Below are 144,179 nucleotides of genomic sequence, written 5' to 3'. Positions count from 1 at the left end.
TTCCCCAGACCTTACTCCCATTGCTCCATGACTAAATCACAACAAACTTTCTTTAATACAGCACCTTTAACATAGTGAAGTGTTCCAGCGCGCTTTGTGGGAACATTATCAAAGAAGGTTTGATGCCAAGCCACACACTGGGCTTTTAAAAAATTCTTTCACAGGATGTGGACATCACTGGCTAGGCCAGCATTTTATTGCCCATCCCTAATTGCCCTTGAGAAGGTGGTGGTGAGCTGCCTTCTTGAACCGCTGCAGTCCATGTGGTGTAGGTACACCCACAGTGCTGTTGGGGAGGGAGTTCCAGGATTTTGACCCAGTGACAGTGAAGGAATGATGATATATTTCTAAGTTAGGATGGTGTTCCCATGCATCTGCCACCCTTGTCTTTCTAGATGGTAGAGCTTGTAGGTTTGGAACGTGTTGTCAAACAAGTCTGCTGAGTTGCTGCAGTGCCATAGAACCATAGAACACTACAGCACGGAAAACAGGCCATTCGGCCCTTCTAGTCTGTGCCAAAATATTATTCCGCTAGTCCCATTGACCTGCAACTCGTCCATAACCCTCCAGACCTCTCCCATCCATGTATCTATCTAATTTATTCTTAAAACTTAAGAGTGAGCCCGCATTTACCACGTCAGATGGTAGCTCATTCCACACTCTCACCACTCTCTGAATGAAGAAGTTCCCCCTAATGTTCCCCCTAAACCTTTCCCCTTTCACCCTAAAACCATGTCCTCTCGTGTTTATTTCTCCTAATCTAAGTGGAAAGAGCCTACTCGCATTTACTCTGTCTATACCCCTTACAATTTTGTAAACTTCTATCAAATCTCCCCTCATTCTTCTACGCTCCAAGGAATAAAGTCCTAACCTGTTTAATCTTTCCCTGTACCTCAACTCCTTAAGACCCGGCAACATCCTAGTAAATCTTCTCTGCACTCTCTCAATCTTACTGATATCCTTCCTGTAGTTAGGCGACCAGAACTGCACACAATACTCCAAAGTTGGCCTCACCAATGTCTTATACAACCTCACCATAACACAGAGATAAAAACAAAAAACTACTGCGGATGCTGGAATTCCAAAACAAAAACAGAATTACCTGGAAAAACTCAGCAGGTCTGGCAGCATCGGCGGAGAAGAAAAGAGTTGACGTTTCGAGTCCTCATGACCCTTCAGCAGAACTGAGTAAAGTTACGAGAGGGGTGAAATGTAAGCTGGTTTAAGGTGGGGGGTGGGGTGGGCGGAGAGAAGTTGGGGGGTGGGTGGTAGTAGGGACAAGCAAGCAGTGATAGGAGCAGATAATCAAAAGATGTCACAGACAAAGGAACAAAGACGTGTTAAAGGTTAAATATTATCTAAGAGAATGTGCTAATTAAGAATGGATGGCCATAACATCCCAACTCCTATACTCAATACTTTGATTTATGAAGCCCACCCCCCACCTTAAACCAGCTTATATTTCACCCCTCTCGTAACTTTACCCAGTTCTGCTGAAGGGTCATGAGGACTCGAAACGTCAACTCTTTTCAGAGAGTGGTGAGAGTGTGGAACGAGCTACCATCTGACATGGTAAATTTACTAGTATGCCAAAAGCTTTCTTTACAACCTTGTCTACCTGTGATGCTACTTTCAGGGAATTATGTATCCGAACTCCCAGATCCCTTTGTTCCTCCGCACTCCTCAGTGCCCTACCATTTATTGTGTATGTCCTACCTTGGTTTGACCTTCCAAAATATAACACCTCACACTTTTCCGCATTAAATTCCATCTGCCATTTTCTGGCCCATTTTTCCAGTTGGTCCAGATCTCTCTGCAAGCTTTGAAAGCCTTCCTCGCTGTCCACAACGCCTCCAATCTTAGTGTCATCAGCAAACTTGCTGATCCAATTCACCACATTATCATCCAAATCATTGATATAGACAACAAACAACAATGGTCCCAGTACCGATCCCTGAGGCACACCACTAGTCACAGACCTCCAGTCTGAGAAGCAATCATCCACTACCACTCTCTGTCTTCTCCCACATAGCCAATTTCAAATCCAGTTTACAACCTCTCCATGGATACCAAGTGTCTGAACCTTCTGAACTAACCTCCCAAGTGGGACCTTGTCAAAGGCCTTACTAAAGTCCATGTAGACAACATCCACAACCTTTCCTTCATCTACTTTCTTGGTAACCTCCTCGAAAAACTCTACAAGGTTCGTTAAACACGACCTACCACGCACAAAGCCATGCTGACTATCCTTAATCAGCCCTTGGCTGTCCAAATAATTATATATCCGATCTCTCAGAACACCTTCCAATAATTTACCTACTACTGACGTCAAGCTCACTGGCCTGTAATTACCTGGTTTACTTTTGGAGCCTTTTTTAAACAACGGAACAACATGAGCTACCCTCCAATCCTCCGGCACCTCACCAGTGGCTAAGGACATTTTAAATATTTCTGCCAGGGCCCCTGCAATTTCTACACTAGTCTCCCTTAAGGTCGAAGGGAATATCATGTCAGGCCCGGGGGATTTATCTATCTTTATTCGCTGTAAGGCAGCAAGCACCTCCTCCTCTTTAATCTCTATATGTTCCATGAAACTACTGCTTGTTTCCCTTCCTTCTCATACACTATGCCAGTTTCCTGAGTAAATACTGATGCAAAAAAACTGTTTAAGATCTCCCCCATCTCGTGAGGCTCCACACATAGACGACCACTCTGATCTTCAAGGGGACCAACTGTGTCCCTTACTATCCTTTTACTCTTAATGTACTTGTAGAAACCCTTCAGGTTTACCTTCACGTTATCTGCCAAAGCAACCTCATGTCTTCTTTTTGCCTTCCTGATTTCCTTTTTTAGTATTTTCTTACATTTTCTATACTCTACAAGTACCTCATTTGTTTCTTGTTGCCTATACCTGCTATACACCTCTCTCTTCTTCTTAACCAGATCGGCAATATCCCTTGAAAACCAAGGTTCCCTATGCCTGTTAACTTTGCCTTTAATCCTGACAGGAACATGCAAACTCTGCACTCTCAAAATTTCGCCTTTGAATGCCTTCCACTTACTGGACACATCCTTGCCAGAAAACAACTTATGCCAATCCACTCTTCTTAGATCCTTTCTCATTTCCACAAAATTGGCCTTTCTCCAATTTAGAATCTCAACTCGAGGACCAGACCTATCCTTATCCATAATTAGCTTAAAACTAATGACATTGTGGTCACTGGACCCAAAATGTTCGCCTACACATACTTCTGTCATCTGACCTGTCTGGTTCCCTAATAGGAGATCAAGTATTGCATCCTCTCTCGTTGGTACCTCTATATATTGATTTAGAAAACTTTCCTGAACATATTTGACAAACTCCAAGCCATCCAGCCCTTTTACAGTATGGGAGTCCCAGTCAATATGTGGAAAGTTAAAATCTCCTACTATCACAACTTTCTGTTTCTTACATCGGTCTGCTATCTCTCTACAGATTTGCTCCTCCAATTCTCTCTGTCTATTGGGCAGTCTATAATACAATTAGTGTTAGTGTGGTCACACCTTTCCCATTCCTCAGCTCCACCCATATGGCCTCTGTAGACGAGCCCTCCGGGCTGTCCTGCTTACGCACAGCTGTGATATTTTCCCTGACTAGTAATGCCACTCCTCCCCCTTTCATCCCTCCCCCTCTATCACGTCTGAAACAATGGAACCCGGAACATTGAGCTGCCAGTCCTGCCCCACCTGCAACCAAGTCTCACTAATAGCAATAATGTCGTAATCCCACATGCCAATCCACGCCCTAAGCTCATCTGCCTTTCTGACAATACTCCTTGTATTGAAATAGATGCACCTGAGAACATTTCTATCACGTACGGACCTTTGATTTCTGTCTATACATGCATTCCTCGCTTGACCTTTATCCTCTTCCACCTCACTATCTGCTCTAACACTCTGGTTCCCCTCCCCCTGCAAATCTAGTTTAAATGCCCCGGAGCAGCACTACCAAACCTACCCCCAAGGATGTTAGTCCCCCTCCAGTTCAGGTGCAAACCATCCCGTCGGAACAGGTCCCACCTTCCCTGGAACAGAGCCCAATTGTCAAGAAACATGAAGCCCTCCCTCCTGCACCATCTCCTTAGCCACATATTTAGCTGCATTATCCTCCTATTTCTAGCCTCACTAGCACGTGGCACGGGTAGCACTCCTGAGATCGTAACCCTGGAGGTCCTGTCCTTCAACTTTGCACCTAACTCCCTAAACTCTCTTTGCAGGACCTCCTCCTCCTTCCTATCCACATCATTGGTCCCTACATGGACCATGACATCTGGCTGCTCACCCTCCCTCCTGAGAATACTGAGGACTCGATCCAAGATATCGCGGACCCTGGCACCAGGGAGGCAACAGACCATCCGGGATTCTTGATCTCTCCCACAGAACCTCTTATCTGTCCCCCTAACTATCGAATCCCCTATCACTATTGCTCTCCTCTTTTCCCTCCCTCCATTCTGAGCTGAGGGTCCAGCCTCGGTGCCAGAGACGCAACCACTACAACTTCTAGATTATACACACTGCTGTCTCAATGGGCTAGTGGTGGAGGGAGTGAATGTTGAGGGTGGTGCCAATCAAATGGGCTGCTTTGTCCTGGATGGTGTTGAACTTCTTAAAGTATTGTTGGAACTGCATCCAGGCAAGTAGAGAATATTCCATCACAGTCTTGACTTGTGACTTGCAGATGGTGGACAAGCTTTGGGGAGTCAGGAGGTGAATTACTCGCCATAGAATTCCCAGCCACTGACCTCACCTTGTAGCCGCAGTATTTGGATGGCTGGTCCAGTTATGTTTCTGCTCAATGGTGACCCCCAGGATGTTGATGAAGGATTCAGTGATGATAACGCTGTTGAATGTCAGAGGGAGATATTTAGATTCTCTCTTGTTGGAGGTGGTCATTGCCTGGTGCTTGTGTGGTGCAAATGTTACTTGCCACTTATCCTGTCCGAGCCTGGATGTTGTCCAGGTTTTGCTGCATTTGGACATGGACTGCTTCAGTGTCTGAGGAGTCGTAAATGGTGCTGTGCAATCATCAGTTATCATCCGCACTTCATAGCATATGATAGATGGAAGGTCCGTTGATGAAGCAGCTGAAGATGGTTTGACACAACCCTAAGAAATTCTTGCAGCAATATCCTAGGGAGTGAGATGGTTGCACCCTCCCTCAACCCAACCCGTGCCACCCCCCACCCGCCAACTCATGGGGGGAGATGGCGGCATAGTGGTAATGTCACTGGACTGGTAACCCAGATGCCCAGACATATGCTCTGGGGACATGGGTTAATAAATCTGGAATGTTTAAAAGAAAGCTAATCTCAGTAATGGTGACTGGGATTTTCTGGTCCCGTCTCGGGTGGGACCCGCTGTGGGTGAGGCGGTGCCCCAGCCAGAAGTCCATTGACTCGCGGTGGGACTGGGAGATCACTGTGGCGGGCGGGTGGGGAAAATCCCATCGGGTAACCATGAAACTATCATCAATTGTCGCAAAGACCCATCTGGTTCACTGATGTCCTTTAGGGACGCGAGTCGGCTGTCTTTACCTAGTCAGGCCTACATGTGTCTCTTAACTGTCCTCTGAAATGTTCAGTTCAAGGGCAATTAGGGATGGGCAACAAATGCTGGCTTTGTCAGTGGTGCCCACATCCCATGAAAGAATGAAGAAAAATAAAGCAACCACAGCTATCTTCCTTTTTGCTAGATGTGACTCCAACCAATGGAGAGTTTTCCACGATTCCCTGATTGAATTCAATTTTGCTAAGGCTCCTTGATACTACACCTGGTCAAATGCTGCCACGACCTCAAGGGCAGTCACTCTCCCCATACCTCTGTCCATGTTTGGACCAAGGCTGTAATGAGGCCTGAAGCTGAGTGGCTCTGGCAAAACCCAAACTGAACATCAGTGAGCAGGTTCTTGTTGAGCGAGTACTGCTTAATATTACCGTCAATAACACCTTTCATCAATTTTCTAATGACTGAAGTGGACTGATATGTCAGTAATGGCCCAGTTGGATTTGTCCTGCTTTCTGTATGCAGAAGATAACTGGACGATTTTTCATATTGTCCAGTAGATGCCTATGGTGTAGCTGTACTGGAACAGCTTGGCTATGGGAGGGGCCAGTTCTGGAGCAGAAGTCTTCAGTATAACAGTCAGAATATTGTCAGGAGCCATAGCCTTTGCAGTATCCAGTGCCTTCAGCCATTTCTTGACAACCCATCGAGTGAATCGAATTGGCTGAAGACTGGCATCTGTGATGCCAGGGACCTCAGGAAGAGGCTGATATGGATCATTCACTTGGCACTTCTGGATGATGCCAAATCTTCAGCGTTGCCTGGTGCACTGATGTGCTAGGCTCCATCTCCATTGAGGATGGGGATATTTATGGAGCCTCCTCCTCCAGTTAGTTGTTGAATTGTCTGTCACCATTCACAACTGATTGTGGCAGGACTATAGAACTTTGATCTGACCTGTTGGTTGTGGCATTGCTTAACTCTGTCTATCACAGCTTCCACTGTTTAGCACGCATGTAGTCCTGCATTGTAGCTTCACTAAGTTGACACCCCATTTTTAAGTACCTTTAGTGCTGCTCCGGGCATGCTCTCCTATGGTCTTCACTGAACCAGGGTTGGTCCACTGGCTTGATTGTAATGGCAGAGTGAGGGACAAGCTGGGCCTAGAGGATAGAGGTTGTGGTTGAATACAATTCTGCTGCTGCTGCTGATGGCCCACAATGCCTCATGGATGCCTAGTTTTGAGCTGCTAGGTGTGTTCTGAATCTACCTCATTTAACACAGTGACGGTGCCATACAACATGATGAAGGGTGTCCTCAGTGTGAAGACGGGGACTTTGTCTCCACAAGGATGTGCGTGGTCACTCCTACCAATACTGCAAGGTCCTCCTCATTAACCTCTGGGGACTTCTGCCAAAATTAGGAGAACTGTCCCCATCGAGGGATAGGTACATTTACAACAGGTAGATTGGTGAAGATGAGGTGAAGTAGGTTGTTCCCACTTGTTGGTTCTCTCACCACCTGCCGCAGGCCCAGTTTAGCAACTATGTCCTTTTGGACTCGGCCAGCTCGGTCAGTAGTGGTGTTACTGAGCCACCCTTGGTGATGGACCTTGAACTCCCCCAACCAGAGCACATTCTGTGCCCTTGCCACCCTCAGTGTTTCTTCCAAGTGATGTTCAACATGGAGGAGCACTGATCAGCTAGGGGAGGATAAAAGGTGATAATCAGCAGGTTTCTTTGACCATGTTTGACCTGACGTCATGACTCTTCATGTGGTCCACAGACAATGCTGAGGGCTCCCAGGGCCACTCCCTCCCAACTGTATACCACTGTGCCACCACCTCTGCTGGGTCAGCCCTGCTAGCGGGATAGGCCACACCTAGGGCTGGTGATGGAAAAGTCTGGGACATTGGCTGTGAGGTATGATTTGGTGAGTGTGATTATAACAAGCTGTTGATTGACTAGAACAGAATAACTCAGCAGGTCTAGCAGCATCTGTGGAGAGAGAAACAGAGTTAACGTTTCGAGTCCGTATGACCCTTCAGCAGAGCTCTGGAGAAGGGTCATACGGACTCGAAACGTTAACTCTGTTTCTCACTCCACAGATGCTGCTAGACCTGCTGGGTTTTTCCAGCATTTTCTGTTTTTGTTTCAGATTTCCATACTCAGCAGTATTTTGCTTTTATATTATGTGGATTGATTGGTCTGGGGACAACTCTCCTAATTTTGGCAGAAGTCCCCAGAGGTTAATGAGGAGGACCTTGCAGGTTCGACTGGGCTGGGTGTGCCTTTGTTGTGACTGGTGCTTAGGTTGATGTTGACCTGGTTTCATCCTTATTTGACTTTTTGGTAGTAGTTTGATACAATTGAGTTGCTTGTTAGGCTATTTCAGAGGGCGGTATAATGTCATCCATGATGCTGTGGGCCTGTTAGAATAGGTGGCCAAAAGGTCAGTCAAAAAGGCAGGTTTTAAGAAGCATTTTTAAAAATTAATTTATGGGGTGTAGGCATCACTGGCTAGGCCAGAGTTTATTTCCCATTCCTAATTGCCCTTGAGAAGGTGGTGGTGATCTGCCTTTGAACCACTGTAGTCCATGTGGTGTAGGTACACCCACAGTGCTGTTGGGGAGAGGGTTCCAGGATTTTGTCCCAGAGAGAGTGAAGGAATAGTGGTGTCACTCCAAGTCAGGATGTTGTGTGGCTTGGAGGGGAACTTCCAAGCGGTGGTGTTCCCACTGCTGGGACTGCTGGAGCAATGAATATCAGGGATGCGGAATAAGTCAGAATTTCTGGAATGCAGGGACCTCGGAGATTTGTAAGGGTGGTGGACATTACAGAGGGACAAGGCCATGGAGGGATTCGAACACAAGATTGAGAATTTTAATATGTGTTTCCAGATTGAGAGCCAATGTCGGTCAGCAGGTGTTGAATGAACAGCAGGACTTAAAATACGTTTTTCTCCGAGGGCTCCTTCTGAGAAAGAAAACTGCTCCGTTTAAATTTGTCAAGGGCTATTTTTTGATTTTTGGGATCTATATTTTGGTTTTAGGGGGCTCCTTTCTCACTGGGGGTGGAGTGGGAGGGGGGAAATGGGGTGAAAATCATGATTTCAGAAAGAGAGAGGTTGATAGAGAAGAACCAACTATGGACAATGTCAGCCTGGGAGTAGATCAAATATATTAACAGTCAAAGATGGCAAATCTCACCTAAAGGGCTGCCATCCCTTGACTCAGCTCACAGTGGGCAAAAGACATCGAAGTGTCTGGAAATCATGAGCTGAGATCTGGAGCTATAAGAATCTAGGTTGACCTGAGAGTGCATTTATTCTACAAACTGTGCAAAATAATTTACCACCAATGCTGAACTTGTCACCACCCATGAGCTATGGTTGCCTGTCATCTGAAATTACTCTATTCATCACCTAAATACAATTTCCAACATGTAATAATGAACTAAGATTGTCTCCTCATCCACCATCAGCACCACCAGGGTTACAGGGAAATTAAAATAGGACGGACCTTCTATCCAATTGCTGCCCTTGGAGACATTCTTGGTACAGGTGACCCCTCTGCCCCCGCCCCCCCACTTCAGGGCCTGCTCCCGGCCTTGGTTACTGGATTTTCAGCCATCTCCTCCACCATCTTTTTTTTTCTTTTTCTGCTTCTTCTCCTCGGTCCTCGACCTCCAGGTCGCAGAGGATGTCGAACAGGTCGGACTCATCCTGCTCCCTGACCACAAACCTTCAAGTTCCCTCCCACCTTTGGTGCTCCTCCAGTTATAGGGAGGGATTTTACGTCCCCCTCCCACGCACCGGGAGTGTTTTTGGCAGGGCGGGGGCGGTGGGGGGCACATGAAATATGAGGGGTGGCAAGCCCACCCCCTTCCCACCCAACCCTGGCTGCCCCCCACAATGTGGTAGGTAGGTGGACAGGCACCGAAACCAGCAGCCTGCCGGCATTTGTAAATAAATAATTGATGTCAATTGAACATTTTACCAAGACAATTGACCCGAAGATTAAGCCGTCCGTGACATAATATGGTTGGCGTGGGTAGGCAAGCGGCAGTGTCGCAAAAGCTGCAAAAGGGCAAGAAGGAAGTGGGGGGATTACCCTTCAGAGGGCGCCCTGTGCGTATTAAAATGGGACGGACCTTCTCCCCACTGGCTGCTGCCTTGAAGACATCCTTGGTGCAGGCAGCTCCCCCGGGCCTCCTATGTCCCTCCAAAACCTGCCTCTTCCAGTCCCCCTTGCCCCCTCCCTAGTCTGCCCGATCCCTCGCCGCCCTAAAAGCAAGGGACTTACCTGGTTCCCGGAACCACTGAAGATCTGCGTGGGCCTGCCTGCAGTTCCTGCTCGGCCCGTTACCGAGTTCTGGCACTGCTGGAGCTCCCAGCCAATCAGATTGGCCAGCAGCTCCTGAGGGTGGGCCTTCCTCCCACTGACGGGCTGAAGTCCCACTCTTGTGCCTGTTTAGGTTGCTGGCAGCACATTATGGCTGCAGGACGATCTTTTAGGTGCGTCGACTGCCGGCCGACTCTTACAAGCAATACACCCCACCTCCCTCCCCTCCCTGTGAAACCCTGCTCACTGGAGGAGTGGCAAGAGCAGAAAGGGAGGGAACTTACGGTTGGAGGAGCTGGAGCAGTGAGTGAGAGAAGCTGTGACTGCAGGAGAAGTTCCTCACAGATTCTGTCTCTCCCACGCTTGCTACTCCCCCAATCAAACTCTGCATTGTTTTCCCCCTCTCAGCAAGACACCCGCTCCTCCAATCATTCAGCGAGAATGTAAGCTGATATCAATGGGGGCGGCCTTTCTCGCTCCTGTCTTCGATTTCTCGCGGGCTATCTGTGAGGTTTTAAAGGCCACTACCAACACCCCCCCTACACCCCCCCCACCAACCACCCCCCCCCACCCCATCCACCCCTCCCCCCGTGTATTTTGAACCCTGGTGCATGGGACTTGGTGCAAGTTTGAATATGAGCAGCGTTTCAGATGAGCTCACGTTTACAGCACCAACATACAGACTGGGGAAGTGCCCCTCTTTCACCCCTGGACAGTGACCTCAAGCAGGGGCAGCACGGGGAAGAAACAAAACATTGGGTGATTTCAACACTCCATGAGTGGAGTCAAAACACCCAATACTGAAGTTGAACGATCTCTAAGGATGTTAAGAAAGAACGCATTTATGCAGACTCATTCCTGACCTCAGGACATTCTAAAGCGCTTTACATCCAGCGAAGTACTTTCTGGAGAGTAATTACTGTTGTAATGTCAAAAACACGGCTGTCACTTTGCTGCATGCCTAACTGCAACGTGATAATGACCAGATAATCTGTTCTTGTGATGTTGGTTTATGGATAAATACAGTATTAGCGAGGACACTGAGAGAAGCCCTGGGCTCTCCTTTGAAACAGTGCCCCGGGATCTTCTCTGTCCGCTTGACAGGGCAGCCAGAGCTTAGATTTAACGTCTTATCTGAAAGACGGTGATAGTGCAAAGCTCTCAGTGCTGCTCTGGAGCCTGGAATATGGGCTCAACTCTCTGGAGTGGGATTTCAATCCATAGCCTTCTAACTCAAAGGACTTAACACTCAACATATTCAATCACTGCTGACAGCAAGGAGCAAATAGAAATGAAACAATAATATAATGTAGATAAAAAGGTGGAGTAGAAATCAGAGAAGGCCAAATGACACAGTGCAGGGGGGCTCTGCTCAGGCCACACCTTCAGTGTTTCCATCACCACTGTAATGTAGGAAATGCGGGAGCCTATTTGCACACAGCAAGATCCCACTAACAGCAATGTGTTAATGACCAGATTATGGTCCAGATCTTCCGAGGAACAGCAATCATTGTCGGATTGCCACTGAGCCCACAAATTTCCCTGACTCAACCCTGCTCTACATTTCTATCAGGGTCTTCTGAGCCCAGCTGTCCCAGAAATACAGAGCGCAGCGTCCCTCAGAGAACTCCATTAGATTGTGGTAGAGTTAGGGGAAGAGAGGGCATGCCCTCTTTGTATGGCACTAGCTGCCATATGATAAGAATGTCCAAGTGTGAATGTTAGTGAATGGATGTTAGTGAATGGGTGAGTGGGTCAGTGAGACAATGGGTAGGCGGGTGAGGAGGTAGGTGGGTGAGGTAAGAGTGAATGGCCTTGACACCAAGGCAGCATTTGGCTGAGTGAGCCTTGAGGGAGCCCTAGCAAAACTGGAGTCAATGGGAATCAGGGGGAAAACTCTCTGCTGGCTGGAGTCATACCTAGCACAATGGAAGATGGTTGTAGTTGTTGTAGGTCAATCTTCTCTGTTTCAAGACATCACTGCAGGAGTTCCGCATTCGCTCTGCCCAACCATCTTCAGCTGTTTCATCAATGACCTTCCTTCTATCATAAGGTCAGAAGTGTTCGCTGATGATTGCACAACGTTCAACGCCATTCACGACTCCTCAGATACGGAAGCAGGCGATGTTCAAATGCAGCAAGACCTGGACAATATCCAGGCTTGGGCTGACAAGTGCAAGTAACATTCATGCCACACAAGTGCCAGGCAATGATCATCTCCAGCAAGAGAGAATCTAACCAATGGCCCTTGACATTCAATGGAATCACCATCGCTGAATCCCCCCATATCAAGATCCTGGGGGTTACCATTGACCAGAAACTGAACTGGACTAGCCATATAAATACAGTGGCTACAAGAGCAGGTCAGAGGTTGGGAATTCTGCAGCAAGTAACTCACCTCCTGACCCCCCAAAGCCTTTCCACCATCTACAAGGCACAAGTCAGGGGTGTAATGGAATACTCTCCACTTGCCTGGATGAGTGCAGCTCCAACAACACTCAAGAAGCTTGACGCCATCCAGGTCAAAGCAGCCTGCTTGATTGACACCCATCCATAAATATTCACTCACTCCACCACTGACGCACAGTGGCAGCAGTGTGTACCGTCTACAAGATGCACTACAGAAGCTCACCGAGCCTCCTTAGACAGCACCTTCCAAACCCCACCATTACTACCATCCAGAAGGACAGAGCAGCAGATACATGGGAACACCACCACCTGGAAATTCCCTTCCAAGCCACTAACTATCCTGAATTGGAAATATATCACCGTTCCTTCACTGTTGCTAGGTCAAAATCCTGGAACTCCCTCCATAACAGCTCTGTGGGTGCACCTACATCACATGGACTGCAAAGCGGTCCAAGAAGGCAGCTCACCACCACCTTCTCAAGGGCAATTAGGGATGGACGATAAATGCTGGCCTAGTCAGCAATGCCCACATCCCATGAATGAATAAAAAAAGTGGATATGCAGGTAAGTGGGTAAGTGGCTAAGTGGTAGGGGGTAGGTGGGTAATTAGGTAAGGCTAGTTGGGTAGGTGAGTAGGGGGTAGGGGATTGCTCAGTGAGGTGGTTAGATGGATAAGTGGGTAGGGATAGGGGATAGGTGGATAAGTGTGTGTTGTTGGTGAGTGGGCGAGGTGGGTAAATGTGCAGGGGTAGGAGGTAGGTGGGTAAGTGGTTAGAGGGTGGGTGGATAAGTGGGTGAGTGGGTAGTCGGGTTGGGGAGTTGTCAGGTCAGTCTGGGAATGTAGTCAGGTCGGGTCAGGAGGGTAGTCGGCTCAGGGGGTTAATCAGGGGGTCAGGATGATAGTCAGATGATCATAGGGATAGTCAGGTGGTTGGGGGGTGTTAGTCGGGGGGTCGGGACAGTTGTTGGATGGTCGGGGTATCAAGAGGGTAGTCGGGTCACTTGCCGGGACGGGAGTCAGGTGAGTTGTTGGGGGGTCATCAGGGGGTTTGCGAGGATAGTCGGGTGGTCAGGAAGGTAGTTGGTGCTTCAGTGTTAATCTGGGCGTTGGTGGGCAGGGGGGTGACTAGGAGGCAGTTGTGTAATTACCCAGGGGTTAGACTAGGTTATAATCTGTCTAATATTTCCTGGGTAACTATCCAGGTAGGTACATCGGAACCGCCCTAAGTCTCCAACTCTAATTCAGAGTCAGAGACATTCACGGAGGGTCCCGGGGAGCAGGGGTATTCCCCATCGGAAGCTGAAACTCCCCAGATAATTCCCATGGAGTTTAGTGCGTCAGGAGTTCCAGAGGATCCCGACGTGCTTCTCAATTGACCGTCTGGCCTCTGACGACCAGGAGGCCGGAAGTTTAGGCCCAATCTGTTTTCGCGATATTGGTTGAGAGTTACAGGCCACGATGCCTGATCTCCTTCGAAATACTGCCGTGGGATTTTTCACATCCACTTCAGAGGACAAGTGGGGTCTTGGGCTAACATATCACCACAAAGTCAGAATAGAAAGAAATTAACTTGCTTCAGGGTTATTCTGGTGAAAAAAACAGGGAATTTCTCAACTGCACGCTACTGCTCCTTCTGACCACTCACCACCTGAGCTGTGGGAAACAGGTTGTAACCCTCAGCCTATTTGTTGAATTGAGAGACCATACTCATGCCAACAGTTGGAGGGCTGAACTAGCTGTCTGTTTTAGAAATCCCCCACCATCTCCTATTCTATCAGTCTTATTAAGACTGGGTTAAACCCCTCTCACTTGAGTAAAGCTGATGCATCCATTGACTTCAAATTGACTTGAGAGTACTATCTCGGCTGACTCTACAAGGACACAACCTGAAGAGACCAACCTTCGAAGGAATTTAAGCTGAGATTCTATCTGCCTGAACTGGTTGGGTGCTCAGGTTCCCAGGGTGCTATTAAGGGAGGGAGCTTCTCCAAAGTCCTGGCCAAAAATAGTGCCTCAGTCAATGCCAGCAAACTCAGCTGCTCATCTCACTGCTGCTTGCGAGACTTGCCAAGGGGTTCCCACCATTGTTCTGGCCAACACACATCCTTCAGCTGATTATCTGGCAATGTTGTTCTTGGGAGCTTGCTGTGCGCTAATTGGCAGCTGCATTTCCGACATTACCAGTTGCAACTCTGAAGTACTTCATCAGTTGTAAAGTGCTTATTAAGACTGGGTTAACCCCTTTTCACTTGAGTCCTGAGGTTTTGAATGGTGTTATATAAATGCAAGTCCTTTCTTTTGTCTATGACTCTGTTGGTCTAAGTTGAGGCAGCCATGGTAATGCTACCATTTGATCCAAAGAGGAGTCATATTACGTTGCTGGAAAAAATAGCAAGCCTGAGGATTGGGAGCAGTTTAGAATTCAGCAAAGAAGGACCAAGAGATTGATTAAGAGGGGAAAAATAGATTGTGAGAGTAAACTTGCAAGGAACATAAGAAAGGGCTGTAAAAGCTTCTATAAGTATGTATGAAGAAAAAGATTAGTGAAGACAAATGTAGTTCCCTTCCAGTCCGAAACAGGAGAATTTATCATAGAAAACAAGGAAATGGCAGAGCAATTAAACAACTACTTTAGCTCTGTCTTCAAGGAGGAAGACACAAATAACTTCCCGGAAATACTAGGGAACCAAAGGTCTAGTGAGAAGGAGGAATTGAAGGAAATTATTATTACTAAAAAAAATAGTGCTGGAAAAATTAATGGGACTGAAAGCCAATAAATTCCCAGGGCCTGATAATCTACATCCCAGGGTACTAAAGGAGGTTACACCTAATGTCTTCTCCTTTCCAGGGAAAAGCGATCCAGCCTGGTCAAACTTTCCTGCTAGCTATAACCTCGAAATATTGCTACCCACCTGTCAGGTGGCACTGTTCCCTTTACTAATATACAGATTGCCTCAGCTATCTTCCTTTAACTTCTTTATTGGCAATCCCTCCTGTTGAGGGTGATTCTTCCTTATGACTGGCTGTGTGGAGTGAGCTCAGTGTTGGCTGTGGGTTCGCATATGGCTTGTGAGCCCTATCTTAGTCCTGCAGTCTCTCCACAGAGAGGGCATTGGCCGTCGGCTGTATCGATGTAGAACCTTCCAAAGGGCAGTTCGATTCACCCCTCCAGTGGACTCACTTGGGCTGTGGCTGTTCCTACCTGTGGCCCCCATCATTGGGGCACGGAGCCTCCGACTCCTATGGCCACCCAGCCTGGTGCCGGGGAGCTGCCTCCGCTGAGCTGCCAGGCCTGGTGCTCAGCATGGGGTCCTAAATCAGGATCCATCCTGTGCTTCCACTGCAAAGAATGCCAGTTTAATGAGTAGTTGGCCAGCTCAATGCCAGAGGATCTAGGCCAATACCAATAGCAAACTCTTAGCCCCTGGGTTAGATTTGGATTCAGTTGCCTGTTGAAAAAAACCATTGTAGAAGAACTAAATCATATTCTTTATTCCCAGTAGTTGAATTCTCAGGTACAGGTTCCGACAGTTTAGTGGGAAATGTGCAATGTAGTTCGATACTATAAAGCCCTAGAGAGCTGGAAGGCCTCAGGTTTCAGCCAGGCTGGGCCGAATCAGTTCAACTCAGTAGCGTGCTAGAATTGGCCTGAGCACTACCATGTTTATGAGGGGGAAAAAGGAACTGGGGTCCCTGCTCCTGAATCATCATCGGGGGCTCAATATCTAGGCCCAAAGGATATAGAAGACTACCTTTTACCTGTTGAATCTTGAGGTAGCATCTTCAGAGGAAGAAGAAAGTTAACATGCTGACCGTATTATTTCAATAGGAAATACAGTAATAATGAGGTTAGTGGGTTCATGATGAGGTTACAGCGGTTTTTTTTAGTGCTTCTCTGCAGAACACTGTGGGGGAAAGATCGCTTTGTATACTTCTCAGTTATATTTCAAATTTTCTACAGTAGAAACTAGTATGTGATGCCCCTACAGTAGAATAATCTGTGGTAGCACACAAATAATGGAAACCTGCACTGAGTAAGGAGGGTGACTGAGACCAGTGCAATTGATGCAAACAAAAAAGGTGAGGCAAGGAATGGAAATAGGCTAAAAAAAAAATTGGAAAACCATCAAAGGAGGATGATAGGTTGGGTCATACTTAAAGGTACTTCAGTACTGGCAAGTGTGTGTATGGGCTGCCACATTGGAGAGGAGAAGTGAGTTCTCCCTGTTGTCCTGGCCAATATTTATCTCTCAACCAACACAGGATGTTCCAAAGCACTTTGTAACCAAAGGACTATTTCTAAAGTACAGGCACTGCCAATCTGCACACTGCCTCACAAACAGCAATTCAAGAGATGACTAGATACTCTTATTTAGTGTTGAGGGATAAATATTGGCCAGGACTGCAGGAAGATCTCCCTTCTTCTTTAAATAATGTCTTTGAGATTTTTAACATCCGCCTGAGAGGGCAGATAGGCCCTCGGTTTAATATCTCTTCCACCGAGAGTGCAGCAGTGGTAGCCTAGAGAAGGTGCTCAAGTCTCTGCAGTGGGACTTGAACCATCGATTCTGAAACATTGAACTAATCAGACCAGCAAACAAATGACATAACAACATCTTACATGTACATAATGCCTTTAACAGAGTGAAATGTTCCAATACGCTTCAGAGGAACGTTATCAAACAAATGTTGACCCTGAGCCACAGAAAGAGATGTTAGATGTTAGAAAGAGGTAAGCAAAAGTATGGTCCAAGAACTAGGTTTTAAAGAGTCTTTAAACAATTTTAAAATCTTAAAGGAGAAGAGAGAGGTGGACACACAGAGAGGCTTTGGGAGGGAAGTCCAGGGCTTAGGAGCTGACAGCACAATCGCCAATGTGTAGTAAAAGAAACTGAGGATGTGTAAGAGGCAGGAACTGGTGGAATGTAGAATGTTCTGTTGAAGAGTCATATGGACTCGAAACGTTAACTGTATTCCTCTCCGCAGATGCTATCAGACCTGCTGAGTTTTTCCAGATATTTTTATTTTTGTTTGTGTTTTGGATTTCCAGTGCCCACAGTTTTTTGCTTTTATATTATATGAATGTAGAATGTTGTCAGGTTTGAGGGGGTTACAGAGATAGGGAGGGTTGAGAACATGTAATTATAAATTCCCAGGAATTTAAATGTTGAAGAAAAATCTTAAATGTTGGGTGGTATTTAAAGGCGGCTATGGGCGTCTTGCCCACTGGCTGGAGGGCCAGTAAGAGGCCCGCGTGGCCTCCTTTTGGGAAGGCCTGCCAAATTAAGTGCCAATCGTTCTCTTAACTGAGCAGTGGTGGGCCTTTCCCAGGATCAGGGACGCTGGGGGAAGGAATCCTGACCCCCACTTTGAGAGCTGCCAGCAGCTGTGCCAGTGAAAAGCGGCAGCTGCTGGCAATGCACCCACCTGAGGGCCATGCTCACAGAGGGATCCCAGGCCAGTGAGTGGTGGCAGAGTTGGGGTTGCAGGGTGGGGTGGAGGGGGCTCAGCAGCATGGGCAAGAGGGTTTGGCACTCAGTGGTCCCCCACGTTCCTGAACCTGGGTCTTTCTATCAGGTGCTGAATGCCTTTGAATGAGGGACACCCACCCCACACACCCCCAACCCCCTTGGAGCCCTGTAAGCAACCCCAACAGGGTTTGCTTTTTGGGCTTCTGACATGAGAGGTCTCAGGCCGCCGCTAGGTGAATACCAGTGGCAGCGGGATGAGGCCCTTAAGTGTGCATTAATTGTCCGCTTAAGGGCCTCAATTGGCAACGGGCGGGTAGGCTGTTCATGAGCCTTCCTGTCCCGGATTTAATCGGGGCAGCAGAGGAAGGCGGTGGGGCCCTCACCTGATTAAATATCCCCGCCACCAAACTCACCTCGGGGGACAGGGCATTCATTTCCGCACATTGTCACCACTCAGAATCAATGGGGAAAGAAATGCCTTCAAATAATAGTGGAGAATGTGTCAAGGTGAAAGGACGTCAATCATTATACTTCAATAGGTTTTATTAGAAACAGAAGTTTACAAATACTTTACAAACATAAAACTGAATCCATAAGCTTATGTAGGAGAGAAGGAGCCAAGCCTCAATATACAGCCATATTGCACAAACAGAAAATCAGCTCCCATTATCAGCTATTTACAATTATTGAGTGCACTTCCCCGAGTCTCAATAACACACACAATACCCAAGGTGTTCGTTCTAAACCGTGCTACATTATCACTGGGTCTCTTGTCTGTTGTTGATTGGGATTGTGCAGTTTTCAAGACTTCCTTTCAAGGTTTTGGGGAAAAATATACATGTACAGAAAACAAAAGGGAAACTTCGAGCAGTTTCAGTAAAGAATGGGCTGTGATCTGGGAAACCAGAGAATCAAATTAAAATAACGCACCATCCACAAAGCCCACTGGCCAGTTATAGCTGAGTAGGTCATGCGGGGCTGTGTTGTGCCATGTCCTATTAACACAAGCTTCCCAGTGTGTGGAGGCAAGAGTCTGCCATGTGCCATATGTACAAGATCATTATCCATTAACATCCATTTACTGCCCTGAATAGAAATGCAGCAAGATCAGTCTTTGATGGGTTGTAACTTTATACATCTGCTTCTGTTCCCAATCTCAAACTCCCTGAAACAACTCTGAATTTTAACTTCAGGAAGGAGAATAACCATTTCCCTGTCAAAGGAGTCGAGGCTGATGGTCATTTAAAAATTTCAAGACTGATTTGATAGGCGGGTTAAGGGTTATGGAACCAGGGTAGATGGAGTTTTGCTCACATAACCATGATCTCATTAAACGACAGAACAGGCTCGAGGGGCTGAATGGCCTACTCTTGCTCCGATGTTCCTAACCTCAATAATCTCTGTATTTACAGTTGTCAATCACTCTGATATAGGAGAATGAGAAACTCTTGCATACAATCTTAAGGAGGTGGGTGAGTGCTGTGAGCAATCAGATCACTTACCTATATTAGTTTAGTTTTTCAGTTATAAAAATGTTGGAGAAGGAAGAGAAGGCTATTTGACTGGCAGTTAACAATCATCCAAGCAGACAATGATTTGGTTCAGGAAGGCACTGGACCACAAAGCTAATGTCAGCAGGCCAATGTTGGCAGTGTGGGGGTGGAGCTGTTGAAGGCTAGAATTCATGTATTGAAAGCCCCTGTGTAATGAAAAATTGCATAATAATCAAAAATAAATGCACAGGAAGGTTTAGTGCTTAAGGCACTTGCTTCACATGGCTACTAAGACTAGTTTTACCAGTCAAGCTGAACAACAGCAGAAGTGATTAATTGCAGTTAATTTTCTGCTGCACCTTGTTTCTACTTTTTAACATTCCCCCTTCCACCTAACCCAATTAGGGGGTCACTGTCAAGAGCTGAGGGCTGATGGAGTTATTTCCTGGTTGAATAGTGGCAACATGAGGGGTGAGTGAATAAAGTGGAGTTGCTCCTGATCACCTGAGGGGGTCAGGGAATATTTATAATGAGCTTTCCAGCCAGAGATGATGAGGTAAGGTCCATCCTACTTAGAAGCAGATCGGATTGTGAGAGCATGCATCCCATGTTGACACTGTTAAAATCTTGTCAGAGTGGCAGAATCACAGGATTGCATGTTCAGTGTCAGCAAAGGAGAGGCTGGGATTAATGGATTAAAGTTCTCATTAAAAAGAACTTGCATTGACACAGCACCTTTCTCACCCTCAGGAGATCCCAAAGTGCTTCACACCTAATGAAGTACTTCTTAACATGTAGGCAGTCCTGCCACACAGTCAATTTGCACACAGCAAGCTCCCACAATGAATAAACGACCAGTTAATCTGTTTCTAATGGTGATAAAGTTTGTCTGCTAACACTCATGTGAGGCACCTTGAGATGTTTTGCTATGTATGGGCACTATATAACTGCAAGTAGTTGTTGTTGTAGGTTGAGGGGTAAACACTGGCCAGGAAAGTGGGCTCCAGTTTCCATATCTTGCAGTTTTATGTGCAGTCTCCAACCACCCTCCTCCCATTCAGACCAAGCCAAATATAAGGAGAAGCTGAGTTGTACAGCAGATCTCCTTTCAGTTCATGCCCGTGGCTGAGTTTCTTTAGATCCATTTGATTCTACCTCATTCCAGGGGAAAGGCTCACCCAGCTTCCCAATGGTGCCAGGAGCTGGGCTGATGGCAAAATCACGCCCCATGTTCACTGAGGTGAACGAAACAATAATGTATAACAACGATATAATAATGTATCTCAGAGGTTCACCACAAGACTCTGAGATGCATTATTTTAGTCATCTGGCAGGATTTTGTTTCCTTCCAGGATTTGGGGCTGTGTGATACCATGGGACCACATGGATCTCAGTCGCTAAGAAGCAGTGTCCCTGGCTATGACACATAAGCAAGAGGCATGAAAAGACATTGAGACCTCATACACAAAACCTACACCAAAGCTTGCAGCTTGGAGGGATGAAGGGTTGAGAAACAGGAGACTGACATTATAAGGAGACCCTGCTGCTCATATGGGAAATTGGTTATTTTAACCCTTTGTTGCTTATTAGCCGTCCTTGTGGAAAGCTACTGTTGAGATATAGTCAACCCAGACCTTTCCTCTTCCAGTTTCCACTTTCCCTTCAAAGACTCAGTAAAGTGTGGAAAAGAGAATTGGACGGATAATTCAGGGGCTGGGCTGATGAGGGGTGTTTTTTCCTGGGCCAGCTGGAGCCTTTCCTTAGCTGTTAGCTTCCTGCGCTCCTAAAGAAAGGATTCCCAATCCCCCTGGCTGCCTATTAAGTGTCCCAGCTCAAAATTCATCACAGGATACCTCTGGCCCCATTAGGAGTTAAGGAATTTTAAAACCCTCAAGCTCACATCGGCAGATTGTAAAGCAAACGCCCATGGACCTATCTCCCAACCCCTGGGCAGAACCGTCAATGTTCTTAATATTAGGGGTGTTTCTATAGCTCGAGCTCTCCGCTGGAGATGGTTAGGTCTATACAGCTTGTTGTGAGAGCTAGGTGATTGTGATCTGCTGGTACAGAAGGTTTGAGGACATTTATCTCTCGAGAACTTCTCATCAAGGGTCACAGAATTCATTGGACACAGAAGCAGACAAGCTCGAAACCCACAAAGCACAAAATCACGCTGTACAAACCACATTTCTTTTGAAAAGCCAAAGAAATAAAAAGCCTTTCGGCAAAAAGAGAAGGAAAAATAATGAACTCTACAATAATACAAAAATGACATTCCAGTGCGTGTTTGCATATTTGTGTCTCTTACCTCTGTCTCCAACCTAACGTTACAGGTGATGGAGAGAGCTGTGCCCGTTCATAAACCAATCACTTCGAGAGAACCCGTGTGTTGGGAAAAGTCAGCACCCTTGTCACTTAAAGATCACATACAAAGATCCCTAGCAAGCTGCAGGAGGGGCAGATGGGGAAGATGCCATGTGTTATACACTCTTCATCAGTCATTAGCTGTGTACAACAGGCTTATCTTCACGAAGGTCCTATGGTCAATTGTTCTACGATGACTGCCAAGTTGGAGTTCCACTGGTTACGCTGATGATCGGTAAATGCATTGGCTCAAACGTAGTTAAGCCACGCATACCAGGAAAAGCATGGTTTCGATCTCCTTACTGCGTCATGGTCTGAGACAGAATGGCAACAAGGAGCAATATTATAGCTGACTACTATCCAGTTGATCAGGATTTGTTTCCCTCCAATAACCTACGCTCAAGTTTCACGTGTGAAGAACGTCCAGTTTGATGACGAATCAGAGGGGTGGTCGTGGCCCTATTAACCCCCACCCAAACCTGGCCTCACACCTTTAAAGGATGAGGGGAGGAAAATCCAAAAATGCAATTGCCAAGCTGAACAGAGAATGGCAAGATCCCACAACAGCATGATTGGCTTGTGCCCTTTGGAGTGAATCAGTAAGCTACTCTATTGTATCAGGCCATCAGCAATGGTTCAAGAAGAAGGCCCATCACCACTTACTCGGGACCACCAGCGATGGGCAATTAAATGTCGCCCTTGCCAGCGATGCCAACGACTAGAGAATTAATTTTCTAAAAAAAAACACTCTGTACTTAATCGCAAATTCATGTGGCCTTTTCCATGCTTGAATTACCGCAACCTAAATTCATTTGATGTAACACTCAGGACGGGAATGGCGAAAGGAGTCCGTTGTCTAGCTGTACAGACCTCTGTTAATCTTAATCCAACCACTTTAAAATAGTGGGTGGGATTTTCTGGCCCCGCCCACCGTCCGGATTGTCCGGCCCTGCCGAAAGTCAATGGGCTTTTGGCTGGGCTGCCACGACGGGGCTGGAAAATCCTGGCCAGTGTCTTCCTTCCTCTCATAACTACTGTTCCACCATTATCCTTAATCCCATAATTTGCTCCTTCTCCGACCATGTCATTGGATACAGGCAAAATAGCTCAGCTATTGTATTCACAACCCAGCTGGGTTCTGACGCTCCAGTTAAGTAGTTAACTGGTCTGAGGGCCCATGGGTGATATTCTTTGTATGTGATCTTTAAACCTGTCCCCTTTTTTTGTGTGTTTTATATGGAACGATTATTTTTAGCCTATGTTTAATATCAGTCACTATCTAAACACTGTCAAATAGACGCAGCAACTGTGTACCCTCCCCCACCCTCCCCACCCCACCCTCCCAAACAACACTACTTCTTACAATTCCCCTGAGAGAGGTCTGAATAAGGTGCACTTCCGTGCTGAGGGTTACAGACGATGTGAGCGGGGCCTGTTTGACTGTCCTTTCGTGACAGCCTGGTCTGTATTAGCCAACCTTGGGCTAGCTTTTGACCAACAGCCTTTAAAGTAGTCGATATGTAAGTAGTTTGATCGAGAAACTCTGACATGGAAGAGAAGCAGATTTGCTAAGATGTACAACAAAAAAAAGAAAATGACACCCAGGAACTCGTAATGCAGTGGACAGCTTACGCATGTGCGGCCGCTCCTCTCAATTCATCCTAAAACCACACGCGCTTTGAGAAACGATGGTGACACTCACATCTTCACAGCTCTGCTGATGGTCAAGGTGGAATGTCCCTCTCTCGTTCAGCGGCTGCTGGTTTACCAATTGTACGATCATCATGCGAGTTAGAGTCTGCCGATTGGTGCAAACATTTGTGGAACAGAGAGGCTCCTCCAGGAGAGATTTGGCAGCAGGAAAGTTTGGTTTGATCCCTACTCATTGGAGAGTCCACACATAACAACCTGTTCAAAATGGTCTACCACGCATTTTTTGCCTCTCACTTCTGTTCTTCCTCAGCCCGATCCAAGCAGAGCCCTGATGAAAGTTAGTTATCGAGATCCTACTCCACTCTTCTGAGAGGGTATTGATTAACCGAACTTCCAAAGGTCCAGGGAAGAGGGAGGTTTGCTCGTACAAAAGATAATACATTGACTTTCTGAAACCAGCAGCAAAAGCCCGCCTCCCAACATAAGGCCGTGTGAGACCTAACTCCAGTCAGTCCTTTTCTGTACAAACATTCATACGGGGAAAGGAATCTCGACGCCCTTCCCCAAATTGGACCATCGTTCAGATCTCTGGAGGTGAATCGGGGAGAGAGGGCTGTGAAGTCTTGGATGATGGCATCTCAGCACTCGGTGAAGGAAGTTCCACGTCACAGCGAGCAGTTATGATATTGGGGTCCTGACTGTGACATCAGGGAGGAAGCAATATTTGTCCAGCGTATATAATTGCCACAATTGCATTATGACAGTGGCTAGTTCTCCCGCCCCCTGGGCACTTGTCCTCCTCTGCCAACTCCTAAGGTGCCAGTTTCAGCATATGATCAAATTGGCCTGTTCCACTTGAGCTGGCACAGCCACCTCAAGGTAAAGCGAAGAAATTGCACACTAGACAAACTAGACAAGACCAGTAATACACAAAATAAATTATACAGAATAAATTACAGAAACAAATGGGAGCTTCCTTGTACCTTTTACAAGGTTGACTGAGGCAGTCGGCGATGAGCTTTCTGTGCAGTTCCTTATCAGTTGTCCATTCTTGAGGCAGTCTTTCTATGTTAGCTGGCTCAGTGTTCAAAGATTGCAGGAAACATTTTTTTTTTTTTTTTTGTAAAAAGGCTGCACCCACAAAACGCGCCGGGATGGGTAAAAGTACCAGTGTTAGCTTCACTTCCCGTTCCTCCCGAGCAAATGTTGCAACTCTTCGCTCAGAGTCACAGAAGGGTCAAGTGTCAAGGCTGGACAGCCAGGGTGGCGGGGGTGAGGGAGGGAGGGTCACTTGCTGCCTTCCCCTGATGGGACAATTTTTAAGGAGAAACCATAAGATGATTCATTGAAAGGATGACTCCGTTAACCTGTATGAATGTGTGTACATGTATCTGTACACATGGGTATATGCATGTATGTCTATCAGCATCTGTTGAGACACAATAACTGTACTGTTGTTGCTACATACCACATATCCTTCTTTCCCCACCTACATTCTCACTGTGCTACCAATAAACCTCATTGCACAGTCTTACTTTTTCTATCACAGGACATCAACACTGTGGAACTCTTCATCTCCCTCAATCTACCTCTTATCTTTCTAAACCAAGCTTGGCAGAGGCATGGTTACAGCACAGGAGAAAGACATTCAGGCCATCATGTCTGTGCCAGCTCCCTACAAGGGCAATTCACCAAGTGCCACTCCCCCTTGTTTATGGTTATGTTAATAGACTAGTAATCCAGAGATGCCTGGACGAATGATCTGGTGACATGGGTTCAAATCCCACCGTGGCTGAGGAATGTGAATTCAATAAATGAAATAAAATCTAGAATTTAAAAACTAGTGCCAGTAATAGTGATTGTGAAGCTACTAGATTGTCATAAAAACTCATGGGGTTCACTAATGTCCTTTGAGGAAGGAAATCTGCTGTCCTTACTTGGTCTGACCTATACATGACTCCAGACCCACATGTGGCTGACTCTTCCAGGATTCTCCTGGAGTTTCCAGGAATTAAAGACTAATCTCCTGTACACTGCTACTAGCAAATCCAGGAGAAGGTTCAGAAGGTCATTAAAAAAAAAATAAATGCATGTGTTTCTTTTAGTTATAAAGAATATTGGAGACGGGGTGCAGGGTTAATAAAGAGTGTTCATTTTCTGATATGAAGGAGAAGGTGGGAAATGGTGAGGATGGGCATGTCTAAGGGCCAATAGCAGGAGTATGGGGGGGTGGAGTCATGGTCATATGACAGAGCCTTCCTGTCCAACTAAAGTTGGTAGGTTTAGGTCTTCCCTTTGTACCTAACTGGCCTAAGATTTGCCCCTGGCAACTCATTTAAAGAAAAACCCCCATCTACATTGATGTACTTTGCTAAATTCATAGTACAAGTTCAAATTCATGTTTCAAGAGGTATCCAAACAAAATGCTTCATATCTGGACACAAGTGTTACCAACGCTCCATGCTTTATCTGTGATTTAAGTGGTTTTGCACTATTGTGATAACTTGGACAATTTGAATGTCCAAGCAATAGTGTAAAACAATAAGTCCTTTACAAATTTGTGAATGTTTCAACAAGGGGTATCTCTGTTCCGCCTGGGTGGTACTTAAAGCAGCAAATTCAAAGGGGTATCTTGGCATCACCTTGGCAACCAATCTTCAGTTCACTGCATCATCACATCACCTACTTTCCCTTGCAGCCCATTATCTCCGGGCAGCTTCCTTTCTTCCGAAAGGAAGATAGCTCCGCAAGGCATTGCACATGGCAAGACCAAGGGGAAAATAAACAGGAAAGGAACAGAGATAATCTCAAGGGTTTTGGCCAATTCTGAAGGATGGTAACATAGAAATATCAGGAACAGCAGTAGGCCATTCAGCCTCTTCGGCCGCTGCACCATAAATTAGGTTTGCTGATCTGCACCTCAACATGTGAGGACAGTTTTTGCCATTCAAATTCCCTAAATCTGAAGCACTGTCAAAGCAGCAAGTGCAAGCAGCAGAGCAGTGAACTGTGCAATAGGTAGCAGCCACCTTGCTGCTCCAAGTCCAACAATCAATATCATTAAAGCACTTTGAGACATCTTGTGGTCGTGAAAGGCGCTATATAAATGCAAGTCTTTCCTTTTTTATTCACTCATGGGATGTGGGCATCACTGGCTAGGCCAGCATTTATTGCCCATCTCTAGTTGCCCTTGAGAAGGTGGTGGTGAGCTGCCTTCTTGAACCGCTGCAGTCCCTGTGGTGTAGGTACACCCACGGTGCTGTTAGGAAGGGAATTCCAGGATTTTGAACAGTGAAGGAACGACGATATATTTCTAAGTCAGGATGGTGGGTGGCTTGAAGGGGAACTTGCAAATGGTGGTGTTCCCATATGTCTGCTGCCCTTGTCCTTCTAGATGGTAGTGGTAGTGGTCATGGGTTTGAAAGGTGCTGTCTAAGGAACCTTGGTGAGTTCCTGCAGTGCATCTTGTAGATGATATGCAGTGCTGCCACTTAGCATTGGTGGTGGAGGGAGTGAATGTTTGTGGATGGGGTACCAACCAAGTGGGCTGCTTTGTCCTGGATGGTGTCAGGCTTCTTGAGTGTCGTGAAAGCTGCATTCATTCAGGCAAGTGGAAAGTATTCCATCACACTCCTGACTTGTGCCTTGTAAATGGTGGACAGGCTTTGGGGAGTCAGGAGGTGAGTTATGTGCCACAGTATTCCTAGCCTCTTGAAGCCACAGTATTTATTTGGCTAGTCCAGTTCTGTTTCTGGGCAATGGTAACCCCCAAGATGTTGATGGTGGGGGATTCAGTGATGGTAATGCCATTTCCATTTAATAACCAGCACATTCAAGTGCAGTTGTCAAGGGATGCCGGTTTTGTTAAAGGTGGGGGAGAGTGAAAGATTAAGATAGAGAAAGATGAACAAGAGATCGAGAAGGAAGAGAGTGAGAGGGCAAGAAAGGTGGGAGAGAAGAAAAAAAATCTCAATTGCACTGATTTAGAGAGAACACAAGGAAGTATGAAAGAGAAGAGAGAAATGCGGAAAGAACAAATGGGAAAGAGAAATAATGAGACACAAAGACACAGCACAGGCCAGCGAGAAATAGACAGAATGTAAGAACAGAGAGGTCTGATGAGATAGCTGAAAACTGGCCAGGGGAAGGGGGAAGGGAAGGAGAAAACCTGTGACAAAGAAGGATGGAGAAAGTGCGTGCAAGAGGTAGCATGAGTTGAAGCGTTCAGTGTGCAGCATTAATTGCAACTGGCAGGCTTCAGTGACAAGGAAGCAGCTCAGAGTTACTGCTTCCTGCCGCGCCAGACCAGGGTCTACTAATTAAAATAGCTGGAGCCTTTCATTAGACCTTTCTTGCTCTTCTTTCGCTAATAAAACCTTTTGATTTCCTTGAACAACAACTGAAAAAGTTGTTGTAAATATAACCAAGAGCATTACCACAATGGGATTAGTCTGCACCTGAACTGAGGGCAGTATAATTATACCAAGTTTAGCTCTGATGATCTAATAACTAGCTGTAAGTAGCCTGAATAAACAGCTAGCAGTTAATTAATGTTTAATTCAATACCCTTTCATCTCTTACTATTGAGCCAATCCCATCAGATATGATGCAATGGTCTGCTTCTCAGTTGGGTTGCAGGTCAAGGGCTACAGGTCATAGATCAGCCAGCAAATAAAACACGTAGAGGTTTATGGAACTGGTAATAGTGGTAGGAGACAAAAAACGTAGGAAGGCAAATGGAATGTTGTCATTTATTGCAAGGGCAATGGAATTAGAAGTAGGGATGTTTTGCCACAGTTATGCAGGATGCTGGTGAGACCACATTTGGAATACTGTGTACAGTTTTGGTCCCCTTATTTAAGAAAGGATATAAATGCGTTAGAAGCAGTTGAGAAGGTTCACTCAACTGATACCTGAGATGGGGGGTGGGGTGGTTATCTTATGAGGAAAGGTTGGACAGGCTGGGCCTGTATTTATTGGAGTTCAGAAGAATGAGAGGTGACCTTATTGAAATATATAAGATCCTATGGGGACTTGACAGGGTGGATGCTGAAAGGATGTTTCCCCTTGCGGGAGAGACTAGGGAACACAGTTTGAAAATAAGGGCTCTCCGCTTTTAAGACGGAGATGAGAAGGAATGTTTTCTCTCAGAGGGCCGTGAGTCTTTGGAACTCTCTTTCCCAGAGAGCGGTGGAAGCAGGGTCTTTGAATATTTTTAAGGCTGAGGTAGATAGATTCTTGACTAACAAGGGAATCATCAGAGGTAGGCAAATATGAAGTTAAGGCCACAATCAGATCAGTCATGATCTTATCGAATGGCAGAGCAGGCTCAAGGGGCCTAATGGCCTACTCCTGTTTCTAATTCATATGTTTATATGTATGTTCATAACCCATCTCAGGCGTGTTTGCAGCTGATGGCTGGTTAACATGTGGCACTGGCAACAACTGCCCACCTCCCTTTCCTTTACCCCGCCCCCGCCAACACTCCATCTATTCCCCCAATCAGGGTGGATGATCTAATGTGGATCAGCAAGAAAAAATGGTAAACAAAGCCACTTTGAAGGGGCAGTAGGTGGGAATGCGGAATTGGCCTCAGTGAGCTTGGGCCAGGGGGCAGAAGGTTTTGGTCAATAGCAGAAAAGTAGGTGGGGCACCGCATTCTATGGTTGGCTAGCTGACTCACATTCACCATCTGGACCGCATGGCCAAATCTATAGAGCCACTGCAATGATCCCAATTAAATGGTGACGTGCAAGGTGACTTTAGTCCTTCAGTAAAGAATTTTTCCTTTAAGGTTATGGAAATCTTTTAAGAGAAGCTTCTCAATGACGAGTGTGGACTTTAAGCAGCAGATCTGGGAACGTAGATTTCCAAGCCTCTTCCCCTCCCCCCCCATATTCCCGAAGGCCTAAGCCGTTTTAAATAAAAGACTTGCATTTATTTGATGCCTTTCACGACCTCAGGACATCCCTAAGCTTTTCACATCCATATGAGCACTTTTGAAACATAGCTATTGTTGCAATGTAGAAAAAGGCAGCAGCCAATTTGTGAACAGGAAGCTCTCACAATGGTGCATGCAGTCAAAGCAATATACGGTTGAGACTATGAATGCTTGTAGGGTCATTGAAGACTGTTTGCATTGAAGGGTTTTGTTTAATAATTGGCCCATCGCTGGCATGATCTCCTGTGCTGCCAAAATAGCTTCAGTACCACTCCCTTTCTGAACTTAGTGCTTGCATCAGTCAGCTACTCACTGAGTTTGATTGTAAGCTTCCAGGATTCCTTCATGAAGAGCAACATGTTCATGGTCCTAGAAAAGTGTTAGTGGAAAGGGACTTTTTAGCACCATCCTGGTAGACTTAAGTAGCTTTCTGTTAGAAATGGGATTGTCAAGATTGGCGTTAGTAATGTCGGCCTGTTTAAATAGGTGGTCACCCTGGGGTTGGGAACCTCAAGACACCCACCTCAAGCCAACAGGGGCCAAGAGCACAGGCCACACTGGAGATTCTGATCATTCCACCAGTGATGGGCAGCTCTGTATGGGCCTGTACACTGGAGATCTCTCCCTACACCATCTGAAAGACAGCCTGTGGCACAATGGGCACAACATGGCATCAGAAACCAATTTTCAACCTTCACTGGAAATGGAGAGGGCTTTGCAGTGACCTGAGGACTTGGCTTAGGCTCCAATAATCTTGGAACACCATCAATGCATAAGTATGGTAGAAATTGCAGTCCTTTACCACACAGAAGGTAGGAAGGATAAATGGTATCTTAGTGGTTCTGTGGGTACGAGTGCTCTCGAGCTCTCTAAACAGCTCAACAAGTTATTACAGTAGTAGTGAAGTTTCATACAGTCCCAAATTCAACTTCTGCCTATGCTGTGTTAGCTGATCTTAGCTCTAGTGGTCCTTGGCTTAGGAGGGGAAATTCATCCATGATTCCGGCTCCCAGCTGCTATAAAGCAATACAAAAACAGAATTACCTGGAAAAACTCAGCAGGTCTGGCAGCATCGGCGGAGAAGAAATCAGTTAACGTTTCGAGCCTTCATGGCCCTTCGGTTCTGCCGAAGGGCCATGAAGGCTCGAAACGTTAACTGATTTCTTCTCCGCCGATGCTGCCAGACCTGCTGAGTTTTTCCAGGTAATTCTGTTTTTGTTTTGGATTTCCAGCATCCGCAGTAGCTTTTAGCTTTTTGTTTTTATCTTTCTGCTATAAAGCAATGCCTGCTGGAAGTGAATGGTGGGTGAGGGCAGGACTTGGCTTGACGATGGTGCCATGCCTGGCTAACCTGACAACATTCATGTGAATAATGAGCCTTGAGATGATGTACCAACCATTGCCTGCAGAACTGTACCCTTACCAAGCAGTTCAAGGCCTCCAGTAAACTGGTGCAGCGAAAGAGAAAGAAAAGGCTCTCGCTTAAGGATCTGAATGGAGAGCGATTCAGATTGAATCATAAGGTCAGAATCTCCCTCAAAAAGCCCAGAAGGTCAGCAATCTTTGAAATGGTGAATTGGGCAAGATTTAATAGAGCTGTTCAAAATTACATGAGGTTTTGATGTACGAAAAAGGGAGAAAATGTTTTTACTGCATGAGGGTCAGTAACCAGAGGGCACATACTTAGGATAATTGGCAAAAGAACCAGAGGGAAAATGAGGAGAAGTTGTTTTACACAGGGCAAAGTTATGACCTGAAAAAGTGGGGAAAGCAGATGCAATAGTCACTTTTCAAAGCGAATTGGATAAATACTTGAAAAAGAAAAAAATTGCAAGACTATAGGGAAAGAGTGTGGGGAGCCGGGCTAATTGGATAGCTCTTCCAAAGGGCATGCATGTGCACTATAGGCCGAATGGTGTCTCAGCCACTTCCAAGCGCATTTTCACTCTCTGGTTCTGGTTCTCTCTCCTCTGTCCACCCCACATAACATGCAAGTTCCTCATATAACTAAAGCACAAATCAGAAAAACGGTCATTGCTCTGCAATATTTTTCATTTTTTTTCCAAAATAATAACTGACTTCTAAAGTGAAGTGGAAAGGCAATTGGTCAGAAATGGAGTCTAAGCCTCTGTTTGGGCTCGTGCAGTCAGTCTAGGAAAAACCGGCCTGCTGGAGAGACAATGCTCTCAGCCCGAATGCCAATACTCACTCAACAAAGTTCGAAACCCAAAAGTGGTCACAACATAGTATCTTAAATAAACCATTGGCAAACAAAGCTTTCAGCAAGACAATAGGAGCCCAACAGTGGACTTTGTGCACGAGTTGGGCACAAAAATTTCAAGGCACCTCAATCTTAGCTCTTCCAGGAGAAATAATCTAGTTCTCGGAGAGGTCACTTAGTTAAGGGGGAATGAAAGATATACCAAACATATGGTAAACCTCTATGGGATTGCACATAACCAACGTTGAGAATCCAGTGACATTTGCTTTGGTTTAGTACTAAAGACTCTTTGGTGCGGCTTTGATGATTTGATGAATGGTAAGGTGTCTCCATTTTGTTTCTCTTTCTTCTTCTTGCCGCCGCTGTGCTTGTGTGTGTTTTTTTTTGTTCACTATTATTTTTTGTTGAGTTCTGGAAGGAACAGGAAAAAAGAAGTAGAACACATTCTTCGCAGAGTTGAGGGGCTTATCAGGAGTCCAGCCTTTGGGAAATGAGGCATTGGTGGCAGATGGGGAGCACATGAAGGTGGACAGCAAGTTTCTACTGGAGGTCTATGAGAAGCAAAGCTCCATTTCCGCTTTTAAGAGAAAGGTAACACCATCCGACCAGCGGTGTGTGTCTTCCAACCCGTGGTTTTGTGCCCTCGTTTAGTGCCATTCGCAGCACTCCTTTGGTTGCACAGTGGAGGGGTGAATGGGGAGGTTGGGCCTCACCTTTGCCCTGCCGCCTCCACATTCTCTTCAGGGTCAAAAATCAAGGTGAAGAGGAGCAGGAGAAGCCGCCACCAGAAGGGCTGGTCTACGTGGTTTTCGTTCCTGTTACGCTGTGAAAGAAGAATAAAATCCATTGTGAGAAATTGCAAAGCCTTGACATATCAGAACAGAGAGCTCTGGTCGCACAGCACTTGAGCAGCGTTCAAAGTACATTTGTTTTAAATGCAACACAAATGGTGAGACACAGGTATCACTTTATATTGGGAAACGTCAGGATTTTACAGGCTGCATGCAGTTTCATGGTGGGGTGACGATGGTGGAAGAGGAGGGGATGAGTGGGCAGGGTTGAACGAGTGGGGGATGGTGGGTGGTGTTGGAGGAGTGGGTATGGGGGTGGGCATGTATTCCAGATAATAAGCGTTACTGGACATTCAATCACATGGACAGCATGGCTGAACCTGATTCTCTCGTTACCTACGTTACACCACATAAAGACCTGCCACCAGCCTATCCCCGCAACACACACACACCATCCATCACCCACCCCCATGCTGGGTTAAAATCCTGGAACTCCCTCCCTAACAGCACTGTGGGTGTACCTACACCACATGGACTGCAGCGGTTCAAGAAGGCAGCTCACCACCACCTTCTCAAGGGCAATTAGGGATGGGCAATAAATGCTGGCCTAGCCAGCGATGCCCACATCCCATGAATGATTAGAGGAAAGACACACAGACCACCCCCACACACCAGTTCCCCCCATCCACACACAGCACCTGTCTCTCTCTCTCTCACATACACACACACACACTATCCTGCAGACACACCCACAGAACTCCCCAACACACCCCCTCTGGATCTTCCAGGCACACACCACCATCACACTCATACCTATATAGTGGTGATGGTGTATTACAGTTCACACAGGGAGTCTGAATTACTGTGGCTACATGCACTTAGGCATACATGCTGTAGTTACGAATAGTGATGGTAGAGGCTCCAATTTTCTTTTCATCATATGGCTGACCAGGAATCTCTCCCCCCTCTTACCACCTGCCATTAGCATGTGCTGGAAGGATTTGCAGGTTGATGCCTGACCTGTTTGGCTGCATTATGAATGCACCTTCCTGGGCCATCAAGTCCTGAAGTGGAGCTTGAACCTGGATCTCCTGGTTCAGAGGCAGGGACACTGCCCACTGTGCCACAAAACCACCTAATGGAGTATATAGGGAGTAAACTTTCACATTGGCCCAGAGAACCCAGATTCAATGTGATTAGCAAAATAACTAGGGAAAGATGAGGAGAATTTTTTACCCTCCATTTATCATTTAGAATACAGTGCCTGAATGAGTGGTGGCAGCTTTCAAAAGGCAATTGGATAAATATTTGCAAAGGAAACCTTTGCAGTACTATGGGGAAAAAGCAGGGGAGTGGGACCAAATGGAAATGATAGAACAATCAAAACATGTCGAATAGAAGGAGGCTACTCAACCCATCATGCCTGTGCTAGCTCTTTGAACGAGCAGCCACGCTTAGTCCCACACCTAACTTTTTGTTTGTAACTCTATAAGTTCCTCATCCAAGTGCACCTGTTAAACACCATTTTAAAATAATTTATGGAGTCAGCTTCCATTACCTCATCAAATCAAGCGATTCAGATCCAGGCAACGCTTTGAGTGAAAAGATTTCAGCCACCCTTTTTCCCATTATTTTGGATCCGTGTCCTCCAATTACTGACCCACTCACCAGAGGGAATAGCTTTTTGCCAACTCTACCAAAACCTCTCATCACCTTGAAAACCTTTACTTATGTCACCACTTATCTTCCTTTGTTCCAAGGACTACAGCCCCGACATTTTCCAAAAGCAAAATACTGCGGATGCTGGAAATCTGAAATAAAAACAGAAAATGCTGGAAATACTCAGCGGGTCTGGCAGCATTTGTGGAGACAGAAAAACAGAGTTAATGTTTCAGGTCGATAACGCTGTTTCCCTCTCCACAGATGCTGCCAGAGCTACTGTGTGCTTCTAGCATTTTCTAAGGCTTTTCCATTTTTTCTGATGTGTGGTACCTGGAATTGTCCATTGTACTCCTAAGACCCCCGTACTTACTTGGTCCTGGACCCCTGGGGCTCAGACTCTGGGGACTGCTTGCAGTACCAGTCCTTTCCATTGTAGCTTCAGGCGCTGCTAAGACTAGAGAGATGCCGGCCAATCTTATTAGACGGCAGTTCTCTGAGGCGGGAATTCCTTTCGAATTAGGGGCAGAAATCCCACTCCCAGCCAATCAACGCTCCTGGCTGCAGGGCAGCCAATATTGGTGGTGATGCTTTGGCCACTGACTCTTCAGGTAGCAGGCAGGGAAACCCCGTCATCCTGATAATCCAGGCCTATATGTTTCAATAAGATAACCTCTCATTCTTCTAAACTCCAAAGAATATAGGCCCAACCTGCTCAAACTTTCCTCATAAGACAACCCATTCATCCTAGGAATCAACCTGGTGAACCTTCTCTGAAATGCTTCCACTGCAAGTAAGGAGACCAAAACTGTTCATCTTATTCTAGGTGGTCTGACCAATGCCCTGAACAGATGTGGCAAGATACTCCTACTTTTATACTCCATCTCCCTTGCAATAAATGCCAATATTCCATTTGCCTTCCTAATTAATTGCTGTACCTGCTTGCTAACTTTTTGTGATTCATGTACAAGGACACCCAGATCCCTCTGTACTGCAGCACTGTGCAGTTTCTCTCCATTTAAATAATATGCTGCTTTTCTATTCTTCTTGCCAAAGTGGACAACCTCACATTTTCCCACATTATGCTCCATTTGCCAATTTTTTGCCCACTCACTTAACCCATCTATATCCCTTTGCAGACTCTTTGTATTCTCCTCACAACTTGCTTTCCTGTATTGTCATTAAATTAGGCTACATTACGGTCAGTCCCTTCATCCAAATCATTAATGTAGATTGTAACTAGTTGAGGCCCCAGTAATGATCCCCGTGGGACTCCACTGTTTACAGTTTGCCAACCTGAAAATGGCCCATTTATCCCGACTCTCTGTTTCCTGTTAGTTAACCAAACCTCTATCCATGCTAATGTATCACCCCCAAAATCATGAGCCCTTATCTTTTATGTGGCACCTTATCACATACCTTGAAAATCCAAATACACCACATCTATTAATTCCCCTTTATCCACTCTGCTTGTTACATCCTCAAAGAAGTCTAATACATTTGTCAAACAAGATTTCCCTTTCACAAAACCATGTTGACTCTGCCTGATTGCATTATGATTTTCTAAACGCTCTGTTACCATCTCCTTAATAATGGATTCCAGCATTTTCCCAATGGCAGATGTTAGACTAACTGACCTATAGTTTCCTGCTTTATGTCACCCTCCTTTCTTGAATAGAGGTGCTACATTTGCAGTTTTCCAATCCGCTGGGACCTTTCCAGAGTCTTGGGTTTTTTTTTAAGATTACAACTAGTGCATCCACTATCTCTGCAGCCACTTACTTTAAAACCCTAGGATTCAGGCCATCAGGCCCAGGGAACCTGTCAGCCTTTTGTTCCATTAGTTTTCCCTTAACTTTTTCTTTACTGATGGTGATTGTTTTAAGTTCCTCCTTCCCCTTTATCTTGATTTTCTACCATTCTTGGGATGCTTTCCATGTCTCAAATGTGAAGGCTGTTACAAATACTTGTTCAAAGTCTCTGCCATTTTCTTGTTTCCCATTATTAATTCCCCAGTCCCACCCTCTGCTGCTGGAGGGCATGAGAGGGAGAGAACTGGAGCAGGCTATATGGACATTTCATTAGGTCATGGCTGATCTGTATCTTAACTCCATCTACCTTGGTTTCATAACTCTTAATACTCTTGCCTAACAAAAATCTATTAATATAAAAGCAAAATGCTGCGGATGCTGAAAATTTGAAAGAAAAACAGGAAGCACTGGAAAAACTCAGCAGATCTGACAGCATCTGTGGAGAGAAAAACAGAGTTCATGTTTCAAGTCCGAAGGACACTTCTTCAGCTCTGAAGAAGGGTCATTCGAACTCGCAATGTCAACTCTGTTTCTCTCTCCACAGATGCTGTTAGACCTGCTGAGCTTTTCCAGCATTTTCTGTTTATCTTTCAAAAATCTACTAATCTCAGTTTTGAATTATTCAATTGACCACCCATTTTCTCCCAGCCTTACCAGCTTCTTGGGGAAAGAGTTCCAGATTTTCCACCACCTCTCACTTTCCATAGAAGTGCTTCCTGACATCATTGCCAAGAGGAAAGCATGCAGCCAACTAAGATTTAGGAGGGTAGGAGCTAATTTGATAGAGTGAATAGGAAAGATGATTTTCTCTGGTCAGCAATGAGGCAGTCATCAATTTAAAATTAATTTTCTGACTTTTTTTGTTAACTCATTGCTGTTTGTGGGAGCTTGCTGTGCACTTATTAGCTGTTGTGCTCCCTATATTACAACACTTCAAAGTACTTCATTGGATGTAAAGGTCTCTTTAGAATGCCCAAGGGATCATCAAAAGCACCAAGTAGACGTTTTCCCTTTCTAATAGCTTGTTAGAAGTGATAGGAAGAACCTTCGAGGGCTGGTTTGAAGGTGGACGGTTTGCACAACATTGACGATGGCACCTAGCAAGAAATGGATAGCCCTTTCAAGGAGCCAGCATGGATACAATGAACAGAATGGCCTCCTTCCGCGCTTTATGACTCTATGATAATTCTGAAGGAAATCATCAGAAACCCGACTCTTGTGAAACTTGGCCTGGTGCCGAACATTCTGCTGAGCTAATCTGCGATAGTGTTACAAAACATTTAGCAGTCAAAACAAACCTCAATGTTATTCATCTCAACCCCTCAACAGGAAGAGATTCTGTGGAGCTCTCTCCGCTAAATCAAAAGTCCCCGTTAACGTCAAACCTTAGCTTGACTGACATTGGGACAAAGGCCTTCAGAGGATTAGCATTTCAATCCTGGTTGAGTGTAACTCTGAAGGTTTGATCCCTTGACCTCCCACCTCAAACTGTTCAACCCCCATTCTCCCGCCTTTTCATTCATTCCTCGTCAGCTGGAAAGCAAACAGACTCTTTGGGCTGAATTTGTCCCGGCCCCTGTCGAGATGGGGCTGGAGGTAATGGATGGAGCCAGAAAAATGAGGGACGGCTCACCGCACATTCACGTCGCCAGGTAAGTTCCCTTGGGGTTGGCAGGGAACCAGATCGGCTGCCCGCCCCACCGAGGTGGGCAGGAAATTAAGATAACGAAGGCCCCAATTAGTGACAATTTTGTGGCCTCAGCAGCATTTCACCACCAGTGGAACATCCCCTACACCATATGTGGAGGCCGCCAGCTCAAAGGAGGAAGCCTTCCTGCGGCAGGCCAGGGTGGGGCATTGGAGCCAGGGCAGGACAGGCCGCACTCACAATTCCTGCGGAAGAGTTTCTCCTCTGCCCCCAAGGGGCCTATTGGCTGCGGCCTGCAGCACTTGTGATTTTCACCACAAGGTCGTCTCCATGTTGAGGTGCCCTCCCAGTCACTGACCTGCCTCAGCAGTGCCTACTCCACCCTGTGGCCCTGCTGAGGCTCTCCTGCTGCCGGTCCACTGATTGGGTAGAATGGCGGAGAAGCCCAAAGGTGATTAATTCATCCGGGGTGCGCAGACAGTTTTATGGCAGGTGGAGTTTATGCCTGTTTCTAGCTAGATGTTTTCTACGCTAGGCAGGCTCTCAAGGAATCTCTAAACATTCAGCCAGTTGTTTTAGGCGCAAGGACGCTAATAGGCACATTTTAAAAGCTTTTGAATATAATTTCTTTTAGTTCATTAAGAAACTGACTACCGTACCTTGACATAGCTAGCGAATAGTTCTGTATTTTTTTTTAAAGTAACTTTCAGTAATTTAAATTCATGTTGCTCACAGATAGCGAGTTGACATTGAAAAAAAGGAGTAAAGAAAGACTTGTATTTAAAAAGCACTTTCCATGACCACCGCACTTCTCAAAGCACTTTACAGCTAATGAAATACTTCTGAAGTGCAGTCGCTGTTGTAATGAAGGAAACACGGCAGCTAATTTGCGCACAGCAAGATCCCACACAGAGCACTGCGATAAGGAACTAATAATCAGGTTTTTTTTCCTGTGATGTTGATTGAGGGATAAATATTGGCCAGGAAACGGAGGATAACTTCCCTCCTCTCCTTCGAAACAGTGTCACGGGGTCTTTTACATCCACCCAAGCAGGCAGATGGGGGTCTCGGTTTAATGTCTCATCTGAAAGACGGAACCTCCGACAGTGCAGCACTCCCTCAGTGCTGCACTGGAGAGTCGGCCTGGATGATTAAATGTGCTTGTTTTTGTGATCAGCCCACTTTCCGCTGCATTAATCAAACTGTTCCAAGTTACGTCTTAAATACATCAAGGGATATTTTTAAAGTGGATGCATTTTTATTTTAACAATCATATGATTAAAATCCTGCCCCAATTGCGTCGGTTCATGGCAGATTTGAGCATTTGGCAATATCCAAATGAGCTTGAGTTGAAACAGGGGTGGGGGAGGTGGGGGGTTGCTGGGGAACACTTTTCAAAACCAGTGCAATTTGCATCCAGATCCTAAACTGCGCTTAAAGCAGGTCCTCTGGCTTTACCAGTCCATTAGTGGAGACAGCCAGCGGGGGTTCACAACAACAACTGGTGTTTAAATTGCATCCTTAGCTGAGCTTTGGATAAGCTGAAGTTCACAGCTTTGTTGTTAATGGCTCAATATGCTCCTCTGCGTAAGCAAGAGGTTAGCAGGCCTGCAGATGCTCAGACAGCTCAAATCAGCCACACAAGAGGGGATGAATCACCAGTTGCCCTTCAGCAGTGCCCTGAGGGCAAAACACTAACCGAGACCCTGCATTGCGGAGTTAAGTCTCACAGTGAAGCTTTATGTGCACAAACGCTCACTGGCAACACTGTTACAGGTGTTACGCACCACTGACTGGTAAGCCTCCTCCCTGCCATAGCCTTAGGCACAATAGAACACTGAGATCACTTCCAGCTGCAAGCTGACTTTGATTTAAAAAAACAACAAACACTTCCTTTCAAGTGGGAGTAGAGTGCTTGCAAAAATCCTTTGCACAGATTTAAGATCGACATAATCTCACCAGCTTTGCTGTCTGTTTCATTAAAAGGTGGGGTCATCACAGTGGCTGTATGGTTATGGTGCTAGTTATTATACGTGGGTCACTCTAGCTACTGTTACAGAGCTCTACCAGCACATGGATCACACTAGCCATGGTCACAGTACTAGTCAGCACATGTGTCACACTGCCCAATCAAAATATCTTTTGATTTGCAGTCACTGCTATAACATAGGAAAGACGGCAGCCAATTTGAACTCAGCAAACTCCCTAAATATAGCGATGAAGTTATGATAAGTTTGATGGTGTTGATTGAGAGATCGCTATTGGCCAGACTCCTCTGCTATTCTTTAAAATAGCGCCCTGCTATCTTTTTGCATCATCCTGTCAGACAGGGCCTTGGCCGTAGTCACATGTCTCACACCCAAAAGATGGAACCATATTCTTGCAGGAGTGGAGGTCAGATCAGGGCTCTGCTGATAAACTTTATTTATGTCACCAGGGAAAGGGTCTCGCTCACTGACTTTGCGTCTCAGGAAGCCGCATGGTGTGTAGCCCACAGTTGCCCACCCATCAAGGGATAGGGAGCAGTGGACAGTGCAAGATGCACCTGAGAATGGGACAAGTTTCCAAAATGGGGGAACAACCCCGAAAACAAGCCCCATTGTCCCAACTGGAGGGCAGCGAATAAAGGGTTAAACTGCCTTGCAATATGTTTTAAACAGAACTTGATGCAGTGGCACGAGCCTCAATTCACCCTATCTGCACCTCTACCCTCATCTCACTTTTCCCATTTCACCTCATTACCTTCCCCTCCGCTTCTCATCCCTTTTCTCTGCATTCCAGTTCCTTCCTCTTCCACTCCGCCCCTCACCATTTCTGCACCCCCGCCCCATCCTTTCTCCCTCACTCCTCATGGCCACCCCATCTCCATTCCCACTTTAACCCCTCCCGTACTACTGTCTCCCCATCACTCACCCCAAATCCCCTCTATCCAAACCCTTCTTCCCCTTTCCCCCCACATCGCTTGCCCTACTCCTCCCCTTCTCTCCCATCTTTCCCTCCACCTCATCTCCCTCACCCCTCGTCCTCCCCCTTCCCCCTTGCCCCCAACACCTCCACCGGAGATGATCAGAGTCCCAGGCAACTCAGCAACCTCTGAACTGCGGCACCTTTAGTGATGCCAAGCAACTGAATGCTAAATCGTGCAACTGCCTGCGGGACTCTGCTGTGGGAGGTCAGTCTAGGGCATAGCGCAGGTTCCATTTTGACATGCACAGGGAAGGGAATCAGCAAGATGCTGGCGGATTGAGCAGAGCATTGAGCAGAGCAGAAATGCCTCCTAGTTTACAGCAAATGGCTAACCCACATGCCTCACCCCCCCGGGTGTTTATCTCTACCACAATGAGTGTCCGTGCGTACACACCGATAGGGACACAAGTTGGTGTGGGTAGTCTAGGGCGAGTCATGCTGGCAGCTGGAGTGATGACTCAGCCCCTAAATATAGAGCAGCATATAAACACAGACAATACAGGCAGACAGGAGCAGTCACCGCTGGACTAAACTGTTGCACGCACCACTTACAAAGGCATCATTGTATAAGAGCAGTCACCGAGGCCCACTGCTGATAAGAACTCGCCGTTGATTAAGCAAAGCAGGTTGCAGTGCAGGAGGATCCCTCAGCTCCCCTACTCCCTCAGAACATGGGCACTGGGTCTCTCCCCTCATGTTAAAAATCTACCTGGGTCTCATCCTCTTTCCGGCCTGATCCCACAGGGAGCCCACTGCCGCCATGCTCCGTGCCCTTGCCCTGCCCTCACTCAGGCTGAGATGGTGGGGCTAGGACTGCAGATTCGCAGGGCATGTGGGGCTCAGTAGTTTTTGGCTGGCTTCATTCTCCAAACAGCCATTGGCCCTGAGTGAGTCCCACAACACATCTGATTGAAACTTTGGGAGAATGGGGAAGTGGTATACATTGCTTCAAAGTCCTCTGCGGCTGTCCATTAAAAGAAGTGTAAAAAATATACATTAAATATCGGTTGCCATGGTTTCCTGCATTACAACAGTGGCTTCACTTCACAAAGTAGTTCATTGACTGTAAAGCACTTTAGACCATCCTAAGATCCCGAGCAGTGCAGTATAAATGGGAGTTCTTTCTTTCTTCAAAGCAGGCCCAGTTTTTTCTCCCAATGGACGATGTCACGTCTCTTGTTATTTGGTGGGAGAATGATTCCAAAGACAAATTCAGGTGTGCTTTGAACACTCATTCCCAATCACTGTCTACGCTATCTGGGGTCACACATGAAGAAAAGGCACCCGGCAAACAAACTTTACTGGTACATGTGGAACTGTACCTCAAAATCAGCCTGGACATTCGCAGTTGGCAATGGGAAAAAAATTGAGGTGCAGGGAGGCGAAAAGGGGATGTGCAGCATTATATCAAACCATATTCCTTAATTCCACTCACTGGGCAGTAAAAGAGCATAGTAGATGACTCGAGCTACATGGCATCATATAAAGAGAGTTTCCAAAGGTCTCCACCACTATCATGTCATGTCTGGGCTTGTCGTAGACTAATTAATAGAGATTGATGGATTCATCAACAAATCTATTATTGTTGTATCAAGCGACTATCAAGCTGATTGAAGGCTAACTGGAGTGAGCTTTTCCATCCAGCAATTCCCATGTCCCAATGCCAGGCCCCTGTGGTCAGTGTGGCACAAACATTGATTGCATCAAATGGAGATTAACAAAGTGGTTGGCAGTCAGTTCCAGGCAGTAACCCTCATGGTTTATATACAGTTTGCATAAAGGAGCTTGATGGTTTACCAGAAAGTAAACCACCAACTTATGCTCCTGATTCACTCGTGGTTTTAGCTCACCATCAGTCACCAGGTCCCTTGGCATGTTTTGTTCTGAAACCCAACAGATAAGTCTGAAACTTTATCCGATTCTGGTCTTTTGTGCATCCCTGATTCCTTCTGCCCCGCTAATGACTACCACGCCTTCAGCTGCCTAGGCCCCAAGCTCTGGAACTCCTTCCTGAACCTCTTCCCCTCTCTAGCTCTCTCTCTTCCTTTAATCCACTCTTTAAAACCTATCTTTCTGACCAATTACTTTTGATCATCTCCCCTTGTATCTCTTTATGTGGCTCAATGTCAAATCGTGCTCCTGTGAAGAGCCCTAAGATGTTTTACCACGTTAAAGGTGCTATGTAAATACAAGTTGTTGTTGTTTTCTCAAACCGAACACACAGTGGCTTTACTGTTTGGGGATCTACTCAATGGAAGGCTTCCCTGTGATCACATGTTTGGAGATTCCCTCCTGATTTAGGGGGGTGGCCCTCATTAGCACCAGTGATGAAGTGGCTGGGGAAGGGATAAGGGTATAGGCAACTATCTGGCTCTCTCCTTTAATGACCATTCTTCATGTCTTAGTCTTCACAGAGAGTGTCAGGCATGCTATGCAGTTGCAGCAAGCATTTTCTTTATTAATTCAGAGGATATATGTGTCACTGGATGGGCCAGCATTTATTGTCCATCCCTAATTGCCCTTGAGAAAGTGGTGGTGAGCTGCCTTCTTGAACCGCTGCAGTCCATGTGGTGTAGGTACACCCACAGTGCTGTTAGGAAGGGAGTTCCAGGATTTTAACCCAACGACAGTGAAGGGACAGCGATATATATCCAAGTCAGGATGGTAAGTGGCTTGGAGGGGAACTTCACTGCCAGGCCCAATCTGGTTTACAGCTGATTTCTACAGGGGTCACTGGCTGTTTTCCCCACCTCACTTCAGAGGTACTGAGGTCAACTATAGTACCCGTAATGCTGAGGTCTGCTGAGCAGGGGTTGAACGCAAGACCCATACTGGTCTGTGCATTTGAACCCACAGGGCAGTTGTCAGGCAGCACTGCTAGGCATACACTGCTGTGTACTCAGTTTCTCAATGGAAGGACTTGCATTAATATAGCACAGTGATGGCTGAACAGTGTTGAGTTCCATTCATAACTCCACGGATAATGAAGCAGTGGGGCGTGAACGCGTGACCCTACCACCGAGGCATGGCTGATAGTTTGTAGGTACAGTGTGGGGGATGGGCAGTATGGGGCCAAGTTTTCAATAATATTTTGCCAGAACAATAATCTTCAAAAAATAAATCTTGTGTCAAATATCCGAAGACAGGTACAGATAAGGAAGGTGCTTTGATCCATCTTGTAAAATCTCCAGTCATCTGATAGAATCAAGACTCTCCTAGCTTTTTGTGACAGACAGACATACAGACGGATAGATGGACAGACAGACAGCCAGATAGATAGATCCGTATACCACATGGTTGAGGAAGTGTGGAGTTAGCTTTAAGCTGTATCTGATTAGAGAATGCTTTATGTGAACACTGTAGTAGATATTCTAAAAAACATATAGGCCTGAATTTTACCGGTGGCAGGCGTGCGATCGGCAAGCGGTTCAGTGGTCGGGAAACAGACCGCCAACCACGATCGGCTCCCGACTGCTATTTCACTGGCTGGCCAATTAACGGCCAGCCAGCGTGAAACTCGCGCTGAAATGCTCGGTGCTGCCGGGGTGGGGGCAGGAAGAAGGTGGGCGATGACGTGATGTGGGCGCGGGTGGGCGCTGCGGGAAAGATCCCTGGAGGCCGACAGCTGCCTCAGGGAGCTGCAGACCTGAAAAGGCCCAAATAAAGGTTTTAAAAGCTGAAAAAAAAAAGGCCATGTATCACAATAGATCACCTGAAAATATAGCTGATAAAAATGCTGCCCACAGATATTTATTTCTGTCTTATTTTGTAACGGAAATTTCACCCCGCCCTTGGATGAGGTTTGATGAAAAATGCAAAGGGCGCCTGGCCGATTCACCCGTCCGCCAACTGTGAGGTTGGACGGGCCACGAAAAATCGGAGACAATTGCGCTGTTAATGAGCTTAATTGGCCTCTTAATTGTCGGCGGGCGTGCTTCCAACCTTTGTGCGCGCCCGCCCAATGTCTTCTCGCGCGATTTTACACCCAATCGGGTCAGCCTGCGGGATGTTAAACTCAGCTCATACTATTCTCCAGTACTCGTCTCCTGACTGATAGGAACAAACATCACCAAAGAATTGGACATAGGCAAGCTTAGCAATATTAATCTCACAGCCTAGAAGGAAGCCATTTGACTCATCATGCCTGGTGCTAGCTATTTGAAAGAGCTAATCCAATGAGCTCTGTTCTCCCCATCACCCCATTTCATGGAGCAGCGTAAAACCCAAGAGAGTTTATGCTTGAGCGATTGAAATTGTGTCCTTGCATTTGAATACAATGTACAGATCTTTTTCCATTAGAAACTAGAATCTCCTACAACTAAGATTTTTTTGAGCATTTATATAATAAAATACACCAAGAAACCACAGGTTTCATTGTGCCCATTGCAGGTAATAAAAATCAGAGAATAAAAATGGTCTCTGTGGGCTCTTTGCTTATATGCACAGAACAGACACTAATCCAACCATCCAGTTATAATTAAGCATTTCTCTTGGTATGACAACTGTGTCTGCTTGGCACATTGCCCCATGTCTCTGGCATTGAGCTGGGCTATTAATGCTGTCTACTATCTGTTGGCGCAGACTGTATGGATGCTCTCTGTGCCAACATTCAAGTGGATTTACCTGCACCTCCCACCAACAGGTCAAACTGCACAGTCAATTACATTTTAAAAAATTATTTTATGGGGTGGGGGCATCGCTGGCTAGGCCAGCATTTTTATTGCCCATCCCTCATTGCCCTTGAGAAGGTGGTGGTGAGCTGCCTTCTTGAACCACAGCAGTTCATGTGTACACCCACAGTGCTGTTCGGAGGGAGTTCCAGGATTTTGACCCAGCGACAGTGAAGGAAAGGTGATACATTTCCAAATCAGGATGGTGTGTGGCTTGGAGGAGAGCTTCCAGGTGGTGGTGTTCTCATGCATCTGTTGACCTTGTCCTTCCAGGTGGTAGAGGTTGCAAGTTGTAAGGTGCTGTCGAAGGAGCCTTGGTGAGTTGCTGCAGTGCATCTTGTAGCGTGTGCCACTCTACTGCTGCCACTGCACATTGGCGTGGAGGAAGTGAATGTTGAGGGTGGTGGATGGGGTACCAATCAAGCGGGCTACTTTGTCCTGGATGGTGTCGAGCTTGTTGAGTTTCGTTGGAGTTGCACTCATCCAGGCAAGTGGGGAGTATTCCATCACACTCCTGAGATGTGATGGGTCCATGAGATATGAAACAAAGCAACTAGTAGTTGTCTTTGAGCTTTGTTTAGGCAAATGGTCTCACAGAGGGCTAGTCATACCTTCTGTTGTATAAATGTTTGAAGCTCTGTTTTAATCCAGAATAATAAAGGCCCTTCACTGTTTAGCTTTTTGGAGAAAGGAAGAAATCTTTTCACCTTTACTGCCACTGAATAATATTCTAATAGAAGTATTTACAGCACAGAAACAGGCCATTCAGCCCAACTGACCCATGCCAGTACTTTTGCTCCATATCAGCATGCATCCACCTTGTTGCATCTAATCCTATATCTTTCTTTGCCTAGCTCCATCATGTACTTACCTAGCTTCCCGTAAGAGTTTGCTGATATTCATTTCAAATTCTTCTTCTTGAGTTCTCTGCTCGTAGGCAGGTCCACACCCTCCACCATGGGTAGGGCAAGGAGGGAGCTCCTGCATCCACCCCAGCTCGAACTGGGATCAAACTCCATGCTGTTGCCACCGAACCGACTTACAGGCTGATACTCAACCTGTTTGGGTGCATTATGAACACACCTCTTTGTTTTAACTGCTCTATGTAATAGCAAGTTCCACACTCTAATCAGACTGACTAAAGAGATTTCTCCAGAATTCCTTGTTGGATTTATTAGCGACCATCTTATATTTATGGCCTGAAGTTCTGGACTCCCCACAAGCAGAAACATCTTTACATTTACCCTATCAAACACCATCCTAATCTTAAAGGCCACTACCAGGTGACCCCCTCAGGCCTCTCTTATCTAAAGAGTCTGTTCAGTCCTCATTTCTGGAATCAATCTTCCAAATCTTATTTGCTTCTCAATATCCTTTTTTGTAATGTGGAAACCAGAACTGCGCAAAATATTCCAAGCATGGTCTAACCAAGATTCAATAGAAATTTAACCTAACTTCTCTGATTTTCAATTCTATTCCTCTAACAATTAAACCCAGTCCTTTGTTGATATTTTTATGGACCTATTAACTTGTACTGTCACTTGTAATGATTTGTCAACGTGTACGCCAGGATGCTGGACAGTGAGATAAGAGCTGCAATAAATGAGATAAAAACTGGAAAAGCTGCTGGGACAGATAAAATGCCTGAGGAGTTGATTAAAAGATGGGAACAAACTTAATGTCAATGTTTACCAAGCTGTGCAAAGATATTTATTATCAGGAGAGTGGTCAGAGGACTTCATGCAGACAATAATGATCACCCTATGAAAGGAAGCCAAAGGCATGGCAATGTTCTGACTTTCATAGAATGAGTCTGATTGCCCATGCATCGAAGGTTATGTTCACAGAATCACACAGTGCAGAAGAGGCCCTTCGGCCCATCGAGTCTGCACTGACACGTGACAAACACCTGACCTACCTACCTAGTCCCATTTACCAGCACTTGGCCCATAGCCTTGAATGTTATAACGTGCCAAGTGCTCATCCAGGTACTTTTTAAAGGATGTGAGGCAACCCGCCTCCACCACCCTCCCAGGCAGCACATTCCAGACCTTCACCACCCTCTGGGTAAAAAAGTTTTTCCACACATCACCCCTAAACCTCCTGCCCCTCACCTTGAACTTATGCCCCCTTGTGACTGACCCTTCAACTAAGGGGAACAGCTGCTCCCTATCCACCCTGTCCATGCCCCTCATAATCTTGTACACCTCGATCAGGTCACCCCTCAGTCTTCTCTGCTCCAACGAAAACAACCCAAGTCTATCCAACCTCTCTTCATAACTTAAATGTTTCATCCTGGGCAACATCCTGGTGAATGGTACCTATGTTGAGAGTTACAGCAAAGAGAGTGAGTGGGAAGGCACAGAACTACATCAGAGATGACAAGTTTGGATTCCAGGGAGGAAGAGGGACAAGAGAAGCAGTCGGCATTATAAGATTAATGAGGGAATGCAGTTTAGAGTTTGGACAGGAATCACTTGTTTGTTTTGTAGATTTTGAAAAAAATCATTCGATCAGGTTGACCAGATTAAACTCTTGACATGAAAGACGTTGGAGTGGACTGGAGCGATAGCCGACTCATGAGAAATCTGTACATGGGGCAAACAGCAACAGTAAGAGTAGCCAACAGGGAATCAGAACCATGACCTGAATTTTACCCATGGCGATTGGCAGGCCCACAACTGGTCGGGAAACAGGCCGCCACCTGCGACTGGCCCCTGACCGCGACTTCACGCTGGCCGGCCGATTAAGGACCGCACAGCATGAAACGTGTTTTCTCAATGGTCGGGAAGGGCCGGGCAGGGGCCTGTCGGCCGCCGGGTCTAATGGCAATCCAGTGGGCGGTCCAAGAGCGGCACAGGGAGCTCCTTGAAGGCTGCCAGGGAAGAACATATCTTCTGCGTGCTGGAAACTGAAGCCATGACCTCAAATATAACTGGAGACGCCAGACAGTAGGGCAAGTCGGGAGGGCGCTCGGCACCCCCGCTTTTTGGGTGAGTGCCTCGCGTTTCTCCTGGAGGAGGTGGCTGCCAGGAGGGACACCCTTGTCCCCAAAGATGGAAGGAGGAGACCACCGCACCTGAAAAAAAGAGCTTGGGAGGAGGTGGCAGCCGAGGTCAGCAGCCACGACGTTGTGCGGCGCACGTGGGTGCAATGCCACAAAAGGTTTAACGACCTGCTGCACTTGGCAAGGGTGAGTACCATTTTGGTATGGATCAGTGTGGTGAAGTGTTAAGGTTTGGATGCCCCCGCCTGGAGCTCAGGGGCATTAGTGCCAACAGGGAGTGAGCCCTGACTGCTTGGCCTGAGTGCCTTGCGGCTCGAGAGCCACGGCTTGGATGTGCCCTGCAAGGTGTTCCTCAGATGGGGTTGGCCAGACTGCAATAGTGCTGCAGGTAGAGAGTGGACTAATCCATGCTCCTCTGTCCTTCAGGAGAAGATGAGCCATAACATCATAGAGAGGTCAAGGACAGGCGGAGGCCCCCCCAAATCTCCTAATCCTAACCAGATTCGAGCAGGACGCCTTGGAGCTGGAGAGGCGCCATGCTCCTCGTTCAGCTGGTCACGGAGAGGCTGGGGTGTCAGATGAAGATAAGAGTGCAGTGCGCTGAGGTGAGAGTTCCAGATGGTGCAAACATTCTTGTGTAGTCTCATCATTGATGAGAGCCTCAAAATTGGAGCCTCCATTGATTATTGAAAGACGATGGCACATGATGCAGATCTCCACTGTCTCACCAGGGTGCTTGGCATGTACAGTGACAGTGTGATGACTTAAACTAATGACATGTCACTGTTCTCCCTTAGATTCACTTATTTGCAGGACCCCGAAGAGCCACCCATGACACCAGAGGATTGTCGGGCATCAGCTGCACCTGCGTAACACCCACTCTCTGAACCAGGCACCAGCGCAGATACCAGCACCTCGGTGGGCATTAGATCTTAGGCTAGAATGTCAGTGAACAGCAGTGAGGGCACTTCACATTCGCTTGAGGTGCAGACGGAGGCAGAGAGTGTCGACAGCTGATTGGGAGACTCCACAAAGATCCCCCATTGACCCCTGGAAAGAGCCGGAGGCATAGAAGTTGAGGGCCACTGTGACCTTCAGAGCCACTGGCATGGGGTGTCCACCCACACAGTCAGAGCTGATCTCAGGCCTAATCCTCTGACAAATGGAGGTCACAGTCTCCTTGGAGAGGCAGTGTCTTCTTCGGTATTGCACCTCAGTCATATTGAGGTAGCTGCATCGCTGCCTGTAAACCCTGGCAGCAGAATAGTGCCGTCTTCTGCAGCCTCTTCTGCCTTGGACTTCCTGCTGGCCCTGCGCCCCTTGTGCCTGCGCCTCTCCTCCCACAGGCCCCTCCCCTGGAAGCTGCATTGGCCCCCTCTCCCTTCTGCCCCTCTCTTCCTCCTCAGAGCAGGTGCCACCAGCAAAGAACAGAATCCCTATTACCAGCATAAGGGAAGGCTGTCTGATACCTGGAAGGGTCCACATGGTCTGAATCCTCCCGGGGCCTTGAAGTCCTGAAATGAAGCCTAGAAATGCTAAAAATGGAGCTCAGAACAGAGATGAAGCTGCCAAGTACCAATAAGCAACCAGCAGCAAACTATCTCCTAAACTCCTCACTACTCACACTGGCAATGCTGCTGACCCTTTTTATCCTGTCCTTGGATAAGCTTTTGCAAAATGTGGGCTGCCCCGCTGCCCGTGTGATGAACGTGGAATCGCACGGGCAACGTAAAATTGGGTTCGGTTGGGTTTTTAATGTCCTTAAGCGGCCTCTTAATTGATGGCGGGCGTGGCTCTGACACCCGCGCGCGCGCCGACCTGAAGATTGCGCGCGTGCAGGATGACGTCGGGACGCTCACCTGATGTCTTCTCGCGCTATTTTATACCCAATCGGGTCGGGCGCGCATCCTCCTGTGAGGCGTAAGATTCTGCCCCATTTGTAATCGGAAGAGGAGTTTGACAAGGGTGTGGTTTAGCATCAGTCCTCTACAATGTCTATGCAGAAGCAAAGAAGCGTTTGAAGACACTGAATTTGGCGTTACGATTTTGGGGAGTGAATGATAATGTCAATTAGATTTGCAGATGACAAAGCACTTGTACCAAGCACAGAAGAAGGATTACAAGAACTAGTAGATAATTAGTAACAGCAGACATGAATTTTGGAATCAAAGTGAACATTGGCAAAGCCAAAGTGATGCATTTCTCAAAATCACCAAGAATTATCCGTGTATTTATAGAAAGGAGAGAACTAGAACAGATGCAAGATTTCAAGTAATTTGGAAGCATAATGTCTGTAATGGAAGATGCAACAAAGAAATAGAACAAGGGTAGCAATGGGAAAGAGCATATTTGGTAAGGAAAGACAGTTGCTAAGCAAAAAGCTGAATAAACAAGAAAAAGGAGATTTGGAAAGTGCTTGATTTGGAATGTCGTTTTAAGAACATAAGAAATAAGAACAGGACCAGATCATACAGCCGTTCGAGTCCACTCTGCCTTTCAGTGACATCATTGCTGATCTTCTACTTCAAAACCACTTTCCTCCACTATCCCAGTATCTTGATGTTTTTAACATGCAAAAGTCTATTGATCTCAGTCTTGAACATACTCAACCACTGAGCCTTCTTAGCTCTCTGGGCCACAGAACTCCAAAGATTCACCAGCCTCTGAGTGAAGAAATTCCTCCTCATCTCTGTCCTAAGTGGCCTGCCCCTTATTCTGAGAATCCTCTTGTAATAAAGGCCAATGTACCATTCGCCTTCTTAGTTGCTTACTGTACCTGCAATGTGAGCACGTGAGACTTGGACCTTACAGAAGGAGGAGACCAACTTGCTAAACAGCTTTGAAATGTTGGGGTTTGGAGGAGAATAGAAAGGATCTGCTGGACAGAGAAAGTAACAAATGATGAGATGCTGTGGAGAGTGAATGAGCAAAGAAATTTGGTGAACATAATTATGAGAAGGCAGAAAGATTGGGTAGGACACATCTTAGGAGGAAACAGGCTAGTAAGAGACATTATGGAGAGAAGATTTCATGGAAAAAGAGGAAGAGAATATCAATGTTGATGGCTTGAAAATTGAAGGCAATTGTTGGCAAATGAAAAGAATGGCGCCAGATAGAGAGATATAGAAAGACTACAGTGAGCCAAGGGCCTGCCTTTGGGCAGAACACACGATGATGATGATGATAAATCCTGGATCCTTCTGCTCCTGTAACCCATTTAAACACTTATTTTCTAAGCTGTATGTGGCCTACGTATTCCTCCTAACAAAATGCACCATCTCACACTTATCTATATTGAAATTCATTGGCCAATTACACACCACAGGTCAAACATGGGCAAGAAAACCTCTTGCTGATTACCACATACCACCCTCCCTCAGCTGATGAGTCAGTGCTCCTCCATGTTGAACGCCACTTGGAGGAAGCACTGAGGTGGCAAGGGCGCAGAATCTACTCTGGGTGGGGGCTTCAATGTCCATCACCAAGTGTGGCTCGGTAGCACCACTACTGATCGAGCTGGCCAAGTCCTAAATGACATAGCTGCTAGACTGGGTCTGCGGCAGGTGGTGAGGGAAGCAACAAGAGGGAAAATGAGGATGACCTCATCCTCACCAACCTGCCTGCCACAGATGCATCTGTCCATGACAGTATTGGTAGGAGTGACCACCGCACAGTCGTTGTGGAGAGTCCTGCCTTCACATTGAGGGTACCCTCTATCGTGTTGTGTGTCACTACTACTGTGCTAAATGGGATAGATTTCAAACAGATCTAGCAACTCAAGCCTGGGCATCCATGAGGTGCTGTGGGCCATCAGCAGCAGCAGAATTGTACTCAAACACAATCTATAACCTCATGGCCCGGCATATCCCCCACTCTACCATTACCATCAAGCCAGGGGATCAACCCTGGTTCAATGAAGAGTGCAGGAGGGCATGCCAGGAGCAGCACCAGGCATATCTAAAAAGGAGGTGTCAGCCTAGTGAAGCTATAACACAGGACTACTTGTGTGCCAAACAGCATAAGCAGCAAGTGATAGACAGAGCTAAGTGATCCTACAACCAACGGATCAGATCTAAGCTCTGCAGTCCTGCCACATTCAGTTGTGAATGGTTGTGGACAATTAAACAACTCACTGGAGGAAGAGGCTCCACAAATATCCCCATCCTCAATGATGGGGGAGCCCAGCACATCAGTGCAAAAAACAAGGCTGAAGCATTTGCAAGAATCTTCAGCCAGAAGTGCCGAGTGGATGGTCCATCTCAGCCTGCTGCCGAGGTCCCCAACATCAGAGATTCCAGTCTTCAGTCAATTCGATTCACTCCACGTTATATCAAGAAATGGCTAAAGGCACTGGATACTGCAAAGGCTATGGGTCCTGGCAATATTCCAGCAACAGTACTGAAGACTTGTGCTCCAGGACTTGCTGCACCCCTAGCCAAGCTGTTCCAGTACAGCTACAATACTGGCATCTACCTGGCTATGTGGAAAATTACCCAGGTACGTCCTGTACACAAAAGGTAGGACAAATACAACCCAGTCTATTACCGCCCCATCAGTAAAGAAATGGAAGGGGTCATCAACAGGGCTATCATGCAGCACTTGCTTAGCAATAACCTGCTCACTGATGCCCAGTTTGGGTTCTGGCTGGGCCACTCAGCTCCTGATCTCATTACAGCCTTGGTTCAAACATAAACAAAAGAGCTGAATTCCTGAGGTGAGGTGAGAGTGACTGCCCTTGACATCAAGGCCGATTTGACCGAGTGTGGCATCAATGAGCACTAGAAAAACTGGAGTCAATGGGAATCAGGGGGAAAACTCTCCACTGGGTGGAGTCATACCTAGCACAAAGGAAGATGGTTGTGGTTGTTGGAGGTCAGTCACCTCAGCTCCAGGACATCACTGCAGGAGTTCCTCAGGGTAGTGTCCTAGGCCCAACCATCTTCAGCTGCTTCAACAATGACCTTCCTTCCATCATAACGTCAGAAGTGGGGATGTTCGCTAATGATCGCACAATGTTCAGTACCATTCGCGACTCCTCAGACACTGAAGCAGTCCATGTCCAAATGCAGCAAGATCCGGACAAATCCAGGCTTGGGCTGACAAGTGGCAAGTAACATTCAAGCCATACAAGTGTCAGGCAATGGCCATCTCTAACAAGACAGAATCCAACCACTGCCCCTTGACATTCAATGGCATTACCATCACTGAATCCCCCACTATCAAAGTCCTGGGAGTTACCATTGACCAGAACCTGAACTGGACTAGCCATATAAATACTGTGGCTACAAGAGCAGGTCAGAGGCTGGGAATCCTGGGGTGAGTAACTCACCTCCTGACTCCCCAAAGCCTGTCCACCATCTACAAAGCACAAGTCAGGAGTGTGATGGAATATTCCCCACTTGCCTGGATGAGTGCAGCACCCACAATACTCAAGAAGCTTGACGTCATCCAGGGCAAAGCAGCCCGTTTGATTGGCACCACATCCGCAAACATTCACTCCCTCCACCACCGACACACAGTAGCAGCAGTGTGTACCATCTACAAGATGCACTGCAGGAATTCACCAAGGCTCCTTCAACAGCATCTTCCAAACCCACGATCACTGCCATCTAGAAGGACAAGGGCAGCAGATAGATGGGAACACCACCACCTCGAAGTTCCCCTTCAAGTCATTCACCATCCTGACTTGGAAATATATCGCCGTTCCTTCACTGTCACTGGGTCAAAATCCTGGAACTCCCTTCCTAACATCACTGTGGGTGTACCTATACCACAGGGACTGCAGCAGTTCAAGAAGGCAGCTCACCACCACCTTCTCAAGGACAACTAGGGATGGGCAATAAATGCTGGCCCAACCAGTGAAGCCCACATCCCGTGAATGAATTAAAAAAAACCCAGTCGGCAAGTTTGTTAAAATCTTCTTGGATTTTTCTGCAGTCTTACTCAGGACTAACAGTCTCCCCAGTTTGCTTTTGCCGCAAATTTTGAAGTTGTATTTCCAATTCACGAGTCTAAATGGTTTGCGGAAATGGTTCCAGCATCAATGCCTGTGGAATGCCAGGAGAGTCCATGTCCCATTTAAACATTAAGTGCTCCCTGTTTTTGTATTTTGTACAGTTGGTAGAACAGCAACTGGTACAGGTGGCGAGAGCTGTGGTGAGGACAGATCACTCACAAAGTTCGTCATTGTATAATAGGAGAGCGGATCAGCTCCAGGTGGCATAAGCTACAGTGTCAGAGGCTGGTGGGGAGGTGAGGCTGGTGGGGAGGAGCAGGGAGGTGGGGCTGGTGGGGGGGGGGTGGGGAGGTGGGGCTGGTGGGGAGGGGCGGGGAGGTGGGGCTGGTGGGAAGGGGCGGGGAGGTGGGGAGGGGCGGGGAGGTGGGGCTGGTGGGGAGGGGCGGGGAGGTGGGGCTGGTGGGGAGGGGCGGGGAGGTGGGGCTGGTGGGAAGGGGCGGGGAGGTGGGGCTGGTGGGGAGCGGCGGTGAGGTGGAGCTGGTGGGGAGTGGCGGGGAGGTGGGGCTGGTGGGGAGCGGCGGTGAGGTGGTGCTGGTGGGGAGGGGCGGGGAGGTGGGGCTGGTGGGGAGGGACGGGGAGGTGGGGCTGGTGGGGAGGGACGGGGAGGTGGGGCTGGTGGGGAAGGGCGGGGAGGTGGAGCTGGTGGGGAGGGGCGGGGAGGTGGGGCTGGTGGGGAGGGACGGGGAGGTGGGGCTGGTGGGGAGGGGCGGGGAGGTGGGGCTGGTGGGGAAGGGCGGGGAGGTGGGGCTGGTGGGGAAGGGCGGGGAGGTGGGGCTGGTGGGGAGGGGCGGGGAGGTGGAGCTGGTGGGGAGGGGCGGGGAGGTGGGGCTGGTGGGGAGGGACGGGGAGGTGGAGCTGGTGGGGAGGGGCGGGGAGGTGGAGCTGGTGGGGAGGGGCGGGGAGGTGGGGCTGGTGGGGAGGGACGGGGAGGTGGAGCTGGTGGGGAGGGGTGGGGAGGCGGGGCTGGTGGGGAGGTAGGGCTGGTGGGGAGGGTTGGGAGGTGGGGCTGGTGGGGAGGGGTGGGGAGGGCCGGGGTGTGCAGTACCATAAGGGCAATGTAGCACGATGCTGCATTCAAACTGTTAAAGAAAGGGTTGAGTGGTGAGGGTGCCTGGAGCAGGCAGAATATGCGACAGTGTGTCAGATCTCGCTGGGTATTATCATGATGTATTATCCCTCCTCATTTTGCAGTTTGCTACCTACCCTCTCCATGTAGGAGCTGTGAAACTGATCCCCAATCTGCTGCAGTTTCTGCCCAATCCGAATCTCCACTCTCTCCTCTGGCTGCAAATCCATTGGCCGCCCATCCGTTCGCCCGTGATGGGAAGCTGTGCTGGCCCGCGGCACTTCAAACACCTCGGCAAAATACAGGCGATACCCTGCGTTCCCTGTGGAAAAATACAACAAACCGTAAACCGACATGTTTACGTTTCTCCCCCCTCACCTCCCACCCCATTCAATCTCTCCCTCGTTTTCTAAGGGACAATTCAAAAGGAAATCTGTTTCTGTGATGTGTTTGTTATAGGGAAAATTACACTGCAAAATTTCCATGTGTTTCCAGGTGATATAAGTGAAGGCTCTGTTCATTCATCAGCATTGTTCAAGTCTCACTTACCCTGGGAGATGGACTCGCGGATGTTAATTGTGAGGGCTCGACTCTATGACTGTAATTGACAGTCACTGACCTCACCGGGTTAGGGTAAACTCGAGTCTCTCTTCCATAACAAAACAAATTATTTAAATTGCTTTCCCTTTGCAATGGCCTCCCCATGTACCTGGTCACACAGAAACAAACACACACACACAAACAAATGCACAGGCAATGACACACACACACACACACACACACGAGGATTCACACAAACATATACAGACATGTACACACACACGGAAACACATACACATGCATGGACACACATGCACAGACGCACACACACACATGGACACACTGAAGCACACATACACAGACACATATGCATACATAAACATATACACAGACAAATACACACATACATGCACAAACACATACACACACATACATATACAAGGACATCAACCTACACACCCTGAGTGGCTCAGTTAGTAGCACATCAACCTCTGGTCTGGAATGGCCTGGCTTCAAGGCCCACTCCAGGACTTGCATTCCACGGGAGTGGTGTTTGTCCAGATCAAACTTTCACATGTCTTGCTGACTATATTTTAGGGGGCGATGGTGATATAATAGGTAATCTCACTGGATGAGTAATCCAGAGGCCCAGGCTCATGCTCTGTTCATTGATGTCCTTAAGGGAAGGGGATCTGCTGTCCTTACCTGGTCTGGCCTACATGTGACTCCAGACCCACAGCAATGTGGTTGACTCTCAACTGCCCTCCTAGCAAGCCACTCAGTTCAAGGGCAAATACGGATGGGCAACAAATGCCTTGGCAGCAATGCCCACATCCCATGAAAGAATAGAAAAAAACATACATATATACACAGACACCCACACACATATACGCGGATCCATATACAGACACATAGACACACATATGCATGGACACACACACAGACATACATGACAGGTATGCACACATACGCATACATATAAGTAGGTAAATGTGCAGACACATGCAAACATACACAGACTTATTTACTCAGAGATACACATGCACACATATGTACAATCACACACACATGTACATATGCATACAGACATCTACACAGATATGCACACATCACTGGGCTAAGGTAAACTTGTGTCTCTCTTTCATAACAAAACAAACTGTTTACATTACTCTCCCTTTACAATAGTCTCCTCCACACAAACAAACATGGACACAAATATACAAACACAGGTATATACCCATGAAGACACATGTATATGCATAGGTACATCGACATACAAGCACACATAGTTACACAAACATACCCTTGCAGCACAATAAAAGAGCGCATTGAAATTGTTAACCTACTGAGTGTGCTGCAAAATGAGAGTTTAAGGGTCTGCTTTTTAATTTTCTTCTTTTCGAATTTCAGTACACTGGGGCAGGGAGAGAGATTAGTTAATGGGGGTCGTTCTGATTTTGGGCTAAGTTGCAAAAGGAATAATATTGATAATGGGCCTGTTATACATCTCTCCTATCAACTCTGATGGAAATGATCATTGAGATAGACGTGAGACAGGCAGCTGATTCCATATCGCCTGTTACACACTATGGTGCAAAGTCAAAATGACACCCAGTAAGGGGCAATTGGCCTGATGGAGATGGGCTTCAAGAATCCTACCTAGAGGACAGTCATTTCTCTCCAGGTTTGGGGTAGCAGTCAGCATGGGAAAAGGAAGGAGGGACAACAAAGCAACCCCACCCTGCACCCCGCTCCACTGCTGTGTGAACCTCCCCCCACCCTCCCAGCTTATGAAAATAGTTTTGATACATTTTAATTAGGAAGTTACTATCTCCCGGTCTCTCTAAAATGTCTATTTACATGCCCCTACCAACCACACCCTCCCCCACCCCACCCCCATCCTCAATCACTTCAGCACCATGGTCAAACAGCCACTCTTCGGTTATGAAAGTAAACAATCAGTTCTAGGGGCCTATTTGACCATGGAGGGCATCACACCCAGCTATCACCTGGTATCCACACATGCTGACTTTCCAGCAGGCCTAGTCTAGCCAGCTGCTTCATTTGCCTTCCTCACACTGTCTGACCCATTCCCCTACTGGCATCCTGGGACACCTTGATAAACTCAGCACAGCCCTGGGATTAAAAGCTAGCTACTCGATCTCGTTTCATACCTCAGCATTACACTTATTCAACCACCGGGGGAGCTCAGGAACCACACAGAGGAAAGGCAAATTGTAGACAAATAACATCGACTGTGTCCAACACACATACAGAAAACACTCGCTGCAGATTAAGCGGACCGGAGCGATAGATTTTGTTACCACAGTGGCAACTTTTAAGTGTCATTTTACAAGAAGTTTTCCCTCATGCAATGAACTAGAGTTATAAAATTCACAACCTTGTGTACAAATCCCTCCATGGCCTCAACCCTCCTTAACTCTGTAAGCTCATCAGCCCGACAACCCTTTGAGATCCCTGCACTCTCATCTCGGACATTCCCGATTTCCATTGCTCCACCATTAGCAGCCATGCCTTTTGCAGCCTGGGCTCTAAACTCCGCAATACCTTTCCTAAACCACTCTGCCCCCCTCTCTCTCTCTCTCTCACTCTCTCCTCCTTTAAGATGCTCCTTAAAACCTACCTCTTTGACCACACATTTTTGGCCACCTGTCCAAATATCTCTTTATGTGGCTCAATGGCAAACTCCATTTTTTTAATGGCCCTCTGAAGGGCTTTGGGGCATTTTACTGTGCGATGTTTTCCATGTAAAAGTTCAAATTCATGAAAACCCATCAGACGCCAATTGGAATAATACAAACTTTTAGATTCATGAGTGGATTTGGAATACAAATGCTAGCATAAATATATTGCTCTGCCAGCTGGCTGCTTTGGGACGGTGTGTTCAGTTAGCAAGCATGAAACTTGATCCAAGGTCAGCATGACTCTGGCAATTAGTGAGGAGATCATTAACCACAGGTTAACACTATGTAAATATGAGGAAAAAGAATAGGCTGGATGTTGAGTAATTCTTTATTTCTCAGAGAGTAGAGACTAGAGCCTCGGGAACACATTGCTGGCTGGTGTACTGCTGCTGATTCCCTGCATGTCTTCAAGAGTTAGCTGCACTAGTTGCTTCCTGGAGCAGAGGTCATGCCATACCTTCTCTCACTTACTTTATGTGATCTCCCCGACTGGATGTGACCGCTTATCTGGAGGTATTTTTTTCCCCCTTAATTTGGGTAAAGGTATTCAAAATCATGAATGGTCTGGACAGAGTAGAAAAACTGTTCCCATTGGTGGAAGGATCAAGAACGAGGGGGCACAGATTTAAGGCAATTGGCAAAAGCAGCAATGGAGACATGAGGAGAAGGTTTTCACGCAGTACGTGGTTAATATCAGAATGCACTGCCTGAGAGTGTGGTGGCGACATGTTCAATCGAGGCATTTAAGGAGGAATTGGATTATTGTAAGAGAAGGAAGAATGTTCAGGGTTACAGGGAGAAGGTGGGGGACTGGCACCAGGTGCATTGCTCATTCGGAGAGCCAATGCAGACACGATGGGCTGAGTGGCCTCCCCCTGTGCTGTAACAATTCTGTGACTAATTGTCATGGGTTCTTTTTGCCTCTTTCAGGTGATTACACGGCTGTCGGGGTGGGGTGGGGGTTGAGGCAGGAGGAAGGGGTTGGGGGTGATCGTGGAAGGGAGGAAGAAAGCGCTTCACCAAGACGCTGCAGACGTCAGAGCGATTGGCATAGACCATCAATCTCATATATTCATAACCAACATGTAACCATTTTTAAGGCCTGAATTTTACACTCCCACCCCACTCCCTCCGGTGGTTTTAGGCAGTGGGGGGATCGTGGAATTGAAGGGACAGGATTCTGGGTTCCCACCTGCCCCAACCTCGTAGCAATTTTACGTTGGGGTGGGCGGGGCCTCAGACGGGAAACCCGCCCTTGCCCCAATCAAGGCCCTTAAGTGGCCAATTAATGGCCATTTCCCACCTGGCCTCAATTTTCAGGCTGGTGGGTAGATTGAACTTCCGGGTGGGGGGGCCCAAAAGCAATGAAGTTACATCTCGGGCGGGAAGTTTGGGGAGGGGTGGGGGGTGCAGCGCACCTTCATCAGGAGCCCCCTTCAGAAGTCAGGTGGGCCCCCTCCACTTTAGGTCCGGTGGCCTCCAGACCTCCCTCCCCACTGGCCTCTCCCCCGAGACCCTGATCACCACCCCCTCATGCATATTAGGCCCTTAACTAACACTAATTGGCCTCAATTGGCTGTTGCCACTTCCCGGCTGTCAGTCAATCCATCGCCAAGCCGCCCTCATTCAAAATGGCTGAGGGTCGGTCTCAGGGCAGCAAACCGGAACAGAGGTTAGTGGTGTCAAATTTGACACCTCCCCTCTTCCAATCCAGACCCCAAAACCTTTTAAAAATCCAAGGCCTGGAGTGGGATTAGAACCTACAAGCTTCTGAATTGAGGCAAGAGGGCTACCAGTGAGCCGCTGCTGAAGGGGAGTCAATTTATTTTTGGGAAAGGCAGTTCCCTGCAGGGGAAATTTGCATCTTGCCGTAGACTGCGACATATAAGTCGACCCGGCGTATAAGACGGCCCCTTATTCAACCCCAAAAATCATGTTTTTACACATACTTGGCATATAAGTTGACCCCCCTCCTTTTCAGCCATGGCATACATTCGCATTAGCAGTCAGCCTTAATTTTTCACCCCATAAATGGATGTTTTACTTATCGATACCTTATAACTGGGCGCAAGGGATCAAGCAGACGATACAGGCTGCATTGTGAAAGTTGCGGGGGAGTTTAAGACACGCCCACTCTTTGCGTCGGACGCTGATGACATTTTCAATATGGCACCACCCACATCCACTCCAGTGGTTCACTTTTATACTCAGCGCATAAGTTGAGCGTAAGCTGTCATGTCAAAGTAAAGAAGCCAAGTGCGGACCAACAGCAAACTAACCAAAAATACAAAGCTTCGTGTACCAGGCTTGTACTCTCAGCTCCCTCCTTTACAGTAGCAAGACACGGACAACTTATGGAAGACAAGACGCTGAATGGCTCCCCACTCCGCTATCTCAGATGAATATTGGGATACCCAGCATGCCTGTCCTCTCCAGTCAGCAGTGACTCCATTGGCTGGGTCATTTCAGCCAAATGGACGACGGCTGCACCCTCAAAGACATGCTCTATATGGTGAGCTTACTACTGGCCCAAGACCAACAGGTCACCCACATCTGCAATGCAAGGATGTCAGCAAGCCAGACTTCAAGTTGACCGGGATCAGAGTTGATGCATGGGAAGCCCTCACTGTTGCCCAAAGTGTCTGAAGACAAACAGTCAGGAAGAGTGTGATAAAAGCAGAAGACAAAAGATATGACCCCAGGTGACGGAAAAGTGATCCCACCGGAAGGAAACGACATCAGCCAAATCAGGCCAATGCAATCCACCTGTGTCAGATCCAGAAGGGGCTGCCACTCACGAATCAGCCTCTACAGCCACAGTCCAATACAGAACTGATATAGACCCTGGGCACAGTCCATCGTCTCCTGAGATGTACGGGTGCCAATACTATAACATAAGTTGACCATCATTTTTGGAAGGATTTTTCGAGACTTCAAAGGTCTAGTCGACATCTACGATATTTTTCACAAATTTGTTTCCATGCCCAACCTGTTCTACTGGTAAAACAAGCCTGGCTGAAAGACAGCACCAGCCAGCAGACTGAGGACAGAAACTGGGTGAGGAGTGGTGATCTCCAACCCTATTGGTCTAATTGTTTTATCCTTCTCTCTGGTGATGATACAGTTGGTGAGTAGCATCTATATTGGGATGCATGGGTTTTACAACAGTATGGGACAGGCTGGATAAATCAGCGGGCTCTTTTCCAAGCAACATTGTCACATGCTTGTATGCGTTACAGCTCCTCTCCCCCAGCGGAAAATGGGCCCTATACTTTTTAAAGCAATCACCGCATTTATAACTGCTCAGTAAAAATAATTTGACAAGTATTATAAGAACAGAAGTCAGACATTCAACTCCTCGAGCCTGTTCCACCATTCAGCTAGACCATGGCTAAAATATATCTAAGCTCCATGCTTTCAAATTCCTTGATAAACTTACAGAACAAAATTCTCTTCGATCTCAATTTTGAAATTTTCAGTGTTTGCAGGAGCGAGTTCCAAATTTCCACTATCATTAGGCTGAAGAAATGTTTCCTGACACTCATAGGAGGCCTGGCTCTAACTTTAAGGTTATGCCCCCTTGTTCTGGACTTCCCCCACCAGAGGAAGCCATTTCTCTCTTTGTATTCTATCAACTTCTTCAATCATCTTGAAACAGCTCAATTAGATCAGCCCTTAATCTTCTCCACTCATGGGAATATATAGTCCATGCAGCATGTCCTCATAATCTAAACCTTTTCACCAGAATGGTATCATTCTGTATCATCGCATAAATGAACAGTGAAACTCTGCTAGTAAAGGATGCCACACATTGATTTAAGCAAAATACTACAGATGCTGGAAATCTAGAACAAAAACAAAAATACCTGGAAAAACTCAGCAGGTCTGACAGCATCTGCGGAGAGGGATACAGTTGACGTTTTGAGTCCGTATGACCCTTCATCAGAACTAAGACATATAGAAATGAGATGAAATATAAGCTGGTAGAAGGGGGTGGGACAGGAGAGCAAACACCAGGAGAGAAATGGAAAGCAATGAAGGTGAACAGGGCAAAAGAGAGACAGGTGGAAATCCTGTCGGAGAGAAGAGCAATATTTCTTCAAGGTAGACATTCCTTGAAGAGAGGTGGCAGTCAATGAAACACTAAGATAAAAGCAAAATACTGCAGATGCTGGAAATCTAGAACAATATGTATCCCTCTCCACAGATGCTGTCAGACCTGCTGAGTTTTTCCAGGTATTTTTGTCTTTGTTCCACACATTGATTTCTCTGGCTTTCACCAACATGATGGGCAGCACACATAAAACCATAGAATGGTTACAGCACAGAATGAGGCCATTCAATCCGTTAAGTTTGTGCTGGCTCTCTGAAAGAGTAATCCAGCTGGTCCCACTGACTACCCTACGCCCCATAGCTCTGCAATTTTTTTTTCTCTTCAAGTGTTTATCTAATTCCCTTTTGAAAGCTGCAACTGAATCTGCCTCCACTCAGGCATTGTATTTCAGATCCTAACCACTCGCTGCATAAAAAAAAGCATTTCCTTATGTCGGCTTTGGTTCTTTGACCAATCACCTGAAATCTGGGTCCTCTGATTCTCGACCATTCCGCTAATGGGAACAATTTCTCTCTACTCTGTCCAGACCCCTCATGATTTTGAACACCTCTATATCAAATCTCATCTTTTTCTCTAGAGTGAAGAACACCCACCTCTCCAATCTACCCTCTTAGCTGAAGTCCATCATCCCTGGATCCAGCCTTGTAAATCCTTTCTGCACTCTCTCCAAAGCCCTCACATCCTTCCTAAAGTGCGATTTCCAGAATTGGACACAATATTCCAGTTGGGGCTGAGCTAGTGTTTTATAAAGGTTCAGCATAACTTCCTTGCTTCCATTTATAAAGCTCAGGATCCCACATGTCTTTTAACCAATTTCTTAACCTGCCTGCCACCTTCAGTGAATTGTGCACATATAACCCCAGGGGCAGAATGTTACAGCCCATCCTGCCGGCGGGATCTTCCAGGCCCACCAAAGTCAATGAACTTTTGAATGGCTTGCTGCATTTTATGGCCTCCTCCCCCGCAGGTCTCTCTGTTCCTGCAGCCCCTTTAGAACTGTGCCCCTTATGTTATGTTGCATCTCCCCATTCCTCCTACCAAAATTGCTACATTTGAACCTCTTAGAATCTTCGCCTGTGTGTGCGAAACAAGTTATAAATTGGACAAACAGGGACCCAACATTATTGAAAGTCAGAGACTTTGTCTTAAAAGGATGTCCAAGCTTGCCGGCATTTGAAGAATTGAAACCATTCCATGTCAGACAAGCGAATGGAGCTGCCAAAGCGGGATTTTGTTGTGGTGGTCAAGTGTGGCGATCCCACCACGGGGCAGAGAGCCGCTCTCAACAGGACGCCACAGTGCCCATCTGGGTATATTAAAAATGAAAATGCTTGCGCTATTTATGGTGGCCAGGCATTGATGGAGATTTTGGAAACTTGGTCAAGCACCGTCTCCACCGACAGCAACAACAGAAGTTGCCTGTTCCGGCTCCCCTGCGTCCATGGGAGTGGCCTGGTCCACCCTGGGTTTGATTACATGTTGATTACGTGGGACAGTTCTTGGGCACCATGTTCTTGCTAATTGTAGATGCACATTCCAAATGGATGGATGCACATGAAGTTAAGTCGCCAAAATCGAGCGCAACTATAGAGAAGCTATGTCACAATTTCAGCATACATGGCCGACCTGAAATTGTCATTTCAGATAATGGCACTGCTTTTACCAGCACAGAGTTTCAGAAATTTATGGACCTGAATGGAATCAGACATATTAAAACAGCCCCTTAACATCCCTCATCAGGTGGCCTAGCTGAAAGGACAGTACAAACTTTTAAGTCTGGTATGAAAAAACTATTGGAGGGCACTCTGGAATCTCAACTTTCCCACTTTCTTTTCAGATATTGTCCAGCACCACATTCGACTATGGGTTCAACACCATCTGAATTATTGATGAAACACTGCCTACATACCCGGTTACACCTGGTGTTTCCACATTTAGAGGGGAAGTTAGAGCGTAATCAGAGTAATCAAAAATTGAATCATACACAGCAAAGCTCACGCATTCACTGTAGGTGACACGATATTTGTGCGAAATTACTGCAGTGGACCCTGTTGGGCTCCTGGACCCATTGTCTCAGAGACTGGACCATTATCTTTCCAGGTACAAGCGGGAGATAGAATCGTCTGTAAGCACGTAGGTCATATTCATGCCCGAGAGACATTCCAACAACCAGCTATTCTGATTAATGTCGAACCGTCAATTCCTGAGGTGACTGATCAACCTGGAATAGACATGCCGAATGTCTCTGTAGAGTTGCCAAACCCTGAACTGCCACCTTCTGAGGATGTGTCTCATGCTGCAGTTCCAGATCCTGTCACTCCTATCGAGAAACCTCAAGTGGTAGAGCTAAGCCTCTCTAGCTGTATAAGGAGAGCACCTCAGAGACTTGATTTTTAATCACCTGAAATTGTATATATGTATATGTTGTTGAATGTTCAAATTTTTCCCTCTTAATAGAAATTGTAAAAAAAAAACTAAAGGGGGAGGAAATGGGGTAACTGAGGGTGTAGCCCCTCCTGCTGTCTTTCAGGGGTCACGTGATGTTCCACGGGAGGTTCCAACCAGTGAGCCCTAAGTGCAGGCAATCCGGTCGGGGTGGAGCTCCCTGACCAGAGTGTGTAGCATCTGAAAAGCTCACTGTAATAAAGTTTAGCTGTTTATGGTTGAAACCTGTCCACCCTGTTGAGTCATTATAAAAATGTATCATCTCACACTTCCGCACGTTAAATTTCATCTGCCACATGTCCTCGCATTTCACCACTGCCTATGCCCTCACAGTTCACAATACTCCTAAGCTTTGAATAGTCTACAAAATTTAAATTCATGCTCAGTGCACCAGGGTCTAGGTTATTAATGCAGAGCATGATCCCTGAGAGACCTCACTCTATACCTTCCTCCAGTTCAAAAAGAACGCCTGCTCACCACTACTCCCTATTCCCTGCCACAGACACATCCATGCTGCCACCATCCCAGTCCTTAGAGTGAGGTAAGAACGCACAACCTTCTGACTAGCATGCCAGACAGTGCTCTTTCAATGCCAGAGTGGAAGGTGGGAGCATAAGAACATAAGAACATAGGGGCAATCGCTCGAGCCTGCTCTGCCATTCAATGAGATCATGGCTAATCTGACTGAGGCCTCAATTCCATATTCCGCCTACCCGCTCACCGCCCTCCCTCAATAACCTTTGACTCCCTTGTTGGTCAAGAATCTATCTCGACTACTTGAATCTATCTACCCTGCCTCCACCGCTCTCTGTTCTGAAGACTCACGGCCCTCCGAGAGAAAAAATCTCTTTTAATCTCCGTCTTAAATGGGAGGCCCCTTATTTTTACACAGTGTATAAACAAATTGTAGACACTCGGGGAGGGAGAGTGGAAGAACAGAGTTAGAACCATAGAACAATAGAAAAGTTATGGCACAAACAGGGCATCCCTGTCTACCCTATCTAGGCGCCTCATAATCTTGAACACCTCAATTAGGCCATCCCTCAGCCTCCTCAGTTCCAAGGAAAACAACCCCAGCCTATCCAATCTTTCCTCATAGCTGCAGTTTTCAAGCCTTGGCAACATTCTTGTAAATCTCCTCTGTACTCTCTCTAGAGCAATTATGTCCTTCCTGTAATATGATGACCAGAACTGTACACAAAATTCCAGCCGTGGCCTAACCAGCATTTTATACAGTTCCATCATTACATCCCTGCTTTTGTATTCTATACCTCGTCCAATAAAGGAAAGCATTTCATATGCTTTCTTTACCACCTTATCCACCTGTCCTGCCACCTTCATGGGCCTGTGGACATGCACTCCAAGGTCTCTCACTTCCTCTACCCCTCCCAATATCCCCCCATTTATTGTGCAATCCCTAAATTTTGTTTGCCCTCTCCAATGCATTACCTCACAATTCTTATGATTGAATCCAATCTGCCACTTTTCCGCCCATTCAACCAAACCATTGATATTCTGGGGACAATGGCTATCCTCTTCACTATCAACGACAAGGCCAATTTTTGTGTCATCTGCAATCTTCCCAATCACACCAACCATATTTAAGTCCAAATCATTAATATATACAACAAACAGCAAGGGCCCCAACACTGAGCCCTGTGGCCCAGTTTTATAGGCCCTGGAACGTAAGTTGTTAAAAGCTGTCATTTGGGTCTTCAAAATGGACAAAGACTAGACTTCATCACAAGAGGTACAGATTATAACAGCAAAGAGTTACAGTTGTAGTTCGCCAGAGTAATGGTCAGATTGCGCTTGGAATATCGTGCTGAATTCTGGCCGCCCAAGAACACAATGGCCTTAGAGAGAGTCAAGGAAGGATTAAGCAGGACAACCCCCAGGGACAGAGGGAGTTACTTACAAAGAGAAACTGGACAAACTTGGTGATGAGGAGGTCAAAAGGGGAATTGAGTGAAGTGGTTCAAATAATGAAGAGAATGAACAAAGCAGATAGGGAATGACCCTTCTCTTGTGGAATGCTGGACAAGAGGTCTGTAACACCCAATAAGCTACTCCAGATTAGGTGCATAAGTGATTGCAGATCCCAGTAAGCTCCATGCTACTCAGTCCATGGGCTAGATGTTATGCAGGGGCAGGGTCCCCAGCCTCTGGTGTGACTGTGAGGGGTGAGCCTGCTCCTGCTTGGCCAGCTTGACCCTCAGCCGTTTAACAGCCATCAGGCTGTTAATTAGCTTGAGGCGGCCGCTTCATTAAAGAGGAAGTCCTGCATCTGAGAGCTGTTGGCCAAATAAATCCAAATCACTGATAAAATCTGAGGAATGGAGCCTCTTGTAAACATTATGGCATTAAATATTATCTAACTGCCTCTTAGGAGAGGTTCTATTTGTTCATGGGATGTGGGCCTCACTGACTAGGCCAGCATTCATTGCCCATCCTTAGCTGCCCTGGAGAAGGTGGTGGTGAGCTGCCTTCTTGAACCGCTGCAGTCCATGTGGTGTAGGTACACCCACAGTGCTGTTAGGGATGGAGTTCCTGGATTTTGACCCAGTGACAGTGAAGGAATGATGATATGGTTCCAAGCGGACCATTGATTAGAAACTTAACTGGACCAGCCATGTAAATACTGTGGCTCCAACAACAGGTCAGAGGCTGGGAATTCTGTGGCAAGCAACTCACCTCCCGACTCCCCAAAGCCTGTCCACCATCAACAAGGAGTCAGGAGTGTGATGGAATACTCTCCACTTGCCTGGATGAGTGTAACTCCAACAACACTCAAGAAGCTCAACACCAACCAGAACAAAGCAGCTTATTTGATTGACACCCCAACCTTAAACATTCACTCTTCTACCACTGACACACAGTGGCAGCAATGTGTACCATTTACAAGATACACTGCAGTAGCTCACCAAGACTGCTTCAACAGCATCTTCCAAACCCAGACTTCTACCTCCGGATGTTGATGGTGAAAGATTCATCGATGGTAATCTTGTTGAACACCAAGGAGAGATGGTCAGATTCTCTCGCATTGGAGATGGTCATTGCCTAGCACTTGAGTGACATGAACGTTACTTGCCACCTATGAGCTTAAGCCTGAATATTGTCTAGCTTTTGCTGCATGGACTGCTTCAGTATCTGAGGCATTGTGAAAATACTGAACACTGTACAATCATCAGCAAACATCACCACTTCTGACCTTACGATGAGGGAAGATCATTGATGAAGCAGCTGAAGATGGTTGGGCCTAGGCAGCGCCCTGAGGAACTCCTGCGGTGATGTCCTCGGGCTGAGATGATTGACCTCCAACAATCACAGCCACCTTCCTCTGTGCTAGGTATGACTCCAGTCAGTAACCTGGCTAACCTCAAGCCCACCCCAGTTAAACTGGAGGTATGTGCGTTTGTGGCAGGCTGGGGTCAGGTTTCCCACTTTTAACAATCTAAACCCCCTCCATGATCCTCTGGGATGCCTGTTGGATGGGGAGGGGGGTTAAAGTTAAAAGTTAAAGCTAACCCAGTAACTGTGTTTCTCTCTCCACAGATGCTGCTGACCTGAGTATTTCCAGCATTTCCTGATTGTTTTAATTTAATAATCTGGTCTTCCATTAACCTCTACACTGTCAGCCATAGTCCTGTTGTAATACTTATAGCTCTGAGCCTGAATGTTGTGGGGTTGTGTCTCACTCCAGGGACGTGAGGCAGAATTTTCCAAACTTAAAATATTTTCGGTTGTTGGGGGACCATTTTCGGGTCCCGACCCCGTGTGGAGCAGCAGTGTGCGTTCCTGTTCAATTTTTCAGGAGGCGTCCAATTAAGGACCCACCTCTGGGACCGGCGTCCAATTAGGGACGGCAGGCAGCCTGAGAAGGTAGAAGATCGATTCGGTGTGCCACATTAGAAGGGCAGCCAGCAGAATTCAATGTGTCTGCATGGCGATTGCTGCTGAGGGGACTGCAGCAGGAGCAAGAGGGTTGCAATGGAGGCAGTCTGAAGTCAGTGGCTACCACTACCTCACCACCAGCACAATCGGCCCCATGACCTACTCGTGCAGCGGAAGACATCAGTCTCGCCAATTTTTGCCATTAAAGGTTAGAAAACCTTGAACACTCATGCACTTCTGACCTCCTGCTGTGCAGCTGTCACCTCCGGGTTGTCAAAGGGCTGACAAAGAGTGGGTCCCATGTGGCGCCTAAAAGTTGCAATGTCAGTGGGAGGTGGCAGTTAACTAGCGTAGTTGCCCACCACAATTGGCTTCCTGCCTATGTCGGGCCAGGTGCCAACATCGGACTCAGCCCACTTCCGGGAGAAGCTGCCTGAGGCGGGAACACATCAGCAAACCGGGCTTGGCACAGTTTTCTCTAATTTTGTTCAACCCCAAGGGCCTGGTAAAAATCCCCCCACATGAGCACCAAGTTTAGACTGACACACCAGTGCAGTACTGAGAGAGTGCTGCATTGTCAGAGGTGACGTCTTTCAGATGAGCAACTCTCAGGTGAATGTCAAAAATTCCATGGCACTATTTTTCAGAAGAGCAGGGGAATTATCCGGGTCAATGTTTATCCCTCCACCAACATCGTTGTAACGGATTGGGTGGTCACCTGTGGGGTCTTGCTGTGTGCAAAATGGCTGCAACGTTTCCTAAAATGCCTGTACTGCAAAAAGTGCTTAAGTTGCTTTGGGATGTCCTGAGATCATGAAAGGCACAATGGCCTAAGTCTTCTGAGCACTGCCACTGTGCGCAAAGATTTCCCCGATCCACGCTCCCGCGCATTTCTTCCGGGATCTTCTGAGCCCAACTGTCAAAAAAATGCACAGTGCAGCATCCCCCGGGAAACTCCATTAGAGCAGAGTAGAGTGAGGCGTTGAGAGGACATGCCCCCTTTTCACAGCACTGGTTGCTGTATTCTGGTAAGTATTTAAAGGTCAAGTCTTTTAATGAATGCTAATGAATGGGTGAGTGGATGAGCTGATGAAGATGGATGAGGTGGGTGAGTGGATAGCTGGGTAGGGGTGGGTGAGCTGGGTAGGTGGGTGAGTTGGGTAGGTGGGTGAGTTGGGTAGGTGGGTGAGTTGGGTAGGTGGGCGAGGTAGGTGAATGAATAGGTGGGTGAGTGAGATGGGTAGGTGAGTGAGGTGGGTAGAGGGATGAGTGGGTGAGGTGGGTCGGTAGTGAGGTGGGTGAATGGTTAGGTGACATGACTTGGTATGGGAGAGACCAGAAGCTGCAATAACACAAAAATCCTAAACTGTAGCTGGCAAAATCCCCAAAGAGTTAACTTAATAATGGGTTTGTGAGTTTGGCACGGGATAAACATTGAACCCTCCCCTCTCCATAGCTCTCAGTACATGACACAATAGAACACTCCAATTGCATCAGCCAAGTCAGCTGGGTGTTAAAATACTTCAGAGAATTGCCAAGGAAGAGCAAGTACCAAAATCTTTGGGCTGAGTATCTGAACGTAGATCGTAAACTCTTCTCTGGTCAACAAGGTCGTTCACTCAGTCCTCCCACCCACTTGAAAATAAAATGTTTGTTTCCTGACTTTCTGAGCTTTGCTACTGGATGTGGTGGGGGGACAGGGCAAAGTCAGGAGGGGTCGATTTTGGGGACAATTCCATGAGTGTTGCCAGTCCTTCAGCGCCTTATCCAGCTGGTCTTCCTTCACCAGAAAGTCTAGAGAGGTGGCGGTTCGATCCCCAGGGCGAACCACAGCCGGGTCTGGCGGTCCTCACGCATTACACACAAGCACATATATCTCATGCATGTACACACACACGGCGACATGCTCTTGTCCAAGCAGGCGTCCTGGATAGTAGTGCTTTTCCTTCCTCAGCGCACAACACTGTGCGAGCTGCATCCCTAACCCGATCAGTTAATCTCAGTGTAAACAAATAAAACCTACAAACCTTCCTGATCACTCTGGTCAAGTGCCAGGCTGAGCATGGTGGGAAGTGGTTTTAAACAGCATTGGGAAGAAACTACCCACTACTGCAGACTTTAACCACAAGCTGTTAAAGGGGAGACAGACATGGGGGCACAAATAGGCCATTCAGCACCTCAAATCTGCTTTGCCACTCAATTAAATCTTGGCTGACCTACACCCTCCATCCCAGCCATCGAACTTATCTTCATGCCCCTTGATGTCTAGGAATCTATTGGCCTCAGTTTTAAGAGCTCCAGTTGTCCCCCGAGCATCCACAATCAGGTTTCGATCTAGATTGCTACTGAGACATACAGAACACAACATAAAGACACAAATTTGCTTGGGACGCAAATGATGATCATCCCTTCCATGGCCTCCTTCCTTCTTCCCCACCGCATGCCACCAAAATTAGCTAGATGTTTTCCTCTTAACATACTTTTGCTGACCCCAGCTTTCTCTCCCCCACCTCCCACTTTTCAGAAGGCACTGGCACAGTACCACCCACCTTCTGATATCTCACCCACGTGGCTGTACAAGCCTGGATTTCATGCTGGCTGGCCAATTAACGGTGGTCAGCGCTGCTGGGGTGGGGGGCGGGAGGAGTGCCAGTGTGGAACTGTGCGCATGTGCAGGGGTGCGCACAGTAAAAGCTCCCTGAGGCACAGAGTTGCCCCAGGGAGCTGAAGAATTTTGAAATTAAAAACATAAAGTATTTTAAAATGTTCATAACATGTCCCCTCATGCGACTCTGTCACATGAGCAGAGACATGTTAGAAGTTAGTTTGAAAATTCTTTTTTTCAATCACTGATGGAAACCTCATCCTGCCCTTGGATGAGGTTTCGGAAAGAAATCCAAAGGCCGCTTGGCCTTTCTGCCAGTGAAAAATTTCACTTAATTAGAACTTTAATGGCTTTAATGGGCCTGTTAATTGTCGGCGGGCGCGCTGCTGACTCATGCACATACCTGCTGACCAAAATATCGCGCGAGTGCGCGATGACATCGGGACGCTCGCCCGACGTCAACTCGCGTCATTTTAGGTTCGATCAGGTCAGGCGCGCTTCCTCCCGACCGAGCGCAATATTTTGCCCTCAGTAATGATCAGCTTGCTCTGCATAGACTGGGATGTCTTCACGGTTTTACCGATTTGCCATGATGTTTTGTCATCAGCACTCTGCTAAACATGCCTGACGTCACTTACCTCTGCCTCACCTCGGCCTATCTGCTGCTAAAACCCTCAACAATTCTTTTGTGACCTGCGGATTCGACCATTCCAATACGCACCTGGCCATGCTCCCCACCTTGTACTTTTCCTAAACTTGAGCTCATTCAATGCTCTTCCCCCCCCCCCCCCCCCCCCCCACTCCCACTACACCCCATATCCTAACTTGCACCAAGTCTTGTTCACCCATCACTCCTGTACTCACTTTAAATATGTAAATTGGGTCCTGATGATGTCATTTGGGCCCCAAATGCAATTTTAACCAGCTAGCTTGAGCGTCCCTCACCAGGCTAAACATGTCATGTGCTGTATGGAGGTCCTGAAGAGAGATGCTTTTGTTTCTATTCAGGCCCCTTGTTGGCCATGAGGTAGAGTTGGACTGTCCTTTCAAGCCCCCATTAGGAAATCTTGGGCCTTCCCTGTGCTGCGCTTTCCCCAGCCCTCTCCGAATCACTTCACTCAGTTAGGTACACTCTTGCCTCTGAGTCAGAAGGATGCGGGGCTCAAGTCACCCTCCGGGACTTGGGCACAAACATAAAGGCTGATTCCCCACTATAGTACTGAAGGAGTGCTGCACTGTCTTTTAGATGAGATCTTAAACCAAGGGCCCCATCTTCCCTCTCATGCCAATGTAAAAGATCCCATGGCACTATTTCGAAGAAGAGTTCTCAAAGGTGTCCTGGCCAATATTTATCCCTCAATCAACATCACAAAAACTTAGTATCTGGTTATTAGCACATCGATGTTTGTGAGAATCTTTTGCATGCAAATTGGCTGCCATATTTCCTACATTATAACAGTGGTGACAATCTTCCATCTCGTAGGACAATGGTTTGGGCATGATGGTCAACTCTGTGTTAAGCATTGCCTGGCACGGCTCAGGACCCCCACTCTGGCATGGCAGTCTTTGATGGATTTGTTGCAGGAGAAGACAGTGGGCTGAGAAGGTGCGTGATTCGCTGGCCTCTGTTTCCTCTGGGCCCTTTTCTCAGACAGCTGAGCATTTTGTTTCTGCTCGCCTCTTCCATTGCCCTTCCAAACAGTCAGCTCTAGAGTTCATGGCCATCAGCGACTGTCTCTCAGTTGTCACTGTTAATGTCTGCCATCTTCATATCTCACTGCAAGTGCCCTTGGAGCGGAGGTATGGATGCCCAGGAGGTTGTGATCCGGTGGCCAGTTCATCATACAGAAGGTCTTGGGTATACGGCCGTCATCCATCCGATGAATGCGGCTGAGCCAGTGCAGATATCATTGGCTTAGCAACGAGTGCACGCTGATGGAATTAGCTGCTCCAGGACCTCCGAGTTGGTGACCTTGACCTGTAGAAGATGTCAAGGATATGTCTGAGACAATGAATGTGAAATTGTTCAGCCTTTTCTCCTGCCTAGGAGACATTCAGGTCTCACCGCTGCAGAGGGTGCACTGAGGATGCAGGCTTGGTAAACTCCCAGGTTGGTGTCCTCGGTCAGGTTGTTCTTGTTCCACACTCTTACTCAGCTTGGACGTAACAGCTGCAGCTTTTGCAATGTGTGTGTTGACTTCAGCATCAAGTGACAGATTGGTGGTGACTGTGGAGCCTGAGGGATGCGAGGCTATCAGCAACTTCCAGCGTCACACAGTCAATGCTGATAGATGGCGGCATGGCAACAACCTGAACCATGGCATTTATCTAAGACTAAAGCAAAAAACTGCGAATGCTGGAAATCGAAAACAAAAACAAAAATACCTGGAAAAACTCAGCAGGTCTGGGAGCATCCGTGGAATGGAGCACAGTTAACGTTTCGAGAGTCATGCGGACTCGAAACATTAACTGTGCTCCATTCCACCGATGCTGCCAGACCTGCTGAGTTTTTCCAGGTATTTTTGTTTTTGTCATGGCATTTATCTCTCTGACGGCACTTCAAAATTATTTCATTGGCTGTAAAGCGCTTTGGGATGTCCTGTGGTTATGAGAGGTGCTATGTAAATGCAAGTCTTTCTTCATTCTCCTCACACATTAGCAGGGGGATGACAGGTGAATGGGACTTTTGTGTGAGCTAAGATACAGGAGAGTTTTGAATGAAGCCAAGGGTAGGATTGTCCTGTCCTATCTACCATGGGACTGGAAATTCCTGTCCGAAGTCAACGGACCATTTGCTGGTCCAACAAATTTTCCGTCTCACCCGCGACAATTCCCATTTCTGGCGGGACTGGAAAATCCCAACCTAAGTTCATGGAGAGTGGAAGATGGGAGGCTGTCCAAAAGTGCACTAGAATAGTCAAGTCTAGAGGTATTAAATGAGGGTTTCAGCAGCAGATGAGCTGAGGCAGGGGCGGGCAATGTTACAGGGGTGGAAAGAGGTGGTCTTGATAATGGCACGAATACAAGGTTGGAAGTTCATCTTGGTGAGACCAAGGCTGTGAACAGTCTGGTTTAGCCTCAGGGGAGGTACAGAGTTGGTGGCTATAGAACGTGTGTCAGTGACCAAAGACAATGGCTTCAGTCCTCCCAATAGTTATTCACAGAAAATTTCTGCTCATCCAGTTCTGTACGTCAGATAAGCTTTTAGACAACTTTGAGACAGTGGAGGTGCGAAAAGAGCTGGTGTTGAGGTAGAGCTGGCTGTCATCAGCGTACATGTGCAACACCTTTTCTGTCCTCAGAAAGTCCCAAAGTCCTTTACGTTCAATGAGGTACTTTTGAAGTGTAGTCAATGTTGTAATTTAGCAAACTCTCTCTCTCTCTTTCTTCAGGTACCATGCCCTGAGAGGGAATTGGTGACCATGGACCTCCATGTTAATCTCACTTTGGAGGAATGGATCATCTTCATTGGTGGTACATTCATCCAGTTTGCAAGGCTCTTGAGAAAGGTCATTCTTTGCCTACCTCAATCTCTTTTACCATCGATCTTTCCCATCCGCTTCAGACTTTCTAAATCACAATTTCGGATTATGTGCCCAAGAAATTGCAACTGTCTCTTCCTGATCTTAGTCAGCAGAGTTTGTTTGGTCTCAAATGTAGCAAACACAACGGTTTCTGCACAGCAAGCTCCCACATAAAAGCAATGTGACAATGACCAGATCATCTGTTTTAATTATACTGGCTAGGATACCAGGGAGATCTCCTTTTCCTCTGCAAATAGTGCAGTGAGATTTTTTACATCCATCTAAAATAACACCTCATCTGAAAGACAGTCAGTGCTGCACGGTGAACATCTGCCAAAATCCCCAAGTCTCTGGGATAGGACTTGAATCCACAACCTTCTGACTCAAACACAAGAGAGTGCTCCCCACTGAGCCACAGCTGACACATATCAACCCAGCTTGCTTAGGCCACCCCACCCCCCACCCCCCCAACCCCTCACACCCCCCCACACCTTTTCTTTACTGGCTCTTGGTTGCAGAGAAGATTCTGGATCTTGCCTGTTTCTGAAAGGTTCTTCACCATTTAATCAGTCCCCACATTCAAGTATTGTCAATACTGGGTGTCATGCAATTGCAGTGACTATTACTATTTTGGCACCGTTTATCGCCCCATTTATTCTGCTTTCCATGATCTCCACCTCATTTCAACTGCTATGAATATCTTTCAATTATTTTTTTCTCAAGTTACAAATGACTGATAGGCCGCTTAAAAATAACATTATTCCTATTTATATATATTTCGATTGTACGTATAGGTCTAGAAATTGAGCCATGTAGCAGACATTTTTCAGGCACTATGCAGACATCCAAGGCCCCAAAATGGCGGGCAGGAAACATGCACCTACTTCCAGCTGGAAATGTGCCACATGCGTCCGTTATCCACAGAGGCGTCCTTTATCCAGAGACGTCCTTTATCCACAGAGGCGTCCTGTATCCCCTGTATCCACAGAGACGCCCTGTATCCAAAGCAGGAACGGAAATTTGGATATTCAAATAAGGGGTCTAAAGTTCATTCCAGGGCCTCCCACAACATCGGTTTGCCCCGAGGCAGCAGTTACTCCCACAAATCTGGCCTCACGATCGTGAAGTCGAGCCCAATATCTGGGGCTCTACAGGCTTCATCATTCTGGTCCAGGATATTTACCCTGTGCGGGACAAGCTCCCAAAGGGAGCCGCTCCCAAATTTCTAGGCCATACTGGTTCCACATCTTCCATTTTATTGGCCCGCCCATTCAATTGATTGGATAAAGTCTCCGTTGAGAGATAGAAGAGGCACAGGTTTGTGCTCTTCCATCCTCAGCCTATGCACAACTGCTATTCTCCAATTTTCATCCACTTTTCTCCCTGCTTCTCATTGCTAGGGAACAGTGCCTCCTTGGTTGACACTAGACAGTAAGTGCCAGCGGGCTGTTTGTCGGGTGACCTAGCCATGTTTCTGTAAGTGAATGGGTTTGGAATGGGTTAAATTCAGGGCCAAGGGGAAGGGGGAAGAGAGAAATAGGAGAGGAAGCGAGAACAGGTAGAGAGAAGAGGTGGGGAGGGAAAGAGCAGAAAAGGATGAGAACAAAAAGGGATAGGCAAAGAATAGGAAAGGAGGGATGCAGAGATAGACCAAGGGGTCAGTCAGAGATTTAGAAAGAAGAGGAGAAAAAGTGATGACTTCTCTTCCACTGATTTGCATTTGATTTGAAACCAAGTCCCAGAGGAGAATAAAGAAAAGGTTGAACAAGTTGGGCCTATACTCATTGGAGTTTAGAAGAATGAGAGGTGATCTTATTGAATCATATAAGATCCTGAGGGGATTTGATATGGTAGACACTGGGAGGATGTTTCAACTCGTGGGAAAGACTAGAATCAGGGGACAATAGTTTTAAAAAGTTTAAGTCAGAGATGAGGAGAGTTTTTTTCTCTCAGAGGGTCGGTAGTATGTGGAATTCTCTTCCCCAGAGCGCAGTGGAGGCTGGGTCATTGAATTTAGTCGGGGCGGGATGAGACAGATTTTTCATAGACAAGGGAGTCAAGGGTTATGGGGGGCAGACAGGAAAGCGGAGTTGAGGCCACAACCAGATCAGCCACGATCTTATTGAATGGTGGAGCAGGCTTGAAGGGCTGAATGGCCTACTCTTGCTCTTAAGTCCTATGATCCATAACGGACACTGTTTGAAAATAGCTCACCACACCCTCACACAGAATATCAATCTTGAAGGCAAGATGTGCAAGTACTCCATTACCTAACACGATGTTAACCATCCAACCCAAGCATATGAATTAAATTAACTGAGACTGAAGCAGGTGGCGGACAAGGATTACCATAGAATAGTCTTTGGGGCTCACTTCCAACTCCGCTTGGTAACATGGCTGGTTGTGGGTGGATAGGCGGGGGGGTGCAGCTTGAGGTTTGAGTCCCTCTGTCACACTGTTCCTCCCGGCCACACCCTGCTCCATGGAAGTGCACTGACTGTGTTGGAGAGAACAACCGCTGGCGGGCTGAGTTCCAGGTTGGAGAGGCACCAGCCGCGTAGGTCCCACTGGTGTCACTGTAGCCACTGTCAGGGGCCGTCAAGTCCTGGTCAAACACTTCATCATCGCTATCGAGCTCCTCCGCCTCAGACAGATCCATGTCATCCAACACCGGCTTTCGAATTTGCTTTTCGGGTTGAGTTTTCTTGGGAAGGGATGTGGAGGAAGGTTCCTAAGGGAAGATACAAAGGAAATGGTAAAATCAAATTACAGGTGAATGCATCTTGTCTCAGTCCGCAGTTTGTGGGCTTAACGTTTCCTGTTTGCCTTCTCACTACATCCAGGTTCCTGACTTCTCGCGACAAAGCTGTGAATCTTTGTAGTTTAAGGAGACAAATCACTGGGGGAATCAAAAATGATCAATTAGATTCCCAATGAGAGGGACAGGAATAGCTCCGACATCGGAGTGGACTCCCATTGAGTGTCGAGCCCTGTAGCCCCGTGGGAGTGGCCCCCGGGGTGGCCATTTGAGCTGGAGGCATGGCGGGAGCGTGGGTAGAGGAGGCCGCACCCATGGCCCAAACGCACCCTCCAGAGGCGTACCCCTCTGCTCCGAGAGCCCCACCAGCTCCTTTTCAAAATTTCGCCCATGCTTCCAAGGGTGCCTCCACTTTGAGGTGCCTTGTGCTCTCCTTTCTGCCTGAGCAGTGCCCGCCCCTCCCTTAGCCGGGCGGAGGTCGTGGAGGTGGTCAATCAGGAGGCCCCCTCCCCGAAGATTGCCAGTGAGCACTGTAGACTGTCGGGACCCGGAAATGAGCCTGCCTGAAAATAGGCAATCACCAGAAGCTTCCATCCTATAGGGACATAGTAACAGGTCACATACAAACCCTCTGCAGTGACAGTGCCTCTGGGGAGTGGAGGGGGGAGGGATGCATGGAAATCTGATCTATTATGCATTTATATTATGCCTTTTGCAACATTTGCCGCCGCCAAAGCACTTTACAGCCAATGAAGTGCTGCCGAGGCGCGGTCACTCTAATAATGTTGCAGCCAATTTGTGCACAGCAAGCTCCCACAAACAGCAGTGAGATAAATGGCAAGATGACCTGTTTCAGTGATGTTGCTTGAGGGATAAATATGGACCAGGCCATCAAAGAGAACTCCCATTCCTTCCTTCAAATCATACAGTGGTATCTTTTACATCCATCCGAGAGGGCAGATGGGGCCTCGGTTTGACATCTCTTCTGAAAGATGGCACCTCCAACAGTGTAGCACTCCCTCGATAGTGCACTGGAGTGTCAGTTGAGATTATGGGCTCAAGTCCCTGGGACTTGAATCCACAATTTTCCGACTCAAGGTGAGAGTGCTTACTGTCTGAACCAAGGCTGGCAGTGAGGTTAACATTCGGTTCTGGGGGCCTTACAAAAGGTAGGGTGGCGCGTGCCATTCAGATGACATCTGGCTTCTTCTAAAGTACTTTCACCTTGCTGCAGATTTGCACAATATAGATTTCTTAAAAACACAAGCTAAAAACAACCACAGGGGAGGCAGGACATCTGTGAGAAGCCAACATTTTACTGTAAATGATGTCAGTCACTTCATAATACTGTCACTGTGCTATTGAGCAAATGTGGCCTTGTTTACACAGTCACAGGTGGGTGTAGAGAGAGAGAGCGAGAGAGAGAGAGACATAGAAACAGAGAGGAACAATCCCACAAAGCCAAAAGGAAACAAACATAGAATTGTGAACAGAGAGACAGGCCCTCACACAAACCCACACAAGCAGGCACAAAGACACAGAGCCACACACCCAGAAAACAGATAGAACAACTTCAATCTAGATATAGCACATTTAAGTTCAAAATAAATTCTCCAAGTTGCTTCATGGAGACAAAAATAGACAAAAACACAGAACCAGTAACAGAGAGAGAAACAAATACACAGAAACAGATAGAGACACAGAGCAACAAATAGAGACAGATACAGAGAAACACACATACACACAGAAACAACAGAGAAAGAGAGGGAGAGAGAGAGAGAGAGAGAGAATCCAAGGCACAATGAAACAGAGACACACAGAACCAATAACAAGACAGACACAAAGAGTAACAGAAACACAGAAAAACAGAGTCACCGAGACATAGAGGGTTGATACTGAGAGGCACAGAGAGAAACAATTTCAGAGAGACAGGGGGTTGTGATGCAGCCCCATGACTAGCAAGCTAACAATTCCCTCTCCAGACTCAAGTGTGAAGGTGGACCTCCTCAGTGAGGCATCGGACACACCTGGCAATGAGGGAACTACTACCACATCAGGAGAAAGAAAGGATGGCTTACATTTATATAGCGCCTTTCACCAGACGCAGTGTCCTTCACAAGATCCAATACCATACTATTAACAAAGGTGTGGTGCCACGGCTAATGATAATTGACTCAGCTGCACATGGACACTTTTATCTTGTTAATCAAGGGGGTTTTGTCATTTTATCTCAAATGATTAAAATAGGCATTGCATGTATTAGCATGTCATACATGCTCATTAAAAAGCCACCTCACTGGAATTATGTTCCCCCCTCCAAATTAAACTCCCCTCCAGTGAACAATTGGAACGTTCACCTTCACGACTGTACAGGAGCAGCATGCACCTAGTCAGGTGGAGCTCTTCCATGATTAACAGTGAGTGACCGCTGCGTTGTCCTCTTTGGGGAGAGTCTGTAAATGCCCGTCTCTGCTCGAGACCAGGTGGTGGCAGTGCAAGTTGCGTGGAGTATGACCAAGGAAAGGAAGGAAGGGTTAGCAGGGAAGGGTGGAGTAGTGGCCGGGCAAAGGTGGAAGGGATAGTGCAGGCAGTCCGGGTGCCTCTTAAATATGACGCGGGGCCCTCGACCCCATGAGGTAATGGCAGGGACAGCAACTTCCTGCTTGTCCCCCCTGCAAGAACTGGCAAGCTGCTTATGTAATGAGCTGAACTGTGCAAATTCACGTGTAGTCAGCTGCCCCGCCCCATAGCAGGAATCACTCCCGCCACCAAACTTTGACTCAAGAACGGAAGATTCCAGCCTGTCAGAAATACAGGGTGCTGGCAGCGGGGGTTACTGAGTGACAGTGTGAGGGAGCTGGATTAACATCAGCAGAGATACAGTCATTAACACAGGACACTGGGGGAGAGGGGTTACTGAGTGACAGTGTGAGGGAGCTGGATTAATATCAGTGGAGATACAGTCAGTAACACAGGGTGCTGGGGGAGAGGGGTTACTGAGTGACAGTGTGAGGGAGCTGGATTAACATCAGCAGAGATACAGTCAGTAACACAGGGTGCTGGGGAGAGGGGTTACTGAGTGACAGTGTGAGGGAGCTGGATTAACATCAGCAGAGATACAGTCAGTAACACAGGGTGCTGGGGAGAGGGGTTACTGAGTGACAGTGTGAGGGAGCTAGATTAACATCAGCAGAGATACAGTCAGTAACACAGGGTGCTGGGGGAGAGGGGTTACTGAGTGACAGTGTGAGGGAGCTGGTTTAACATCAGCAGAGATACAGTCAGTAACACAGGGCGCTGGGGGAGAGGGGTTACTGAGTGACAATGTGAGGGAGCTGGATTAACGTCAGCAGAGATACAGTCAGTAACACAGGACACTGGGGGAGCAGGGTAACTGAGTGACAGTGTGAGGGAGTTGGATTAACATCAGCAGAGATACAGTCAGTAACACAGGGTGCTGGGGAGAGGGGTTACTGAGTGACAGTGTGAGGGAGCTAGATTAACATCAGCAGAGATACAGTCAGTAACACAGGGTGCTGGGGGAGAGGGGTTACTGAGTGACAGTGTGAGGGAGCTGGATTAACATCAGTGGAGATACAGTCAGTAACACAGGGTGCTGGGGGACAGGGGTTACTGAGTGACAGTGTGAGGGAGCTGGATTAACATCAGCAGAGATACAATCAGTAACACAGGGTGCTGGGGAGAGGGGTTACTGAGTGACAGTGTGAGGGAGCTAGATTAACATCAGCAGAGATACAGTCAGTAACACAGGGTGCTGGGGGAGAGGGGTTACTGAGTGACAGTGTGAGGGAGCTAGATTAACATCAGCAGAGATACAGTCAGTAACACAGGGTGCTGGGGGAGAGGGGTTACTGAGTGACAGTGTGAGGGAGTTGGATTAACATCAGTGGAGATACAGTCAGTAACACAGGGTGCTGGGGGACAGGGGTTACTGAGTGACAGTGTGAGGGAACTGGTTTAACATCAGTGGAGATACAGTCAGTAACACAGGGTGCTGAGGAGAGAGGTTACTGGGGTTAAGTGATTGAATTTTAAATTGAGATCCTCATAGCGAAACGTGTTCACGAATATCTTCTTCCATTTGAAATTCCACATGGATAGGAAAAATAGGGAAAGGGGAGCAACTGAATGCGAAGCAGCTCACTTATAAACTCCAAATACTTAACCTCCCCTCTCCTGATCTGACCTAGCGGCCTGGTACAGCCTCAGGGCCCTACAGGCCTTGTGGAGATGGAAGCCTTCCTGCATTTGTTAATTCTAGAGATGAACTGCTTAGTCATCTGAGTCCAAACTCACTAGCACGGGTATCGTGCAGCAGTCTGACTTCCGCCGTTTGGCCACGGGCTGATATATTTAGCGAGCACGCGCCCTGGTTCAGCCACTTTTGTGGTTTTTCTCTCAGCTCTATGAGAAAGTAATGTTTACCTCCACATTCAAGCGCAAGGGGAGGAAGAAGGGGAGAGGAAGCGGCCTACACAGGGAGCTCTGGCCTCTGGTTGTTTGCCACGCTTCATAACAGGAAGAAGCATAGCTCTGAGTTGGCTTTACTGATGTGAAATGATTTACATAGGTATATATAATATATATATATATATATATATATAGTTTCTTCTCTAGGCAAAATACAGATCCGAACTGAATTTAAATCATCTCTGAGCTATAAAAATAAACAAAGGGTTCGGCAGCAAACTCTAACAAAATTTTTTAAATTTTTTAATATAATTTAAATATAGCATCGAACTGTTTTGGCTTTAGATATTCAACCCTCACACGAGTACTTTTTCTTTTTATCCCACACGGAGTGCCTGTGATCCACTTACCTCAACCCATAGAGGTTAGGCACAGTTTGGGGGAACTCTTGCAGCCTTCCCCTGCAAGAGGTACAGTCCAGACTTGATTCAAACTATCTAGTGGTTCAAATTTAGTTTGGGCATTCAGCTCCCTGTTTTCTATTATAACATTATTGGATCACTTGGATAGTTTTTCTAGCACCAAAAACAGTTCTGAATTATAAGGAGCAACTAGAATTGTCAAAGGGCAAACGCCAGCGACTGTACCCAGGAAGAGGGCTGGTTCCACGGGTGGCAGAGGGGAAGGGGCTAAAATACAAGAAAACATGTCCTGGTGAATGGATAGTCAGGCATCATCCTGCTGGATTTGTGCATAAGCAAAAGGCCCCTGACATTTAACCTCCGCCTGCCCTCATCCAATTTGAATGATTTGTGTGATAGCTTCACAGTTGTGGACTATTTATTGGGTTAAGGGGTTGGACTAGGAACCCAGGTGGATTGTGAGTACAAAATTCCACCATTACAAGTTGGGAAACTTGGTGGTCCCCACCAGAGAACTGACCATGTAAAGCTGCCAGATTATTGGAACAAAAAGAACCCAACTGGTTCATTAATGTCCACCTTTACCCAGTCTGGCCTTACATGTGGTTTCAGTCCTATCCAATGTGATTGACTCTTAATGGCCTCAGGCTAACTGGAGATGTACAATAAATGGAACCTAGCCAGCATAGCCTATTGCCTAAGAACAATCCTCCAATCTTAAAAGGATCTTAATGGTTGTAAGCTGATGGTGTGTCAAGGTTATTCAAGCTAGTCACTGGTTATAGAAAGGATCAGTCATTAGCCTTGTTCACCAGTCCAGAATGACCTGCCACAGCAAACTAATCTTTTGCACTGGGCACATTTAATCCAAATTGATGGAAGACAGAAGGGTTCATTGAAGTGTTGCAAGTTTTAAAAAGTTTATTGGCGGTATATTTTATAATTGTCATTCAGCTGTTCTCGCTTAAATCACTACAAAGATCGAGATGGCAATGGAATGCTCAAGACTGACCCAAAAGCTTCTATGTCACTGAACAGTAATCAAAAGAACACAAGAAATAGGAGCAGGAGTAGACCACACGACCCATCGAGCCTGCTCCGCCATTCAGTACGATCATGGCTGACCTTGGGCTTCAACTCCATTTTCCCCACCCCATCCCCATATCCCTTAATTCCCTGAGGCACTAAAAATCTGTCTGTCCTAGCCTTAAATGCATTCAACAGTTGTGGGGCACCCACAACTCTCTGGGGTAGAGCATTCTAAAGATTCACAACTCTTTGAGTGAAGTCATTTCTCCTCGGCTCAATCCTAAATGATAGGCCCCTTGACTTGAGACTGTGCTTTCCCCCGTGTTTTAGACTTCAACCAGCGGAAACAATCTCTCCGCATCCAGCCTATCAAGCCCCTTCAGAATCTTGTAGGGTTCAATGAGATTGTCTCTCATTCTTCTAAACTCCAGAGAATATAGACCCAATTTACTCGGTCTCTCATCATAGGACAGCCCCCTCATCCCAGGGGCCAATTTAGTGAACCATTGCTGTACCGCCTCCAATGCAAATATTTTCTTCCTTAAATATGGAGACCAAAATTGCACACAGTATTCCAGATGTGGTCTCACCAAAGCCGTGTACAATTGTAGCAAGACTTCTTTAGTCTTATACCCCAATCCCCTTGCAATAAAGACCAATATGCCATTTGCCTTCCTAATTGCTTGCGGCACCTGCATGGTAACTTTCTGCATTCCTTGTACAAGTACAACCAAGTATCTTTGAACATCAACAATTAGAAGCTTCTCAACTTTTAAAAAATATTCTGCTTTTTTCTTCTCACGACCAAAGTGAAGAGCTTCATCTAATGGTCACATTTCCTCGAGAGGGAATCGACAGTGATAACAATAGGGATTTTCCCCCTCGGAGCTGAGGAGATGCATGGGAAATTTCATAAAGGTTTTCAACTTATGAAGAGTTTTGAAAGGGTGAATAAGGAGAAACTGTTTCACGCCAAGTTTAATTTCTAACCACACTAACCATGCCTGTGTGACCTCCTACACAGCTGCTGCCTTAAGTAAGCCAAGTTATTTGTCAAGGCTTCAACCCACACTACCCTCAAAGATGGGCACAAGGCTGCATCCCACCACTTCACCACACAGTATCAGTAAACACAGAGAAGTGGCTACATTCTTGTCATCCACGGAACTCGTCCCAAGCACCCAACGCCATCAGTTAGATAAATGTGTGTGCTAATTGGACACTTTCCAATGTGGGCATCGGGAGATCCATAAATCAGTGCAGCTAGGAGCAAGTGCACTCCCATTCTACGCTGTTGGGATTATAAATCTCGGGCCTTCTGTCTGTGTAGGCACAGCAGCACCCTGTGGTGTAACCACCACATTAAACACCCAACATTGCCTTTCCCATGAATGTTAGAGGGCCGGGAGCATGTTTGGTGCTGTCTTTCAGGTGAGACATTAAGCTGAAGTTCCCACCTTCCCTCTCAGGTAGACGTGAATGATCCCATGGCACTATTTCGAAGTAGAGCACAGGAGTTCTCCCTGGTGTCTAACCAATATTTATCACTCCAGCAACATCAGTGAAGCAGGTTATCTGATCATTGATCTCATTAGTTTGTAGCACCTTGCCCTGTGCAAATTGGCTGTCACATTTCCCTACATTACAATAGCGATACACTTCAAAAAGTACTTAATTGGCCGTAAAGTGCATTAGGATGTCCTGAGGACTTGAAAGGTGCTATATAAATGCGAGCCCTTCTTTCAGTCAAATAAATGCAGTGAAATGAAGCTTTAAATAAAACACTGGATCTGCAGGGAGGGTGAATTAGGATGAGCTCTGCTGCACTGGGAATAGGTTTATTTTATGCACCACATGACCAGGTACACAGCAGCGCAGTCAGCAGAAGTGTCCTTTTTAATCTCTCGTCTAGTCTGTGCTGAATTTGTTTATCACAGGGTATCAGTTGGGACCCTTTTCACAAGGGACAGAAGAGCCTCTGGGCTGGCCAGATTCCGTCCGTGTGATCGCTATCTATCATTGAGAAGATGACGTGCAGAGAGGCTAGTCAGGACTGGCTGTGAAGCTTCTCATGGTCAAATTGCTTGCATTCGCTGTCTGGGGCCGGCCTCGAAGATTACACACTGAGGAAAAGTACGAGGGGCTGCAGTGAGAGTCAACACCTTCACCAGAGGAAGGAAGAATATCATGGTACAATAGAAAAAGACAACAAACTCTGGATTTCAGGGGCACTGAGAGCTGTGATAAACCAGAGTTAACCACAGCACTGATTCTCTCAGTTGTCTTGTGCTACTGCAGAGCCTGGTGGAAGATTACATTTACTCCTATGTGTTCTGGTAAAAGTGTTGCTTCGAGCATATAAATTCATGGGCAACGTAAGGTTTTATCTGTGAGCAAGGTTCGGCTGTGCTATACATCTACCAATCGCTTCCAAATTCCCTGCTACTTCCCAGACCAAAGCCAGGAGTCTGCACAGCCCTGAGTCACACTGCCCCCTCCAGCAGGATGTGGTACTGCAGCCTCCACTCCCTCACACTCAGCAGGAGCAGCTGAGGGTCAGCAGAGGCTTACCACCCTCTCACACCTCTAACAGCGACCTCCTGGACACTCTGTGCCTTTGCAACAATATCCTCATCTACCACCACTTTCTACAATGTGCCTCTTAAGTGCACCGACAATGGAAGACTGACCTGTACATTTTATACATAATACATCCATTCACATGCAAACGTTTAACAATAATAAATGTGTTGATATTTGCAGCGGTCTGCACAGGAATGTGTTAATATTTCCAGGGGGAGACAGTTCCCAGGAAGACGTCCATATTTACAGGGAAAAGGGGTTCCCAGGAATATGTTCATATTTACAGGGTGGGGGGGGGGGGTCCTGCATATAGGAAAGATTGAAAAGCACAGAGCCAGGCTGACAGGTGGAGGGGGGGTGAAGTCTCCCTTCAGATGAGGTATCAAAGTTTTCACCTGTCCGTTTAGGTAGCTGTCAAAGGTCTTGTACTATTCAGAGACGAGCAGTGAACTGTCTGAAAGTGCATTTGTATTGCCACCAGGCAGGTGCCAGCGCCCGTGAATCAAGGGAAAAGCAGCCCCGATTGACACCTTACCTCAGCAAACACCGATTAACAGCTCTTTCCTCACTGCTTGTGTTGTGTTTGTCTGCAAAACAAGTGTCATCTGTGGCTCACGGTGTGGGGGGGGTAGCACTCTGGCCTGAGTCAGAAGGTTGTGAGGGTTAAGTCTCACTCCAGGCACTTGAGAACAAAAACCTAGGCTGATACCCCTCACCCCTCACCGCGCCTGCGCCAACCCCAACCCCACCCCACGCCCCGCGAGGGAGTGCTAAGACAAAAGCTAAAATACTGCAGATGCTGGAAAACAGAGACAAAAGCAGAAAGCTTGAAACGCTCAGTAGGTCAGGCAACATCTGTGAGAAAAAGAGAGTTAACGGACTGAATTTTGCTGGAGGGTGGGGGCATTTTGCTTGCCCACAGCCCACCCCTGTTACAAAAGTCAGTTTCAAACCAATCGACTTAAAAAAAAGGCCACTTCAACACCAACACACTGGGGTTGGCCTATAAGGACAGAGGGTGGGCCTTCCAGCCCTCAGAGGCCAGCAGCTCTAGCAGTCTCAGCAGCGCCAGGACTCAGCAGTGGGCACTGCTGGGACTGCAAGCAAGCCCTGGGAAAAAGAACAATGGATCGTGGACTAAGGTAAGTCCTGGGCTTTTAGGGCACCAAGATCACCCTAGGGACGAGGAAAAGTGGGGGTGGAAGGTGATTTGGAGGCCAGGTGGCAAGGTATAAAGGGGGTATGTTACCTTGTGGGAGGGTTATCCTAATGTGCACAGGATGCAAACCCCCCCTTCCTTCCCACCTCTTAACCAGTTGGGTTAAAAAAATGGCCTTCCCACTCCTGCCCACCTGCTCACGCCAACAGTATTATGGCATGGGCAGCATAGTTTCTATAATATTCAGGTTAATTGGCTTAGTAACACTTTCGATTGCCCGGTTAATTATTTTTTAAAAAATGGTGGATGGGCTGGCCCACCGGTCATATTTTACTTGTACCCCTGCCAAAAACACACCCTAACTCGGTTTCTCTCTTCACAGATGCTGCCAGACCTGCTGAGTTTTTCTAGCATGGTCTGTTTTTATTTCAGATTTCCAGTATCTAGTGAGCTGCCTTCTTGAACCGCTGCAGTCCATGTGGTGTAGGTACACACACAGTGCTGTTAGGGAGGGAGTTCCAGGATTTTGACCCAGAAAAATGTGTGTACATGTACACACATGTGTGTGTATATATCTGTATGTGTGTCTGTGTGCATGCATGTATGCGTGTATGTCTGTGTGCACACATCTTTGTGTGTGTGTGTGTGCGCGCACATCTATGAAATGGAGAACAAATCACAGTGCTTAGTCAGCATTTGTGGTGTGGGCCAATGCCAACTTTAGCTCAACTCAGCATGCTTACAGTTACAGTCAGAGGTCCATGTGTTCAAACCTTGCTCTGGAATCTGGCATTCCAGGTTAATGATGAGGGAATGCTGAGTTATCATAAGCCCATCCTTATGAGCAGATGTTAGACTGAACATTGGCATGCCTCCTCGGTGATCCCACAGCACCATTGGAAGAAGAGAAGGGAATTGCCCTGGACAACATTCCTCCCTCAGTCAACAGTGCGAGAAAGAGTTTGGCTCATTATTTGGTATTTTGAGACATAAAGCATACTTTGGATAGCAGCACTACATAGATGTCAGCTGTGGCTCAGTTAATAGCACTTGTTCCTCTGAATCAGAATATTGTGGGGTCAAGTCCCACTTGAACACAAAATCTGGATTGACACTCATTGCAATACTGAGGAAATGCTGCCTTTTAGATGAGATATTAAACCAGGGTCCTATCAGCTCTCTCAGGTGAATGTAAAAGATCCCACAGCATTCTTCAAAGAAAAGCAGGGGAGTTGTACCCAGCGTCCTGGCTAATACATGTCTCGCAAACCAGCATCATTAAAACAGACTACCTTGTCATTAACACATTGCTGTCTGTGGAACCTTGCTGTGCCACATTTCCTACATTACTACAGGGGCCACACTTAAAAAAAAAAGTACTTTATTGACTGTACTGCACCTGGGTTGTCCTGAAGTCACAAAAGGCGCTATATAAATACAAGTCTTTCCTTCTTATGTCTACCCATGCCCTCCCCATTGACAGACACTCAAAAGGATCCAGCATAATAAAGAGAAGCAGCAACCTTGCTTACATCTGGTTGCCATTATATTATTGGCCAAGTGGAGAGCAGTAAACTTTGGATGCTCTTTGATATTCCCTCTCCACAGTGAGGAGAGGTGGGGGTGGTGGGATGCTGGCCATTTAGTCAAACCCTAGGAAGACCTCTAATCAGATAAGTATCAGGCTGCATCCACAGACTCAAATGGACAGATGTCCAGTTCCCTGTGTGGTGTGGGGACTTGCCCACTGTATGATTACTTATCTCTCTGTGGGACATCACGTGGAAAGGCCAGCCTTTCATCTCAATGAATTACTTAACTGCATCATTCAGAAAAGCCGCAGGCTTTCATAATAGTTTATCTTTTGTATTATATTCTGTTCCATTGTCCTTCTCCCCCTTGTTCCCTTTTTTATTTTCATGAACCCCCTTTGTCGTACACCATTCCGTGGCCAAAAGGGAATATTCCTAGAACTCCACCAAGAGCACCCCCAGTGGGAAATGCGGTGTATTACTGGGTCATCCACACCGCAGTAACCCTGACTCAAACCAGAATACCGCAGGTTCAATTATTGATTTCTTACACAATCGCAAACAGCAGCATTGAGGAAAGGGGGCACTAAAATTGTCCTAAGGACCCTGGGTAAGTAAGACTGCCCAACTCTGGTTGGATATATTCCAGGAGGTTTTGACACGATGGCCTCCCACCTCCAACTGCCTGCCCCAAGCCCCCACCATTGGCTGCCTGACACAACCACCCTGCTGCACACCCCTTTCCTACATCAATTGGAAGGCAAACAGGCTCTTGGTCACCTGATTGGATGGATTTGGCCTGTTAATCTAAGAAGCCTTTCTCCCCCACCTCCGATATTTCTGTAACTAATAAACAACGGTGCTCAGAGAAAATGAAAAAGAATGCACCTTTGTTTGTTTAAAATGCCCCAGTGATGTTTCTCCTGTGTTGTTCACAGCAGTGTCCTGGAGATTAACCCTTAATTCATGGAGAATCCTCCTGGATTACAAACCCAGTGACTAAGGAGAAGAAAACCAGCTATGGATACATTTCCTGTAGCTACTTCAGTGACTTTTGTACACGCATCTGTCTGGCCATAAGGTACAGGCAGGATTGGGTTGAGCCGCTATTCTATAAGCATAATCATGAAAAGCAGCCATTTCCACGGTGGGGTCCCTGGGTGGACGCCTTGTTCCCCAGCTGGGGGAACACTGGGCATAGATTAGGACAGTGCCACCTTTGCCATTCCTGGGTTGGACACCAAGGCCTGCATTTTAACTCTCAGATTGGAGAGCACGGGGATCTCGTTTGAGGTCAGCAAACCCGGAAGTATGTCCTGCAGTGGTCAGGGGATTGATTTGGTGGTGTTTTCGGGATTGGAGGGGGGGGATTGATTTGGTGGTGTTTTCGGGATTTGGGGGGGGAGGGGGGGGGCGTGGTCTGATGATGGTGGCGGAGAAGCAGGCATATTGTGGGGTGATGGGGGTCGGGGTGGTGGGGGTTTATTAGGTAACTGGTTGGGCCTAGAGAAAGCACTCCTGCTCCTCCTGGCCCACTAGCAGTGCTGTAAAGGCACTTTACTTCATGGATTCAATCGTTCGTGTCTCCTTCCGCATGTTCTGTTTCCCAAGGCTTGGGAGAACCCACTGACGTGGAGTTAAAAATAGAATAACTGTTCAAATGGATCATAATATTTAAATAACCAACCCACCTCCTGTGAATGGATTGGTCATTTGTCCGCTGAATCCAGTTATAATGGGCTGGGCCATAGATAAGCATCATTGCTGCGTAGCTAATAACAGGCTGATATTACTCTAGATCTACAGGTAGAAGATACTAGAGGATACCAGAATCTCTGAGGTCTAAGGCCATTCTGTTAAAACTAATATCATAAAGAAAAAAAGCTTACATAAATGGTTGCTGCTTTGCCCAGCACACACAACGAAGCACCAATATGCTGCAAGCATGTCGGATTCCTTTATATAGGATCATATTTTACAGAAGAGGCCATTTGGCCCATCATGTCCGTGCCAGCCCTTTGAAAGAGCGATATCATTATTGCAACTCTGCTCTTCCCAATGGCCCTGCAATTTTTATTTCTTTTCAGGTATGTATCCAATTCCCTTCTGAAAATTAAGAATGGATCTGCCTCCACCTCTCAGGCAATTTCTTCCAGATCTTAACAACTCGCTGCATTGAGATAAATCTCGTCATCGTTTCCCAATTACCTTAAATCCGTGTCCTCTGGTTATCGCCCCTTCAGCCTGTGAAAACAATCTCCTCTATTGAAACCCTTCAAAATTCTGAAGACCACATTACATCTCCTGTTCCAATTATCATCCTAAAAAACAAAACCTCAGGAGCAAGCACAACACAATGCTTTCCAACCACTACAAATCCTACTGCCCGCCAGCAGCACGATTTACAAAGCTCTCTTCGTAGGTCAATGCACCATCTGGCCTGGTACGAGGCTGTTGAGACTAGGAAGGACTCAGATTGACTTCTCTTCCTGAGCACCCAATGTTACCTCACCCAGGCAATCTCGCCTCACAGCTGAGCTTAGAGAATAAGCATAAGCTGCCAATTCCTCCCCTGCCTTCCAAACCCCATGCATTTGTAGGGATTACCAGAATGAGCGAATCTTAACTTGGGCCATCGCAATTGGCCCAGTTGGCTAGGATAGGAATGGGCTGCCATTCTTGATCGCCAATCAATGACCTGTGTTTGGAAAATGGTGTGTGCAGATGCCAGGTACGGATGGTACAGGGGTCATGGTCGAATAGTTGGTCAACTCCCCCCACCTCGGCTTCCTTATGAAAAATCAACACTTGGACAAGGACGAGTAGCACCTGCGGAACTATGCCCTAGTACGAATGAGGTCTTCAGGAGATGCAGGGGGAAGACTGCAAAGGTGCTACGTGAAGATAATTTTGAAAGGCCATCACTTCTGTTTTGCAGGAAAATTCAGTAAATAATTTGTGCACAGCAAGAACCCAGAAACAACCAATGAGATAAGCGGCAAATTGATCTATTTTGTTGGTTTTTGCAGAGGGGTAAATGGTGGCCATGACACTGGGGAGATCATCCCTGCTCCTCTTCTCTTCAAATAGTGCTGTGCAATCTTTCACATCCACCTGAGAAAGCAGATGGATGTTGGTTTGACATCTCACCCCAAGGTCAGCACCTCGAACAATATAGCACTTCCTTAGTACTGTCACCAGCGATTAGGTGCTCAAGTGCCAAGTAGAGCTTGGCTGTGCGCAAGCATATCCTATGATAATTCACTGCTTTTCCGTGGGGTGGGGTGGGATGGGGGACGTGAGGGGGGGTGGGGGTTGGGGGTCATGTGGTCAGAAGTCATTCGCAAACAGAAGCGGGAAGTCTGGCAGTAAATCACGCATACCTAAAACAAAGTAGGAGAGAACAGTGCTAATACAGCTCCGGGTCAGAAAGCTATGGGCTCAAGTGCCACTCCAGAGACTTTAGAACACAAGTCTAGGCTGATACTCCAGTGCAGTAATGAAGGAGTGGAGTGCTGAACTGTTAGAGGAGCTGTGTTTTGGATGAGGCATTAAAATGAGGCCCCTTCTGCCCTCTCGGGTGGATGCATTAGATCCCACAGTACTACTTTGAAGAACAGCAGGGCAGCTAGCCCCCGTGTCCCTGCTAACGTTTATCCCCAAACCAAGATCCCGAAAGCTGATGATTTGCTCATTTACCTCGCTGTCGCTTGTGGGATCTTGCTGTGCACAAATTAGTGGCCAGGTTTCCTACATTACCAACAGTGACCAGAAGTCAGAAGTACTTCATTGGCTGCAAAGCACTCGAGGATGCTCCGAGCTTGTAAATGACCATTTTCAAAGTAGGGAAGGCCTCTATGACTACAACAACAACTTGCATTCATGTAGCAGCAATTTTTTTAAAAAATTGGACGCCCTGGGAAATATTAGCAGGGGTGGCCAAAAAGCTCTGTCAAAGAGGTGGATTTTATAGAAAGTCTTAAAGGAGGAGAGATAGCGAGGCAGAGAGGTTTGGAGGGCGAATTCCAGAGTTTAGGATCCAGATGGTTGAAGATACAGCTTCCAGTGGATGATCACACAGGAGGAGATGGTAGAGAGGTATACAGAATCAGGGAAAGCATTCTAGATTGTTGGACCTAGATGGTTGAAGCCTCCAAGAGGGGACAAAGGAGGAGGTGGATGGATGTACCAGTTGGATGAAGAGTTGGAGGTGAGAGTGGCTGGTGGGAGGAGGGTGAAGATTACAGAGATAGGAAAGTATGAAACTCGGAAGAGATGTAAATATGAGGATGTGGGGCTTACGTTTGAGGTAAAAACAGAAAATGTTGGAAAAACTCGGCAGGTCTGGCAGCATCTGTAGTGAGAAAAACAGATTTAATGTTTCAAGTCTTAACACATGGGGTGTTTTCACACGGAGTCTTGACTCGAAACGTTAACTCTTTTTCTCTCCACAGATGCTGCCAGACCTGCTGAACTTTTCCAGCATTTTCTGTTTTTCTTTCAGATTTCCAGCATCCACAGTATTTTGCTTTTAAATTTGAGGTGTTGGGTAACTGAGAGTCAGTGTGGACAGGGGTGTGGGTGAGTCAGACTTTTGGATTATCTCAAATTTATGTGGGGGGTGGGGGGAGGAATAGGAGGCGTAATGTTCAATGATTCAATTATTCTGTGTTGGATTATGTGAGCCTGTTTACTATTGATGCTCAATGTGCTTGATTGATTAAGCCTGGGAGCGGACACGGAAATTTTAAAAAAGTGGAAGTAGAAAGAGCTGGAAACCAGAGCTGAAGCATGGAGGAGACATTTGAAAGCACTGTAAATAAAACCTGTTACACACATATACAAACTAGTGTCATCTCTGCATCGATCCAAGTTATAAAACATACAACAGGAAGCAGCCAGGAAAGCATCGGAAAAGTCACATCGGGAGGCTACAGGTGCTTGGATGAGGGTTTCAGCAGCTGCTTAGCTGAGGCAGAGGAGAATTACCGAGTGTAAAAGTAGGTGGACTTCGAGATGGAGAACATGGGGGTCAGAGGTTTAGCTCAGGGTCGAACAGGATGCTCAATTTGCAGGTATGCTTCCCAAATGGGAAAAAAAAACATTCCAGTGATGCGGTGCCGCTGGTGATGAAATATGTTACGTTTAGATCAACGCTAGAGCGTCAGTCAGCAGCAATTGGTTCCTGGCTGGCTGAAACTGTGAATCATATTTCGTCGGGCTCTAGGACCCAGGCGAGCTGGGAGAAAATCAGAAGCGATCGCTTCACTGCACACCCCAGCACAGGCAGAGCCGGCACAAACATTGCAGTCCTTCAGGCAAAGGAGCAGCTAATAAGGGTCCCAATTAAAGAGAGCCAAAGTCCAAAGAGAGGGGGAGCAGGATACAGCGGTGCCTTCTATTAGAGCCCTCTGGCTCTCACCTTATTGCAGCCTGGAAACTGTTCATTGTTGCTGTAAAGTCCCAATTATTTCTGCTGAATGGGGTAAGGACTAAATGACAAAATAACAGATAGTCTGAGGGAGAAAAGTTTAACAGAGAGAGAGAGAGAACTGACTCATCAGACGGGATAGGGTAGGCGAGAGACTCCCCTACTGACACCACCTATACACAGGATTAACATTAGAGGGAGGGTCCAAGTGTTAGTGAGCGAAGTACTGAATAAAATGAGCGACGGGTAGAGATACATTCACTATACAGCCAAACTGGATGAGGGTTACATTGGGTATCCGGAAATTGCATCAGATAGAATGTAACATTTAGACTGTGAAAAAGTTACCTTAGACACAGTGCATCACCGAGTTACATTGGAGCAGACTTACACTGAATAGACATAATGGAGCACAGAATTACATTGAACCTCGGCGTACAACAGGTCCAGAAGTTATAGTTATAGAAGCTACATTTCAAATAAAGAGGCCGTGTGAGGGAGCGAGACACAGTTACAATTCAACGTTAGATACACACAAGGTTACAATGCAGATGCAGCGAGTGAGCGATAAGACAACATGAAGAGGAAGTTGCAGATATTTTGTAGACTGAGTCATGAGGGGAATTATACTGGAGATACAGAGAGATCGATCCAGAAATTCGTTGGGAAAGCCCTGTCTCTCAGCGCCGCCTACAGCTCCTCAGGATTTTCCAGGGAAAAGTCACTGATCTTCCCATAACTCGGAGCAGCTCGGACCTGAGACACCCTCTCACCCCAGACCTGAGACACCCCAGACCTGAGACACCCCCTCATCCCAGACCTGAGACACCCCCTCACCCCAGACCTGAGACATCCCCTCACCCCAGAAAGTTGCCCTGCTTCTTCCCTACCCCTAAAATTTCAATCATAAGAATTCCTCCCCCTGCAACCCAAACAATCCAGGACTTCATACCCCTCCCTCCGTACCGCAGATTAATTACAATTAACACTTCTTCCCCATCTCCAGGTAGCTGAAACATCCTCCTACCTGAGTTTCCTTCAGCCAAGTTTCAAACCCCTTGGACACCCACCCCCCGCCCCGATCACTTTCAGACCCATTGGACTCCCCCTGGTCAGTTTCAGACCCATTGGACTCCCCCTGGTCAGTTTCAGACTCATTGGACTCCCCCTGGTCAGTTTCAGACCCATTGGACTCCCTCTCGGCAGTTTCAGACCCATTGGACTCCCTCTGGTCAGTTTCAGACCCATTGGACTCCCTCTGGTCAGTTTCAGACCCATTGGACTCCCTCTGGTCAGTTTCAGACCCATTGGACTCCCTCTTGGAAGTTTCAGACCCATTGCACTCCCTCTGGGCAGTTTCACATCCAACTTGCAGGCTGATCGGAGCCGGGCTAGGTTGATGCAACCAGGCTCCAGGGACAGGCTCTGCGATGACTTCTTGCCAACACCAAACTGAAGTTTGTATTTCCTAGTTTTGTGAACCCTAGTTAACGAGCCCACGATCCCGATCAAAGATAAACAATGAATACAAAGTCAAAACAATAGCGGCTAATCAACCCTCTAACTTGTAAACTAAAATCAATCCCGAGCGCCCAAAACAAGAACCCTTTGCCAGCAAAACAGTTTATGTTTATGTATTTTTGCCTCTATCTGCTGCCCTGACATGTCCCGGAAATGAGAACAAGTGAGTTAAATGCGTCAAAAAGCATCCTATAAGTTAGCATGTAAAACAACAAAAAGTGGTTTTACGGCTGCTTTTTTATCTGCCACAAGGTCAGGGCGCTCTTTTGATAAGAAAACTATCACCAGATCAAGAAATCTGGGCTGGATTTGACAACGGGTTTGCAACGCTGCAGTACAGAAACAATATTTACAAAGAAACAATGAAGTTATTTTGTACGGTTTTCCTTGGGCAGAATAATGGAAGCGCGACTGCACGAGAAAGAGATAAAGGAGATGCACCGGGAAAGGAAATTCGGTTGTTGTAAGATGCACTTACCCGGAGATAACTGAGCCGTTTTATGTCGATTTGTGCACACTCCTTACAGTACTCTGATTAATCATCGCGATTTGCGCGCCGTCCTACTGTTTACCGCCTGTCTCGCCTGTCAATCAGAACTCGTCACAATCGAATAACCATGGCATCGCCAATCAGCGACCTGCTCTTGCCCACCCGAAGAGGCCGATCCCGGACCGGCTGCTGGCGCTGCCTATCACTCCCTTTGTCCGCCAATCGCCTTCCCTGGTCGCCGCCCGCCTGCATTGTCGGCCTCCCACCACCGGCCGTGCTGTTCCCGCGAGCGTGGAGGCGCTCCGCAGCGCCACCTGCCGCCGCTTCCATTCCCCCGCTGCTATGGTTACCGACATTCTGAGATTAAAAACAAAAAAACTGCGGATGCTGGAAATCCAAAACAAAAACCAGAAACAGAAATACCTGGAAAAACTCAGCAGGTCTGGCGGCATCGGTGGAGAAGAGCACAGTTGACGTTTCGAGTCCTCATGACCCTTCAACAGAACTAATTAAAATAGGAAAGGGGTGAAATATAAGCTGGTTTAAGGGGGGTGGGGGTTGTTGTTGGGACAAGCAGCCAGTGATAGGAGGAGATAACCAAAAGATGTCGCAGACTAAAGAACAAAGATGTGTTGAAGGTGGTGATATTATCTAAAAGAATGTGCTAATTAAGAGTGGAGAGCAGGACAAGCAAGGTACAGTTAGCTCTAGTGGGGGTGGGGTGAAATAAGACTAAAAGGGCATAAAAGGTATAGATTTAAAAATAATGGAAAGAGGTGGGAAAAGAAAAATCTATGTAAATTATTGGAAAAAACAAAAGGGAGGGGGAAGAAACGGAAAGGGGGTGGGGATGGAGGAGGGAGTTCAAGATCTAAAATTGTTGAACTCAATATTCAGTCCGGAAGGCTGTAAAGTGCCTAGTTGGAAGATGAGGTGCTGTTCCAGTTTGCGTTGAGCTTCACTGGAACAATGCAAGCAAGCCAAGGACAGACATGTGGGCAAAAGAGCAGGGTGGAGTGTTAAAATGGCAAGTGACAGGGAGGTCTGGGTGATGCTTGTGGACAGACTGAAGGTGTTCTGCAAAATGGTCACCCAGTCTGCGTTTGGTCTCTCCAATGTAGAGGAGACCGCATTGGGAGCAACGAATGCAGTAGACTAAGTTGAAGGAAGTGCAAGTGAAATGCTGCTTCACTTGAAAAGAGTGTTTGGGCCCGTGGACGGTGAGGAGAGAGGAAGTGAAGGGGCAAGTGTTGCATATCTTGCGTTCGCATGGGGAGGTGCTATAGGAGGGGTTTGAGGAGTAGGGGGTGATGGAGAAGTGGACCAGGGTGTCACGGAGGGAATGATCCCTACGGAATGCCGCCGGGGGGGTGAAGGGAAGATGTGTTTGGTGGTGGCATCATGCTGGAGTTGGCGGAAATGGCGGAGGATGATCCTTTGAATGCGGAGGCTGGTGGGGTGATAAGTGAGGACAAGGGGGACCCTATCATGTTTCTGGGAAGGAGGAGAAGGCGTGAGGGCGGATGCGCGGGATATGGGCCGGACACGGTTGAGGGCCTTGTCAACTACCGTGGGTGGAAAACCTCAGTTAAGGAAGAAGGAGGACATGTCAGAGGAACCGTTTTTGAAGGTAGCATCATCAGAACAGAATCCTTCCTTGACCTCTCTGTCTTAATTTCTGGTGATAGACTGTCCACCAATATCCATTACAAGCCTACCGACTCCCACAGCTACCTCGACTACAGCTCCTCACACACCGCTTCCTGTAAGGACTCCATCCCATTCTCTCAGTTCTTTCGCCTCCGTCGCATCACCACCTTCAACACCTCTTTGCCCTTTTGTCTGTGACATCTTTTGGTTATCTCCTCCTATCACTGCTTGCTTGTCCCAACAACCACCACCCCCCCTTCTCCCCCCGCCCTCCCCCTTAAACCATCTTATATTTCACCCCTCTCCTATTTTTACTTAGTTCTGTTGAAGGGTCATGAGGACTGGAAACATCAACTGTGCTCTTCTCTGCCGATGCTGCCAGACCTGCTGAGTTTTTCCAGGTATTTCTGTTTCTGGTTTTGTTACTGACATTCTGAGACCCGGCCACCTGAGTGGCTGCCCGTTTCCCATGGCAACGTACCGGCGCGAGCTTTGACGTGGTTTTGGGCAGGCTCTTCACCAATCAGAAAATAGAAACGGATTGTTACCAAGCGACACGGACTTACGATATCCAATGAAAAACAGCCATTTGTCTCTCCCCCCCTCCCCCAACCGAAGGGCTGTCAAATTGGGACACGGTGGCGGGGGATTCCCCAAACAACCATTTTAAAGGAACATGCTGCTGCACTTGTACACTGCAGTTCTAATCGGCATGCATTTATAAGATATATATATTTGCTAAATATCTATCAATATGCATTTATGTTGCAGCTCAAAGACTGGGCCCAATCTTGAACAAGAGAGGTCTCAGATTCTGCATGGAGTTAACTGAGAACCTCACCAAGGAGTTAATATCTAGAGAGGAAGGTCAAAAAACCTCAGCAAGGAAATACTGGTCTTTATCCAATCATGGTGTAAATATCATTTTATACGCTTGAAAACAATACAATTCGAGAACCATGGAAAGCTTAACGGTGCAGAATGAGGCCATTCAGCCCATCGTACCTGTGCTGGCTGAAAAAGAGCGACCCAGTCTAATCCGTGGACTGTAACCCTGTAGGTCAGGGCGCCTCAAGTACATTTCCAAGTGTTTTGTAAAATGTGATGAGGGAGGTCCCCACCACCCTCTGGAAAGCAATTCCTCTTCAACTCCCTTCTAAACCAATTACTCTAAACCTATGCTCCCTTGTTATTGACCTCTCAGCTAATGCAAATAGGTCCTACTGGCTCACTCTCCCTAGGCCCCTCATAATTTTATACACCTTAGCTAAATCTCCATTGTTCCAAAGAAAATATCCCCAGCCTATCCAATCTTTCATCACAGCTAAAATTCTCTATTCCTAGCAACATTTTTACAAATCTCTTCTGTACCTTTTTCAGTGCAATCACATCCTTTCTGTAATGGTGTGACCAGAGCTGTAACTCTAAGCTGTGGCCTATCTAGTGTTTTTATTCAGTTCTAGCATAACCTCCCTGCTCATACCCTAGACCTCAGCCAATTATGGAACGGTTGGGTTATGCACTTTTCTTTCCAAACGGCATGATCATGAACTTATACAAGCCTGTGGGTAACGTGGAATGGGACTGGTTCCAATGCTCAGCTCTTATCTGCCAAAACCCATAGAACCATTGAAAGGTTATGGCACAGGAAGAAGCCATTCAGTCCATCGTGCCTGCATCCTTTTGTCAGGTCGATAGATTTGCATCTATGTCAGATGTTGGATGTGCGTCATCTTCTTTCAGGTCATCCAGTCATTCAGGTTGTGGTTTGCTGGTTTTATATTTGTTTTGAACAAGTACCACAGAGAAGTCTCGCTGTGTCTATAACAGATCATTCTAAAATTTCCCTCTATTTCTGTGGCTCTGCGTTGCCTCATGATGTAGACCAGATAAGTGCATCAGTGTGCCGAACTGTGGTATCCATCTCTGTACAAAAACTGTTCCATATATCTAGCTTTTGCCTGAAAAGACTGACCAAAAGGTGCACCAACATATTGAACAAGCCTTATTGAGCCATTAAAGTAATCTCCCCGAAGTTACGCACAGTTTCACCTCCTCTTAGCTCTTGAAACCTGAGTACATAATCTGGGTCGACACCCCTGGTGCCAGTAATGAGGGAATGCTGCACTGTCAAAGGTACCGCCTTTAGGATGAGATATTAAACCTGCCGTCCTAGGCATACTCAAAAGATCCCATAGCACTATTTAGAAGAAGAGTGGGAAAATTGTCTCCTGTGTCCTGCTCAATTTTTAACCCCCAATTAACATCACTAAAAACAAACTATCTGGTCATTATCACATTGCTGTTTGTGGGACATTATTGTGTACGAATTGATTACCCCATTTCCTGCATTACAACAGTGGTTACACTTCATTGTACCACATTGATAGATGTATAAGTACTTTAGGAAATTCTGAGATGCTATATAAATGCAAGTCTTTCATTCAAGGTATGGTCTCGGCATCAACACTTCATAGAATCATGGGCTCATAGAATGTTTATAGCACAGAAGGAGGCCATTCAGCCCATCCTGTCCATGCGGCCCTCTGCAAGGGCAACCCAGCTAGTCCTACTCCCCTGCCATGTCCCCACAGCCCTGCAAATCTTTTCTCCTCAGAGCTGTATCCACAGTCACCCTTTTAAAAGCTTTGTCAAAAAAGCCCTGAGTCCACAGACCTGCTTTGGTGCCCTCAGTTCCTCGGACACTGACAGCAATCTTCTGACTGTGCTCTTTGCCCCCTGTATCTAGCCAGGGGAATGTGGATATTTACACCCGTCCCCATCAAGCCCCTACCAGCCTTGGTTCTCCCTAACCTTCTCCGGTGCTTAACGCCTGCGCAACCTCTCTGCTGTCTTAACCCTTTTACACCTTCTAGCAGATCCCTCCTTCCCCTCTTCTCTCCACAGATCCCACACTTTGGAATGTTCTCCCTAAACCCATCCGCCCTACCACCTTCCTTCACTCCTTTGAAGGCTTCCTAAAAACTGTATCACTTTGCCTGATTCCTCTCCTCCATCTATCATCGCTTCAGTGAAGCACTTGGAGACATTTTAAGGCACTAAGGGGGCTACATTGGTGTACATAATTGCTACTGTTGTCATGTACTCTTTTCAACTGTTCCCTGGGAGATGCCCGAGTATGCACTGGAGTATTTCCAGTCTCTATTCCTCTTGTGAATTCACTCTCCAGTGTTGAGCCGAAAACCTCGTTGTTCTAATTGTACATCCTTGCTGGGGGGCTATGTCTGTTCCCAGGTGATGATCTGCATGGTTTCAACATCCATCCCCCATAGCATCTCAGCCAGCCCTATGCTGAATGGTATCATGCCCATAATCCTTGGCCCTCTCTCACAAGCCGCGGAGCCACCATGGGGAGATCTCCTCCCGTGGCCTTACAGTCATAGAATCATCCAGCATAAAAGGAGGCCATTCAGCCCATCAGGTCTGTGCTTGCTGTCATGCCCAGTAAAGATATCATATTCCTAACTCTCAAGTTACAAGCTATATTCAATGTGGACTTTTTGAAATTGACTTTAAAAAGTAGTCAATGTGTTACAAAGATGGATGCCAATGGCCAGGTGACCTTCTGTGGTTTCTGCACAAAGAAGTGACTCAGGTCTCTAGAGATGCAAATGACCATGGATGGAATGCCCTTCCTTGAAAAGACATTCAAAATGTGAAATCACTTGTAAATGTACACCTCCTATTGACTGGGTATTTATCGAAACTCAAAATCGATGGCTGCACAGACTCGGTATCTGCAAGCTCAACACTTAACAAAGAGAGGTGCGGAGAAACCAGTTTATCACAAGCAGGTGTGAACAGCCACATTCATTCCCCCATTGAGTAGCAATGGCTTCTAACCTTGAATCCTTTTTGTGGACAATAGAAGTATTGATCATATGGTCACATGATTGAAACTGACTTCAGATAACAAACCTTATTACTCCAAGAAGTAGCCAGAGACAGGTCAGTCTGGAAACCAACAGGGCAAGCGGAAATATTCCTCCAGCAAGAAGACTGGGACCCTGCCCGAAGAACCAGCCAATCCAGTCACTGAAGTGAGAGGGACTAATTTGTCTTCACCTGCAAAGATTCATCTCTACAGAAATTCGGCCATGACTTTGCCTGGAAACCCAGGCATTTCCAACTTCCATTCATCCAAAGAACCACAAGAGAGAATCTACCCATACCTGTAACCCAGGCACCTTAAAGGGTGAAAATGTGAACATGTGATTTGCTTCTTGTGGTTCTATGAATGACCTAAATGCATGCTTCATCTCTACAATCCATCTTTACTTGTGTGTGTGTGCATGAGAGATTAAGTATTTTTCAATGTCTTTGTTGTGTGAAGAAACATTATCTTTTCTTCTGATTTAAACTTATCTGAAAGCCTGCTTTGTGTCTAATACTAAAAGTTACAACACTCAAGAGATTTTAAAATGGTCTCTCTAAAAATTACATCCTGTTGCAGACAACTGAGAGGTGGGGGATAACAGGAAAAGTTATCCCACCATCTCTCTCCTCGTATGTAACACAGCCCTTTTTAAGAATTATCCAATTAGTCATACTCCCCTGCTCACTCCCTATAACCTCACAAATTAGTCCGTTTCAAGTATTTATCCAATTTTCTTTTGAAAGTTATTATTGAACCTGCTTCCATCACTCTTTCGGACAGCGCAGTGCAGATCATTAAAAAACTTGCTGCTTGAAAAGTAAGTTCTCTTCAGATCCTCTCTAGTTCTTTTGCCATTATTTTACATCTGTGATCTCTGGTTAGTGACCCACCCACCAGTGCAAAACTATTTTTCCTCATTTACTTCATCGGGACTCCTCATAAATTTGAACCACCTCCTGTTCTAGAACCTTTTTCCAGGCATAATCCTGGAGTCGTTGGCTACGCAAAGCATATCTTTTTCTTGTTGTGTTTCACAACCTTTGCCTGAGTGTATGAACATTGTATAGAACAGGCTCCCCACAAAGGTGAAAACTGTCCGTTCTGATTCATTGCAAGTTACATGTGGCAGGTTTCATTCAGAAAGTAATATTTTTGGGATGCAGCACATGAATAATTTGAGACATGATATTGGATACCTGTAGCAGGCTTAGGAGGAACAAATGATTTGGACCCATTGTTCTTAATGCTCTCCATGACTGGGTTTTCCCCCGCTTTGTGTCTGGGCTGATTGTAGACAAATTGATAGAGACTGATTGCTATAATTAATCAACTACTCCATTATTAATTTATCATGTGACTATCAGGATGGTAGAAGGCAAACTAGATGAATCTTGTTCACTGGTTTATCAATTTCAATGTTCCTAGATAATTAAACCAGTCAATCCTGCATCAAGAGCTAAATTCATGCTGCAATTAGGAATCACCGGATGCAGTTCCCACAATCACTCAGGGAAAATAGAAAATCAACATCACTTTAGCAAAGGATAGATCCTTACCCCATAGAATACTATAAATCCTTCCCTCATGCTACCAATCACCCATTATAAAATGTGGGTGTACCAATGCAATCTTTAACCACTGGCTTTTAATCCAGATGTTGCCCCAATATTCACAACTTCTGGATATGAGGCCAGCTGTTTGCTTGGTAGGATCAGGCTGGCCGCATAGTTGGTATTCATAGGCCTTGGCTTGGACCTGTGCACACTGGCCTGCATAGATTTCCCAACCATCAATACCTCAAATTTAAAATTCTCATCCTCGTGTTCAAACCTCTCCATTGCCTCACCCCACCCTAACTCTGTAACCTCCTCTAGCCCTGCAACGCTGTGAGATCTCTGCACTCCTCCAGTTCTGGCCTCTTGCACAGCCTCAATTTTCAGCACTCCACCATTATCAGCCTTGGCCCTAAAGCTCTGGAATTCCCTCCCTAAACCTTTCTGCCTCTCACTTCTTTATGATCCTCCCTAAAATCTACCTCTTTGGCCAAGCTATTAGTCTTAATGTCTCCTTCTTTGATTTTGTTCATTTTGTTTGTCTGATTACGTTCCATGAGATGTTTTACTGTGTTAAAGGCACTATATAAATGCAAGTCGTTCGTGTGATTGGATCAATGAACCACTCATTCCTTGTCCCACATCATTACAATGACAACACCTGAAGTGCATTGAAGGCCCTGGGGTTTTGGAGGACAGAGAGCCTAATTTACATTTGGGGTTAGAAGGAGGGGGGGTGGGGGGGGCGGTGGGGAGGGAGAGAGAGAGAGAAAGACAGAAATCTGAGGATTCCCAGCATGTGTGAAATCAGAAGAAATTCACTGGGCTGAAGTTTTAGGCCTCGATGGGCAGGTAGGCACAGAGCAGAGTGACAGACCAGGGGGCCAGAGATTCAGGCAGGCTGAGAGGCCGTCCCTGTCTGCCAGATCCTGCGGCAGCTGCAGGTAGCGGTGGCTCAGCTGCTTGATCTAGTTTTTTACTTTAAATTTGAAAAGGTTGGAGGGATTGGGCCTCCGCTTTGGGGCACACCCTCCCTCACTTACCTGCCATGGTATCCCGCTGCTGCTTTCAAGCTGCAGGGCCCCCTGTTGGCCCTCCAGTTTCCAGAGCCCACCTGCCATCCTTAACTGGATGGCGAGCCCACCTTCAGGTGGCTAATTGGCCATTTCAGGGAAAACCAAATTGAGTGACTGCTCCCCAAAGAGTGCGGGGGTGGGGGATACCGATCCCCCATTTGGAGCTGGTGGGAGGGTTCTGAAGCCTGTCGAAAAAATCCTGCCATGATCCCTTTAGTCACCCGGGCTTGTTCTGATCGCCCGAGGGCTAGGGGACACGGTGGGTTGGAGAGAATTTTCCCGTTTTTCTTTCCCTGCTGAGCCTGAGTTTGACTGCGGGTTTTTTTTGCCACTCTCAGGAGATTCCGTGGCTGTGTGGGAGAGGAAGCGGGGTGGAACACCACCACCTGGATGTTCCCCTCCAAGTCACTCACCATCCTGACTTGGAAATATATCACTGTTCCTTCACTGTCGCTGGGTCAAAATCCTGGAACTCCCTCCCTAACAGCACCGTGGGTGTACCTACACCACATGGACTGCAGCGGCTCAAGAAGGCAGCTCACCACCACCTTCTCAAGGGCAATTAGGGATGGGCAATAAATGCCGGCCCAGCCAGCGAAGTCCACATCCTGTGAATAAATAAAAAAAAGGAAGTGTCTAGATATGATGCTTGTGAGGAATGGGCTGGCTTGAAGGCCTTTTCCTGACCATCACTTTTGTATGTTGATAGACGAGGGGAGAAAACTGAGTGAAGAAAATGCAATCAGTGGGCAAACCACAAAGTTAAATGGCACAGTTTGCCAGTGTATTAAAAGTTCTGTTAATCATACAATATTCATTTACTCACACCCCAATTTCCATAATTTAAGCATCTTGTGGTTATACAGTATGTCAAAGGGAGCACACACGGGCAGCTGTTCAATCAGAGTTCCATGTGGGGGAGTCAGTTCCTATTGTTTTGTTCTGTCGTGAACACTGGAGGCTGTTGTTGTCCATTGCTTAAAGTTACAATCTATTCATATGTTTACCGAGAGCCTCTGACAAGGGGTTTGCATTCAGTAACTGCATTGCTAACGAACACTTGCACTGTGAATGAGATATTCCCACTCTGCGCCCCCATGCATTCACCTCCAGCACAGAGCATTGCTCCCACTCTCTGTGCAGACACTACATTTATAACTGGCCTGGGCATAATGTTTCCCAATTGTGAATCACGAGGTAGTGTAATTGTAGTCTATACAGGGCTTAATTGTAACACAGGGAAAACTAGGACAGTTGTGATGTCAATACTGACGTGTATCATGGAGACTCTTGAAGTAATGCTTCAGTTTTTGATGCACTGGTCATTGTTGAACTAACCACTCTGTTGATCCAAGCGACTGTCCCCACCGCCCCCCCCCCCCCATCATTCCAGTCACTTTTCTGCAACCTCGGCATGTCGATGAAAGAGGCCCCCGGAATAAGTCTAAAAATATACCAATAGCACAGCTCGCCGCTTCAACTCAAAAAACTTTGTGTTCAGTACTAGGAAAAGGCTTGAAGTTATGTAGTATCTTGAATGACCTCGGAAACTCCCAAAGCACTTTACAGCCAATGAAGTACTTTTAGAAAGCACAGCAGCCAGTTTGCACAGAGCAAAGTCCAATAAGCACTGATACAGAAATGAGACTCTGACTGTCCTCTTAGGAAAAGATTGGAGCCTGCGCTGTGCTCACTCCTACCTGTTTCCCAGGCGATGGAACCACAGAGGCTCGACAATATTCAGCGCCAAAATTATCTTTGGAGGGGCCAGGAGAAGCAGGGTTGCTTGATGATGAATGACAATGAATTATTTCACCAGCGCACATATCGCCTCTCCCTAACTGATTCCAATGTCATGGCCAGTTGGCACCTTCATCCTAACAGCAACAGTCACTGGACAGCAATCCACATGAGGATGTACCATCCAATTTTCTGTTCATCCCTAACCCATGGCACTGAGGCTGTTTTCTCATTTGACTCTTGCTGCCTGGGATGGGGAAGTCGAACTAGGATCTTCCTCATGCCTCCACTATTCCCTAGATAAACTTGCTGAGCCATTGGGGAATCAGGTTAGGCCATCTGACAGTTCCTTTTACCTCATTGAGATAGGAGAAGCTCGATGGAACGAAAGGCCTCTCTAACAGTTACTATGATTGTAAGTTCTTCCTTTCTGCTCAGACAGTAACAATCTTTACCGCTTCAAGCAGCGATGCCGAGTGAACTCCAGGTCAAGGGTCATGTCAGGTCATCTGTTCACCGCGACAAAGCCTTTGACTCATTAGAAGAAAAGAGAACACGGCAACTCAGGCCAAACAAATGAACAGGAAAATAAATTCATTTCAGAAAAAAAAGCCTTTAGCTCAGTTACCTAGCAGCTAGATGCAACCCCAAATGTAAATAATAAAATCAGATTGTTTTTACGTGCATGATGTATAATAGGAGAAATGGAAGCTTAGGGAATGAGTCAAGTTATCCTGGATGGTGAAAGGAAAGAACTTTTATTTACATGGCATATTTCATGTCCTCAGGAGCTTCTAAAGCACTTTCCAGCCATTTAAATACATTTGACGCATGGTCACTGTTGTAATGTAGGAAATGCAGCAGCCAATTTGATCACAGCAAGCCCTCACAAACAGCAATGCGATAATGACCAGAGAATCTGCCTTTGTAACATTGGCTAAATATTGATCAGGACAGTGCTCTTCTTCAGAATACTGCCATGGGATTTTTTTTACATCCACCCAAGAGGACAAGGGGTCTTGGTTTGGCATCTCATCTGAAAGCCAGCACCTCTGACAATGCACCGAGATCAATATGGCTGATCCTGTCCTCACTTAATCCACAATTTCCAATAGGAATCAATGATGTATAATGGCCACCTTACTAAACTTCCTCCTAACAGCTATCTAGGGGCGCTGTGACCAATAATAGCTGGTTGTTTGAGCAGCTTGGGTGATGTCAGATAACACTGATCAAGCCTGTGATCTTCCTGGCCTTTATGGCTTTAGGCTCACGCTGGCTAATATACTAACCTAGTTAAACCTAATTAGAAACAAGAGCACAACATCCTGGTTGATGCTTCAATCCTGTACTAAGGGAGTGCTGCACTGTTAAAACAAGGTCCCACAGCAGTATTTTGATGAAGAGCAGAGGAGTTTTCCTTTGGTCAATGCTTATCCCTCAGCTACCATCACTAAAAATAAATTATCTGATCATTATCACGTTGCTGCTTGTGGGAGCTTGCTGTATGCAAATTGGCTGCTGCACTTTTTTAATTCGTTCACAGGATTTGGGCTTCGCTGGCTGGCCAGTATTTATTGCCCATCCCTAATTGCCCTGGAGAAGGCGGTGGTGAGCTGCCTTCTTGTACCGCTGCAATCCATGTGGTGCAGGTACATCTACAGTGCTGTTAGGAAGGGAGTTCGGGATTTAGGCCCAGTGACAGTAAAGGAACGGTGATATATTTCCAAGTCAGGATGGTGAGTGACTTGGAGGGAATTTACAGGTGAAGGTGTTCCCATGCATCTGCTGCCCTTGTCCTTCTAGGTGGTAGAGGTCGTAGGTTTGGAAGGTGCTGTCATAGGAGTCATGGTGAGTTGCTGCAGTGCATCTTCTAGATGGTATACACTGCTGCCACTGTGCGTCAATGATGGATGGAGTGAATATTCAAGGTTGTTTTGGCCTGGATGGTGTCGAGCTACTTGAGTGTTTTTGGTCCTGCACTCATCCAGACGAGTGGAGAGCATTCCATCACACTTCTGACTTGTGCCTTGTGGATGGTGGACATGATTTGGGGAGTCAGGATGTGAGTTTCTTGCCACAGGATTCCTAGCCTCTGACCTGCTCTTGTAGCCACAGTATTTATATAGCTGGTGCAGTTCAGTTTCGGGTCAATGGTAATCCCCCACGATGTTGATAGTGGGGGATTCAGCTATGGTAATGCCTTTGAATGCAAAGCGGAGATGGTCAGATTCTCTCTTGTTGGAGATAGTCATTGCCTGGTACTTGAATAGCATGAATTTTACTTGCAACTTATCAGCCCAAGGAATATTGTCCAGGTCTTGCTGCATATGGACACAGACTGCTTCAATAGCTGAGGAGTCGCGAATGGTGCTGAACGTTGTGCAATTATCAGTGAACATCCCCACTTCTGACCTTACGATTGAGGGAAGGCCATTGATGAAGCAGCTGAAGATGGTTGGGCCTAGAACACTACCCTGAGGAACTCCTGCAGTGTTGTCCTGGAACTGAGATGATTGACCTCCAACAACCACAACCATCTACCTTTGTTCTGATATGACTCCAAGCGGAGAGCTTTCCCCCTGATTCCCATTGACTACAGTTTTGCTAGGGCTCCTTGAAGCCACACTCGCCTAGTTACTATTAACATATGCAAGAGATTTAACACCAGTTTAAGTCTGGGAAGAGTGTCCTCTGCAGTCACCGTCGCCAAGTGAAAAAAACAAAGAGTGACATCACAGGAAAACCGTAAGTTCCTTGTTTGAACTACCTATAAGGAGGGGAAAAACGTGCCCAACATCGCCCTCATCCTGATGGCCACCTTTGTGTGTGGCTGCATCAAGCTGGGCGTAGACCCTCGGTACCCAAACACCAAGTGTCACTACGTGCTGAGGTTCTACCTGTCCCCGGTGTTGCGAAGGATGGGTCTGGCCACGCTGCCGCAGAACGCTCCAAGTAGTTGGACTGTGCCATACCACCTGTCCCTCGTGGAAAAATTTATGCAGAGAAACATCTCTGACCACAAGCCCATCAGGCAGTGGTTGGCACATAACGTCTTAGAGGCCCTGCGGGAAAAGGAGATGTTTGATCCTGTCGGATGGTTCCCCGAGCAGATTGTCAAAGTCATTTGGCAGAATGCCTCATCGCCAGAACTTTCCAACAAGCACCAAGATGTAGCTTGGCTGGTGGTGAGAAAGACCCTCCCTGTCAGATCCTTCCTACATACCAGGAGTCTTACCCCCTCTGCACGTTGCCCTCGAGGTGGCTGTGGTGGGGAAGAGACCGTTGTTCACCTCCTTGTGGAATGTGCCTTTGCAAAGAAGGCCTGGAGAGAGATGCAATGATTTCTGTCGAGGTTCATCCCGAGCAGTTCTGTGACACAGGACTCTGTGCTCTACGGGCTGTTCCCAGGGACACACACTGAGACAAACATCAACTGCAGCTGGAGGATCATCGACTTGGTGAAAGATGCTCTTTGGTCTGCCCGAAACTTGTTGGTCTTCCAGTGCAAAGAGTTGTCCCCGACCGAGTGTTGCAGACTGGCACATTCCAAAGTCCAGGACTACATGCTGAGGGACGCACTAAAGCTTGGGGCAGCCACCGCAAAGACGCAATGGGGAAAGGTTGTTGTCTAAGGCCTTTCTGCCATAGTGCACCGAGGGGCTGGGAAAGGTATAGACACCTCGGGCTGTACGGCTCACAATGAATGTATGCATTGAATACTAAATGTATTATAATTGTACTGAAGCACCTCAGAGTGCAACATGATGTATGTTGATAACTCCAATCCCATTGCACTGTCTGACTGTCTGTAATGACCATATTGAAATGATTATAATATTCATTGATGGTATTGAAGCACCTATGTTATCCATATGTATAAGTTGAATCTGATTGCACTTTTTGTGATGGCCATTTTGAAATGGTTTGTAATGTTCTTCCAGATATTTTATGAATAAAGTATATTTTTCAAAAAAAAAGTTTGAACTACCTATTCTAAGTTGATTTCAGATTAAAGGTGACTACTGGGCCCCAGGATCAGAGGCCTAACACTTCAGCTTCAACTCAACAGAGAAAGCGAGTTCCAGTTGATTTTAAAAAGTGTATTTGAATCTCTATTCTAACTTGCTTTCAGATTAAAGGTAAATAGGAGAAATATTTTACAGATTGATAAACTAAAGAGCAGTAGGAAATTTAAATACAATTTGAAAAACTAATTAAATAAAATAGAGATGCGGGGCCAGGCGATGTGTTGTAGCTGCATGATATGGGAGCTGGTGGACCCCATTGTGGTTCCTAGTGACCACATCTGTAGCAAATGTTGCTTGAGGAACTCCGGCTCAGAGTTGGTGAGCTGGAGTCTGAGCTTTGGACACTGCAACACATCAGGGAGGAGGAGAGTTACCTGGACGCTGTGTTTCAGGAGATATTCACACCCCTTAGATTAACTACATTAAATTCGGCCAGTGGTCAGGGACAAGAGGGTGTGACTATGAGTGAGGCAGGTAGAGGGATCCAGGAAGTAGCATTGCAGGAGCCTCAGCCCTTGCCCTTATCCAAAAGGTTCGAGATTCTTGCTCCCTGTGTGGACGAGAGCAGGGACTGTAGGGAGGATGAGCAAACTGACCATAGCACCATGGTACAGGGAGCCATTCAAGTGTGGGGAGAAAAGAGAAATATAGTTGTAATCAGGGATAGTATAGTTAGGGGAATAGATACTGTTCTCTGTAGCCAGGATCAAGAGTCCCAAAGGCTGTGTTGCCTACCTGGTGCCAGGGTTAAGGATATCTCATCTGGGCTGCAGAGGAACTTGAAGTGGGAGGGGAAAGATCCAGTTGTCGTGGTCCATGTAGGTACCAACGATATAGGTAGAACAAGGTTCTGCTGAGGGAATACGAGCAGCTAGGGGCTAAATTAAAAAGCAGAACCAAAAAGGTAATAATCTCCAGATTACTACCTGAGCCACGAGCTAATTGGCACAGGGTCAATAAGATTAAAGAGGTAAATGCGTGACTCAAAGATTGGTGTGGGAGAATTGGGTTCGAATTCATGGGACATTGGCACCAGTACTGGGGAAAGAGGGAGCTATTCAGTTCGGAGGGGCTCCACTTGAATCATGCTGGGACCAGTGACCTGGTGAATCGCATAACTAGGGTTGTACATAGGGCTTTAAACTAAATAGTGGGGGGGAAGTTTCAGTTGCATGGAAATATAAAAAGCAAAGTTTAAGGAGAGGGTCAGAGTGCAGGTTAGTGACACGGCTGATTGTTACCAAAAAGTGAAAGGAAGGGACAAAGTGTGTGAACGCCATATTGCACCAAAACATCATATAAGAGTAGGGAAAATTGACAATATGACAAACTTAAAGGCTTTGTATCTGAATGCGTGTAGCATTTCGAATAAAACTAATGAGTTAACAGCGCAAATAGAGATAAGTAGGTGTGATTTGGTGGTGATTACTGAGACGTGGTTACAGGGAGAGCAGGTTTGGGAGTTAAATATCCAAGGGTACTCAGTGTTTCGGAAGGATAGGCAGGAAGGAAAAGGAGGTGGTGTAGCTTTGTTAGTAAAGGAAGAGATCAGTGCTATAGTGAGGAATGATATAGGCACTGGAGAGCAAGACGTAGAGTCAGTTTGGGTAGAAATAAGAAATAGCAAGGGAAAGAAGTCCCTGGTGGGAGTAATCTATAGGTCCCCAAACAGTGGTTCAGCAGTAGGGCACAGTATAAACTAAGAAATACTGGGAACATGTAAGAAAGGCACAACAATAATTATGAGTGATTTTAATATGCATATAGACTGGACTAACCAAATTGGCAAGGGTAGCCTCGAGGGAAAGTTCATAGAGTGTATTAGAGATTGTTTCTTGGAGCAATATGTTGTGGAACCAACCAGGGAGCAGACTATTCTGGATTTGGTTTTGCATAATGAGGTGGGATTAATTCATGATCTCATAGTAAAGGATCCTCTAGGGAAGAGTGATCATAGCATGCTAGAATTTCAAGTTCAGTTTGAGAGCGAGAAACTTGAGTCCCACACTAGTGTCCTGGAGTTAAACAAAGGTAACCACATAGGCATAAAGGCAGATTTGGCCCTAGTGGACTGGGCAGGAAGACTACAAGGTAGGACAGTTGATGAACAGTGGCAGATATTTAAGGAGATATTCAATTCCTCCCAAGTAAAATATATTCCAATGAGGAAGAAAGATGGTAAGAGGGGGAAAAGCATCCATGGCTAATCAAGGAAGTTAAAGATAACATAAAGGCAAAAACTAAGGCATACCAAATTGCAAAGGTCAGTGGCAGGCTGAAAGATTTGGAAACTTTTAAAGATCAACAAAGGGTTACTAAAAAAATAATAAAAAGAGCAAAGGTAAATTATGAAAGAAAACTAGCGCAAAATGTAAAAACTGATAGCAAAAGCTTCTATAAGTATATAAAAGGAAAGAGAGTAGCTAAAGTGAATGTTGGTCCTTTGGAGGATGAGACTGGGGAGTTAATAGTGGGGAATGCAGAAATGGCAGAGATGCTTAATCAATATTTTGCCTCAGTTTTCACATTAGTACCACCCCAATAGTAACAGGTAATGCAGAGGGTATAGAGAAGGAGGAACTTAGAACAATCACCATCACTAGAGGAAAAAGACTGAGCAAGCTATTGGGATTAAAGGGTGACAAATCCCCAGGACCTGATGGCCGACATCCCAGGGTCTTAAAGGAAGTGGCAGCGGAGATAGTGGATGCCTTGGCTATAATTTTCCTAAATTCCCTGGATTCTGGAAAGGTTTCAGTGGATTAGAAAAATGCTAATATAACACCCTTGTTCAAAAAGGGGAGGAGGCAGAAAGTAGGAAACTATAGACCGGTTAGTTTAACATCTGTCGTTGGGAAATTGTTGAAATCCATTATTAAGGAAGTAGTAATGGGGCATTTGGAAAGTCAAAATGCAATCCATCAGAATCAGCATGGTTTTATGAAGAGTAAATTGTATTTGACTAATTTGCTAGAGTTCTTTGAAGATGTGACAAGCAAAGTGGATAATGGGGATCCTGTAGATGTAGTATATCTGGACTTTCAGAAGGCCTTTGATAAGGTGCCGCACAAAAGATTAATACACAAGATAAGATCACACAGAGTTAGGGGTAATATATTAGCTTGGATAGAGGATTGGCTAACCATCAGAAAGCAGAGAGTCGGGATAAATGGGTCTTTTTCTGGATGGCAAGCTGTAATTAGTGGGGTGCCATAGGTTTCGGTCCTTGGGCTCCAACTATTTACAATCTATCTTAATGTCTTGGATTCAGGGATACAAAGTACTATAGCTAAATTTGCAGATGACACCAAAATAGGAGGGAAAGTAAGTTGCAATGAAGGAATAAGAAATTTACAAATGGATATGGACAGGTTAGGTGAATGGGCCAAAATTTGGCAGATGGAGTTTAACGTGGATAAGTGTGAGGTTATCCATTTTGGTCAGAAGAATAAAAAGGTGTCCCCATTTATTTAAATGGAGAGAAACTTCAGAATGCTTCAGTGCAGAGGGATCTGGGTGTCCTTGTGCATGAATCGCTGAAAGTTAGTATGCAGGTACAGCAGGTAATAAGGAAGGCAAATGGAATTTTGACATTTATTGCTAAAGGAATAGAGTATAAAAATAGGAAGTGTTGTTGCAACTGTACAAGGCATTGGTGAGAACGCACCTGGAGTACTGTGCACAGTTTTGATCTCCTTACTTGAGGAAGGATGTAGTTGCATTGGAGGCGGTTCAGAGGAGGTTCACTAGATTGATTCCAGAGATGCGGGGCTTGTCTTATGAGAAGAGATTGAGCAGTTTAGGCCTATAATAATAAAATTTAGAAGGATGAGAGGATATCTAATTGAGGTATATAAGATGCTAAAGGGGATAGACAAAGTAGACGTGGAGCAGATGTTTTCCCTTGTGGGGCATTCTAGAATGAGAGGCCATAGTTTTAGCCTAAGGGGTTGTCGATTTTAATCAGAGATGAGGAGGAATTACTTTTCTCAAAGGGTCGTGAATCTGTGGAATTCACTACCTCAGAGTGCAGTGGATGCCGGGACACTGAATTAATTTAAGTAGGAGATAGACAGATTTTTAATTAGTAACAGGTTGAAAGGTTATAGGGAGAGGGCGGGAAATTGGAGTTGAGGCCGAAATGAGATCAGCCATGATCGTAATGAATGGCGGGGCAGGCTCGAGGGGCTGAATTGCCTACTCCTGCTCCTAGTTCTAGTTCTTATGTTTTAAGTTGGCCACCTGAGCTGTCTGAATATCATTAGAGGTCAATATGGTGCCAGGTGTTCTCGGGGCACAGAATATAGCCCCATACCCTTTTTTTCATTCGCCCATGGTACATGTGGTGTCACTGGCTAGGCCAGCATTCATTGCCGATCCCTAATTGCCCTTGAGAAGGTGGTGGTGAGCTGCCTTCTTGAACTGCTGCTGTCCATGTGGTGTAGCTACACCCACAGTGCTGTTAGGAAGGGAGTTCCAGGATTTTGACCCAGCAACAGTGAAGGAATTGTGATATAGTCCCAAGTCAAGGATGGTGAGTGACTTGAAGGTGAAGGTGTTCCCGTGCATCTGCTGCCCTTGTCCTTCTAGGTGGTAGAGGTTGTGGGTTTGGAAGGTGCTGTTGAAGGAGCCTTGGTGAGTTGCTGCATTGCATCTTGTAGATGGTACACACTGCTGCCACTGTGCGTCAGTGATGGAGAGATTGAATGTCAAAGCTGGTGGGTGGGGTGCCAAGCAAGTGGGCTGCTTCGTCCTGAATGGTGTTGAGCTTCTTGAGTGTTGTTGGAGCTGCACTCATCCAGGCAAGTGGAGAGTATTTCATCACACTCCTGACTCGTGCCTTGCAGTTGGTGGACAGGCTTTGGGGAGTCAGGAAGTGAGTTACTCACCGCAGAGTTCCCAGCCTCTGACCTGCCCTTGTAGCCACAGTATCTATATGGCTAGTCCAGTTCAGTTTCTGGTCAATGGTGACACCCAGGATGTTGATAATGGTCCTTTTTGGTCGTTATTGCAGCCCCTCTCCATTTTCCACCACAAAATGGGGCATGGCGCAGACCAGTTTCTCTAATCGTCACTAAACAGTGTCACCTAGAGTTTCCACTAGTTTGCACTGGCTTCACTATTCGTCTGAAATCATACAAACCAGTGTGTAAGATCGAGGAATTTTAAGTGCAAGCCACATGGACCATAAATCAAGTTTCCATGATCTTTAAACCTAGTTTCAAAAGCATGGGCTAGAATTTTACCTCAGGCTTTGGGACCAAGATGTCATGGTTCAGAAGTCAGTCCCAAACTGGCATTTGCTGGCAACAGGACCAGCTCAGCGACTTTAACTCAGACGGCCTCCCTTATTGTCCACTGTCTAATTAAGGACAGCGGATAGGCTGCTCAAACTGCTGGGCCAATCAGAGGCCTGGCAGCTCAGAAGCCTCAGCAAGCATCACTGGGAGAGGCAGTCACTGCTGAGACAGGCAGGAGACCCCAAGCCTCCAGCAGATAAGTTTTAGACAAAATTGGAAAATTTAGGGGTTGCTGGTTGGAGATCTCCTCTGAGGAGATAAATGGGGCCACAGAGGTGGAGGGGGTGGTGGGTGGGGAAGGATGCCTTCCCTACCCGCTGCCCCCTCTTTGGGACATGGAGCCTCTCTTCAAGAAATGGGGACCCTGCTACACAGTGGGATATCACCTGCTGTTGGCAAAATGCCAGCAGCTCCATAAAAGCACCCCCTAATAGGGCCTTGGAGCGGGTAGCCACTCCACATCCAGCCTTGCTGCTGGGAAAATGCCCGAGCCCCAACACTTCATTAGGAAGCTGTCCTGATGCAGCTCCTTGCTACTTTACTGGCCCTCTCACCTCCCAGCCTGCCACCTTAAGGCTGGTAAAATTCTACATAGAACTGGCCTCAACCCTGGATCAAAATAACAAACATGATGAATTCCTGCTGATAATGTCTGTCTATGTCCATTTGAGAAGATTTTTCAAATTAAGCTGTTTCTTTAAGTACAGTGGCACATATAAACACATTTTAAAAGCTATCAAATATTAGAAATAATTTAACTTACTGACAAATGTACAATGACACTAATAAATGGTGCAGTATAAGTTTTCAAAGTCATTGTCAATTATTTAAAACTCACTAGACACTTACTAAAAACGCTTATTTTTGTGATAAACACATTTCCAGCTGCATTATTGAAACTGCACCAGGTTATTGTTCTCAAATACGTCAATTAATATTTCTAATACAAGGGGAAAAATAATAAAGCGCTACGTTCTACCATGTTGCCATATTGTGTTGGTTCATGGCAGATTTGAACCTTTCTGATTGTGTAAATAAGTTTGAGCAGAAGCTGGAGCCATAACTTCACCCGGCCAGCACAATCCCAAGCACAGTTTGTGCCCAACCTGCTGATTGCACCTAAAGCGGAAACTCTACCCAGGGAGCTCTGAGTGTCTGAGAGGACAGACCAAGGACAGCTGGAAAGCAACAGTGAAAGCGGTAACGATTTGAAAGAGGTAATTGGGAATTGTTTGCCAACTAATGCTAGGGTTAGATTGTTTATCTTTGGATGAGGGAGGGGGGCATGACATTGCTGTAATTCAGAGATATTAGGGACCTCGAACAGAACATTTAACTTTCTTAATTCAGTAAAACCATCACAATGTGATTCTGTATGTCAGCATGAGATAGAATGAGTTTGATGGACTAAATAACCTTCACTCATTCCACTGATTGTTAAAACTTTTCCTTCTGTCCAAGTAATAACAGTTATTACCACTTCAGAGCTAACAAAGGCTGATTGCAAGCAACAGTGCCAAGGCAGTCCTGGGTCAAAGGTCATGTCAGGCCAGCCTTTCACTGCAACAAAGCCCCTGACCCTCATTATCTGCGGCAGCCAGGCAAACAATGCAACACTCCCACAGTCCTGTGTGAACAGACTGTCAGGGGAAAGGAATATATTTATAACATTTAAAAAAAAAAGTCATTTCAAATATACAGGAGCATTCTGCCTACTTAAGGAAACTGCAAAGTTTGGAACGGGAATAAGCAGGCCAAAGAATAGGTTACCAAATCCCCAGGATTGTCCTCGAAAGTTATTCTCCAACACATTGTTGCGAGCTAATTCAAGGAGACAAAAATCATTAAAGGATTAAAGAATTGTGTTTCTTTTTTTCAATTTCTGTAAACACTTGCACACAGTAGTTGTAAAAGCGTTGGAGGTAAGGAGAAAAAAACTGTTAATGATGTGTCAGATGTTTGCCAGGTGGGGAATAGGGGACTGAGGAAGGGGGGCAGAATTTAGGTTGCGAGATGGGGGTGGGAACGGTGTTGGGGGTGGGCCTGGAATTTCCCGACTCCAGCTGGCATACCTGTTCCCTGGCATGGTACCGACTCTCAGCCATTTTCAAGGAGGCCGGGTCGGGACCGAAATGGCTACCCGCCCACAAGCTGCTGTAGCCAATGGAGCCAATTAAGGGGCCTTTCCCACGCCAACTGGAATTCTCCACTCGGCAGGTGGGTCCTCCGGGGTGATCGAAAAGTGGCCAGAGAAAGGAGGCAGCCTCCCAGTGGCAGCCAGGGCCAGGAGCCAGCCCTCCATTAAGTACAACCCCCCCTACCCCACCTGCAGCTGGTTGAGAAAGTTGGGCATAGTTACAGGACACCCAGTAAAGGGGCTCCTCCTCCACATGGGTGGTCCCGCAGCTGTGGCCATTTTTATTTTTATTGCAAATGTGGAGAGGGTGCCCCCATTGATGGAGGCATGTTATCCCCCACCCTACCTGAAACAGCAGGTTTCCACTCTTTAAGCGCTGGAGGGCCTCCTATTGGCCCTCCAGTGTTCGGAGCCCGCCCATCACCCTTAATCAGATGGTGAGAACACCCTCTGGCCACTTTTTGGCCACTCCTCGGAAAATCGTGTTGGATGACTGATCCTGACACTGTGCAGGGTCAGGACCTGGATCTGATCCCAACGTCAGGGTCCTGACCCCTAAACAAAAATGCTGCTTCCGCATGTTGGGCGACCAATTGTACGTGCTCCGGGGGGAAAGGGCGGGAAGTCATGTGATGAAACCTCCAGGGAGACGTCCAACTGGAGTTGGCAACGCAGGTTGAAGACAGAAGCTAGCAATCAAGAAATGCTGGCCTCAGCAAGCCTGGTGGCATGTGTGGAGACATAAACTTTCAGGTCAAAGACCTATGATTAATGTTCTGAAAAGATCATCGACCTGAAATGTTCACTCTGTTTCTGTCTCCACAGATGCTGCCTGGCTTGCTAAATATTTCCAGCATTTTCTGATTTTATTACCTAAAATGGTTAATGTGGTCACTGCTGTTTGAGGGAGCTTGCCATGCATAATTTGGAACGTGTACATATAGTGGACTAGGCTTCCATCTTCAGCCCTCTTAGTGCAAAGCAGACCTTAGGAATTCAGGACAACCAACCCCCATCCCAATTTTGCAAATGAATCTGAATTCTTCATTCCAGATATGTGCTTCCAGCAAACAAAGCTGTGCACTGTGTGGATTAAAGATAAACATTTAATCAAACGTATTTTTGGGTATTGTATAAAACTATATTTAAGTCACATCTGGAGTGCTGCATTCAGTTCTGGGCACTGCAGCTCAGGATTTTCAGCCTTGGAGAGGTTCCAACACAGATTCACTAGAATGATACCAGGATCAAAATGATGAAGACAGGTTTCGTAGGGCTGAACTTTCCCCCCATTGAGGGGGAGGTTGAAGGGCAGGCGCGCATAGGCGCACTTCTGATCGGAGGCATGGCGCCATTTTACGTGGGGGGGCCAATTAAGGCCCGCCCAGCGTGACGTCCACATGGAAGCGCTATGTGCGGGTGGGGGGGGGTGGTGGGTGGGTATTCCCAAAATCGAGAGTGTGCTCTTTTGCGCACGAAAGGGCGCACTCATCTCCCTGAGGCTAAGTGCAGCCTCAGGGCGATCGGCTGTAAATTTACAAAACCTAAAAATAGAAAAGTAAAATTTCCCTAATGTGTCCCCCTCATGTGACAATGTCACATGAGTTGGGACATGTCCATAATTGTCACAAAAGCTATTAAAAATTTTTAAACCCTACATGAAACCTCATCCCGCCCGTGGATGAAATTTCATGCTTTTTTTGATTTGCGCTGGGGCTCCTGGCCTGCCCGCCAACCTTAAGGTTGGACGGGCAGGTCCTTTAATTGCTTAACTGATCCTGTCAATGGCCTCAATTGGCCATTGACAGGTCGGTGGGCCCACAGCTGATTTCGCTGCCCCCGCCTTCCTGAAAATTTAAATCAGGCACGGTGATGTCAGGAGGTCCCCCCTGGCCCCACCCCCGCTCGCCGACGCGTAAAATTCTGCCCATAGTCTGAGCTTGTATAAAAGACAAGGAGGTTATCTAATTGAGCCCTAAGCTCTGGAATTCCTTCGTTAAACTTCCCCAACTTTCTGCCTCCACCTCCTCCCTTAAGATGCTCCATAAAACCCACCTCTTTAACCAAGCTTTTGCCTCTTCTAATAATCTCCTTATGCAGCATTATGTCAAATTATGTCTGATAACGCTCCAGTGATGCACCTTGGGACACGTTACGACATTAAAGGTGCTATATAAATGCAAGCTGCTGTTATTACTTAAGCTGATTAAAGGGTTTGTGGTAGAACAAAACTATTTCCTCTTGAGGGGGAGTCCAGAATAAAGGGGGATAACCTAAATAATAGAGGCTGTTCATGGGTATTGTCAGGGAACATTTCTTCACACAAGGGCTGGTGGAAACCTGGAACTTCTCCCCCAATAAGCTATTGAGGCTGGGACTCAATTGGAAATCTCAAAACTGAGATAGGTTTTTGTTGGCCAAAGTATTAAGAGATATGGAACCAAGGTAAGTAAATGGAAATGAAATATAGATCAGCCATACCCAATTGAATGGCACACAACTGGCTTGTTGGGCTGAATGGTTTGATAGACCAATGCTCTATTTCAGAGGGTAGTTAAGACTCAACCACACCGATGAGTGACGGGAGTCTGAGTAAGGATGACAGGTTTTCTTCCCTAAAGAACATTGGGCTGTAATTTCCAGTGGAGTGGCAATCGAATCGGATTGCCACTCCACTCCAAAGTTCATGCCCTGTAATCCAGCCGATCCAATCTCGCCTGACCTTCCGACTCAGGCCAGGTGAGATTTGAATTGTGCAGCACATCCCAGGGGTCTAGCATCAAAGGGCTGTAGACTTGCAGGCAAGTAAACCCCGACCCATTTTTTACAGCACTAGCTGCCATAAACCAGGTAAGTTTAAAGGTGCAGCCAGGTTTAAAGTTCATTGTCAGGCCAGGGAAAGATAAGTAAATAAGGTGAGCGGGTACGATTCGGGGAAGGGGTGTTGTGTCATGTCAGGCCGTATCATGGGGGAAGGGTGTTGGGTCGGGTCCTGTGATGGGGGGGGGTGTTGGGTCGGGTACTGTGATGGCGGGAGTGGGTGTCGGGTTGGGCCCTGTGATGGGGGGAGGGGGTGATGCGTCGGGCCCTGTGATGGTGGTAGGGGATGTTGGATCGGTCCCCGCGATGGGGGAGGGGGTGTTGGGTTAGGCTGTTTGATGGGGAGAGGGGGTGTTGGGTTGGGCCCTGTGATGGGGGAGTGGGTGTTGGGACAGGCCGTGTGATGGGGGAGGGGGTGTTAGGTCGGGCCCTGTGATGGGGGCAGTGGGTGTTGGGTCAGGGCGTGTGATGGCGGGAGGGGGTATTGGATCGGGCCCTGTGAAGGGGGGAGGGCGAGTTGGGTCTGGTCCTATGATGGGGGGAGGGGGTGTTGGAGCGTGCCCTGTGATGGGGGGAGAGAGTGTTAGGTTGGGCCCTGTGATGGGGGGAGGGGGTGTTGGAGCGGGCCCTGTGATAGGGAGAGGGGGTGTTGGGACGTGCCCTGTGATGGGGGTAGGGGGTGATGGATCGGGCCCTGTGATGAGGGAGGGGCTGCTTGGTTGGGTCCTGTGATAGGGGAGGGGGTGTTGGGTCGGGCCGTGTGATGGGGGGAGGAGGTGTTGGGTCGAGTCCTGTGATGGGGGAGGGGCTGTTGGGTCAAGTCATGTGATGGGGGATGGGGTGTTGGGTCAGGCCCTGTGATGGGGGAGGGGGTGTTGGGTCGGGCCCTGTGATGTGGGAGGGGGTGTTGGGTCGGGACGTGTGATGGGGGGAGGGCTGTTGGGTTAGGCTTTTTGATGGGGGATGGGGTGTTAGGTCGGACCCTGTGATGGGGGAGGGGTTGTTGGGTCGGGCCCTGTGATGGGGGTGGGTGTGTTGGGTCGAGCCCTGTGATGGGGGCAGGGTGTGTTGGGTCAGGCCGTGTGATGGGGGAGGGGGTGTTGGATCGGGCCCTGTGATGGGGGGAGGGGGTGTTGGGTTGGGTCCTGTGATGTGGGAGGGGGTGCTGGATCGGGCCCTGTGATGGGGGGAGGGGGAGTTGGGTTGGGCCCTGTGATGGGGGGTGGGGGTGTTGGAACGGGCCCTGGAATGGGGGGAGGGGGCGTTGGGTCGGGCCCTATGATGGGTGGAGGGGGTGTTGTATCGGGCCCTGTGATGGGGGGAGGGGGTGTTGCGTCGGTCCCTGTTATGGGGGGAGGGGGTGTTGGGACGGGCCCTGTGATGTGAGAGGGGCTGCTTGGTTGTGTCCTGTGATGGGGGAGTGGGTGTTGGGTCGAGTCCTGTGATGGGGGACGGGGTGTTGGGTCAGTCCCTGTGTTGGGCGAGGGGGTGTTGGATCGGGCCCTGCGATGGGGGGAGGGGGTGTTGGGATGGGCCCTGTGATGGGGGAGGGGGTGTTGGGTCGAGCCGTGTGATGGGGGGAGGAGGTGTTGGTTCGAGTCCTGTGATGGGGGAGGGGGTGCTGGGTCGGGTCACGTGATGGGGGAGGGGTTGTTGGGTTGGGCCCTGTGATGGGGGAGGGGTTTTGGGTCAGGCACTGTGATGCGGGAGGGCGTGTTGGGTCGGGCCCTGTGATTGGGGAGGGGGTGTTAGGTTGAGTCCTGTGATGGGGGAGGGGGTGTTAGGTCGGGCCTTGTGCTGGGGGAGGGGGTTTTGGGTTAGGCCATGTGATGGGAGAGTGGGTGTTGTGTTGGGCCCTGTGATGGGGGGAGGGGGTGTTAGGTCGGGCCTTGTGCTGGGGGAGGGAGTTTTGGGTTAGGCCATGTGATGGGGGATTGGGTGTTGTGTTGGGCCCTGTGATGGGGGGGGTGGTTCTTGGGTTGGGCCCTGTGATGGGGGGAGGGGGTGTCGGGTCGCGCCCTGTGATGGGGGGGGGTTGGTGTTGGGTCAGGGCCTGTGATGGGGGAGGGTGTGTTGCGTCGGGCCCTGTGATGCGGGGAGGGGGTGTTGGGTTGGGCCCTGTGATGGAGTAGGGGATGTTGGGTTGGGCCCTGTGATGGGGGAGGGTTTGTTGGGTCAGGCCCCGTGATGGGGGGAGGGGGTGTTGGGTTGGGCCCTGTGATGGGGGAGGGGGTGCTGGGTCGGGCCCTGTGATGCGGGGAGGGGGTGTTGGGTTGGGCCCTGTGATGGGGGAGGGGGTGTTGGGTTGGGCCCTGTGATGGGGGGAGGGCGTGTTGGGTCGGGTCATGTGATGCGGGAGGGGGTGTTGGGTCAGGTCGGGCCGTGTGATGGGGGTTGGGAGTGTTGGGACGCACCCTGAAATGGGGGAGGTGGTGTTCGTTCAGGTCGGGCCGTGGGATGGGGCGCAGGGTGTTGGGTCGGGACCTGTGATAGGGGAGGGAGTGGTGGGTCGGGTCCTGTGATGGGGGAGGTGGTGATGGGTCGGGCCCTGTGATGGGGGAGGGGGTGGTGTGTCGGGTCCTGTGATGGCGGAGGGTGTGTTGGGTCGGGCCCTGTGATGGGGGGAGTGGTTGTTGGGTTGAGCCCTATGATGGGGGGAGGGGGTGTTGTATCGGGCCCTGTGATGGGGGGAGGGGGTGTTGCGTCGGGCCCTGTGATGGGGGGAGGGGGTGTTGGGACGGGCCCTGTGATGGGGGAGGGGCTGCTTGGTTGGGTCCTGTGATAGGGGAGGGGGTGTTGGGTCGGGACCTGTGATAGGGGAGGGAGTGGTGGGTCGGGTCCTGTGATGGGGGAGGTGGTGATGGGTCGGGCCCTGTGATGGGGGAGGAGGTGGTGTGTCGGGTCCTGTGATGGCGGAGGGTGTGTTGGGTCGGGCCCTGTGATGGGGGGAAGGGTTGTTGGGTTGAGCCCTATGATGGGGGGAGGGGGTGTTGGGTCGGGCCGTGTGATGGGGGGAGGAGGTGTTGGGTCGAGCCGTGTGATGGGGGGAGGAGGTGTTGGTTCGAGTCCTGTGATGGGGGAGGGGGTGCTGGGTCGGGTCACGTGATGGGGGAGGGGGTTTTGGGTTAGGCCATGTGATGGGGGAGTGGGTGTTGTGTTGGGCCCTGTGATGGGGGGAGGGGGTGTTAGGTCGGGCCTTGTGCTGGGGGAGGGAGTTTTGGGTTAGGCCATGTGATGGGGGATTGGGTGTTGTGTTGGGCCCTGTGATGGGGGGGGTGGTTCTTGGGTTGGGCCCTGTGATGGGGGGAGGGGGTGTCGGGTCGCGCCCTGTGATGGGGGGGGTTGGTGTTGGGTCAGGGCCTGTGATGGGGGAGGGTGTGTTGCGTCGGGCCCTGTGATGCGGGGAGGGGGTGTTGGGTTGGGCCCTGTGATGGAGTAGGGGATGTTGGGTTGGGCCCTGTGATGGGGGAGGGTTTGTTGGGTCAGGCCCCGTGATGGGGGGAGGGGGTGTTGGGTTGGGCCCTGTGATGGGGGAGGGGGTGCTGGGTCGGGCCCTGTGATGCGGGGAGGGGGTGTTGGGTTGGGCCCTGTGATGGGGGAGGGGGTGTTGGGTTGGGCCCTGTGATGGGGGGAGGGCGTGTTGGGTCGGGTCATGTGATGCGGGAGGGGGTGTTGGGTCAGGTCGGGCCGTGTGATGGGGGTTGGGAGTGTTGGGACGCACCCTGAAATGGGGGAGGTGGTGTTCGTTCAGGTCGGGCCGTGGGATGGGGCGCAGGGTGTTGGGTCGGGACCTGTGATAGGGGAGGGAGTGGTGGGTCGGGTCCTGTGATGGGGGAGGTGGTGATGGGTCGGGCCCTGTGATGGGGGAGGGGGTGGTGTGTCGGGTCCTGTGATGGCGGAGGGTGTGTTGGGTCGGGCCCTGTGATGGGGGGAAGGGTTGTTGGGTTGAGCCCTATGATGGGGGGAGGGGGTGTTGGGTCGGGCCGTGTGATGGGGGGAGGAGGTGTTGGGTCGAGTCCTGTGATGGGTGAGGGGCTGTTGGGACGGGTCATGTGATGGGGGGAGGGGATGTTGGGTCGGGCCCTGTGATGCGGGAGGGGGTGTTGGGTCGGGACGTGTGATGGGGAGGGGGTGTTGGGTCGGGCCGTGTGATGGGGGAGTGGGTGTTGGGTCGGGCCCTTTGGTGGGGGGAGGAGGTGTTGGGTCGAGTCCTATGATGGGGTAGGGGGTGTTGGGTCGGGTCATGTGATGGGGGACGGGGTGTTGGGTCGGGCCCTGTGATAGGGGGATGGGGTGTTGGGTCGGGCCCTGTGATGGGGGGAGGGGGTGTTGGATCGGGCCCTGTGATAGGGGAGGTGGTGTTAGTGTCGGGACGTGTGATGGGGGGAGGGCGTGTGGGGTCGGGTTCTGTGATGGGGGAGTGGGTGTTGGGTCAGGCCCTATGATTGGTGAGGGAGTGTTGGGTCGTGTCCTGTGATGGGGAGGGGGTGTTGGGTCGGGTCCTGTGATGGGGGGAGGGGTTGTTGTGTTGACTCTGTGATGGGGGGAGGGGGTGTTGTGTTGGGCCCTGTGTTGGCGGGAGGGGGTGTTGTGTTGGGCCCTGTGATGGAGAGGGGTGGTGTTGGGTTGGGACTTGTGATGGGGGGAGGGGGTGTTGGATCGGGCCCTGTGATATGGGGAGGGGGTGTCGGGCCGCGCCCTGTGATGGGGGTTGTTGTGTTGGGTCAGGGCCTGTGATGGGGGGAGGGTGTGTTGGATCAAGGCCTGTGATGGGGGGAGGGGGTGTTGGGTCGGGCCCTGTGATGCGGGAAGGGGGTGTTGGGTCGGGCCCTGTGATGGGGGAGGGGTTGTTGGGTCAGGCCCCGTGATGGGGGAAGGGGGTGTTGGGTATGGCCGTGTGATGGGGGAGGGGGTTTTGGGTTGACCCTGTGATGGGTGGAGGGGGTGTTGTGTTGGGCCCTGTGATGGGGGAGGGGGTGTTGGGTTGGGCCCTGTGATGTGGAGAGGGGGTGTTGGGTTGGGCCCTGTGATGTGGAGAGGGGGTGTTGGGTTGGGCCCTGTGATGGGGGAAGGGTGTGTTGGGTTGGGCCCTGTGATGGGGGAGGGGGTGTTGGGTTGGGCCCTGTGATGGGGGAAGGGTGTGTTGGGTTGGGCCCTGTGATGGGGGAGGGGGTGTTGGGTTGGGCCCTGTGTTGGGGGGCGGGGGTGTTGGGTTGGGTCATGTGATGCTGGAGGGGGTGTTGGGTCAGGTCGGGCCGTGTGATGGGGGTTGGGAGTGTTGGGACGCGCCCTGTAATGGGGGAGGTGGTGTTCGTTCAGGTCGGGCCGTGGGATGGGGCACGGGGTGTTGGGTCGGTACCTGTGATAGGGGAGGGGGTGGTGGGTCGGGTCCTGTGATGGGGGAGGGGGTGGTGGGTCGGGTCCTGTGATGGCGGAGGGGGTGTTGGGTCGGGCCCTGTGATGGGGGGAGGGGTTGTTGGGTTGAGCCCTATGCTGGGGGGAGGGGGTGTCGGGTCGGGCCCTGTGGTGGGGTGGGGACGTGTGATGGGGGGAGTGTGTGTGGGGTCAGGTTCTGTGATGGGGGAGGGGGTGTTGTATCAGGCCCTGTGATTGGGGAGGGGGTGTTGGGTTGGGTCCTGTGATGGGGGTGGGGGTGTTAGGTCGGGCCCTGCGCTGGGGGGAGCGGGTGTCGGGTCGGGCCCTGTGATGCGGGGAGGGGTTGTTGGGTCGGGCCCCGTGATGGGGGAAGCGGGTGTTGGGTTGCCCCTGTAATCGGTGGAGGGGGTGTTGTGTTGGGCCCTGTGATAGGGGAGGGGGTGGTGGGTCGGGTCCTGTGATGGGGGAGGGGGTGTTGGTTTGGGCCGTGTGATGGTGGAGGGGGTGTTGGATCGGGCCCTGTGATGGGGGAGGGGGTGATGGGTCGGGCCCTGTGATGGGGGAGGGGGTAGTGGGTCAGGTCCTGTGATGGCGGAGGGGGTGTTGGGTCAGGCCCTGTGATGGGGGGAAGGGTTGTTGGGTTGGGTCCTATGCTGGGGGGAGGGGGTGTCGGGTCGAGCTCTGTGATGGGGGAGGGGGTGTTGGGTTAGGCCATGTGATGGGGGAGGGGGTGTCGGGTCGGGCTCTGTGATGGGGGAGGGGGTGTTGGGTTAGGCCGTGTGATGGGGGGGAGTGGTTGTTGGGTTGACTCTGTGATGGGGGGAGGGGGTGTTGTGTTGGGCCCTTTGATGGGGGGAAGGGGCGTCAGGTCGCACCCTGCGATGGGGGGTTGTGTGTTGGGTCAGGGCCTGTGATGGGGAGAGGGGGTGTTGGGTCGGGCCCTGTGATGCGGGGAGGGGTTGTTGGGTCAGGCCCTGTGATGGTGGAGGGGTTGTTGGATCAGGCCCTGTGACGGGGGAAGCAGGCGTTGGGTTGCCCCTGTGATCGGTGGAGGGGGTGATGGGTCGGGCCCTGTAATGGGAGAGTGTGTGGTGGGTCAGGTCCTGTGATGGCGGAGGGGGTGTTGGGTCGGGCCCTGTGATGGGGGGGAGGGGTTGTTGGGTTGGGTCCTATGCTGGGGGGAGGGGTGTCGGGTCAGGCCCTGTGATGGGGTGGGGGGAGTGTTGGGTCAGGCCCTGTGATGGGGGAGGGGGTGTTGGATCAGGCCGTGTGATGGGGGAGGGTGTGTTACGTCAGTCCCTGTGATGGGGGAGGGGGTGTTGGGTCAGGTCACGTGATGGGTGAAGGTGTGTTGGGTAGGGCCGTGTGATGGGGGGAGGGGGTGTTGGTTTGACCCTGTGATGGGGGAGGGGGTGTTGGGTTGGGTCCTGTGATGGGGGGAGGGTGTATTGGGTCGGGTCCTGTGAAGTGGGAGGGTGTATTGCGTGAGGTCGTGTGGTGGGGGAGGGGTTGTTGGTTTGGGTCCTGTGATGGGGGGAGCGGGTATTGGAGCGGGCCCCTTGATGGGGGGAGGAGGTGTTGGGTTGGGTCCTGTGATGGGGGGAGGGGGTGTTGGATCGGGCCCTGTGATGGGGGGAGGGGGTGTTGCGTCGGGCCCTGTGATCGGTGGAGGGGGTGTTTGGAACAGCCCTGTGATGGGGGTAGGGGGTGTTGGATCGGGTCCTGTGATCGGGGTGGGGATGTTGGGTTGGGCCCTGTGATGGGGGAGGGGGTGTTGGGTCGGGCCGTGTGATGTGTGGAGGGGTTGTTGGGTCGACTCTTGTGATGGGGGAGGGGCTGTTGGGTTGGGTCATGTGATGGGGGACGGGGTGTTGGGTCGGGCCCTGTGATTGGGGGAAGGGGTGTTGGGTCGGGCCCTGTGATGGGGGGAGGGCGTGTGGGGTCGGGTTCTGTGATGGGGGAGTGGGTGTTGGGTCAGGCCCTGGGATTGGGGAGGGAGTGTTGGTTCGCGTCCTGTGATGGGGAGGGGGTGTTAGGTCGGGCCCTGCGATGGGGGAGGGGGTGTTATGTTAGGCCATGTGATGGGGGAGGGGGTGTTGAGTCGGGTCCTGTGATGGGGGGAGGGGTTGTTGGGTTGACTCTGTGATGGGGGGAGGGGGTGTTGTGTTGGGCCCTGTGATGGCGGGAGGGGGTGTTGTGTTGGGCCCTGTGGTGGAGAGGGGTGGTGTTGGGTTGGGCCCTGTGATGGGGGGAGGGGGTGTTGGATCGGGCCATGTGATATGGGGAGGGGGTGTCGGGTCGCGCAATGTGATGGGTGTTGTTGTGTTGGGTCAGGGCCTGTGATGGGGGGAGGGTGTGTTGGATCAGGGCCTGTGATGGGGGGAGGGGGTGTTGGGTCGGGCCCTGTGATGCGGGGAGGGGGTGTTGGGTCGGGCCCTGTGATGGGGGAGGGGTTGTTGGGTCAGGCCCCGTGATGGGGGAAGGGGGTGTTGGGTATGGCCGTGTGATGGGGGAGGGGGTTTTGGGTTGACCCTGTGATGGGTGGAGGGGGTGTTGTGTTGGGCCCTGTGATGGGGGAGGGGGTGTTGGGTTGGGCCCTGTGATGTGGAGAGGGGGTGTTGGGTTGGGCCCTGTGTTGGGGGAAGGGTGTGTTGGGTTGGGCCCTGTGATGGGGGGAGGGGGTGTTGGGTTGGGCCCTATGATGGGGGGAGGGGGTGTTGGAGCGGGCCCTGTGATGGGGGGTGGGGTTGTTGGGTCGGGCCCTATGATGGGGGGAGGGGGTGTTGCGTCGGGCCCTGTGACCGGGGGAGGGGGTGTTTGGAACGGCCCTGTGATGGGCGTAGTGGGTGTTGGATCGGGCCCTGTGATGGGGGGAGGGGGTGTTGGGTTGGGCCCTATGATGGGGGGAGGGGGTGTTGGGTTGGGCCCTGTGATGGGGGGAGGGGGTGTTGGATCGGGCCCTGTGATATGGGGAGGGGATGTCAGGTCGCGCAATGTGATGGGGGTTGTTGTGTTGGGTCAGGGCCTGTGATGGGGGGAGGGTGTGTTGGATCAGGGCCTGTGATGGGGGGGAGGGGGTGTTGGGTCGGGCCCTGTGATGCGGGGAGGGGGTGTTGGGTCGGGCCCTGTGATGTGGGAGGGGTTGTTGGGTTGGGCCCTGTGATGGGGGAGGGGGTGTTGGGTCGGGTCTTGTGATGGGGGACGGGGTGTTGGGTCGGGCCCTGTGATGGGGGGAAGGGGTGTTGGGTCGGGCCCTGTGATGGGGGGAGGGGTTGTTGGATCGGGCCCTGTGATAGGGGAGGTGGTGTTGGTGTCGGGACGTGTGATGGGGGGAGGGCGTGTGGGGTCGGGTTCTGTGATGGGGGAGGGGGTGTTGGGTCAGGCCCTGTGATTGGGGAGGGAGTGTTGGGTCAGGTCCTGTGGGGGCAGTCGGGGTAGGTGGGTTTGTGGCAGCGTTTGTTGGGTCGGGTTGTGATCTGTGGGGTAAGGGGGGATGTCAGGTCGGGCGGGCCCTGTGTTGTGGGGGGTGGTGTTGGGTGTCGATCGGTCCCTGTGCGGGGAGGGGAGTGTTGGGTCAGGGTTGGCCCTGTTGTGGGGGGGTTCTCGGGTCAGGCCGGCCCTGTGGCGGTGAGAGGGGGTTGTCGGGTCAGGGGGTGTGGTGATAGTGTGGTGTCGGGTTGGACGTTGGTGGGGCGTTGGGTTTGGCCTTGGTTAGGGGTGTGGTAGTGGGCGTGCTGGGTGATTGTTCGGGCACTGGGTAAGGTGGGATGTGAGGATGAGAGCCGGGTCTGGCACGGCAGGAGGAGGACGCAAGAGGATGTTGGCAGTCGGGCCTAGCGGGGAGTGTCCCCATGGGGGGGGGCGGAATCCCATTGTGGGGCGGGGTTTCGGTGGGTGAGTGGGTGGACTCCAGTGTGGAGAGGGGGGCTTAATTTAGGTGGGTGTGGGGAGCTCCCTGGGCATTTGGGAGTGGGAGACAGCCATGGTTGGGCTAGCCGGAGTGGGGTGGGGTGGGGGGATAAGGGAAGTGCCCTGAGAATTTGGGGGTGTGGGGGGAGACCCATGGGGGTATTGGTGTGGGTTTGTAGAATAGTTACCCAGAAGTTAGAAGTGGTTTTAATCGATTTAACTTTTTCTGGGTAGCTATTGATGTGACACAGTCAAAACTATCCAAAATTTGTAATTTAAATCGCATTTTCGGATGGTTCCCAGTGTCGGGCAATTGCCCATCGGAAGTTTGCGCTTCCCGGGCCATTATCATGGAATCCTTAACTGGGAACTTCTGAGGGGGGGTCCCCAGTGCATCTTTGGGGTAACCCCCAAATTCGAATCTGGAGCTTGGAAATCTGATATCTTCCAATGAAAACTCCCCAATGAAGCTTTGAAAGTGATTAGAAAGTTATTTTTAATAATCTATTCTCTGGTGAAGAGGGCAGTGAGCCCTCTTTCAGAACTCTGCTAATGGCTCCCTTAATGGCTAGAGTTGGTAATAGTGCAGTCTTGCTCAATTGCATAGGCCAATCGGTCCCTGGTTTGAGTGCAGCGAGGGGACTGCAATAGATTTCAATGCTCCCAGAGCTAAGGAAGGGAAAATCAACCAGGATTAACCCTCCTGTCTGCTGCCAGCTGCCGGATAAGGTGAATTAGGGCAAGGAGAATGGGATTCAGCTGTGATGCTGTCCGCAGTTGAATATGTTGCTAACGATTAAGGAACGGCTGGTACTTGCCCAATCGGGATCGTGTGTGATTGGGGGAAACGTGGAGCTAATGGTGTTCCGATAGACCTACTGCCTTTGTCCTTCCATTTTTATTTATTTATTTATTTCCATGTAGCTCACACATAATACAAATGATCATTATCACAACATTTACAACAATTGCGAGATTCAAATACATCAGTACATATGGGTTGTTGTTATAGGTTTGTATTGGGGGTGGGGGTGGGAGGTGGTCATAAGCATAGGCTAGTATATGGAGAAAAATGGCCATTTGGATATACAATTGAAGGCTGTGGGGCCTTGAGAAAGTTGTCCCAGCAGGTCATCAACTTCGGCACCTCTCAAACCCGCTAAACCTATCACCTAGAAGGACAAGGGCAGTAGGTCTATTGGAACAGCATTAGCTCCACATTGCCCGCAAATCACACACTATCCCAACTTGGACCTGCATCAGCCGTCCCTTCATTGTTGCTGGGTCAAAATTCTGCAACTAATACCTAACAGCATTGTGGAAGCACCTTTCCTATAGGGGCTGCAGCGGTTCAAGAAGGCGGCTCACCTCCACCTGCTCAAGCGGCGACTAGGAATGGGCAATAAATACTGGCCTGGGCAGTGACAATCAAGGACCAAATAAAAAGAAGCGCAAAGAGGGAAACATTTTTAAAATGCTTTATAATAAAAAGTGGGGAGAAAATGTCTGTGGTAAGGATTGAGAAATCTAGGTTTGAATATCATAGCTTTTCTTTCCTAAATTAAAGGAGTTTAATCTGTCACTCTCCAATGCACATTGGGTAAGATGACATCAATGCGGTCAGAAAGCATCTGTTACTCCTAAAAATATAGTAACCTTTCCATACAACAGCATGACCTGCAGAACAGCTTCTTATTATTTGTATATAGCCTGAATTTGATGGCACAGCTGCAGAGTACAAGCTAGCTGCAATGATGCCAACCCTTACAGCATGCACTGTGCAAAGCAGGAGGCACGGTGTCCTCTCACTGCCAACATTAAAAACTAAAAATCACAGCAGCATTACAAATCGGATTCCTGCAGCACATATGGTTCAAAATCTGAGAGCAGAACAAAGCAGTGATTTATCCTCAACAAAAAAAAAAGTGAAAGAAAGAGCTCATGTTAATATGGTGTCTTTCATGACCTTAGGGTGCCCCAAGAACTTCACAGCCAATTAAGGAATTTTTGGAGTTTATATAGAATTTGCACACAGCTAGTTCCTAAAAACAGCTATGAGATAAAAGACAAAATCTGTTTTTAGTGATGTTGACCAGCCTGCATTTTGCAGTAGGTGAAACAATGATACTCACTGCTCACCTCAAAAGCTGCCCAAAAAGATCTAGCTCATTTCCTCTCTCTTGGCATTAAGTTGGACCTAGCATCATGCTAAGGGGAATCTCCAGGTATCCAGCAATGGTGATGTCATAAAGCAAGGTAAGCTGCCAACCACATTGAAGAATTCACACAGACAGCAAGTCAGGAAGTAAGACGCACTCATTTCTTTCTTTTATAAATTTTACAGAGGGTGAAATAAATGATCAGGATATACAGATTAGAAGTTGAAATAATTTAAATAAATTTACATTTTTAAATTATATTGGAAAAAATCTATCATTGTGGGAAAATTTGACAAAGTGTGTCATATTATGTTTAGAAAAATATAAATTTTGTTTTCCATGACCAGACAGGATATTCAGCAGTAGTTGTTACCTAATACGCTGTTAAAATCCCAGTTATATCTCTTAACAAGACATGACCTTTTCAGGAATAAAAACAGAAAATGCTGGAAAAACTCAGTAGACCTGGCAGCATCTGTGGGGAGAGAGCTCCAAAGAAGAGTCATACGGATTCGAAACGTGAACTCTGTTTCTCCCTCCACAGATGCTGCCAGACCTGCTGAGTTTTTCCAGCATTTTCTGTTTTTATTTCAGATTTCCAGCATCCACAGTATTTTGCTTTTAGCTATGACCTTTTCAGGGGTTTAAACAGTGATATTATAGCATAAAACTTAACATTGTCGTCAGTTCAGTGGTTTCTAAAGATTGTGGCCTGTTGGGGCTTCAGCAGAAGACCATGTGGAAGAGCAGGGAATCACTCACAGCAGCGTCTGGACCTCCACATTTAAATTCACATGTGCAGGTGCCAGATGTTGCTGCCCCTTTCACAGGGAACTGACAGGTTCGCCATCATTACAGCTGCAAAATCTGGGCCATTGTCCAGGGCACTGAGGAGAGTTCCCCTGCTCTTCTTCGCCACAGGGCTGTGGGAATTAGGGCCTTAGTTTAACATCTCATCCAAAAAAATGGCACTTCTGACTCCATTAGTTCTTGCACTGCAGTGTTGGTCTGGATTGTATCCCTCAATCTCTCGATTAGTCCTGATTCAAGAGGTGGGAATGATCCCAAACTGATGATCCCAAGCTGATAGCTTTAGGTCTACTGATCTTGTAAAGTGCCTTATGAAATGGAATAATTTTACCCAGTCACTGTGAGTTCAATATAAAACATGTAATAGTACAGGCTGCTTCTTATCATTGCATTAAACGACTGCCTGAATCATGTATAGAATTGTAATGGATCAAACCTTTCCCATTCACCCCTAATATGAGTCAGTCTGCCCATTTGCAGAGCGGATAAATAAGAAAGGATGTATCTACAGACATCTCAGAGTGCTTTACAGTGTATATGATAGTAAGCGAACACTGATCAGGAGGGTCAAGAGGGTTTGAAGGAGGCTTTTAAACATAGTTGGTGGATATTGTGGGACAGAATTCTGTACCTTTCTGGAAGGTTAATAACCATTTAGTTGCATCAAACCACTACAAAGAAGTAGGTGGACCACACACAGCATTGACCTAGTCAATGGATTTCGATACAACAAAGGCATTTCCAGTTGATCCCACAAAGTCCTCCTCACTTACATCTGGGAACTTGTGCTAAAATTAGGAGAAATGTCCTACAAACATTCAAAAGCATTACCATCTTTGGATCTTCCAACATCAATATGCTGGGGATTACCATTGACCAGAAACTTACCTAGATGAGCCACATAATCACTATGGCTGCAAAAGCAGGCAATGAGTATTTTGCAGTGAGTGATTCACCTCCTGACTACCACAAACCTTTTCCATCTACAAAGCACAAGGCAGGAGTGTGAAGGCATGCTCACCACTAGCCTGAATGAGTGCAGCTGCAGCAACACTCAAGAATCCACTTGATCAGTTAAACATTCACTCCCTCCTCCACCAACACACATTGGCAGCAGTGTGTACCATCTACAAGATGCACTGCAGCAACTCGCCAACCATCCTTCAGCAGCACCTCCCAAACCATGACCTCTGCCACCTTAGGAGGGTGAAGCCAGCAGGCACATGGGAACATCACCACCTGCAAGTTCCCTTTCAAGTCACACACCACGCTAACTTAAGGATGTATGTCATCGTTCCTTCATTCTTGCTGGGTCAAAATCCTGGAGCTCTGACAGCACCATGGGGGCACCTTCACCTCATGAACTGCTGAGGTTCAAGAAAAAGGCCCCCACCACCTTCTCTCAGGCAACTTGGGATGGGCAATGAATGGTGGCTTTGCCAGCGCTACATACATCCTATGAATGAATAAAAATATTAAAGTTTATAAAATAGCTAGGGCAGATGTTAGGACAGATTTATTATTGGGTAACCTGTCTGAAATGCCTGATGGCCAGGGGTGTGTGAACACTTTGTTCTACTGACCGTTGTGTAGCTAGATTGGATGTTCTGATGACCACTAAGGCCAAAAATAATAATTCAAAGGAGCAATCTTTGGGACTAACGAGTAAGGCTTTCGGGGGGATTAAATGAAAGTACAAGGAGAAAAACAAAACAGACAAAAAGGGATTTGGAGAGACATGGAAAAGAAGTATGAGGAAAGCAGAAGGCCCAGGACAATAGAAGCTGTATTTGTGTTCAAATCCTCCATGGTCTTGCCCATCCCTCCCTTTAATCGCTGCAGCCCTAAATCCTGTAAGAACATGATGTTCTTCCAATTCTGGCCTCGTGGTTGTCCCTGATGTCTTTTACTCCACCATTGATGGTCATTCCTTCAGTGGTCTGGAATCTGAGTTCAAGAATTGCCTTCCTGAACCTCTTTAGCTCCCTCTCTTCCTTTAACACATTCCTTAAAACCTGCCTCTTTAACTATACTTTTGGTCACCAGCCATAACATCTCCTTATGTGACTCGGTGTCATAATTCATCTTATAACACATCTGTGAAATGCTTTGGGATGTTTTACTTTGCCAAAGGTGCTATACTAATGCAAATTACTGTTGATGAATGAAGTTGAGAGTAGTATAATGGTTAAGAAAAAATTATTTCAATAATTGAGGCAAATTTCCCGCATTGGAACTAACATGAGGTACCATGTTTGCTGTCAGTTACCATCGGAAAGTCAGGCCCACAGTTCAATTACTCACCTGAGAGGTGGTGCTTCCAGTAAGGCAGTGTCTCTCTTGATCATGTGCTTTAGACATGGGGCTGAATTTAATGGTCATGGCTGTGGCCCCATCCATCGACAGGAAAGCTAGTAGCAACCTCACCATGGCCATTACTGGGAACTCCCAAGGAATTATATGGCCTTCCCACTGCCTCCCACCCTGCTCCCTGGGGGAATTAAATTCCGCCCAAGGAGCGGAGGTGGCACCCACAACATTATAATATAACAGATTGCATTAGCAAGTCCGACGAGCTGTAAATCAGTGTAATATCTTTATCATAAGTTTGGGTTCGGTCAATATGGACAAAAATGAAACAGTTAAAACAGCCTGTAAAGGCTCGTTGAAGATGAGACTATAATATCATTCACTTGACAAACAAGCTCATAACACACTATCACTGTAGAATGTGTTTGCTTTCTGACTCTGACAAGAATGGATGTTAAGCCCCAAGTTCTGGAATTCCCTCACTAAACCTCTCCACATTTCTACCTCTCCTTTTGAGATACTCCTTAATGCTGACCTCTTTGACCAAACTCCTAAATAACTCCTTTTGTGACTGAGTGTCAATTTTTTGTGTGATAACACTGCTGTGGACTTTGGGATGTCTTACTATGTAAAAAGCGCTATCATAAGATCATAATAAATAGGGGCAAGAGTAGGGCATTTGGAAAATCTAGCTTGCCCTGCCATTCCATAAAATCATAGCCGATCTGATTGTGGCTTTAACTCCACTTTCCTGCCTGCCCCCCGCCCCCCTAACCCTTAATTCCCTTGTAGATCAAAAATCTGTCAAAGTCAGTTTTACCATATACAATATTCAATGACCCAACCTCCACTGCTCTATGTGGAAGAGAATTTCAAAGATTAACGACACTCTTGAGAAAAGAAAGTCCTCCTCATCTCTAATTTTAATGGGAGACTCCTTATTTTTAAACTGAGCCCCCTAGTCCTAGATTCTCCCATGAGAGGAAACATCTTCTCAGCATCTACCCTATCAAGCCTCCACAGAATCTTATATGTTTCAATAAGATCACCTCTCATTCTTATAAACTCCAATGAATATAGGCCCAGACTGTGAAACCTTTTCTCATAAGACAACCCCTTCATTCCAGGAATCAGCCTAGTGAACCTTCTCTGAACTACTTCCAATGTAAGTATATTCTTCCTGAAGTAAGGAGGCCAAAACTGTACACAGTACCCTAGCTACAGTCTCACCAATGCCCTGCACAGCTGTAGCAAGGCATCTCTCCTTTTTTACTCCACCTCCCTTGTAATAAAGACTGACATTCCATTTGCCTTCCTCATTACTTGTTGTACCTGCATGGTAACTCTTCATGTACAAGGACACCCAGATCCCTCTGTGCTATAGCATTCTGCAGGCTCTCTTCACTTAAATAATATTTTGCTCTTCTGTTCTTCCTGTCAAAGTGGAGAACTTCACATTTTCCCACATTATGTGCCATCTGCCAAATGTTTTGCTCACTCACTTTACCTATCTTTGTTGAGGGAATTTCAGAAGATTACAACCAATACATCCATTATCTATGCAATTATTTTCTTTAAGACTCTGGGATGCAGGCCATTAGGTCCAGGGGACTTGTCAACCTTTAGTCCTATTAGTTTTCTTACTACTTTTTCTCTAGTGATCGTGATTGTTTTAAGCTCCTCCCTCCTTTTTGCCTCTTGATTTTTTTCTATTCTTGGGATACCTTCACTGTCTTCTACTGTGAAGACTTGTTCAAAGCCTCTGCCATTTCCTTGTTTCCCACTATTAATTCCCCAGTCTCACCTTCTAAGGGACCAATGCTTACTTAGCTACTCCCTTCCTTTTTATATACTTGTAGAACCTTATACTGTCTGTTTTTATATTTCTTGGCTACTTTTCTCTCATACTCCAATTTCTCTATCTTTATTATTTTTATTACCTTTTAACCTATTTTCCCATTTCACTTAAGCTAATTCTGTCTTCATACCCTTCGAATTGCTTTTATTTAAGTTTAAGACACTAGTTTCAGACCCAGGTCCTTCACCCTCAAACTGAATGTGAAATTTGATCATGTTATGATCACTCTTACCTAGAGGATCCTTTACTATGAGGTTATTAATTAATCCAGTCTCATTACACATTACTGGGTCTAAAATGGCCTGTTCACTGGTTGATTCCAGAATAAATAGTTCTAAGAACTGTCTATGAATGCACTCTATGAGCGCATCCCCATGGCGGCTTTTGCCAGTTTGATTCATCTAATATATATGAAGATTAAAATCTCCCACAATTATGCCAGTACCTTTCTTACAAGCCTCCATTATTTCTTGATTTATACTCTGTCCTACAGTATAGCTACTGTAAGGGCCTATAAACTACTCCTACTAGTGTCTTCTTTTCTTCACTATTTCTTATCTCCACCCAAACTGATCCTACATCTTGATCCTCTGAACCAAAATAATTTCTCACTACTGTACTGATCACATCCTTTATTAACAGAGCTACCCCACCTCATTTTCTTTTCTTCCTGTCCTTCTGAAATGTCAAATACTCTTGAATATCCAGGCCCCAGCCATGATCATAGCAATCATGTCTCTGTAATGGCTATCATATCATACTTATTTATTTCTATTTGTGGTATCACTTCATCTATCTTGTTATGAATGTTGCATGCATTCAGATAAATAGCCTTTAACTCTGTCTTTTTTACCATTCTTACCTACTCTGATCTCATTTGTTGGCACGCCCTGACATATCCCTAAGACATTTAAGAAATCATAAACTACGTAAATCAAATTTTTGGGTTTTTTTGCTTATTTAAAAATGAACTTTGCTGAACCATAATATAGCTTCCACAAGTCACCTGATGTCTGGAATTGTAAAGTGACCACTAAGGCCTTATATGGATTGTACTAGAGAAATGCCCAGACATGTTGCTCATGGAATTTCACACCTGAGACTGTCAAGGTCCATTTCAAAAATGAACGATTGAAAGGAAATGGATGTCATTTACATCTTTATAAACTTACCCTTCCAATGGAGACCGAGGGTCTACCAAGACAATAGCTACCCAGAACAGGGTCATCAATATGGATGGCTAATGACTGGGATGTTATGAGTCACCAAACAAAAGCTAGATCCAGATACCAGATAATCATTCCTTTATGAAACCATTATGGAGGAAGGTAGTCACATGACTTCAGTTACCCATTTTGAAATCTCTATATACAGTTGAGAATCCAGAAGCAGGCAGTCTGTTGATTTACCTCCAACCTACAAGATCAACAACAGGACTCCAGGTTGACCAAGCAGCCTGCAACAAGCCTCAGCCCCTCAAAACCTTTTTATTTGGAAACCTCTGACCATTGCCTGCCAAGCAGACCAAGTCTATGAACAGCAATCCCATCTCGCTGCATCGCCGTCGACTTAAAGGGATTCTGCGCTGCTGTCTTCAGCCAGGAACCCATCGGAACTAGAACTTCTCCATGAAGGAACACCCCCTCTGGATTTGGACTGTCTGGACTCTGGGAATCACGTGAACTGATATCCATTTTGGTGGTTATTTTTACCGTTAATTTATTCATAGTTGTAAAATCCATCTTTCCTAAATCCCGTTACTGGATGCGTGTGTGCGTGCATGTGTGCATGTTTGTGTGAAGTTGCGATCATCACACCCCACCAAGGTTTGAATGTGTGAATAAACTAACCTTCTGATTTAATCATAAATAGAATTTGCTGCGAGTCACGTTAAAAATTGAATTCACAAACTGAGCGTTTGGGGAAACATGCCACAGCCTATCTTTACACAATTAAAAACACCTTTGCTTACAGACAGGCAGTGAGAAGGAGTTCAATTTTGCCTCCCCCTCCTGTCTTATACTTGTACGCTCTGTCCCTTCCTGCCACACTCTGGTTATCATTATCCACATCGCTACCCTGACCTTTCTCTATATAAATGCAAGTTGTTGTTAAAATTGTCAGTGTTATTGAAACTGTTCTACAGCCCAGAATTTTGCTTATCTCCCCATTCCTGATGCATAAAGTGTGGCCATGGAAGCAAATACCAAAGTGAAAATGCTGAAGTCTATGAGGGAAACAGGATGAAGAATAGTTGTGGGAATATGACAGAGATGAACAAAGTCTGGAAAGAGGATAGAAAAGTCTGATAAGGACCACAAAAGGTGGCAGCATAATTAATTAACATCAAATTATATAGACATTGAGAGCACAGAAACAGGTCATTTGGCCCAAAGTTGGTGTTTATGTTCCAAATGAGCCTCATCCCACCCACTCCATCTTAACCCATCAACATAACTTTCTATTTCGTTATGCTATTCACTCCTTTTGGAAGCATGTTCCACATTTCATAGTAGGGAAGTTTCTCCTGAATTCCTAATGGGACTTATTAGTGACGATCATATATTGATATTCGCTAGTTGGAATGAGAACAAGAAACAGCAACAAATTGGAACCATATTTAACATATCTTGCCAAAAGTCATGTAGTGACAAACTCGTAGAATTCTCAGAGAGACACTTTTGATCTGGAGAAAATGTGTGTAATTAGATGAGAAATTAATGACAGTAAGGAGAAGGTTTGGTTTATTAGAGGAGTCTGGTAGATATAGACTGCCTGTGGTGATATTTTTAGAAGGAATGGAGGGGTCATAAATAATTCTGGAACAGAATGGAGCCTTAGAGAGGCTGGATATCCATAAAAGGATGAAATGATCTCCGTCAGAAAGTCTGAGACCATCAAAAGAGTCATGATGTAAGGTGGTGAAGATTGGACAAAGGGAGAGAGAGAGAGAGAGAGAGAGTTAAGTCAAGACAAATGGAAAGCAGTCTGATAGGACAGGAACAAAATGAAGCAATGAGAGTTCTGGATGTTCAGAATTTGTGAACCATCGTGGGGAATATAGAAATAGGAAGTACAGGGTTGAGTAATAGGATTGAACAGAGTAGTAGGGAAGTAAAAGAGGCACATGGAAAATGATGGCTTGGTGTTCTGTAATGGGGGTTCAAGATCAGGAAAATCTTTTAAATAATTTACATTCATCCTCAGCCAGATTTCCTAGGTTGGAATAAGTAACAGAAAGCTAGAAGTTTGGAAGGAGCTAGACTATAGTCAGTAAGCGATTGAAAGATGAGCATAGATTTTTCATCTGCAAACTGCTCATTATGGAGGCCGTCCAATTGAAATGAGTGAAGTGAAAATTGAGCAGGTATATATCTGGTAATCGATTTTCTTTAACAGGTTACCATCCAGCAGTGAAGACAGTGATCTACCTGTGAATTGTAAGCAGCAGCAACAGGGATCTACATAGGAAATAGAAAATAGGAGCAGGAGTAAATCATATGGCCTGTTCAGCCTGTCCCGCCATTTAATACGATCATGGCTGATCTCCAGCTTCAACTCCACTTTCCTGTCTGCTCTCCATTTCCTTTGATTCCCTGACAGACCAGAAATTTGTTTATCTCAGCCCTAAATATATTCAACGATGGAGCACCCTCAACCCTCTGGGATAGAGAATGCCAAAGATTCACAACCCGTTGAGGGAAGAGATGTCTCCTCATCCCAGTTCTAAATGATCGTGCCTTATCCTGAGATTGTGCCTCCATGTCTTAGATTCCTCATACAGGGGAAACAATCTCTCAGCATCTACTCTATCAAGCCCCTTCAGACCTCTGCATATTTCAATGAGATCACTTCCCATTCTTCTAAATTCCAGAGAATATAGACCCAATTTACTCAACTCCCCCCATAGGACAACTCTCTCCTTCCAGAGACCAATCTGCTGAACCTTTGCTGTTCTCTCTCAAATGCAAGCATATCCTTTTGTAGTTATGGAGTCCAAATTGCACACAGTACTCCAGTTGTGGTCTCACCAAAGCCCTGTACAATTGTAGCAAGACCTCTTTATACATTCACACCAATCTCCTTGCAATAAAGGCCATATGCCATTTGCCTTCCTTATTGCTTGCTGTATCTGCATGCTAGCTTTCTGTGTTCCTTGTACAATTACATCCATGAGCCTCTGAATATCAACATTTACAATTTTCATACAGTTTGAAAAATATTCTGCTTTTCTATTCTTACAGCCAATGTGAATAACCTCACACTTCCCCACATCTTACTCCATCTGCCACCTTGTTGTCCACTTACTTAACCTGCCTAGATCCTTTTGCAGCCTCTTTGTGTCCTCCTCGCAGCTTGCATTCCCACCTAGCTTTGTATCGTTAGCAAACTTAGATCCATTACTCTTTCTTCATCAAGAACATTAATGTAGATTGTAGTTAGCTGAGCTCCAAGCACTGATCCTTGAAGTATTCCACTAGTTACAGCTTGCCAATTGAAAATGCCCCATATATCCCTGCTTCTTTTTTCATGTCTATTAATCAATCATTTATCCATGCTAATAGAGCCTAAGGACATAGCCATGTAGAGAAAGAAATACAGCAACTTGAGGTTATACAGTGCATTTATCATGGTAAAACATGCAAAGACACTTGGGAGTATAGGAACATTGGACATAGGAACAGGAGTAGACCATTTGGCCCTTCGAGCCTGTTCGCTATATGATAAGATCATGGCTGATCTGACTGGGGTCTCAACTCCACTTTCCTATTTGCCCCCCAGCCCAGATTAGGGGGTGGGGATGGGCACCAAGCCACATAAAGATATATGGGCCAAGTAACCTAAAGCTTGGTCAAAGAAGTAGGTTTTACGGAGTGTCTTAAAGGGCTTAACAAGATCGATTTGAATAAAAACGTTTTTGACATTCTTTGACACTGAGCCACAGAAGGAGAAACCAGGATAAGTGACCAAAAGCTTAAACAAAGAGACAGGTTCAAAGGAGCATCTTAAAAAAGGAGGGAGAAGCAGAGAGTTTTGCGATGGAATTCCAAAGCTTAGGGCTTCAGCAGCTGAAAGTATGGCCATCAATAGGGTGATTAAAATCAGAGATGTGTAATATGCCAGAATTGGAGGAGTGCAGAGATCTCAAAGGCTTGTCAGGCTGCAGAAGATTACACAGAAAGGGAGGGACGAGGCTATAGAGTGATTTGAAAACTTGCATTTATATCTTTGCAATCACATCACATCTTTCACAACCTCAGGGTATACCAAAGTGCTTTACAGCCAATAAAGTACTTTTAAAGTGTAGCCACTGTTGTAATGTAGGATGCCAATTGGTCCAACAGTCAGCAATGAGATAATGAGATAAGCATGCTGACTGAGAGATTGATTTCAGCCAGATCACTGGGAAAAATCCCCCGCTCTTCTATAAAATAATGCCATAAGATTGTGAGAGGGCGGACAAGACCTCAGTTTAAAACCTGATTTAAAAGACATACCCCCATAAGTAGAGTGCTCCCTCAGTACTGCGCAGGAGGGTCAGCCTAAATTTCTTGTGTCAGTCTCTGAAGTGACAACCTTCTGACCAAGAGGTAAGAGTGCTTCTGAATGAACCTCTCCTGGCACCTGATGTAACTCTTTCGAGTTATCAACAGTCACAGATTGTAACTCTTTCGAGTACATTCACAGTTCTTGGTTTCCGGGAGTGGGACATGAACCCACAACCTTCTGATTCAAAGGCGAGGGTGCTATGAACTGAGCCACAGCTGACACCTCCTGGCACCTGATGTAGGTGAACTGTCACGTCGTTCATTTAAGGGATATGCTGGTTAGAAATATCACGGATGTGAGGCAGAAGTAGCAAGCCCGTTGAATTAATTAATGCCAGCGGGCAAATTCCTAATCTCCGATCTGCGAAGGGATGTCAGATGGCTTTTCACGTATTAAAGGCACTGCACTGTGTTGCAGGAAACACAAATCATGTATGCACTATGGATGGGTTCCCATGGTGCTAGCAAGGCCACATTTATTGACAATCCCTATTTGCTCAGAACAGAGTGACTTGCTAGGCCATTTTGGGAGGCATTAAGAGTTGACCATACAGTGTGAGATGGGTGTCACATGAGGGTCAAACCAGGTAGTGATGGAGATGAGTGAACTGGTTGGGTTTTTCAGATAATCTAACATCATTTATGGCCATTGATCTGGTGCAAGACCACAGATTACCAGACTTATTAAATCTAATTTCTGACTTGCCCTGGTGGATGTGATAACTGGCCTCACAATTCCTGGTCCAATAGCATAACCACTACATTATCATGCCCTTAATTACTGTAATAACCTCAAAGGCATCTGGTTATAAATAAAAGAAGGTATTTTTACCTGTGTGGAAATGTACCAAGAGCTATGGAGAGACCAAAAGACTTTTATATCGTGTTCCCTTCACTGTTGCTGGGTCAAAGTCACTGGAACTCCCTACTTAATCATACTGTGAGTGCATCTACACCACATGGACTGCAGTGGTTTAATGGATGGTTCTCCATCACCTTTTCAAGGGCAGTCAGGGATGGGCAATAAATGTGGTCTTGGCAACGAAACCCACAACCTGTGCCTGAATAATTTTTAAAAAGACAAGGAAGATTATTAGAGAATTTACAAAATGGGATCGGCATCAATCACTGCAACAGCAGAGCAGGAAAAATAAAAACAAATCTGGCCAAGAACAGGCTGGAGTGCTATAAGCATGAGTATAAACCGAGATGATCAAATGCCATTGGTTAAAGTTAGAGTAGTCCACTGTGCCGCTTTAGTTCATAACTCACCTGGTGCTTTAAAGCACTGCTTCCTCTTAACACAAGATTCACTGCCTGATCCTACTTTCCTTGCCAGTCATCACCTATGGCTTGGTCCTGCTCTCCCTTGTGACTACTGTCTGATCCAACACTCTTTGGATCAAACAAACTGCATGGTTTTGATTTCAGATTTGGCTCAACCATGGCCTGCATGGTCTTAATCCTTTTTTGACAACTGGCTACAACTTGAAGTTGACCTCCTTGATGCCAAGGGTTTGTTTGCTCATTCAATCCCTTGTTGACCAATGACCACAGTCTAGTCCCACTCTCTTCTCCCAAACCAGGCCTGGTTCTGCTTCCTTGGCTGAACAACAATGGCAGCCTGATCCTGTTCTCTCTTGCCCACTTCATTCTGGTTCCACAAATAGAATAATCCCGGCAGTTCCTCGCAAATGACCTATGAGTGAATAATAAAAAGAAGAAAGAAAGGATTTGACCCCAGTAAAC

General features: G+C 47.4%; 1 protein-coding gene across 1 annotated transcript; it reads right to left on the bottom strand.

Moving 5' to 3' along the window:
• Positions 1-31,253: 31,253 nt before the first annotated feature.
• LOC144693316 (bcl-2-modifying factor-like) lies at positions 31,254-96,364 on the bottom strand. Its single transcript, XM_078563107.1, has 4 exons — positions 96,243-96,364; positions 77,248-77,629; positions 55,209-55,393; positions 31,254-32,259 (listed from the first exon to the last, which is right to left on the bottom strand). The coding sequence occupies exons 2-4, from the start codon at positions 77,555-77,557 to the stop codon at positions 32,146-32,148; spliced, it is 609 nt and encodes a 202-aa protein (XP_078419233.1). The 5' UTR covers positions 77,558-77,629; positions 96,243-96,364; the 3' UTR covers positions 31,254-32,145.
• Between the last annotated feature and the right edge of the window lie 47,815 nt (positions 96,365-144,179).

The sequence above is a fragment of the Cetorhinus maximus genome, chromosome 18 (assembly GCF_964194155.1).
Source record: "Cetorhinus maximus chromosome 18, sCetMax3.hap1.1, whole genome shotgun sequence".
NCBI classification, from domain to species: domain Eukaryota; kingdom Metazoa; phylum Chordata; class Chondrichthyes; order Lamniformes; family Cetorhinidae; genus Cetorhinus; species Cetorhinus maximus.
This window is presented reverse-complemented; position numbering and strand designations above follow the sequence as displayed.

What these genes read in the sequence shown, in the direction of transcription:
- LOC144693316 (XM_078563107.1), bottom strand. Translation starts at nt 77,557, where the DNA reads ATGGATCTGTCTGAGGCGGAGGAGCTCGATAGCGATGATGAAGTGTTT. An exon ending in GCCCCAAAGACTATTCTATG is followed by an intron (nt 55,394 to 77,247) that starts GTAATCCTTGTC and finishes ATTTTTCCACAG; the next exon opens with GGAACGCAGGGTATCGCCTG. An exon ending in ACAGCTCCTACATGGAGAGG is followed by an intron (nt 32,260 to 55,208) that starts GTAGGTAGCAAA and finishes CTTCTTTCACAG; the next exon opens with CGTAACAGGAACGAAAACCA.